Source organism: Coregonus lavaretus, assembly GCF_964263955.1.
Source record: "Coregonus lavaretus genome assembly, chromosome: 14".
NCBI lineage: Eukaryota > Metazoa > Chordata > Actinopteri > Salmoniformes > Salmonidae > Coregonus > Coregonus lavaretus.
This window is the reverse complement of record NC_140001.1, coordinates 24,631,313-24,775,491: the sequence shown is the minus strand read 5'-3', so window position 1 is coordinate 24,775,491 and position 144,179 is coordinate 24,631,313. Positions and strand designations below refer to the sequence as shown.

At 43.2% G+C, this 144,179-nt stretch overlaps 3 protein-coding genes across 3 annotated transcripts in view; 1 reads left to right on the top strand and 2 right to left on the bottom strand.

The window, feature by feature from the left end:
• Nucleotides 1–56,880: 56,880 nt before the first annotated feature.
• On the bottom strand, nucleotides 56,881–60,413 carry LOC311141088 (T-box-containing protein TBX6L-like; the record flags this gene model as incomplete). Its single annotated transcript, XM_084176362.1, has 9 exons — nucleotides 56,881–57,316; nucleotides 57,444–57,663; nucleotides 57,778–57,866; nucleotides 57,956–58,026; nucleotides 58,135–58,281; nucleotides 59,214–59,378; nucleotides 59,798–59,900; nucleotides 60,026–60,179; nucleotides 60,398–60,413. The coding sequence occupies 9 exons, from the start codon at nucleotides 60,411–60,413 to the stop codon at nucleotides 56,881–56,883; spliced, it is 1,401 nt and encodes a 466-aa protein (XP_084032488.1).
• An 11,485-nt stretch (nucleotides 60,414–71,898) lies between these two features.
• On the bottom strand, nucleotides 71,899–139,547 carry LOC311141653 (calcineurin-binding protein cabin-1-like). Its single transcript, XM_084177053.1, has 38 exons — nucleotides 139,384–139,547; nucleotides 138,797–138,846; nucleotides 138,477–138,569; nucleotides 138,255–138,368; nucleotides 138,014–138,148; nucleotides 137,669–137,849; nucleotides 137,376–137,505; nucleotides 137,129–137,278; nucleotides 136,622–136,929; nucleotides 136,299–136,476; nucleotides 136,074–136,210; nucleotides 135,763–135,980; nucleotides 135,539–135,611; nucleotides 133,938–134,125; nucleotides 133,580–133,717; nucleotides 133,219–133,410; nucleotides 132,725–132,967; nucleotides 132,465–132,618; nucleotides 132,244–132,359; nucleotides 131,906–132,067; nucleotides 130,906–131,112; nucleotides 130,472–130,623; nucleotides 130,052–130,313; nucleotides 129,685–129,855; nucleotides 129,107–129,196; nucleotides 126,708–126,859; nucleotides 126,277–126,563; nucleotides 120,897–121,085; nucleotides 120,246–120,697; nucleotides 116,624–116,737; nucleotides 96,560–96,723; nucleotides 96,324–96,420; nucleotides 95,504–96,205; nucleotides 82,337–82,411; nucleotides 75,631–75,901; nucleotides 74,313–74,468; nucleotides 73,994–74,196; nucleotides 71,899–73,688 (listed from the first exon to the last, which is right to left on the bottom strand). Exons 2-38 carry the CDS (start codon nucleotides 138,797–138,799, stop codon nucleotides 73,536–73,538), a joined length of 6,810 nt encoding a protein of 2,269 aa, XP_084033179.1. The 5' UTR covers nucleotides 138,800–138,846; nucleotides 139,384–139,547; the 3' UTR covers nucleotides 71,899–73,535.
• Nucleotides 139,548–143,861: 4,314 nt separating this feature from the next.
• LOC311141087 (neurofilament light polypeptide-like) overlaps nucleotides 143,862–144,179 on the top strand; it is a gene marked incomplete at both ends in the record, with an annotated part of 2,926 nt that continues 2,608 nt past the window's right edge. Inside the window, one exon of the mRNA XM_084176361.1 lies at nucleotides 143,862–143,866. Coding sequence (XP_084032487.1) covers nucleotides 143,862–143,866 — 5 coding nt within the window. The remainder of the gene's footprint in view (nucleotides 143,867–144,179) is intronic.

Genomic DNA, 144,179 nt, shown 5'->3' with positions numbered 1-144,179 from the left:
TTATTAACAAGACATTTGTGGAGTGGATGAAAAACGAGTTTTAATGACTCCAACCTAAGTGTATGTAAACTTCCGACTTCAACTGTACCTTTTACCCTGCAGACAGATGCAGAGCCAGAGTCCAAATCCCTTTCAGACTCCTGTTACTGTAGAGTAGAGCAGTGTTGATGGCTGCATGCAGGCAGCCCTCAGTAATTCATTTAACACTTCCACTGGGGAATGTAATTTTCCTGCCACCACACATGGGCCCTACATGCAGAAATGTACTAAAGGAGAACTCATCAGCCAGCCCATACTACAGCACCTGTCTCTCAGGGAAGTCATAAACTAACAATGTATAATCAGAGCAGGCAATGGTAGGGGGCCATGGAAGCCCGGTACAGGGAAAAAGCAGGACAACACCGAGACACAAACAATAGCAACACTGTTATCAGATACCCTGACACATTAACGGAACCATGTGTCAAAACCTTGTCTTCTTCCTCACTTGACAATCTAACTGATTATCTTTTTTTAAATATTACAAGAGGGGACTGACTACTACACTATCCCTCGAACTTCCTCAATTGTGAATATATTTACCATGTGCCATCAAGCCTGTGTTGTTGTTGGAGGAAAGGTTTCTGCGTTCTTGCATTCAATGGCTCTGAAATGTTTTTAGTTTTTATTTTATTTCACCTTTATTTATGTCCTTAATAATAATTGTTAATGGTTACATTGGCCTCTGCTACTGACCTCTAAGATAACCAAAGTGCTGTGTTATTTGTATCATTTGGAGCCTGTGAGCTGCCATAATACTGTATGCTGGCTTTTTTTTCACAAACGCTCAGGTCAAACATTTGGAATAGTAATGTTTAAAATATTTACTTGAACTAACTGATCTTAGTATTTTTCTGAATTTAGTTTAAAGAGAGAAGTAATTCAAATACTATAAACACGGAACAAAAAACTGTAATATTTTTTAAACAGATACCTTAGCTATTTCCAGAAGAATACCCTGTGATAAACATAAGTTGTTTTTACACAGAATGATTTATGACAATGACAAATGTAGCAAGTGCATCTGTAGAAATCATTACTGATACGACCTAATAAAAGTGTAGGAAAAACCCACTGTTTATCACTTGGAGGGAGAGAATTATGTATCACTTGGAGAAAGCCAGCTGAGACTGACAGTAGGCTTCATCAAACATTGGCCCTCTGAGCTGTTGTATTATAGTATCTTAGTGTGGAGGAGAATTGATCGCACATTCGTAATCACTGAGCAGCCACAGCAAAATGGCAGCTGCCAGGGTCATACTTCAGTCTCTACCCAACCATTCCTCTGATTTACACCACCACAGAGAACAAAGTTGGTCCATTGTAAAGCATATTGGGATCTGTTTATTAATTCCAATTATTACACTCTGTGAAACAGATAAAATATTCCAAACAAATGATCACTAGACTAGACCTATATGCCAAAATCAGTAATACTGGGTCCTTGGCCACTTAACTCTCCTGTATAAAAGGGGGACTAATTGACATGGAAACCATCTTCTGTAGCTTGAAGACCGAGTGTGAATGGCAGTGCTGGTACCCACCTGTCCTGTGCTAATCAGTTGTATTGTCCACAGGTCTGCAAGTTCCGCAGAGTTCACCATGTTGTGGAGGGGAGCACGGTTGGTTCACCCGCCTTTCAACAAGCCTTAGTGCTAAGCCTCATTACTTTCTATTGTAGTTCTAACTGGCAGCTGATGCTGCAGCTGATGCTGCAGATTTTAGCGATACATTACTATTTTGACAGACATTATCATGTCAAATTGATAGATCATTTTCTTTGCATGCCGACAGTAGTTGCTTATTATGACTAGATTAACTCTTTGGGGCAGTTTCTCAGACACAGATTAATCCTAGTCCTGTACTAAAAAGCAAGCTCAATAGAGAATATCCATTGAAAATGCTTTTTAGTCCTGGTTTAGGCTTAATCTGTGTCCAGGAAACCGCCCCTTTATGTCCGGATTATACACTTTGTGAACAGTGATGTCCAATTCAAAGATTTACAGTCTCTATAGTGCTATTATATTCTTACACTATAACTTTGTTAAAGGCCCAGTGCAGTCAAAAACGTGATTTTCCACTCTATGAGGTTGGAATAATACTGTGAAATTGTGAAAATTATGATAATAGATTTTTAGTGTAAGAGCTGTTTGAAAGACTGCCTGAAATTTCAGCCTGTTTTGGTGGGATGTAGTTTTGGCCTGCCTGGTGACATCACCAGGCGGTAAATTAGTTAATAGACCAATAAGAAAGAGAGTTCCAAACCTCTCTGCCAATAACAGCTCATTTTCAGTTTTCCCCTCCCCACTCAGACCACTCCCAGACAGTCCTAGCAAAATTCTTGCTTGAGAAATTGCTCTTTGCTAAGAAGCTATTTTTGTTTCTTTTTTACCATTTAATTGAAAACAATCACAGTAAGGTACTTAATTGTTAACCAGAAATGATTTGATATTGTGATAAAAACAGTTGCAATGGACCTTTAAATGATCAAATCTGATTGGCTGAAGGGCGTTCTATACAGTAGGTGTGCATTGTCCACATGGTTGCAAAAGATAATACAAAGTTTTGAAATAGTTTAAACAGAAAATGCCTACTTTCCATTTGCAAGCAATTGGCAGTTAATAGCTCAAACAATGGCTTATTTTGTTGGAAAGCATCTGCCAAATACATAGCCTTGAAGTTGAATGTATTTGATCTCTGGCTCACTCGTGCCATAGCTTTAACCTGTATAGTTATTTTCCTACAACAACTGCATCTGTACACAAGCTGAACTGCCCTTCCTGACCACTGATTATATTTTTACCAGCTTGTTTGGACTACTCTCATTAATGACTCGACTAGGCATGATGTGACCTTGAGTCCGGCCCAACAACAACAAACAACCTATCCACATTCTCACAAGTCAAATAAAACAACAAGACCAGGGAGAAGCAAAAAGCTGTGATAACATTACAGTACCCTCCTCAGTCTAGTAGTCTGACTTTCAGCATTACTTTATTTTGCTCAAGTGTTTGATACAACCATGCCAGGACCAATGTCAAAAGGAATTATTCAAGCACTGTAGAATCAACCACTTGTGAGGAAGGCAGATATATCTAGTGGAGCTGCATCAGCTTCACCTTTCAGTTTCAATGCAATCAGCATAGCATTATTTATTAATGTGACATGGGTTTTTGTGGGCCAGCTTAAGCCATCTAGAATATAGGAATAACATCTACCACATTGCCTTTGGGTCTGTTAGATGGAATTTGGGTTGACAGGATACTTTGCCCTCTGTTACTTCTGGCCTCTCTTCCTGCAACTATAGACAGTGACGCAGAACACTGTGTCAAGCTTTTACAGTGAGAGGACAAGAGGTGGGAAGGAAAAGGATGAAATGAGACAGAGAACAAACCAGTGTGCTGATAGGATTGAAGACCACCAACTATTGAAGCCCACCAATGTGTATGGTATTGTAAGGTACTGTACAAAAATATACAAATAAAAATAATAGCTAGACTTCTTGGACATTTTTATGTAATCAGGTGTCATTATTTAAACCAGTGAGCATTTCATAATCCCCCATATATACAGTGCCTTCAGAAAGTATTCATAACCTTTGACTTATTCCACATTTTGTTGTGTTACAGCCTGAATTCAAAAAGGATTACATGTATTTTTTTCTCACCCATCTACACACAGTAACCCATAATGACAAGGTGAAAACATGTTTTTAGACATTTTCGCACATTTATTGAAAATGAAATACATAAATATCTCATATACGTACAGTGAGGGAAAAAAGTATTTGATCCCCTGCTGATTTTGTACGTTTGCCCACTGACAAAGAAATGATCAGTCTATAATTTTAATGGTAGGTTTATTTGAACAGTGAGACAACAAAAATCCAGAAAAACGCATGTCAAAAATGTTATGAATTGATTTGCATTTTAATGAGGGAAATAAGTATTTGACCCCCTCTCAATCAGAAAGATTTCTGGCTCCCAGGTGTCTTTTATACAGGTAACGAGCTGAGATTAGGAGCACACTCTTAAAGGGAGTGCTCCTAATCTCAGCTTGTTACCTGTATAAAAGACACCTGTCCACAGAAGCAATCAATCAATCAGATTCCAAACTCTCCACCATGGCTAAGACCAAAGAGCTCTCCAAGGATGTCAGGGACAAGATTGTAGACATATACAAGGCTGGAATGGGCTACAATACCATTGCCAAACAGCTTGGTGAGAAGGTGACAACAGTTGGTGTGATTATTCGCAAATGGAAGAAACACAAAATAACTGTCAATCTCCCTCGGCCTGGGGCTCCATGCAAGATCTCACCTCGTGGAGTTGCAATGATCATGAGAACGGTGAGGAATCAGCCCAGAACTACACGGGAGGATCTTGTCAATGATATCAAGGCAGCTGGGACCATAGTCACCAAGAAAACAATTGGTAACACACTACGCCGTGAAGGACTGAAATCCTGCAGCGCCCGCAAGGTCCCCCTGCTCAAGAAAGCACATATACAGGCCCGTCTGAAGTTTACCAATGAACATATGAATGATTCAGAGGAGAACTGGGTGAAAGTATTGTGGTCAGATGAGACCAAAATCGAGCTCTTTGGCATCAACTCAACTCGCCGTGTTTGGAGGAGGAGGAATGCTGCCTATGACCCCAAGAACACCATCCCCACCATCAAACAGGTGGAAACATTATGCTTTGGGGGTGTTTTTCTGCTAAGGGGACAGGACAACTTCACCGCATCAAAGGGACAATGGACGGGGCCATGTACCGTCAAATCTTGGGTGAGAACCTCCTTCCCTCAGCCAGGGCATTGAAAATGGGTCATGGATGGGTATTCCAGCATGACAATTACCCAAAACACACGGCCAAGGCCACAAAGGAGTGGCTCAAGAAGAAGCACATTAAGGTCCTGGAGTGGCCTAGCCAGTCTCCAGACCTTAATCCCATAGAAAATCTGTGGAGGGAGCCGAAGGTTCAAGTTGCCAAACGTCAGCCTCGAAACCTTAATGACTTGGAGAAGATCTGCAAAGAGGAGTGGGACAACATCCCTCCTGAGATGTGTGCAAAGCTGGTGGCCAACTACAAGAAACGTCTGACATCTGTGATTGCCAACAAGGGTTTTGCCACCAAGTACTAAGTCATGTTTTCCCTCATTAAAATGCAAATCTATTTATAACATTTTCGACATGCGTTTTTCTGGATTTTGTTGTTGTTATTCTGTCTCTCACTGTTCAAATAAACCTACCATTAAAATTATAGACTGATCATTTCTTTGTCAGTGGGCAAATGTACAAAATCAGCAGGGGATCAAATACTTTTTTCCCTCACCGTAAGTATCCCCGAGCCAACTAGGTGAAATATGTTGATGTGCCCCTAGGTGAAAAATGTCGATGTGCCCTTGAGCTAGGCACTTAACCCTAATTGCTCCTGTAAGTCGCTCTGGATAAGAGTGTCTGCTAAATGACTAAAATATAAATATAAAAATATACTCACACCCTGAGTCAATACCTTGTAGAAGCACCTTTGGCAGCGATTACAGCTGTGTGTCTTTCTAGGTAAGTCTCTAAGAGCTTTTCACACCTGGATTGTGCAACATTTGTCCATTATTCTTTTCAAAATTCTTCAAGCTCTGTCAAATTGATCATTGCTAGACAACCATTTTCAGGTCTTGACATAGATTTTGAAGTAGATTTAAGTCAAAACTGTAACTCGGCCACTCTGGAACATTCACTATCTTCTTGGTAAGCAACTCCAGTGTAGATTTGGCCTTGTGTTTTACAGTGGGGAAAAAAAGTATTTAGTCAGCCACCAATTGTGCAAGTTCTCCCACTTAAAAAGATGAGAGAGGCCTGTAATTTTCATCATAGGTACACGTCAACTATGACAGACAAATTGAGAATTTTTTTTCTCCAGAAAATCACATTGTAGGATTTTTAATGAATTTATTTGCAAATTATGGTGGAAAATAAGTATTTGGTCACCTACAAACAAGCAAGATTTCTGGCTCTCACAGACCTGTAACTTCTTCTTTAAGAGGCTCCTCTGTCCTCCACTCGTTACCTGTATTAATGGCACCTGCTTGAACTTGTTATCAGTATAAAAGACACCTGTCCACAACCTCAAACAGTCACACTCCAAACTCCACTATAGCCAAGACCAAAGAGCTGTCAAAGGACACCAGAAACAAAATTGTAGACCTGCACCAGGCTGGGAAGACTGAATCTGCAATAGGTAAGCAGCTTGGTTTGAAGAAATCAACTGTGGGAGCAATTATTAGGAAATGGAAGATATACAAGACCACTGATAATCTCCCTCGATCTGGGGCTCCACGCAAGATCTCACCCTGTGGGGTCAAAATGATCACAAGAACGGTGAGCAAAAATCCCAGAACCACACAGGGGTACCTAGTGAATGACCTGCAGAGAGCTGGGACCAAAGTAACAAAGCCTACCATCAGTAACACACTACGCCGCCAGGGACTCAAATCCTGCAGTGCCAGACGTGTCCCCCTGCTTAAGCCAGTACATGTCCAGGCCCTTCTGAAGTTTGCTAGAGTGCATTTGGATGATCCAGAAGAGGATTGGGAGAATGTCATATGGTCAGATGAAACCAAAATATAACTTTTTGGTGAAAACTCAACTTGTCGTGTTTGGAGGACAAAGAATGCTGAGTTGCATCCAAAGAACACCATACCTACTGTGAAGCATGGGGGTGGAAACATCATGCTTTGGGGCTGTTTTTCTGCAAAGGGACCAGGACGACTGAGCCGTGTAAAGGAAAGAATGAATGGGGCCATGTATCGTGAGATTTTGAGTGAAAACCTCCTTCCATCAGCAAGGGCATTGAAGATGAAACGTGGCTGGGTCTTTCAGCATGACAATGATCCCAAACACACCGCCCGGGCAACGAAGGAGTGGCTTCGTAAGAAGTATTTCAAGGTCCTGGAGTGGCCTAGCCAGTCTCCAGATCTCAACCCCATAGAAAATCTTTGGAGGGAGTTGAAAGTCCGTGTTGCCCAGCGACAGTCCCGAAACATCACTGCTCTAGAGGAGATCTGCATGGAGGAATGGGCCAAAATACCAGCAACAGTGTGTGAAAACCTTGTGAAGACTTACAGAAAATGTTTGACCTGTGTCATTGCCAACAAAGGGTATATAACAAAGTATTGAGAAACTTTTGTTATTGACCAAATACTTATTTTCCACCATAATTTGCAAATAAATTCATTAAAAATCCTACAATGTGATTTTCTGGATTTTCTTTTCTCATTTTGTCTGTCATAGTTGACGTGTACCTATGATGAAAATTACAGGCCTCTCTCATCTTTTTAAGTGGGAGAACTTGCACAATTGGTGGCTGACTAAATACTTTTTTTCCCCACTGTAGGTTATTGTCCTGCTGAAAGGTGACTTCATCTCCCATTGTCTGGTGGAAAGCAGACTGAACCAGGTTTTAATCTAGGATTTTCCCTGTGTTTAGCTCCATTCCGTTTCTTTTTTCTTTTTTTTTTCTTTTTTTTTGGGGGGGGGCGGTGGATCAGCTTAATATTGCAGATAGATTGTATCTTCTGTCAATGTAATTGTCTGCATCACTTCCAATCCCCATGTTTTTTATATATATATACTCCCCTTTATTACTTTTCAACCCCGCCATCCTTTCCCTACTTGGAGTTAATTAGTGAACAACAATGCCCAGGCCTCTACTTCCGGTCTATACTTACTATCTACACCTTATGGACACAGTTCATTTTGCAATAATTATATTATATATATATAATATATATATATATATAATGCTCCTGAACTTCTTCTACTCTCAACCTCGCCGATCATTTTCATGATGTCCATCCGGTTTGCTTCTATATGCCATATCTTTCTAACTGTGCTCTTTCCCAAAAGCTCCCAACATATAACCTATATACTTATTATGGACACAGTATGCTTACATTATTAGCTATCTTTGTTATTATTTGTTGTTATTTGTTATTAGTCCCATCCTTCAACTCTATTCAATACCTCCCATCTATCTCTTAACACCATCCATATAGGATTTCTATTTGCCATATATATTTCAACCGTACTGTGATGTTTTACAAAAGTTCTGAACCTTTCTGTTCTCATTGCTTCTACAGATTGTGAATTAAAAATAAACATTTTTGCTAAAAGTATTATTATATTATTGATCGATTGACGTTTTGCGTGTCAGTTCATAAACACTATGCCATGGGATCGGTACGTCAAAAATCTCTACACAACTATTTTGCAATCTTTATGGGACGGCTGTCAATCCTTTGGTCCTTAAGTGAAACTGATATACTTTTTTATTTATCACAGTTTTCCTTAACCAATTACGTTCTTTAATGCAAGGCCGACAGACAAGTTCCTTACTTTCTTCCCCTTCCACTTTCCTCTTCCACTTTTGCGGTAAGGCTGCAATTATTTGGTTGTAATTTTGGGTAGAGCAGACATTTCCATATGTTTTTGTTAGCTGCATGTGCGACATAACTCCACCAGTCCTACCGATGATATCATTTACGAAGATTATACCTTTTTTAAACATTCTGTCAAAAAATAAAGGTTTTTTGTCAATTAGTATATTTGAATTTAACCACAATATTTGATGCATTATTTGTTCTGTCGTTTCTGGAGGATTAAATTGAAATTGCAACCAACATTCTATGGCTTGTTTTAGAAATAGTGATATTTGGGAGATTATTTCCTTTTCAAATAACTGCAAATGAGTTGTTGTAATCTGAATAAAGGGAAAAAGGCCTTTCTTGAACATTGGTTGAGACAATCTTACTAATTTGCTTGAGAACCAGTTCGGATTTAAGTATAACTTTTGTATGACTGAAGCTTTTAGTGATAGGTCTAATGCTTTAATATTTAATCATTTCTGTCCTCCGAATTCATATTAATTATATAAATATGCCCTTTTAATTTTGTCTGGCTTGCCGTTCCAAATAAAATTGAATATTTTGTTCTCATATAATTTAAAGAACTGTTCGCAAGGCGTAGGCAAGACCATAAGCAAATAGGTAAACTGGGATAATACTAAAGAGTTAATCAGGGGGATTTTTCCACAAATTGACAGGTATTTTCCTTTCCATGGTAGTAAGATCTTATCTATTTTTGCTAACTTTCTATTAAAATGTATTGAAGTGAGATCATTTATTTCCTTTGGGATATGTATTCCGTGTATATCCACATCACCATCAGACCATTTTATTGGTAAACTACATGGTAATGTAAAAATTGTATTTTTTAGTGATCCAATATGTAATATAGTACATTTGTCATAATTTGGTTGTAATCCAGAGAGGTTAGAAAATGTATCTAGATCCTCTATGAGACTGTGGAGGGATTCTAGTTGTGGATTTAAAAGAAAACATGAATCATCAGCGTACAATGACACCTTTGTTTTTAAGCCCTGGATTTCTAATCCTCTGATATTATTATTGGATCTGATTTTAATAGCTAACATCTCGATGGCCACAATAAATAGATATGCCGATAGTGGACAACCTTGTTTCACTCCTCTTGACAGTTTAAAACTTTCTGAGAAATAGCCATTATTTACTATTTTACACCTAGGGTTACTATACATGATTTTGACCCATTTTATAAGAGATTCTCCAAAATTGAAATGCTCCAGGCATTTATATGTAAACCCCAGTCGAACTTTATCAAATGCCTTTTCGAAGTCTGCTATGAATAGCAGGCCTGGTTTCCCTTATTTTCCATAGTGTTCTATTGTTTCCAATACTTGCCTTATATTATCTCCAATGTATCTTCCATGTAAAAAACCTGTCTGATTAGAATGAATAATATCCGACAATACCTTTTTAATTCTATGCGCTATACATTTTGCTAGAATTTTTGCATCACAACACTGAAGTGTAAGGGGCCTCCAATTTTGTAAATGGACTGGATCTTTATATTTTCCACTTGTATCCTGTTTCAGTAATAATGAGATCAGACCTTCTTCTTGAGTGTCAGATAATCTACCATTTACATAGGAGTGGAAAAAACATGCCAATAACGGTCCTCTTAGTATATCAAAAAAGGTTTGGTATACCTCGACTGGTATGCCATCCAACCCTGGAGTTTTCCCAGACTTAAAGTCTTTAATTGCATCCAGAAGTTCCTCCTCTGTAATTTCACCTTCACATGAGTCTTTCTGTGTGGCTGTTAATTTGACATTATCAATTGAAAAAAATCTCTACCATTAGCTTCAGTTAGAGGAAATGGAGGCGACTGAAAAGAAAACATATGCTTAAAGTACTTTGTTTCTTCCTTCAAAATATAATTTGGTGAATTATGGGTGACTCCGTCAATTGTAACCAGTTTCATTAAGTTCTTTTTGGTAGCATTCCTATGTTGAAGATTAAAAAAGAATTTTGTGCATTTTTCCCCATATTCCATCCAGTTTGCTTTATTTATTTTTTTTTTTTTTTTTTTTTTTTTTTTTTCACCTTTATTTAACCAGGTAAGCCAGTAGAGAACAGGTTCTCATTTACAACTGCGACCTGGCCAAGATAAAGCAAAGTAGTGCAATAAAAACAACACAGAGTTACATATGGGGTAAAAAACATAAAGTCAGAAATACAACAGAAAATATATATACAGTGTGTGCAAATGTAGCAAGTTATGGAGGTAAGGCAATAAATAGGCTATAGTGCAGAATAATTACAATAGTATTAACACTGGAATGCTAGATGTGCAAGAGATTATGTGCAAATAGAGATACTGGGGTGCAAAAGAGCAAAATAAATAACAATATAGGGATGAGGTAGTTGGGTGGGCTAATTTCAGATGGGCTGTGTACAGGTGCAGTGATCGGTAAGGTGCTCTGACAACTGATGCCTAAAGTTACTGAGGGAGATAAGAGTCTCCAGCTTCAGAGATTTTTGCAATTCGTTCCAGTCATTGGCAGCAGAGAACTGGAAGGAATGGCGGCCAAAGGAGGTGTTGGCTCTGGGAATGACCAGTGAGATATACCTGCTGGAGCGCAGACTACGGGTGGGAGCTGCTATGGTGACCAATGAGCTAAGATAAGGCGGGGATTTGCCTAGTAGTGATTTATAGATGGCCTGGAGCCAGTGGGTTTGACGACGAACATGTAGTGAGGACCAGCCAACAAGAGCGTACAGGTCACAGTGGTGGGTAGTGTATGGGGCTTTGGAGACAAAACGGATGGCACTGTGATAGACTACATCCAATTTGCTGAGTAGAGTGTTGGAGGCTATTTTGTAAATGACATCGCCGAAGTCAAGGATCGGTAGGATAGTCAGTTTTACGAGGGCATGTTTGGCAGCATGAGTGAAGGAGGCTTTGTTGCGAAATAGGAAGCCGATTCTAGATTTAACTTTGGATTGGAGATTCTTTATGTGAGTCTGGAAGTTGAGTTTACAGTCTAACCAGACACCTAGGTATTTGTAGTTGTCCACATACTCTAGGTCAGACCCGTCGAGAGTGGTGATTCTAGTCGGGTGGGCGGGTGCCAGCAGCGTTCGATTGAAAAGCATGCATTTAGTTTTACTAGTGTTTAAGAGCAGTTGGAGGCTACTGAAGGATTGTTGTATGGCATTGAAGCTCGTTTGGAGGTTTGTTAACACAGTGTCCAATGAAGGGCCAGATGTATACAAAATGGTGTCGTCTGCGTAGAGGTGGATCTGAGAGTCACCAGCAGCAAGAGCGACATCATTGATATACACGGAGAAAAGTGTCGGCCCAAGAATTGAACCCTGTGGCACCCCCATAGAGACTGCCATAGGTCCAGACAACAGGCCCTCCGATTTGACACACTGAACTCTATCTGAGAAGTAGTTGGTGAACCAGGCGAGGCAGTCATTTGAGAAACCAAGGCTATTTAGTCTGCCAATAAGAATGCGGTGGTTGACAGAGTCGAAAGCCTTGGCCAGGTCGATGAAGACGGCTGCACAGTACTGTCTATTATCAATCGCGGTTATAATATCGTTTAGGACCTTGAGCGTGGCTGAAGTGCACCCGTGACCAGCTCGGAAACCGGATTGCATAGCGGAGAAGGTACGGTGGTAATCGAAATGGTCGATGATCTGTTTGTTAACTTGGCTTTCGAATACTTTCGAAAGGCAGGGCAGGATGGATATAGGTCTGTAGCAGTTTGGATCTAGAGTGTCACCCCCTTTGAAGAGGGGGATGACCGCGGCAGCTTTCCAATCTCTGGGGATCTCAGACGTTATGAAAGAGAGGTTGAACAGACTAGTAATAGGGGTTGCGACAATTTCGGCGGCTAGTTTTAGAAAGAAAGGGTCCAGATTGTCTAGCCCAGCTGATTTGTAGGGGTCCAGATTTTGCAGCGCTTTCAAAACATCAGCTGTCTGAATTTGTGTGAAGGAGAAGCGGGGGGGGCATGGGCAAGTTGCAGCAGAGGGTGCAGAGTTGGTGGCCGGGTTAGTGGTAGCCAGATGGAAAGCATGGCCAGCTGTAGCAAAATGCTTGTTGAAATTCTCGATTATTGTAGATTTATCGGTGGTGATAGTGTTTCCTAGCCTCAGTGCAGTGGGCAGCTGGGAGGAAGTGCTCTTATTCTCCATGGACTTTACAGTGTCCCAAAACTTTTTGGAGTTAGTGCTACAGGATGCAAATTTCTGTTTGAAAAAGTTAGCCTTTGCTTTCCTGACTGCTTGTGTATATTGGTTCCTAACTTCCCTGAAAAGTTGCATATCGCGGGGGCTATTTGATGCTAATGCTGTACGCCACAGGATGTTTTTGTGCTGGTCAAGGGCAGTCAAGTCTGAGGAGAACCAGGGGCTATATCGGTTCTTAGTTCTGTATTTTTTGAATGGGGCATGTTTATTTAAGATTGAGAGGAAATTACTTTTAAGGAACAACCAGGCATCCTCTACTGACGGAATGAGATCTATATCCATCCAGGATACCTGGGCCAGGTCAATTAGGAAGGCCTCCTCGCTAAAGTGTTTTAGGGAGCGTTTGACAGTGATGAGGGGTGGTCGTTTGGCCGCGGACCCGTTACGGACGCAGGCAATAAGGCAGTGATCGCTGAGATCCTGGTTGAAGACAGCTGAGGTGTATTTAGAGGGTATGTTAGTCAGGATGATATCTATGAGGGTACCCATGTTTACGGATTTAGGGTTGTACCTGGTAGGTTCGTTGATAATTTGCGTGAGGTTGAGGGCATCTAGCTTGGATTGTAGGATGGCTGGGGTATTAAGCATATCCCAATTTAGGTCACCAAGCAGTACAAACTCTGAGGATAAATGGGGGGCAATCAATTCACATATGGTGTCCAGGGCACAGCTGGGGGCTGAGGGGGGTCTGTAGCAAGCGGCAACAGTGAGAGACTTATTTCTGGAAAGGTGGATTTTTAGAAGTAGAAGCTCAAACTGTTTGGGCACAGACCTGGATAGTATGATAGAGCTCTGCAGGCTATCTCTACAGTAGATTGCAACTCCACCCCCTTTGGCAGTTCTATCTAGACGGAAAATGTTATAGTTGGGGATGGAAATTTCAGAATTTTTGGTGGCCTTCCTGAGCCAGGATTCAGACACTGCTAGAACATCAGGGTTGGCAGAGTGTGCTAACGCAGTGAATAACTCAAACTTAGGAAGTAGACTTCTGATATTTATGTGCAAGAAACCAAGACTTTTGCGATTACAGAAGTCATCAAATGATAGCGCCTGGGGAGTAGGAGTGATACTGAGGGCTGCAGGGCCTGGGTTAGCCTCTACATCACCAGAGGAACAGAGGAGGACTAGAATAAGGATACGGCTAAAGGCTTTAAGAACTGGTCTTCTAGTGCGTTGGGTACATAGAATAAAGGGGGCAGATTTCCGGGTGTTATAGAAAAGATTCAGGGCATTATGTACAGACAAGGATATGGAAGGATATGAGTAAAGTGGAGGTAAACCTAAGCGTTGGGTAACAATGAAAGAGATAGCATCGCTGGAGGCATCAATTGAGTCGGTCTCCACGTGTATAGGGGGAGGGGCAAAGGAGCTATCTAAGGCAGGTTTAGCTAGGCTGGGGGGTCTACAGTGATATAGTACAATTAGAAATAACCGAAACAACAATAAACTAACCATGTTTGGGCTGAGGCTAAACATAAACAGGATGTAGTACCGTAAAAAGGAACAGTCCAGCAGATATCAGCTGTATAGCTGAGTTATCATAAGGTCCGGTGGTGAAGCATTAGTGAGTAAGAGGCCACGGCTAGCGTGTGCTAGCGGGCCAGGGCTAGCAGATGGATGGAATCTTCGTGGTTAACGTCGTAACCACATCAGACGATTTCGTCGGCAGACCAGTCGTGTAGGATCGGCGGGGCTCCGTGTCAACACTAGGTGGTCCCGTCCGGTTGACAGAGAGGTAGATAGCCGGGAGATGGGCCTAGCTCAGGATGATTAGCCAGACCACAGCGTCCGTTTTGTTGTAGCTAGCTGGTAGCGATGAATCCGGAGTTAAAGGTCCAGTGATTCAGTGATTCCGGCGGAAAAACTGATATGTTCTGGGTCGATAACGCGCTGTGCAGACTGGCCGAATATCCGGTGATCAATGTCCAGTGATTAAAATTAATCCCGCAGAAAAAAATCCAATGTTTCTTGAATAAGTTTCTCCATTTCTTTTTGTTTTTCCTCTAATTTATTCTGAGCCTCTATGTTACAGTTTTTATTGCCATCTATCTGTTCTGTTAGACTTTCTATTTCCTTTCTTAGTATAAACTCTTTTGACCTAAATTGCTTTTGTTTTCGAGATGAGTACTGAATTGCATGGCCTCTAAAGGCACATTTAAAGGTGTCCCATACAATAAGGGGATTCGCTGTACCTATGTTATGTTGGAAAAAGTCAGTTATAAATTCCTTTGTTCTAATTATAAATAAATTATCATCCAATAGGCTTTGATTAAATTTCCAATATCCTCGCCCACGTGGAAATTCAGTAAGAGTAATGTATATGCCTATTATATGATGGCATTCTGTCCCCTATCAACACTTTTTTTTACTTTTGGTGCCAACGAGAATGAGATAAGAAAGAAGTCAAGACGACTAGCTTGATTCAGTCTCCGCCATGTATATCTCACTAGATCAGTATATTTAAGCCTCCATATATCTACTAGTTCTAATGTATCCATGACATTCACAATTTCCTTAAGAGCATGTGGGTGATTGTTTGTGGTGTGATTTCCTTTACGGTCCATTGAGCTATTTAAAACAGTATTATAATCCCCCACCATAATAATATTGTCTTGAATTGTTTGCAGGGTTGATAATTTATTATATATATTGTCAAAGAATTGTGGATCATCATTATTTGGTCCGTAAAGGTTAATGAGCCATATCTGTTTATGGTCCAATAACATATTTAAAATAATCCATCTACCTTGCGTATCTATTTGGACAATTTGCACATTCGGATCGGAATTACTATTAATTAATATCATCACCCCTTTCGAATTCCTTTGCCCATGGGAGAAGTATATTCCCCCCCCCCCCCCCCAATATTTTTTTCCACGCTACTTCATCTCGAATTGTTGAATGAGTTTCCTGTATACAATAGATATTATATTCCTTCTCTTTGAGCCATGTAAATATTCTTCTTCTTTTGTTATTATCAGCTAAGCCATTACAATTATAACTGGCTATACTTATTTCACCATACACCATAATGAGATACAAGTTTCAAGTCTATTTATCATTATATACTATTTAGAAAAAACGATTTAGTCAGCCACCAATTGTGCAAGTTCTCCCACTTAAAAAGACGAGAGATGCCTGTAATTTTCATCATAGGTACACGTCAACTATGACAGACAAATAGAGGGAAAAAAATCCAGAAAATCACATTGTAGGATTTTTTATGAATTTATTTGCAAATTATGGTGGAAAATAAGTATTTGGTCACCCACAAAAAAGCAAGATTTCTGGCTCTCACAGACCTGTAACTTCTTCTTTAAGAGGTTCCTCTGTCCTCCACTCGTTACCTGTATTAATGGCACCTGTTTGAACTTGTTATCAGTATAAAAGACACCTGTCCACAACCTCAAACAGTCACACTCCAAACTTCACTAAGGCCAAGACCAAACAGCTGTCAAAGGACACCAGAAACAAAATTGTAGACCTGCACCAGGCTGGGAAGACTGAATCTGCAATAGGTAGCTGGGTTTGAAGAAATCAACTGTGGGAGCAATTATTAGGAAATGGAAGACATACAAGACCACTGATAATCTCCCTCGATCTGGGGCTCCACGCAAGATCTCACCCCGTGGGGTCAAAATGATCACAAGAACGGTGAGCAAAAATCCCAGAACCACACGGGGGGACCTAGTGAATGACCTGCAGAGAGCTGGGACCAAAGTAACAAAGCCTACCATCAGTAACACACTACGCCGCCAGGGACTCAAATCCTGCAGTGCCAGACGTGTCCCCCTGCTTAAGCCAGTACATGTCCAGGCCCGTCTGAAGTTTGCTAGAGTGCATTTGGATGATACAGAAGAGGATTGGGAGAATGTCATATGGTCAGATGAAACCAAAATAGAACTTTTTGGTAAAAACTCAACTCGTCGTGTTTGGAGGACAAAGAATGCTGAGTTGCATCCAAAGAACACCATACCTACTGTGAAGCATGGGGGTGGAAACATCATGCTTTGGGGCTGTTTTTCTGCAAAGGGACCAGGACGACTGATCCGTGTAAAGGAAAGAATGAATGGGGCCATGTATCGTGAGATTTTGAGTGAAAACCTCCTTCCATCAGCAAGGGCATTGAAGATGAAACGTGGCTGGGTCTTTCAGCATGACAATGATCCCAAACACACCGCCCGGGCAACGAAGGAGTGGCTACGTAAGAAGCATTTCAAGGTCCTGGAGTGGCCTAGCCAGTCTCCAGATCTCAACCCCATAGAAAATCTTTGGAGGGAGTTGAAAGTCCGTGTTGCCCAGAGACAGACCCAAAACATCACTGCTCTAGAGGAGATCTGCATGGAGGAATGGGCCAAAATACCAGCAACAGTGTGTGAAAACCTTGTGAAGACTTACAGAAAACGTTTGACCTGTGTCATTGCCAACAAAGGGTATATAACAAAGTATTGAGAAACTTTTGTTATTGACCAAATACTTATTTTCCACCATAATTTGCAAATAAATTCATAAAAAATCCTACAATGTGATTTTCTGGATTTTCTTTTCTCATTTTGTCTGTCATAGTTGACGTGATGAAAATTACAGGCCTCTCTCATCTTTTTAAGTGGGAGAACTTGCACAATTGGTGGCTGACTAAATACTTTTTTTCCCCACTGTATGTTTGTAAATTTACCAATAAAAAATACCGTAATGATTGAGTGTCCATATAGCTGTACCGTGATATTTGCATTGCTACGGAGTAACCCTTCAATTGTTCTCCACTAATTCCCCCGCTAAAGCCCCTCCCCATCCCAAGTTGAGCCGTCATCCCAGTGATCAGCATCCCATCCACGTCCCTCCGGATCCCTAAGGCCCCGAGAGGCCAGGACCCATCCATCGAAAACGGCACACAGTGCCACCCACAAAACAGAAGCAGATTAACCGCCAAAAGCATTTCCAATGCTTTCACCTCTATATATATATCTATATAACTATTTTTTTTAAATTATGCATATCCTATTTTCCATCATTATCATTTAATATGCGTAATAATGTCGGCAGTTCACGCGTAGGATTCTAACATATAACCCGGATTGCCATTGTATTACATTTAATTCATTGACAAGCAATTATTATCCTAGCAAATAATTCCCGTGGTCCATCCCATACCCCCCCGCCCCCCCCCTCCCCCCCAACATCCCCACCCCCCCACAACAGATGCCAGACAAGCACACACGCACATACTCACATACTCCAACAGACTCAACCCCCCTCCTTCACAATCCACCATAAAATCAGATACTCAACGGCTGTTATATCCCAGAGCCCAACTCGAGAAATAACCTGATTTACGAGTGCACATACAGTTAAAGCTGATTGAGAAAGCATGCAGATTGAGCAGAAATTGATAACAATGTGAGATTTGATTAATCTACTTAATCTATGTCAAGTCCTAGGTGATGGAGATCAGATGTCTCTTCACCTGAGACACAAACACTCTGATCCCCTGTTGTAACCATTTTCCCAAGCATCTCCGTGCGGTCAGACCTTTGATTATTTTGTGCCACCTGGGCCACAATGATAAACCCCCTCTCTGATTGTCCGAGTGTGACCCCCTCCCCATGGGTTACTGCAGCCAGTGTTGCCAGCACTGCCACTACCTGGGTGGGCGTACCCCACCGGAATCCCCACCGGCTAGGTAAAAGGTTGTCAAGGTTCTCATTAGCAGCTTTGAGAATTTCCTTGTATATTATGCTCTCCCATCAGGGGGCTCTGGCTTTGTAGGACCAACCCTGCCAGGCAGGCTCAGAATCTGCTCAAGTAGGTCTCTGACCGCATTTATTTCTTTGTTTAGGCTGCATACTCACAGCAGGTCCATAAAAGAGATGGGAACTTCTCTTTAGTGTATGGGTCGCTCAAGTGGGTGTCCAGGTTATAGGGTTAGGGATCTTTCCATCATGATAGGACAATGAAAAATTAGATTAGATGTATACTATATTTAAAAATGTATATCCCTCATCTACACAAAATTGAAAGCTCTCTCTCACTACCCCTGCTCATAGACCCCCGGTCGGCTCTGGGATATGCAACCATTTCCCCTCTCACTCACTTAACGCCGCACCTTTTCAAACACAAAAATGCACACCACATGGTTGACTGCGGAATAAATGGGCCGAGCTTGCAAATGCACCCGCATCCACATCTGCCGCAAGGGGGAAAGGACGCCAGAGAGAACACAGGACCAACCACAACAACCATCCGCCAAAACAACAACCTCCCGCCAAAAAAGCCATGTTCTAATTATTTGTATTAAAGATGTATCATTCTGCTTGTTATGTCGTTTTATCCTTTTATAAAATACTATACTTACTATAAATGTTATTTAATATTACAATCCCTATCATTGCCAGTATCGGGTGCTCCAATATTCGACTCCTCTATTACAACTTTTAGAATAGCCATGGAGTAGTCTTTGTGTCTCTGAACATTTGGTTGTCAATATATAGTTTATCCACCACGAGTGCAACACGTTTCCCTTTTAATCTGTTTTCCTTGAAGATTGGATACAGAACTTTGCGCCTTTCTACAATCTCCCTCGGGAACTGATCATTCATGCCTATTTTCGTGCCAGCAAGTCTTTTTCCTAGGCTTTTCACCATAGCTTTATCTTTAAAAAAAGCAAATTTGGCAACGATTGGGCCCTCATATTTCTGTCCTCTTTTTCCGAAACGGTGTACACGTTCGAGTTGGATTTTATCGACAGCCTCGAGTGGGATTTGTAGCGCTGTATGCAGGAAGTCCTTCATAATATTCTCTGTTATTTCTCCCTCCTTTTCCTGAATACCCGTAAGTACTAGATTTTCTCTCATCGATCTAGTTTGGATGTCTAGTAAGGCTTCTCTCAGAATGTTGTTCTCCTTTTTTAGTTCCCTAACGTCCGTTTCCATCTTAGAGACTGTCACTTTTAATTTTTTGGTTTCTTTCTCCATTACCAAAGCTTTTTCGTCACTCATTTGAAGACTCGCTTTCAACTCTTTTACGTCTTTACTGACCAATTCTAGTATGCCCAATTTGTCATTTATCGACTTTAACAGGTCGCTTTCCACACTTACCAGACCCAGTGGTGAAAAGCATATATCATCTGTATCAGTCGATGAGTCGCGTTTCCTTTTGGGGATCGGCTCTCCATGCTTATCTTCAGTCATGTTTGGGTGTTGCGTGTTGTTGTAATATTTGTCGATATATTTCTCTAGCCTTATGATCTGTTTTGTGTTATTATCCAGATTTAATTATATTAACTGCGAATATATGAAATGCTAATATTTAGTCTAACTTACTGATTTTGAATATTATGTTTTTATCTTGAGGTGTTTTGTACCGCTTTCTATTCAATATGCCATCTTGTCTACGCGTGCCCCGCCCCTAGTTCCGTTTCTTTTCTTTCTTCCTTCTTTAGGTTAGTATTGTGGAGTAACTACAATGTTGTTGATCCATCCTCAGTTTTCTCCTATCACAGCCATTAAACTCTGTAACTGTTTTAAAGTCACCATTGGTGTCATGGTGAAATCCCTGAGCGGTTTCCTTCCTCTCCGGCAACTGAATTAGGAAGGACGCCTGCATCTTTGTAGTGACTGGGTGTATTAATAAACCATCCAAAGTGTAATTAATAACTTCACCATGCTCAAAAGGATATTCAATGTCTGCTTTTTTATCTTTACCCATCTACCAATAGGTGCCCTTCTTTGGAAAGCCTACCTTGTCTTTGTGGTTTAATCTGTGTTTGAAATTCACTGCTCGACTGAGGGACCTTCAGATAATTGTATGTGTGGAGTACAGAGATGAGGTAGTCATTCAAAAATCATGTTAAACATTATTATTGCACACAGAGTCCATGCAACTTATGTGACTTGTTAAGCAAATGTTTACTCCTGAACTTATTTAGGCTTGCCATAACAAAGGGTTTGAATAATTATTGACTCAAGACATTTAAGCTTTTTATATGTAATTAATTTGTAAAAATTTCTAAAACATAATTCCACTTTGATATTATGGGGTATTGTGTATAGGCCAGTGGTTAAAAAAAATCTAAATTTAATCTATTTAAAATTCAGGCTGTAACACAGCAAAATGTGAAAATAGTTAAGGGGTGTGAATACTTTCTGAAGGCCCTGTATTAGTGTCTGTGCTTTCTGATAGAGCAAACCTTTGGATTGCCACCCATCTTCGTAAACCACAGAGCGAATTCAGAGGCTGAACATAATCAGCCAACATTTCATAATCAGTATGAAAAATACATTATATAAACATATATTAAGTACATCAGTATGAAAAATACATTATAATGTCTCTTTGTGAAACAGCATGTGTTCTATTTTCACTGCAAGATAACCAGGAAATTTACACACAGACAAACATATTTCAATTGCCTCATGCTGACAAAATGATGTACCCTTCTGCCATTGGTGATTTTGTTCCTGATTAAACAATTGTTTAATTTTACCAGTGTACTACTTACTCTCTCTAATAGCACCAAGTACTTGACACAAAGGTAGGACAGAGTATAAATAACATTAGATGTCTGGTAAAGCAATGTCAGAATCAAGGCCATGGAAACAGCATTAAGATAATGGTAATACAACTTTATAAGAGCTGTGACTACATTGATATGTGCTTAATCTAAGTGGAATATGTCTGCCTCACATGTCAGAAAGGATGTATGCAAATGAAAGCTTCCCCAGAAGATGAATGAGATTGTAAAACCAAAGCAATAATATAGAGGACTTGATAGAACAGGACAAGCAGCCTCAGGAAAACTCTTTATGACAAAACAATTGATAACGTCTTAACAATTTGGGAAGATGCTTCTGAAATAAAACATTATTTATTTCCATTTGTGATCCAACATACAGTATGACGAATACATACAGTATTGATATTGACAGAACCTTTAGCTCTGCGGGAACTTGATGAGATCTCAAGGGATATAGTCTGGACCCATGGCTTGAATCCAATGGAGGTAGCTGGGGACATTGGTATCATAGCACAATAAAACATGGAGGTGAATATCATTTGACATATAAAGTTGCCAGGTTGATTACAGTCCAAAGAACAATAACCATCTTTGCTGTAAACAACATGTTCGTTCTCAGAAAATTAACTTAATGCTTTGTATACTCAGTGTATATACACTACCAGTCAAAAGTTTGGACACACCTACTCATTCAAGGGTTTTTCTTTATTTGTACTATTTTCTACATTGTAGAATAATAGTGAAGACATCAAAATTATGAAATAACACATATGGAATCATGTAGTAACCAAAAACGTGTTAAACAAATAAAAATATATTTTATATTTGAGATTCTTCAAATAGCCACCCTTTGCCTTGATGACAGCTTTGCACACTCTTGGCATTCTCTCAACCAGCTTCATGAGATAGTCACCTGGAATGCATTTCAATTAACAGGTGTGCGTTCTTAAAAGTTAATTTGTGGAATTTCTTTCCTTCTTAATGCGTTTGAGCCAATCAGTTGTGTTGTTACAAGGTAGGGGTGGTATATAGAAGATAGCTATATTTGGTAAAATACCAAGTCCATATTATGGCAAGAACAGCTAAAATATGCAAAGAGAAACAACAGTCCATCATTACTTTAAGACATGAAGGTCAGTCAATACGGAAAATGTCAAGAACTTTGAAAGTTTCTTCAAGTGCTGTCGCAAAAACCATCAAGCGCTGTGATGAAACTGGCTCTCAAGAGGACCGCCACAGGAATGGAAGAGCCAGAGTTACCTCTGCTGCAGAGGATAAGTTCATTAGAGTTAACAGCCTCAGAAATTGCAGCCCAAATAAATGCTTCACAGAGTTCAAGTAACAGACACATCTCAACATCAACTGTTCAGAGGAGACTGTGTGATTCAGGCCTTCATGGTCGAAAGTTTTGATGTCTTCACTATTATTCTACAATGTAGAAAATAGTAAAAATAAAGAAAAACCCTGGAATGAGTAGATGTGTCCAAACTTTGACTGGTACTGTATATATATGTTTTAGACATGCTTTTTATGAGCACATGATGCAAGTCTGTTGGAGTGAACATCCAACAGACTTTCATCATGTGCTCATAAAAAGCATGTCTTTCTGTGTACATTTTCCTGTAAATGGGGAGAATCTCTCTCAAATAGAGAACCATTGCCATGAAAACGGTTGATTGTGAGGACTTTTGAGGAAAGAGCGTCCTCCTCTGGTCAGTAAACTAATTGTCATACATTACATTTATTCCACATCTGCCACATGCGCATATAACTCCTTGCAAGAAGTACATTTCCTGATACCGTTTATTGCAGAGAAAATTGTAGACTATCACAAATGGTGTCACTTAATTAACATTTTAGACAAGCCTAGTCACCACTCCCTGTTCACCCATGACTGCGTGGCCAAGCACGCCTCCAATTCAATCATCAAGTTTGCAGACGATACAACAGTAGGAGGCTTGATTACCAACAATGACGGACAGCCTACAGGGAGGAGGTGACTAGGCTTGTCTGAAGTCAGTACAGCCGATCTGCCAACTTTTGTCTGTCACTAATATGACCCCTCTATGGGAAGGTGAGTCTCTCATGAACATGTACATGTCGGTTGTTTTGCTCTAGGACGCGAACAAGCCTCACAAGACTGGTCTGAAGGTAGCTGGGTACCAGTAAAAAAAAAAATATGGAAGTATATATGGAGATAGTTTAGTGCCTAAAATAAGGGGTTAAATACATTTACAAAAAAATTAATATATATAGTTTCCTGCTCTTTCTTATATCTCTCAGATACAGTGTTTATCCATGTATGAAGCTGTTATTCAATGTTTTTCTATGGGCTAATAGCAGTAAGGCCAAATACAATGTTTAATTAAATAAACATTTTATATATTTTTTATACCTAAATCACATAGCTAAATGATCCTTAGTATGACCATCTTAAAACAATTCCATACGTTAGCTTAGTAGACCCATTTACAAGGATACTTTTCAAAAGCTTTCTATCCAGGTGAAATGGAGATGTAAAACCACATAATGTGAAGTCACTGACCCCACTCCTCCATGCTACATTCATTAGGATTCCAGTTCACCATCATCCCCCTTGGCGTTTTTCCTATTTTGTTGCATTACAACCTGTAATTTAAATTGATTTTCATTTGGATTACATGTAATGGACATACACAAAATAGTCAAAAAGTTACTTTTTTCAAAACATTCTACAAAATAAATAACGGAAAAGTGGTGCGTGCATAAGTATTCACCCCCTTTGCTATGAAGCCCCTAAATAAGATCTGGTGCAACCAATTACCTTCAGAAGTCACATAATTAGTTAAATAAAGTCCACCTGTGTGCAATCTAAGTGTCACATGATCTGTCACATGATTTCAGTATATATATACACCTGTTCTGAAAGGCCCCAGAGTCTGCAACACCACTAAGCAAGGGGCACAACCAAGCAAGCGGCCCCATAAAGACCAAGGAGCTCTCCAAACAGGTCAGGGACAATGTTGTGGAGAAGATCAGATCAGGGTTGGGTTATGAAAAAATATCCGAAACTTTGAACATCCCATGGAGCACCATTAAATCCATTATTTAAAACATATGGAAGAAGGTACTCTGGTCAGATGAGACTAAAATTTAGCTTTTTGGCCGTCAAGGAAAACGCTATGTCTGGCGCAAACCCAACACCTCTCATCACCCCAAGAATGCCATCCCCACAGTGAAGCATGGTGGTGGCAGCATCATGCTGTGGGGATGTTTTTCATCGGCAGGGACTGGGAAACTGGTCAGAATTGAAGGAATGATGGATGGCGCTAAATACAGGGAAATTCTTGAGGGAAACCTGTTTCAGACTTCCAGAGATATGAGACTGTGTCACGAGTGTCAGTGTAATGCGGTGGATTGAAGTCAGACGCAGGACACAGAACTCAATGAAACGTACTTTACTTAATAAGTAAAGAATCCAAAATACAAAACACCTCCACACAGGGAGGAACAAACCCGCTCACCAACGACACACGAAACGAAAAACAAACACGCACAAAACACATTGGGAGCCACCGGGTTAAATAGGGAAGGAGTAATCACGTAATGGGCAACAGGTGTGTAACAATCAGACAACAGGTGCAACATAGAAACATAGAACATAGATCGGCAGTAGCTAGTATTCCGGTGACGATGAATGCCGAAGCCTGCCCGATCAAGGAGGAGGGGCAGCCTCGGCAGAATCCGTGACAGACTGGGATGGAGGTCACCTTCCAGCAGGAAAATGACCCTAAGCATACTGCTAAAGCAACACTCGAGTGGTTTAAGGGGAAACATTTAAATGTCTTGGAATGGCCTAGTCAAAGCCCAGACCTCAATCCAATTGAGAATCTGTGGTATGACTTGAAGATTGCTGTACATCAGCGGAACCCATCCAACCTGAAGGAGCTGGAGCAGTTTTGCCTTGAAGAATGGGCAAAAATCCCAGTGGCTAGATGTGCCAAGCTTATAGAGACATACCCCAAGAGACTTGCAGCTGTAATTGCGGTGGCTTTACAAAGTATTGACTTTGGGGGGGTGAATAGTTATGCACACTCAAGTTTTCAGTTTTTTTGTCTTATTTCTTGTTTGTTTCACAAAAAAAAATATTTTGCATCTTCAAAGTGGTAGGCATGTTGTGTAAATCAAATGATACAAACCCCCCCAAAAATCCATTTTAATTCCAGGTTGTAAGGCAACAAAATAGGAAAAATGCCAAGGGGGGTAAATACTTTCGCAAGCCACTGTACAGACAAGTGTTGAGTTCCTTGACCTCTCTTATCAAAGGTACACTTTTTTGCGTCGAGAATTTTCAAAAATATATTTAACCTAGTACAGCTGTGATTATGAATTCACATACAGATCTAATTTCCAATAGCTTCCAGCCCAAATTACATCTACATCTAAAAACCACTAGAGTTTAGGTCTTTGACCTCCCTTGTCCATAGTACACCCAATAGAAATGCCATTTTATATTGCATTGATTTTCATACAAACATTTCCTCCCGAGTGGCGCAGTGGTCTAAGGCACTGCATCGCAGTGCTAGCTGTGCCACTAGAGATCCAGGTTCGAATCCAGGCTCTGTTGTAGCCGGCCGCGACCGGGAGACCCATGGGGTGGCGCACAATTGGCCCAGTGTCATCTAGGGGAGGGAATGACAGGCAGGGATGTAGCTCAGTTGGTAGAGCATGGCGTTTGCAACGCCAGGGTTGTGGGTTCGATTCCCATGGGGGGCCAGTATGAAAAATAAAATAAAAAATAATGTATGCACTAACTGTAAGTCGCTCTGGATAAGAGCGTCTGCTAAATGACTAAAATGTAAATGTGATAGGTCTAATTTTCAATAGCTCACTTCCCATGTGCATTTAAAAGCCTTGTCATGGCTCACATCAACACCATCATCCCAGACAGCCTGGACCAACGTCTATTTTCACACCACCCCAACAGATCCACAGATGATGCAATCTCTATTGCGCTCCACACTGCCCTTTCCCACCTGGACAAAAGGAACACCTACGTGAGAATGCTGTTAATTGACTACAGCTCAGTGTTCAACACCATAGTGTCCTCCAAGCTCATCACTAAGCTAAGGACCCTGGGACTGAACACCTCCCTCTGCAACTGGATTCTGGACTTCCTGACGGGCCGCTCCCAGGTGTTGAGGGTATGCAACAACACATCCGCAACGCTGACCCTCAACACGGGGGCCCCTCAGGGGTACATGCTTAGTCCAACACAATCATTAAGTTTGCCGACGACATGGCGGTGGTAGGCCTGATCACCGACGAGGATGAGACAGTCTATAAGGAGGAGGTCAAAGATCTGGCAGTGTGGTGCCAGGACAATAACCTCTCCCTCAACGTCAGCAAGACAAAGCCGAGCATGTACCTATTCACATGCCCCCATTCACACACACACACACACACATACACAGACACTGCTGCTACTCTGTCTATCCTAGTCACTTTGACTCCTTCCTACGTGTACATATTACTTCAATTACCTCAACTGCCTCATACCCCTGCACATTAACTCAGTACCGGTACTCCTTGTATATAGTCTCAATTATTGTTATTTTATTGTGTTACTATTTCCTTTTTTTCTTACTTTTTAACTCTGCATTGTTGAGAAAGGGATTGTAAGTAAGCATTTCAAAGTAAAGTCTACACCTGTTATATTTGGCACAGATCTACAGACAACTGCGGTGGGTTCCTTGACTTCTCTTATCAAAGGTACACCTTTTTTTCTCCAAAACATTCCTCACCTTTGGTTTTCTACAAATACACTGTACTCTATCTACACTTAGCCTTTTTATAAAATGATGTATGAGACTTGAGAACACATTGGGAGGGATCTTAGACCTTTCCTCCATACATCATCTTTCTAGATCCTTGATATCCTTTGTAGGATTTCAAAATGGCCATCTCAGTGGCCAATTTACCATATTTGTAGATTTTGATGTGTGCTTGGGTTATTGTCTTGCTGGAAGATCCACTAGTGGCCAAGTTTCAGCCTACTGGTACTTGGTAAAGTTAATGATGCTGTTGACCTTAACAAGGGCTCCAGGACCAGTGTAAGCAAAATAGCCTCATTACATCAAAGATCCACTACCATATTTTACAGTAGCTTTGAGGTACGTTTCTGCAAATGCTTCCGTTAGACACCAAACCCACCACTGGTGTGCATGGTCAAAGAGCTCTATTTTCATGTAATCGGACCATAGCACCAGTTCCATTCCAAGTGTCAATGCTGTTTATCAAACTCCAGGTGGTGCTATGGTCAGATGACACAAAAATAGAGCTCTTTGGCCACGCACACCAGTGGTGGGTTTTGCGTCGAGAAATGGAGGCATATGCATAAAAGTACCTCATACCTACTGTAAATTATGGTGGTGAGTCTGATGTTATGGGGCAATTTTGCTTACACTGGTCCTGGAGCCCTTGTTAAGGTCAACGGCATCATGAACTTGACCAGCCAAAAACCTGGTTGCCTATGCCAGGAGGCTGAAACTTGGCCGGAAGTAGATCTTCCAGCAAGACAATAACCCCAAGCACACATCAAAATCCACATATGTGTATGGCATATTGACCACAAAATCAACATTTTGCAATGGCCATCTCATTCTCCGGACATTAACCTCACTGAAAATCTGTGGTTTGAATTGAAAAGGGCAGTCCATAAGCGCTGACAAAGGATATGAAGTTCCGGTTACCTTTTTTGGGGCAATGTGAACACAAAGCTCCCCAGGTTCACTTGTCATTATTCCCGCACCACACACTAGACTACTGCAACACTGTTTCCCCTGACATAAACCCTCACATTGGTGCCACAAAAGAGAGAAGATGATGATGTGCAGGTTCGCAGAAAAAGATTGTGCTCTTTTTGGATATTGAGTAGCGATTTTCAAGGATGCACAGAAATTCCCAATTATGTGTGTAGTTTTTAGTTCAGATTATTTGCTAGCATTATGTCATCTATAAGCTAAGAGAGCGTCAAAGGCTGTTTATTCGACTGTGGGGTTTGACTAGTGTGAGAAAAGAACATATTTGGTGAGAATCACAACATAGGTTACAAAAAATATAATTTTCCAAATGTTTTGAGCATCCAATATAACTATAATTATTTATTTTATACAGGCTTTTTGTTCATCTTTATCAAGGGTGCCAAATATTTTGGAGGTGACTATGTTAAATATGTACAATATTGGAAAGTATTTTCAGTGTTAGATTTCAAAAACATCTGAATATAAAGCTATAGAAAAGTAGATCTCTACATGAATTAGTAACCAAAGCAGTAATATTAAAAATATTTCCAAGAGGAGGAATATAATTGTTTTAAAGGTGTACCTCTGATAATAGAAGTGAAGGAACCCACTGCAATTGTCTGTAGATCTGTAGCTCATATGGACAGAGAGATATTGTAAATTAGACCTATCACTGGAAATATTCATGTATTTTCAGTGAAATTAAAAATGACAATTATATTGGGTGTAGTATGAAGGATGGAGGTCAGTGACCTAACATCAAGTAGTTTAAGAAGTATATGTCATTTGGACTGGAAGCTATTGAAAATTAGATCTGTACGTGAAGGAATAACCACAGCTGTAATAGGGTAAATATTTGTATAAAATCAAAGGTAGGGAATTTTGAAAAGAATATAGGTGTACCTTTGATAAAAGAGGTCAAGGAACCCACAGCACTTGTCTGTATATCTATAGCTCATATGTACAGTGAGCTATTGAAAATTAGACCGATTACAGGAAATATTCATGTAAAATCATTTAAATAATAAATTGCAATTCTAATGGGTGTACTATGGATAAGGGAAGTCAAAGATGTAAACTCATGTGGTTTTAGATGTATGTCATTTGAACTGAAAGCTACTGAAAATTAGATCTGTACGTTATTTAATATCTAAAGCTGCACAAGGTGAAATATGTTTTACTAATCAAAGGTAAGGAATTTTGGAAAAAATCCATCTGGCCACTATACCAGAAAGGCCTGATTGGTGGAGTGCTGCAGAGATGGTTGTCCTTCTGGAAGGTTCTCCCATCTCCACAGAGGAACTCTAGAGCTCTGTCAGAGTGACCATTGGGTTCTTAGTCACCTCCCTGACCAAGGCCCTTCTCCCGCAATTGTTCAGTTTGGCCAGGCGACCAGCTCTTGGAAGAGTCTTGGTGGTTCAAAACTTCTTCCATTTAAGCATGATGGAAGCCTCTGTGTTCCTGGGGACCTTCACTGCTGCATAAATGTTTTGGTACCCTTCCCCAGATCTGTGCCTCCACACAATCCGGTCTTGGCGCTCTACGGACAATTCCTTCGACCTCATGGCTTGGTTTTTGCTCTGACATGCATTGTCAACTGTGGGATCTTATATAGACAGGTGTGTGCCTTTACAAATCATGTCCAATCAATTGAATTTACCACAGGTGGACTCCAATGAAGTTGTAGAAACATCTCAAGGATGATCAATGGGAAAAGTATGCACCTGAGCTCAATTTCGAGTCTCATAGCAAAGGATCTGAATACTAATGTAAATAAGGTATTTCTGTTTATTTTATTTTATACATTTGCAAAAAATTCTAAAAACCTGTTTTCGCTTTGTCATTTAAGTCTGTAACGTAACAAAATGTGGAAAAAGTCAAGGGATCTGAATACTTTCTGAAGGCACTGTAGCTCATATGGACAGTGAGCTATTGGAAATTAAACCTATCAAATGAAATATTCATGTAAAATCAGTTAAATTAAAAATAGCAATTCTAATGGGTGTACTATGGAGGAGTGAGGTCAGTGACCTTTTATCAAGTGGTTTTAGATGTATATGTCATTTGGACTGGAAGGCATAAAAAAGCTATTGAAAATGATATCTGTACGTGAATTATTAACCACAACTGCAATAGGATAAATATTTGAAGAAAATCAAAGGGGAGGAATTTTGATTATGCCTGCCCATACCATAACCCACTGCCACCATGGCCACCACAACATTATCAGCAAACCGCTTGCCCACACGACGCCATACACGTGGTCTGCGGTTGTGAGGCTGGTTGGACGTACTGCCAAATCTCTAAAATGATGTTTGAGGAGGCTTATGGTAGAGAAATTAACATTACATTCTCTGGCAACAGCTCTGGTGGACATTCCTGCAGTCAGCATGCCAATTGCACGCACCCTCAAAAATTGAGACATCTGTGGCATTGTGTTGTGTGACAAAACTGCACATTTTAGAGTGGCCTTTTATTGTCCCCAGCACAAGGTGCACCTGTGTAAAGATCATACTGTTTAATCAGCTTCTTAATATGCCACACCTGTCAGGTGAATGGATTATCTTGGCAAAGGAGGGATGCTAACTAACAGGGATGTAAACAAATTTGTGTACAGAATTTGAGAAAAATAAGCTTTTTGTGCATATAGGACATTTCTGGGATCTTTTATTTCATCTCATGAAACATGGGACCAACACTTTACATGTTGCGTTTATATTTTTGTTCAGTGTATAAGAGAGGTCAAGGAACCCACCACTCATGTCTGTAGATCTGTAGCTCATATGGCCAGTGAGCTATTGAAAATTAGACCTATCACAGGAAATATTCATGTTAAATTAGAAATTGCAATTCTTATGGAGGAGGGAGGTAAGTGACTTATCAAGTGGTTTTATATGTACAGTGCACAGGAGGTTGGTGGCACCTTAATTGGGGAGAATGGGCTTGTAGTAATGACTAGAGCGGAATAAGTGGAATGTTATCAAATACTTCAAACACATGGTTTCTAGGTGTTTGATGACATTCCATTTGCTTTGTTCCAGCCATTATTATGAGCCGTACTCCCCTCAGCAGCCTCCACTGGTACACTGTATATGTAATTTGGACTGGAAGCTATAGAAAATTAGATCTGTGAATTAATAACCACAGCTATAATAGGAGAAATTGCAATTAGAATCTCTGAAATGAAAATGGGGATACTATGGAGGAGGGAGGTCAGCGACCTAACAGCAAGCTGTTTTAGATGTATATGACATTTGGACTGGAAGCTATTGAAAATGAGATCTGTACGTGTAATAGGATAATAGGATAAATATTTGTAGAAAATCAAAGGGGAGTAATTTTGAAATAATTGAAGGTGTACCTTTCTTAAGATAGGTAAAGGAACCCACCACACTATTGAAAATTAGACCTATCGCAGGAAATATTCATGTCAAATCTGTGAAATTAAAATGGGTGTACTATGCAGGAGGGAGATCAGCGACCTAACATCAAGTGGTTTTAGATGTATATGACATTTGGACTGGAAGCTATAGATAATGAGATCTGTGAATTAATAACCACAGCTAAAATAGGATACTTTTTTTTTTTTATGGGGAGGAAAAATAAACAAAAGGTGTACCTTTTGATAAGAGGTCAAGGAACCCACTGCACTTGTCTGTAGAGCTATAGCTCATATGGACAGTGAGCTATTGAAAATTAACCCTATCAAAGGAAATATTCATGTGAAATCAGCCATTCTAATGGGTGTACTATGGAGGAGGAAGGTCAGTGACCTAACATCAAGTGGTTTTAGATGTACACAGATTGTACAAAACATTAGGAACACATTCCTAATATTGAGTTGCACCCACTTTTGCCCTCAGAACAGTCTCAATTTGTTGGGGCATAGACTCTACAAGGTGTCGAAAGCATTCCACAGGGATGCTGGCCCATGTTGACTCCAATGCTTTCCACAGTTGTATCAATTGGCTGGATGTCCTTTGGGTGATTGACCATTCTTGATACACGGGAAACTGTTGAGCGTGAAGAACCCAGCAGCGTTGCCGCTCTTGACACACTCAAACCGGTGCGCCTGGCAACCACTACCATACCCCGTTCAAAGGCACTTAAATATTTTGTCTTGCCTATTCACCCTCTGAATGGTATACATAAACACAATCCATGTCTCAATTGTCTCAAGGCTTAAAAATCCTTCTTAAACCTGTCTCCTTCCCTTCATCTACACTGATTGAAGTGGATGTAACAGGTGACATCAATAAGGGATCATATGTTTCACCTGGATTCACCTGGTCATGTCATGGAATGTTATGTATAATGGAGCAGGGAGGTCAGTGGTTTTAGATGTATATGTAATTTTGACTGGAAGCTATTGAACATTTGATCTGTATGTGAATTAATAGCCACAGCTGTAATAGGATAAATATTTGTAGAAAATCAAAGGGGAGGAACTTTTAAAAAATTTAAGGTGTACCTTTCATAAGAAGTCAAGGAACCCACTGTACTTGTATGTAGATCTCTAGCACATGTGGATTGGAAGCCATTAACCCTTTGACACATACGATCACGTTTGTGATCATTGTTGAGTGGTCCCTGCAGCGTACCATCACAAATATGTGATTGGAACAGTAGCAACAGAATGTATGATGCAACAAACACGTCTAAACAGCATTGTTGTCTGAAAAGCATCTAAACAATGATTTGTACTGATGGGAAATAAAGGTATTCACAACTTTATTCCTCAATTTCACCTTTTATTATAAAAGATAAATGCGAACATCACACGGAACACATCCACAGCGAAACTCATTCAATAAACCAGTCTAAATAACAGGTTGCGCCGACCAAAAAAATATAAGTTAGCAACCTAACAGCTAGACTTTTTTTACAATGTACCACATCTCTGGTGAGCACAAGGGAGAAATGTAATATTTTTTAGAAAACAGATGAGTGTCGGCTAAGCTAACAGAAGCTACATTCTTTATGATGGCAGCCATGTTTGTTTATGTTTCACAAGCGAAAACTCCCTAATCCCAGAATGCCATTCACTATAAGACGCAAATAAACAAAGTCAAAGATGCCTAAAAAATAAGAACTTAGTTTTCAGCATATTACAAATCTTCAATGTACTCGCTACAGTGTATACATTGGCTTGCGAAGGTATTCACCCCCCTTTGGCATTTTTCCTATTTTGTTGCCTTACAAACTGGAATTAAAATTGATTTGTATCATTTGATTTAAACAACATGCCTACCACTTTGAAGATGAAAAAAGCAAGAAATAAGACAAAAAAACAGGAAACTTGAGCGTGCATAACTATTCACCCCCCCAAAGTCAATACTTTGTAGAGCCACCTTTTGCAGCAATTACAGCAGCAAGTCTCTTGGGGTATGTCTCTATAAGCTTGGCATATCTAGCCACTGGGATTTTTGCCCATTCTTCAAGGCAAAACTGCTCCAGCTCCTTCAAGTTGGATGGGTTCCGCTGGTGTACAGCAATCTTTAAGTCATACCACAGATTCTCAATTGGATCGAGGTCTGGGCTTTGACTAGGCCATTCCAAGACATTTAAATGTTTCCCCTTAAACCACTCGAGTGTTGCTTTAGCAGTATGCTTAGGGTCATTATCCTGCTGGAAGGTGAACCGCCGTCCCAGTCTCAAATCTCTGGAAGACTGAAACAGGTTTCCCTCAAGAATTTCCCTGTATTTAGCACCATCCATCATTCCTTCAATTCTGACCAGTTTCCCAGTCCCTGCTGATGAAAAACATCCCCACAGCATGATGCTGCCACCACCATGCTTCACTGTGGGGATGGTGTTCTTGAGTGATGAGAGGTGTTGGGTTTGCACCAGACATAGCGTTTTCCTTGATGGCCAAAAAGCTCAATTTTAGTCTCATCTGTCCAGAGTACCTTCTTCCATATGTTTGGGGAGTCTCCCACATGGCTTTTGGCGAACACCAAACATGTTTGCTTATTGTTTTCTTTAAGCAATGGCTTTTTTCTGGCCACTCTTCCATAAAGCCCAGCTCTGTGGAGTGTACGGCTTAAAGGGGTCCTATGGACAGATACTCCAATCTCCGCTGTGGAGCTTTGCAGCAACTTCAGTGTTATCTTTGGTCTCTTTGTTGCCTCTCTCATTAATGCCCTCCTTGCCTGGTCCGCGAGTTTTGGTGGGCGGCCCTCTCTTCACAGGTTTGTTGTGGTGCCATATTCTTTCCATTTTTAATAATGGATTTAACGGTGCTCCGTGGGATGTTCAAAGTTTCCGATATTTTTTTATAACCCAACCTTGATCTGTACTTCTCCACAACTTTGTCCCTGACCTGTTTGGAGAGCTCCTTGGTCTTCATTGCTTGGTGTTGCCCCTTGCTTAGTGGTGTTGCAGACTCTGGGGCCTTTCAGAACAGGTGTATATATACTGAGATCATGTGACACTTATATTGCACAGGTGAACTTTATTTAACTAATTATGTGACTTCTGAAGGTAATTGGTTGCACCAGATCTTATTTAGGGGCTTCATAGCAAAGGGGGTGAATACATATGCACGCACCACTTTTCCGTTATATATTTTTTAGAATTTTTTGAAACAAGTTATTTTTTTCATTTCACTTCAACAATTTTGACTATTTTGTTTATGTCCATTACATGATATCCAAATAAAAATCCATTTAAATTACAGGTTGTAATGCAACAAAATAGGAAAAATGCCAAGGGGGAGTAATACTTTTTCAAGGCACTGTACATGAACTGGAGCACATGACTTGACAAGTCGTTTACAGTTTTTGACAAATCATAGAGCAAATAAATTGTTATCACTTCACAGATCATCACCCGAAATACAAGCCTACTGCCTAGCCTAACCGTAACGTAGTTACAATCTGATGCCGCGTTCAAAATAACTGGTAACTTGGAACTGGGAACTTGGAAATCTCTGACTTCTGACTTCACTGCGTTCAAGACAACTGGGAACTCTGAAAAAAACGAGCTCCGACTGGGAAAAATCCTTTTGATCGGTTGACTCCGAATTCCAACTCGGGAACTCGGGCCTCTTTCTAGAGCTCCGACTTTCCAACCTGAAGATCAGACGTCATGATTTGACCTCGTATTTTTCCAAGATCCCAGTTGAAAGTGCCATAAATCAGTCGAGTGAACCATCCCATCACGTCGTTTTGTTATAACATCTTTGGTCTGACAGACAAAATGACAACCAAAATGCATTGTATGATGTCAGCAAACATGGCACCACACATAGCTGGCAAATAGCTTAGCATTAGCGCATCATAATCAGTACAACCTTCCAAAAGTATTTTACACACATCATACAGTGCATTCAGAAAGTATTCATACCCCTTCACTTTTTCCACATTAGTAGACTAGCAGTGTTTCCCAATCTCGGTCCTGGGAACCCAAAGGGGTGTACACATTTAGTTTTTTGCCCTAGCACTACACAGCTGATTCAAATAATCAAAGCTTGATGATTAGTTTATTATTTCAATCAGCTGTGTAGTGCTAGGGAAAAAACAAAATGTGTACCCCTTTGGGGTCCCCAGGACCAAGTTTGGGAAACCCTGGACTAGCACAACAGCAGAAGTATACAAATTATTGTACAGGGTTTATAGTCAATACATTTAATTTCTAAGTGAACCCAAACCTCTCCCTGAGTAGTTTCAACTGAAATTGTTCACCATGAACTGTGCTAGCTAGCTTAGTTCGTTGCTAGCTTTGTTAGCTTGTTGCTAGCTAGGTAGCTAGCTGTGTTGGTGTTTGCAATGTCATTTTGGCTAGATAGATACACTGAACAAACGTATAAATGCAAAATATGCAACAATTTCAAAGATTTTACTGAGTTAGAGTTCATATAAGGAAATCAGTCAAATGAAATAAATAAATTAGGCCCTAATCTATGGATTTCACATGACTGGGAATACAGATATGCATCTGTTGGCAAATACCTTTAAAGAAAAGTAGGGGTGTGGATCAGAATACCAGTCAGTATCTGATGTGACCACCATTTGCCTCATGCAGCGGGACACATCTCCTTCGCATAGAGTTGATCAGGCTGTTGATTGTGGCCTGTGGAATGTTGTCCCACTCCTCTTCAATGGCTGTGCAAAGTTGCTGGATATTGGCGGGAACTGGAACGCGCTGTTGTACACGTCGATTCAGAGCATCCCAAACATGCTCAATGGGTGACATGTCTTGTGAGAATGCAGGCCATGGAAAACAGGGACATTTTCAGCTTCCAGGAACTGTGTACAGATCCTTGCAACATGGGCGCTGCATTATCATGCTGAAACATGAGGTGATGGCGGCGGATAAATGGCACGACAATGCCTCAGGATCTCATCATGGTATCTCTGTGCATTCAAATTGCCATAGCTAAAATGCAATTCTGTTTGTTGTCCATACCATAACCCCAACGCCACCATGGGGCACTCTGTTCACATCAGCAAACCGCTCGCCCACACGACGCCATACATGCTGTCTGCCATCTTTTTATTTTATTTCACCCTTATTTTAACAGGTAAGTTGACTGAGAACACATTCTCATTTACAGCACCGACCTGGGGAATAGTTACAGGGGAGAGGAGGAGGGATGAATGAGCCAATTGGAAGCTGGGGATGATTAGGTGGTCATGATGGTATGAGGGCCAGATTGGGAATTTAGCCAGGACACTGGGGAGATGCCACGTTCAAAACAACTGGGAACTGAGAAATCTCTGACTTCCGACTTCAGTGCGTTCAAAACAACTGGGAACTTGGAAAAAAACTATCTCAGACTAGGGAAAATCGATTCGAACAGTCATTCAAACTTAGGAACTGGGGCCTATTTCTAGAGCTCCAACTTTCCAACCTGAGGATCACTGACATCATGATTTGACCTCTCAGTTGTTTTGAACGCGGCATAACACCCATACTCTTACGATAAGTGCCATGGGATCTTTATTGACCACAGAGAGTCAGGACACTCGTTTAATGTCCCATCCAAAAGATGGCACCCTACACAGGGCAATGTCCTCAATCACTGCCCTGGGGCATTGGGATATTTTTTTAGACCAGAGGAAATAGTGCCTACTACTGGCCCTCCAACACCACTTCTAGTAGCATCTGGTCTCCCATCCAGGGACCAACCAAGACCTACAGTGAGGGAAAAAAGTATTTGATCCCCTGCTGATTTTGTACATTTGCCCACTCACAAAGACATGATCAGTCTATCATTTTAATGGTAGGTTTATTTGAAAAGTGAGAGACAGAATAACAACAAACAAATCCAGAAAAACGCATGTCAAAAATGTTATGAATTGATTTGCATTTTAATGAGGGAAATAAGTATTTGACCCCTCTGCAAAACATGACTTAGTACTTGGTGGCAAAACCCTTGTTGGCAATCACAGAGGTCAGATGTTTCTTGTAGTTGGCCACCAGGTTTGCACACATCTCAGGAGGGATTTTGTCCCACTCCTCTTTGCAGATCTTCTCCAAGTCATTAAGGTTTCGAGGCTGACGTTTGGCAACTCGAACCTTCAGCTCCCTCCACAGATTTTCTATGGGATTAAGGTCTGGAGACTGGCTAGGCCACTCCAGGACCTTAATGTGCTTCTTCTTGAGCCACTCCTTTGTTGCCTTGGCCGTGTGTTTTGGGTCATTGTCATGCTGGAATAACCATCCACTACCCATTTTCAATGCCCTGGCTGAGGGAAGGAGGTTCTCACCCAAGAATTGACGGTACATGGCCCCGTCCATCGTCCCTTTGATGCAGTGAAGTTGTCCTGTCCCCTTAGCAGAAAAACACCCCCAAAGCATAATGTTTCCACCTCCATGTTTGACGGTGGGGATGGTGTTCTTGGGGTCATAGGCAGCATTCCTCCTCCTCCAAACACGGCGAGTTGAGTTGATGCCAAAGAGCTCGATTTTGGTCTCATCTGACCACAACCCTTTCACCCAGTTCTCCTCTGAATCATTCAGATGTTCATTGGCAAACTTCAAACGGCCCTGTATATGTGCTTTCTTGAGCAGGGGGACCTTGCGGGCGCTGCACGGTTTCAGTCCTTCACGGCGTAGTGTGTTACCAATTGTTTTCTTGGTGACTATGGTCCCAGCTGCCTTGAGATCATTGACAAGATCCTCCCATGTAGTTCTGGGCTGATTCCTCACCGTTTTGATGATCCTTGCAACTGCACGAGGTGAGATCTTGCATGGAGCCCCAGGCCGAGGAAGATTGACAGATCTTTTTTGTTTCTTCCATTTGCGAATAATCGCACCAATTGTTGTCACCTTCTCACCAAGCTGCTTGGCGATGGTCTTGTAGCCCATTCCAGCCTTGTGTAGGTCTACAATCTTGTCCCTGACATCCTTGCAGAGCTCTTTGGTCTTGGCCTTGGTGGAGAGTTTGGAATCTGATTGATTGATTGCTTCTGTGGACAGGTGTCTTTTATACAGGTAACAAGCTGAGATAAGCAGCACTCCCTTTTAGAGTGTGCTCCTAATCTCAGCTCGTTACCTGTATAAAAGACACCTGGGAGCCAGAAATCTTTCTGATTGAGAGGGGGTCAAATACTTATTTCCCTCATTAAAATGCAAATCAATTTATAACATTTTTGACATGCGTTTTTCTGGATTTGTTTGTTTTTATTCTGTCTCTCACTGTTCAAATAAACCTACCATTAAAATTATAGACTGATAATTTCTTTGTCAGTGGGCAAATGTACAAAATCAGCAGGGGATCAAATACTTTTTTCCCTCACTGTACACTGCTTACCTTCAGAGGCAAGCCAGCAGTGGGATGCAGGGTGGTATGCTGCTGGCCAGTACAGTTGAAACTGAGATTCATCCACGAAGAGCACATTTCTCCAGCGTGCCACTCAAAGGTGAGCATTTGCCCACTGAAGTCGGTTACGACGCCAAATTGTAATCAGGTCAAGACCCTGGTAAGGACGACGAGCACGCAGATGAGCTTCCCTGAGATGGTTTCTGAAAGTTTGTGTAGAAATTCTTCAGTTGTGCAAACCCACATTTCATCAACTGTCCGGATGAAATATCACTGTAATGACCAATTAGCATGTTACCTTTTTGCCCTTTTCCATTAACTATCAAAAATCTTGATATTTGATTTCAAGCACTTATACTTTTCTCCTCCTCTCAGATATGACCCTTGCCACAACATCTGGTGCTCCATAAAGCCCCTGCAGCAGTAGCATGCAGACCACTGTGTGTGTGTGCTGGACAGACCCATCTATGCCATTGGGGGACGTGACTACAGCAATGAACTGGAATGTGTAGAGCGCTAGGACCCACACACCAACACCTGGGAATATGTGGTGCCCCTTACATAGCCGCGGGAAGTAGGGGTGCTGAGGGTACTGCAACACCCCTTGAAAAATCAGAAGAAAAAATAGTATATATATAAATAAGAAAATATCTATAAAATATATTTTCAAAAATGTTTTCAAAAAATATATAACACAAATATATATATGTGTTATATATCAATTTTTATTTGTTTTAATCACAATTTTTTCACAAAAGTAGTGCACTGGTCCTGTATTATCGGACCTATATAGCAGTCTGCAGCACCCCCACCCCCAAACTACTTCCCGCAGCTATGGCCCCTTATGAGAGAGGTAGGATCACAAGATCACCATGTCATAAAGACAATGTCAAATATCAAAACCTCTCTAAGTATGTACTCTCATTGTCCACAAGAGGGTGCTAGATATTCACTGATATTTGTTTGTCAGTCTCCATCGAAGTAAGGAGGAAGAAGATGGGATTTCTGAGAAACCTCAAAAGTAGGACCAGTTCACCATTTGTTAGAATAAGCTAATAAATATGGATTTCCTCCCTGGATCAACAATTCTTGATATTCCGGTGGCCCTTGGTCCTGATTTTTTCTGTTGTGCCGAACCTATCCTTGAATACTAGTCTAGTTTGCCCTCTAGGTATATGCACACGCCAGAGCAGTCTTGGATGACAAGATGTAGGTCACTTGTGGGTGGCGGGGAATGGTGTACCTGAGGGAGACATACTGTTATGACCCTCAGTGCAACCAGTTGCCAGCGTCTGCAGAGGGGCGGGTGGAGCAGGCATGGCATGGCTGCTGTCAATGGACGAATCTATGTCATTGGAGGCAGCAATGATGAGCGCGGATACCGCCATGACGTTCTCAAGGTACCGTACCTCCACTTACCATTGGTATTCAAAGTGAAGTGACTGAGCAACAGTTTGTAATGTAACAAAGGCTTGAGATGTAAGATGTAAAGGAGAGTAATGTACTAAGTTAATGGGCTATTTTCCAGGTGGCTTGCTACAGCCCAGCGGCAAACTCTTGGTCTGTGATGAGTCCTCTACCAGCTGGTCATGGGGAGCCCGGCGTGGCAGTGCTCAGCAACTACATCTACATACTAGGTGGGCGCTCTTACGACAAGGGCAACCATATAAAATATGTGCATGTGTACAACACAGAGGCAGACCTCTAGGAGAGTGGGACAGCATTTGAGGACAGCATCTCCGGCCTGGCAGACTGTGTGGTGCTCCTCTCCCGTGCTGTGATTGGTCAGGCCAAGAACTGGGAGCAGCACACCAAGGCATCCTGGGAGATGGTGGATTTTGACAACTCTGTGAGAACTGACTGACTGACGTGGTCCTGACTGTGGAGGAGGAGACTAGAAGTGTTCAGAGGTGGCATTGAACTGAATCTGAGGGGAATCTGTTATTTGTTTAAGGAATCCTTGTGGTATTTCCCTAGCTTGTTTGATACAGTGGTGATGTTGACCACTCTGAGTGCCTCTGAACCAAAGTGTAAACCAAGGCCTTTTGCCTCTTTCTGTTGTGTTGTTGCGCCAACATCTGTACTTCTGTAGGCCCTCTCACGTCCTTGCAGCTTGCACTCACTTTGACCTGAAGACGTGTTACTGCGTATGTCTGCCAGATTGACAGACAAGATGACTTTACCACATTGGTCTATCACTGGCGTCCCCCCTATATTTTATACAGAGAGAAGAAGAAGGATCCATTTACAGTAGGAACACTTCCAAAGACTCAACTAGTTTTGCCTCCACAAAATCTTTCACAGCTCTTTAACTGAACATGACACCCAGCTCAAATGATGCACAGAAGGGTATTATTGACTATACAATAATTTGATGAAGAGCTATACTCGAAGGTTATCACTATTTAAAAATATACAGTACCAGTCAAAAGTTTGGACACACCTACTCTTTCCAGGGTTTTCATTTATTTTAACTATTTTCTACATTGTAGAATAATAGTGAGGACATCAAAACCATGAAATAACACATATGGAATCATGTAGAAACCAAAAAAGTGTTAAACAAATCAAAATACATTCTTCAAAGTAGCCACCCTTTGCCTTGATGTTAGCTTTGCACACACTTGGCATTCTCCTAACCAGCTTCATGAGGTAGTCACCTGGAATGCATTTCAATTAATAGGTGTGCCTTGTTAATTTGTGGAATTTATTTCCTTCTTAATGCATTTGAGCCAATCAGTTGTGTTGTGACAAGGAAGGGTTGGTATACAGAAGATAGCCCTATTTGGTAAAAGACCAAGTCCATATTATGGCAAGAACAGCTCAAATTAGCAAAGAGAAACGACAGTCCATCATTACTTTAAGACATGAAGGTCAGTCAATCCGTAAAAATTTCAAGAACTTTGAAAGTTTATTCAAGTGTAGTCGCAAAAACCATCAAGCGCTATGATGAAACTGGCTCTCATGAGGACCGCCACAGGAAAGGAAGGCCCAGAGTTACCTTTGCTGCAGAGGATAAGTTCATTAGAGTTACCAGCCTCAGAAATTGCAGCCCAAATAAATGCTTCACAGAGTTCAAGTAACAGACACATCTCAACATCAACTGTTCAGAGGAGACTGCGTGAATCAGGCCTTCATGGTCGAATTGCTGCAAAGAAACCACTACTAAAGGACACCAATAAGAAGAAGAGACTTGCTTGGGCCAAGAAACACGATCAATGGACATTAGACCGGTGGAAATCTGTCCTTTGGTCTGATGAGTCCAAATTTTTGATTTTTGGTTCCAACGGCTGTGTCTTTGTGAGACGCAGAGTAGGTGGACGGATGATCTCCACATGTGTGGTTCCCACCGTGAAGCATGGAGGAGGAGGTGTGATGGTGTGGGGGTGCTTTGCTGGTGACACTGTCTGTGATTTATTTAGAATTCAAGGCACACTTAACCAGCATGGCTACCACAGCATTCTGCAGCGAATCACCATCCCATCTGGTTTACGCTTAGTGGGACTATCATTTGTTTTTCAACAGGACAATGACCCAACACACCTCCAGGCTGTGTAAGGGCTTTCTGACCAAGAATGAGAGTGATGGAGTGCTGCATCAGATGACTTGGCCTCCACAATCAGCCGACCTCAACCCAATTGAGTTGGACCGCAGAGAGAAGGAAAAGCAGCCAATAAGTGCTCAGCATATGTGGGAACTTCTTCAAGACTGTTGGAAAAGCATTCCAGGTGAAGCTGATTGAGAGAATGCCAAGAGTGTGCAAAGCTGTCATCAAGGCAAAGGGTGGCTACTTTGAAGAATCTAAAATGTAAAATATATTTTAATTTGTTTAACACTTTTTTGGTTACTACATGATTCCATATGTGTTATTTCATAGTTTTGATGTATTCACTATTATTCTACAATGTAGAAAATTGTAAAAATAAAGAAAAACCCTTGAATGAGTAGGTGTGTCCAAACTTTTGACTGGTACTGTATATATGTGTAAAATTGTTTGACATTGTAGACCTAATAATAACCTTCCTATTACAATATCATTACAAATATAATATTTCATTTTATTGTTGTACTTATGAAGGAAACAGGCTGTTAATTGTCCAGCTTGGAAACTGAATCTGTATAGTTCTGTTGAGCCTGATTCATGCTGTATGTTCCAATATTGGCCCTTATAACCACTGGTTATTACTATGATATGAGATAGGCATTTACTCATCATGCATTTTAAAATAATAATGATTAATTTGTCTTATTTCCACATTGTGCCTTGTTTTCTCTGTTACAACCAAGACAGGGTTTCTTGTTTGGTTAGAAATGGGCCTTTAATAATGTGCCTCTTATATCACAGTTCATCAAATCGTTGTTGATGAAAGAAAAGTCACTGATTGTTATCATTGGATTTTAATAAATATGTAGAAACACAGTGGTGTAAAGTACTTTAAAGTACTACTTAAGTAGTTTTTTTGAGTATCTGTACTTTACTTTACTATTCATGTTTTGGACAACTTTACATCACTACATTCCTAAAGAAAACAATGTACTTTTTACTCCATACATTTTCCCAAACACCCAAAAGTGCTCGTTACATTTTGAATGCTTAGCAGCACAGGAAAACATCTCTGGTCATCCCTACTGCCTCTGATCTGGCACACTCACTAAACACACATGCTTCGTTTGTAAATTATGTCTTAGTGTTGGAGTGTGCCTCTGGCTATCCGCAAATTAAAAATTATAAAATTAAAATGGTGCTGTCTGGTTCACATAATATAAGGAATTTGAAATGATTTATACTTTTACTTTTACTTTTGATACTTAAGTATATTTGAGCAATTACATTTACATTTATATTTAAAACCAAATACTTTTACTCAAGTAGTATTTTACTGGGTGACTTTCACTTTTACTTGAGTCATTTTCTATTAAGGTATCTTTACTTTTACTCAAGTATGACAATTGAGTACTTTTTCCACCAGTATAGAAAACATGCGGTTATGCTACAGTTGGTACACATGAAATCATCCAGAATATGTTGCCATGCATCTCAGTAATAAAAATGAAGTCATATTCTAAACCCTAATACAGCTGTTTGTGTATATATATATATATATACTTTTTACAGAGCAGAAAATACATGTAGAGAATGAGTTAGTGAATAATTTCTACTTATTCATGTAGAATAATTTATTTAATTGCAATTTTTTTGTCCATTTGAATTCCTCTCTAAACTGAGATTTACATGGTATTGACCAGGCCTGAGTGGTTGTCTGTCCTCTCAAGGTGGTTGTTGTTGCCTTTTGCCCTTTATCCTGCCCAGTCTCTGCTAGATCCTCTCCATTTGGTCCTTTAGCCCATTGACTTTATGAAACTTGACTGCTGCTTTCCTCTTCAAGGTTGTTTCATCTGCATCTGCAAACCCCCATTACCCCCCAGTCAGTGCCCCCCTCTTAATTTCACACTGTTGTGCCAGTCCCCGCTTTGTCGTTTGGTGAAGTCTGCTGATTCACCCCATTGTTTTGGACATCCAGCTCCGCTCGCACAACCTGCTACGTTTTCATGGTGTCCAAAAACACCAATCTATTAATTGACACCACTGGCCACCTGGTGAATAATTAAGACATATATCTCATATTTAGCATTGTCAGAGAGAGCTGAGGCCTTTACACACTTTAGAGTGCAGGTTGATTTAGAGCTCTTTGCTTGTCCATTATCAGAGCTATTAAAATGCTGAAATTGCCTGGTGGTGCTGTCTTGAAGAGTTTATGCAGAGTGGAATGTTGGATGTGAGTGTCTTGGGGGTTGTTACATAAGAGAAGTGTTTGTGCTCTGCTCTCTGTTAATTCCAGTCTGAGCTCTGTCCTGTCCTACTGAAGGGTCTGTCTCAGTGTTAAAGGAGAGCCAGGCTGTCAGTGTATTAAGTTATTAGGCTGGTGATGGAAGAGGAAGGTTGGGAGAGAACTGAGGAGGCAGCTCTGCACTTGAAAAGGGTTCTGCTGACCATTTGACATCTCCCATATGTCAGGGGAGGGAGTGGCCGGGCCCAAGTCTCACCCCCAGAACATCGCACTCCTCAACCCTGTCAGTTTACATTCATGCATGCTCCTCAATATGACCTATCTATCAACACTAACATCAGCCTGTCCTCTGATTATCTCAGCCAACTACACAGCCCAGGGCATGTTTTCTGTATGGCGGTTCATTGATATCTGTTTGGCTGTAGAAATAGGCACAGCATTTATATGTGGTCCTATAAGACTTTAGTGCCCTATCAGTTCTTAACTTAACATATACAGCGCCTTTGGAAAGTACTCAGACCCCTTGACTTTTTCCACATTTTGTTACGTTACAGCCTTATTCTAAAATTGATCAAATATTTTTTTTTACTCAGCAATCTACACACTAATACCCCATAATGAAAAAGCTAAAACCGTTTTTTAGAAATGTTTGTATTAAAAATAAAAACAAGAAATACCTTATTTAAATAAGTATTCAGACCCTTTGCTATAAGACTTGAAATTCAGCTCAGGTGCATCTTGTTTCCATGGATCATCCTTGAGATGTTTCTACAACTTGATTGGAGTCCACCTGTGGTAAATTCAATTGATTTGACATGATTTGTAAAGGCACACACCTGTCTATATAAGATCCCACAGTTGACAATGCATGTCAGAGCAAAAACCAAGCCATGAGGTCGAAGGAATTGTCCGGAGAGCTCTGAGACAGGATGGTGTCGAGGCACCGATCTGGGGACGGGTACCAAAACATTTCTGCAGCATTGAAGGTCCCCAAGAACACAGTGGCTTCCATCATTCTTAAATGGAAGAAGTTTTGAACCACCAAGACTCTTCCTAGAGCTGGCCGCCTGGCCAAACTGAGCAATCGGGGGAGAAGTGCCTTGGTCAGGGAGGTGACCAAGAACCCGATGGTCAATCTGACAGAGCTCTAAAGTTCCTCTGTGGAGATGGGAGAACCGTACAGAAGGACAACCATCTCTGCAGCACACACCAATCAGGCCTTTATGGTAGAGTGGCCAGATGGAAGGCACTCCTAAGTAAAAGGCACCTGACAGCCCGCTTGGAGTTTGCCAAAAGGCACCTAAAGGACTCTCAGACCATGAGAAACAAGATTCTCTGGTCTGATGAAACCAAGATTGAACTCTTTGGCCTGAATGCCAAGTGTCACGTCTGGAAGAAACCTGGCACCATCCCTATAGTGAAGCATGGTGGTGGCAGCATCATGCTGTGGGGATGTTTTCAGCTGCAGGGACTGGGAGACTAGTCAGGATCGAGGCAAAGATGAACGGAGCAAAGTACAGAGAGATCCTTGATGAAAACCTGCTCCAGAGCAGTCAGGACCTCAGACTGGGGCGAAGGTTCACCTTACAACAGGACAACAACCCTAAGCACACAGCCAAGAAAACGCAAGAGTGGCTTCGGGACAAGTCTCTGAATGTCCTTGAGTGGCCCAGCCAGAGCCCGGACTTGAACCTGATCGAACATCTGGAGAGACCTGAAAATAGCTGTGCAGCGACGCTCCCCATCCAACCTGACAGAGCTTGAGAGGATCTGCAGAGAAGAATGTGGTCCTCTGTAGCTCAATTGGTAGAGCATGGCGCTTGTAACGCCAGGGTAGTGGGTTCGATCCCCGGGACCACCCATACGTAAAAATGTATGCACACATGACTGTAAGTCGCTTTGGATAAAAGCGTCTGCTAAATGGCATATTATTATATTATATTATAAGAATGGGAAAAACTACCCAAATACAGGTGTGCCAAGCTTGTAGCATCATACCCAAGAAGACTCGAGGCTGTAATCGCTTCCGAAGATGCTTCAACAAAGTACTGAGTAAAGGGTCTGAATACTTATGTAAATGTGATATTTCAGTTTTCTAATTTCAATACATTTGCAAAAATTTATTAAAACCTGTTTTTGCTTTGTCATTATGGGGTATTGTGTGTAGATTGATGAGGGGGGAAAACAATTTAATCAATTTTAGAATAAGGCTGTAACGTAACAAAATGTAGAAAAAGTCAAGGGGTCTGAATACTTTCCCAATGCACTGTATGTATATGATGCTTGCTGCTCTGTGATATTTATTGAAAAATGAGAAAACTGGGGGAGTAATTTTTTTGCTTAGATTTGGGTCATAGTTATGCCACACTAGTTCACTCAGCTTTCTTCTTTGCACTCCCGGTGAACTGTACCCTGAATCCAAGTTCACATCTGATGATGATAGTCTGGTTATTGAACCAACAACATGCATTGTATTTTGGCATCCAAGTTCATTTTCATGAACTGCAAAATCTGGACCCCTACAAATCAGCTGGGCTAGACAATCTGGACGCTTTCTTTCTAAAACTAGCCGCCGAAATTGTCGCTACCCCTATTACTAGTCTGTTCAACCTCTCTTTCATAACGTCTGAGATCCCCAGAGATTGGAAAGCTGCCGCGGTCATCCCCCTCTTCAAAGGGGGTGACACTCTAGATCCAAATTGCTACAGACCTATATCCATCCTGCCCTGCCTTTCGAAAGTATTCGAAAGCCAAGTTAACAAACAGATAATTGACCATTTCGAATACCACCGTACCTTCTCCGCTATGCAATCCGGTTTCCGAGCTGGTCACGGGTGCACTTCAGCCACGCTCAAGGTCCTAAACGATATTATAACCGCGATTGATAATAGACAGTACTGTGCAGCCGTCTTCATCGACCTGGCCAAGGCTTTCGACTCTGTCAACCACCGCATTCTTATTGGCAGACTAAATAGCCTTGGTTTCTCAAATGACTGCCTCGCCTGGTTCACCAACTACTTCTCAGATAGAGTTCAGTGTGTCAAATCGGAGGGCCTGTTGTCTGGACCTATGGCAGTCTCTATGGGGGTGCCACAGGGTTCAATTCTTGGGCCGACACTTTTCTCCGTGTATATCAATGATGTCGCTCTTGCTGCTGGTGACTCTCAGATCCACCTCTACGCAGACGACACCATTTTGTATACATCTGGCCCTTCATTGGACACTGTGTTAACAAACCTCCAAACGAGCTTCAATGCCATACAACAATCCTTCAGTAGCCTCCAACTGCTCTTAAACACTAGTAAAACTAAATGCATGCTTTTCAATCGAACGCTGCTGGCACCCGCCCACCCGACTAGAATCACCACTCTCGACGGGTCTGACCTAGAGTATGTGGACAACTACAAATACCTAGGTGTCTGGTTAGACTGTAAACTCAACTTCCAGACTCACATAAAGAATCTCCAATCCAAAGTTAAATCTAGAATCGGCTTCCTATTTCGCAACAAAGCCTCCTTCACTCATGCTGCCAAACATGCCCTCGTAAAACTGACTATCCTACCGATCCTTGACTTCGGCGATGTCATTTACAAAATAGCCTCCAACACTCTACTCAGCAAATTGGATGTAGTCTATCACAGTGCCATCCGTTTTGTCTCCAAAGCCCCATACACTACCCACCACTGTGACCTGTACGCTCTTGTTGGCTGGTCCTCACTACATGTTCGTCGTCAAACCCACTGGCTCCAGGCCATCTATAAATCACTGCTAGGCAAATCCCCGCCTTATCTTAGCTCATTGGTCACCATAGCAGCACCCACCCGTAGTCTGCGCTCCAGCAGGTATATCTCACTGGTCATTCCCAAAGCCAACACCTCCTTTGGCCGCCATTCCTTCCAGTTCTCTGCTGCCAATGACTGGAACGAATTGCAAAAATCTCTGAAGCTGGAGACTCTTATCTCCCTCAATAACTTTAAGCATCAGTTGTCAGAGCACCTTACCGATCACTGCACCTGTACACAGCCCATCTGAAATTAGCCCACCCAACTACCTCATCCCTATATTGTTATTTATTTTGCTCATTTGCACCCCAGTATCTCTATTTGCACATTATCTCTTGCACATCTAGCATTCCAGTGTTAATACTATTGTAATTATTCTGCACTATAGCCTATTTATTGCCTTACCTCCATAACTTGCTACATTTGCACACACTGTATATATATTTTCTGTTGTATTTCTGACTTTATGTTTTTTACCCCATATGTAACTCTGTGTTGTTGTTTTATTGCACTACTATGCTTTATCTTGGCCAGGTCGCAGTTGTAAATGAGAACCTGTTCTCAACTGGCTTACCTGGTTAAATAAAGGTGAAATAAAAATAAATAAAAAATTCGCACACACTGTATATATATTTTCTGTTGTATTTTTGACTTTATGTTTTGTTTACCCCATATGTAACTCTGTGTTGTTGTTTTTATCGCACTGCTTTGCTTTATCTTGGCCAGGTCGCAGTTGTAAATGAGAACTTGTTCTCAACTGGCTTACCTGGTTAAATAAAGGTGAAATAAAAAATAAAATAAAATTCATAATGTTTCATCAATTTAGAGTATTGAGGCGTTCTAAAATCAGTATTTGTTTCTAATTCTGGTAGCAGTGCATACCGGTACAATTGTCTGCAGGACCTCTGTTTTCTTGGTCAGGGGACTTTCGATAGTCATGTCCTGTCCTGACAAAAAAACAGGATATGGGGAATTGAGTAGCGGGGGAGGGGGTTCTGAAGTTCCTCTCCTTCCTGTATTGTCCTCAGTCAGCCATAGTCCAAACCATTACCCACCCTCAAGTACCAACAGTCTGCTGACTCAGCGTCTCCTAGAATGAAACATAGGGAATTGAATATGCTTCTGGCGTATCTCTATTATGCAGAAAGCTCCAGACCAGAGAATAGTAGCTCAAATAGATAATGCTGTAACTCCCAAGTGCTCTAACTCTGATTGGATTGGAGCAATCCATGGCTGTCCATTATATTTCAATTTCATTACAGTGACCTTCTCTACCACCACATCAAAAATAATCAGTAATGACTGGGGTGAATCTCTCCAGTGACATGACTCACTGGGATGGGAGAACATCTTCTATTCTCTTCCTGACACCCACACTGTCAGGTAAGGTAAACAAGGTGTGCATCATGCATGCATCAGCTGGGTGGAGTGAGCATTCATCAGAGGAGGATGGTGGGAGAAAGGGAGCCAAAGATTTGCCCCACTAATGTCCCAACGAGCCTACTAATGAACTGAGCTGACAAAAAGCCCTTGGCAGCATTGTCCCTGGAGGACCACTCTCACCCTCCCTCCCCAGCTTTACGGCAGTCATTAACAGCTGACATCCATGAAGAGGGGCCATCAGGCTGCTCTGTGCTTGCTGCTGTGAAAGGGAGCCAACTGCCCCCCATTTTCATGCTCTTTAACGCTCGTTCAGAGGGAGAAAGATGATCGTGGCATTTTTTATTACGCAAGTGGGTAAACATCAGCAGGTAAAGTCACTCCCCTGGCCAGAGTCACAATAGTGCAGGGTCTTTAAGGCATGCTGGGCCAAAGGAAACTAGTGTGGTCCTTGTTACGTTAGGTCAACAAAGGGAAAATACATTTACATTTACGTCATTTAGCAGACGCTCTTATCCAGAGCGACTTACAAATTGGTGCATTCACCCTATAGCCAGTGGGATAACCACTTTACAAATTATTATTATTATTATTATTATTTTTATTTTTTGGGGGGGGGGGGGTAGAAGGATTACTTTATCCTATCCCAGGTATTCCTTAAAGAGGTGGGGTTTCAAATGTCTCCGGAAGGTGGTGAGTGACTCCGCTGTCCTGGCGTCGTGAGGGAGCTTGTTCCACCATTGGGGTGCCAGAGCAGCGAACAGTTTTGACTGGGCTGAGCGGGAACTATGCTTCCGCAGAGGAAGGGGAGCCAGCAGGCCAGAGGTGGATGAACGCAATGCCCTCGTTTGGGTGTAGGGACTGATCAGAGCCTGAAGGTACAGAGGTGCCGTTCCCCTCACAGCTCCATAGGCAAGCACCATGGTCTTGTAACAGATGCGAGCTTCAACTGGAAGCCAGTGGAGTGTGCGGAGGAGCGGGGTGACGTGAGAGAACTTGGGAAGGTTGAACACCAGACGGGCTGCGGCATTCTGGTTGAGTTGTAGGGGTTTAATGGCACAGGCAGGGAGCCCAGCCAACAGCGAGTTGCAGTAATCCAGACGGGAGATGACAAGTGCTTGGATTAGGACCTGTGCCGCTTCCTGTATAAGGCAGGGTCGTACTCTCCGAATGTTGTAGAGCATGAACCTGCAGGATCGGGTCACCGCCTTGATGTTAGCGGAGAACGACAGGGTGTTGTCCAGGGTCACGCCAAGGCTCTTTGCACTCTGGGAGGAGGACACAACGGAGTTGTCAACCGTGATGGCGAGATCATGGAACGGGCAGTCCTTCCCCGGGAGGAAGAGCAGCTCCGTCTTGCCAAGGTTCAGCTTGAGGTGGTGATCCGTCATCCATACTGATATGTCTGCCAGACATGCAGAGATGCGATTCGCCACCTGGTTATCAGAAGGGGGAAAGGAGAAGATTAGTTGTGTATCGTCAGCGTAGCAATGATAGGAGAGGCCATGTGAGGATATGACAGAGCCAAGTGACTTGGTGTATAGGGAGAATAGGAGAGGGCCTAGAACTGAGCCCTGGGGGACACCAGTGGTGAGAGCACGTGGTGCGGAGACAGCTTCTCGCCACGCCACTTGGTAGGAGCGACCGGTCAGGTAGGACGCAATCCAGGAGTGAGCCGCGCCGGAGATGCCCAGCTCGGAGAGGGTGGAGAGGAGGATCTGATGGTTCACAGTATCAAAGGCAGCAGACAGGTCTAGAAGGACAAGAGCAGAGGAGAGAGAGTTAGCTTTAGCAGTGCGGAGAGCCTCCGTGACACAGAGAAGAGCAGTCTCAGTTGAATGACCAGTCCTGAAACCTGACTGGTTTGGATCAAGAAGGTCATTCTGAGAGAGATAGCAAGAGAGTTGGCTAAAGACGGCACGCTCAATAGAAAGAAGGGATACTGGTCTGTAGTTGTTGACATCAGTGGGATCGAGTGTTGGTTTTTTGAGAAGGGGTGCAACTCTCGCTCTCTTGAAGACGGAAGGGACATAGCCAGCGGTCAAGGATGAGTTGATCAGCGAGGTGAGGTAGGGGAGAAGGTCACCGGAGATGGTCTGGAGAAGAGAGGAGGGGATGGGGTCAAGCGGGCAGGTTGTTGGGCGGCCTGCAGTCACAAGTCGCAAGATTTTATCTGGAGAGAGAGGGGAGAAAGAAGTCAAAGCATAGGGTAGGGCAGTGTGAGCAGGACCCGCAGTGTCATTAGACTTAACAAACGAAGATCGGATGTCGTCAACCTTCTTTTCAAAGTGGTTGACGAAGTCATCCACAGAGAGAGGGAGGGGGGGGGGATTCAGCAGGGAGGAGAATGTGGCAAAGAGCTTCCTAGGGTTAGAGGCAGATGCTTGGAATTTAGAGTGGTAGAAAGTGGCCTTAGCAGCAGAAACAGATGAAGAAAATGTAGAGAGGAGGGAGTGAAAAGATGCCAGGTCGGCAGGGAGTTTAGTTTTCTTCCATTTCCGCTCCGCTGCCCGGAGCTCTGTTCTGTGAGCTCGCAATGAGTCATCAAGCTACGGAGCTGGAGGGGAGGACCGAGCCGGCCGGGAGGATAGGGGACACAGAGAGTCAAAGGATGCAGAAAGGGAGGAGAGGAGGGTTGAGGAGGCAGAATCAGGAGATTGGAGGGAGAAGGATTGAGCAGAGGGAAGAGATGATAGGATGGAAGAGGAGAGAGTAGTGGGAGAGAGAGAGCGAAGGTTGCGGCGGCGCATTACCATCTGTGTAGGGGCAGAGTGAGTAGTGTTGGAGGAGAGCGAGAGAGAAAAGGATACAAAGTAGTGGTCGGAGACATGGAGGGGAGTTGCAGTGAGATTAGTAGAAGAGCAGCATCTAGTAAAGATGAGGTCAAGCGTATTGCCTGCCTTGTGAGTAGGAGGGGACGGTGAGAGGGTGAGGTCAAAAGAGGAGAGGAGTGGAAAGAAGGAGGCAGAGAGAAATGAGTCAAATGTAGACGTAGGGAGGTTGAAATCCCCCAAAACTGTGAGGGGTGAGCCATCCTCAGGAAAGGAACTTATCAAGGCGTCAAGCTCATTGATGAACTCTCCAAGGGAACCTGGAGGGCGATAGATGACAAGGATATTAAGCTTAAATGGGCTAGTGACTGTGACAGCATGGAATTCAAATGAGGAGATAGACAGATGGGTTAGGGGAAAAATTGAGAATGTCCACTTGGGAGAGATGAGGATTCCTGTGCCACCACCCCTCTGACCAGATGCTCTCGGGGTATGCGAGAACACATGGTCAGACGAGGAGAGAGCAGTAGGAGTAGCAGTGTTTTCAGTGGTAATCCATGTTTCCGTCAGCGCCAGGAAGTCGAGGGACTGGAGGGTAGCATAGGCTGGGATGAAGTCAGCCTTGTTGGCAGCAGAACGGCAGTTCCAGAGGCTGCCTGAGACCTGGAACTCCAGGTGTGTGGTGCGTGCAGGGACCACCAGGTTAGAGAGGCAGCAGCCACGCGGTGTGAGGCGTTTGTGTAGCCTGTGCGGAGAGGAGAGAACAGGGATAGGCAGAGGCATAGTTGACAGGCTGCAGCAGATGGCTACAATAATGCAGAGGAGATCGGAATAAAATGAACTAAACATCTGGGAAAGGAGAGAGCCACAACTCCCAAATATAACTCTCCCAACTTCCACCTCAGAAACTATAATTGTTGTAAACTACAGCGGTTCAATGTTTTCTAGGAATAGACTAACCTAGTTTATTCAGCTAGCTAACTAGGTGCAGTATTATTCCGTGAAAAATGTCCGGGCACCTCGTCATAACACACGGCACGAACACACAGAGAGAGCCAAACTAACGTTAGCTAGTCACCCATGTCCCGAATTCCTTGAGCGACTCGGGCTCTCAATATGAAAAAAACTAAACACAAGTGTAGGTTATGACTTACCCCTAGCAGCTACTATTAGCTAGCCAAGTGCAAAGCTAGCCACTGAATTGACTCAGCCAGTTCGCGTCTGTTCGCTCGGTCGTTCCAGCTATTGTTTACAAGTAGCTATCCAGGTTGCGACAAGCTTGCTAATTTTCAAGCGCAGTAGCCACTTGCTACCTAACGTTAACGGTTCAGACAATGAGGTTAGGAAACAGCTGAATGGTAGGCAATTATTGTATGTAATTATTGTAGGCAGCCAGCTGGCGTAATTATAGGCACTCTCAGGCGTGAAACAACTATACCGTTGCTAATAGCTACTCGCCAGCTAGTCCAGGTGGTGAGTTAGCTAGCTAGCTAGCTTCGTGCTACACCCGGCACCGCCGAATACAATACTTAACCTACAATAATTACATACAATAACTACCTACAACAACCCACGATACCTACCTACAACCCACGATACCTACCTACCTACAAAAAAATACAAACACTTCTGTAGGCAGTGTTGCTCTGGGATCTTCAAAAGTGCAGAGACAGATGTATTGTAATGAGTACATGGATGTGAAAAGGTTATGGGGTGTTAATAAAATTACTGATCCATCCATAATTCTACATCCTATCAAACTGGCCTTGCATTAGGAAGTCATAGATTTTGACCTCAATTTTACACCATCAATAATCAAATCCGAGAGGACTGAACTCAGGAAACAGCCGGCGGTAAAGTGTTAACTATTAGTCTTCTACCCTGATATCCCAATAAGTAAAATTGATCAAAGCCCGGATTCAATTCAATTCAACCCCCATTGCTGCTGCGCAGTGGTCTAAGGCACTGCATCGCAGTGCTAGCTGTGCCACTAGAGATCCTGGTTTGAATCCAGGCTCTGTCGTAGCCGGCCGCGACCGGGAGACCCATGGGGCGGCGCACAATTGGCACAGCGTAGTCTAGTGTAGGGGAGGGAATGGCCGGCAGGGATGTAGCTCAGTTGGTAGAGCATGGCGTTTGCAACACCAGGGTTGTGGGTTCGATTCCCACGGGGGACCAGTATGAAAAAATAAAAAATAATAATGTATGCACTCACTAACTGTAAGTCGCTCTGGATAAGAGCGTCTGCTAAATGACAAAAAAAAAGGTGTGTTATAGCGCAGCGCACTACTTTTAAAGGTAATTTACACTTGAGCCGACATGCGCAGCATTTACCATGAATGCTATGTTCAAGAACATTGGAGGAAATACCTTTAAAAGGCACAGTGTCTGCTGTATAGTGTCCTGCGCTATAATTAAGCAATATGGCCCGAGGGGGTGTGGTATATGGCCAATATACCACGGCTAAGGCCTTTCTCCAGGCACGCCGCGTTGCCTCGCGCCTAAGAACAGCCCTTAGCCATGGTATATTGGCCATATACCACAAACCCCCGAGATGCCTTATTGCTATTATAAACTGGTTACCAATATAATTAGAGCAGTAAAAACACATGTTGTCATATCCGTGGTATAGGGTCTGATATACACTACATATACAAAAGTATGTGGACACCCCTTCAAATTAGTGGATTCGGCTATTTCAGTCACACCCACTGCTGACAGGTGTGTACAATCGAGCACACAGCCATGCAATCTCCATAGACAGGTGGCCCTTACTGAAGAGCTCAGTGACTTTCAACGTGGCACCGTCATAGGATGCCACCTTTCCAATACATTTCTGCCCTGCTAGAGCTTCCCCGGTCAACTGTAAGTGCTGTTATTGTAAAGTGGAAATGTCTAGGAGCAATAATGGCTCAGCCGCGAAGTGGTAGGCCACAGAACAGGACCGCCGAGTGCTTAAGCATGTAGCGCGTAAAAATCGTCTGTCCTCGGTTGCAACACTCACTACCGAGTTCCAAACATTCTCTGAAAGCGACGTCAGCACAATAACTGTTCATCGGGAACTTCATGAAATGGGTTTACATGGCTGAGCAACCGCACACAAGCCTAAGATCACCATGCGCAATGGCAGGCGTCAGCTGAATTGGTGTAAAGCTCGCCGCCATTGGACTCTGGAGCAGAGGAAACGTGTTCTCTGGAGTGATGAATTACGCTTCACCATCTGGCAGTCCGACGGACGAATCTGGGTTTGGTGGATGCCAGGAGAATGCTACCTGCCCCAATGCATAGTGCCAACTGTAAAGTTTGGTGGAGGAGGAATAATGGTTCGGCCTAGGCCCCTTAGTTCCAGTGAAGGGAAATCTTAACGCTACAGCATACAATGACATTCTAGACGATTCTATGCTTCCAACTTTGTGGCAACCATTTTGGGAAGGCCCTTTCCTGTTTCAGTAAGACAATGCCCCCGTGCCCAAAGCTAGGTCCATACAGAAATGGTTTGTCGAGATTGGTGTGGAACAATTTGACTGTCCTGCAGAGCCCTGACCTCAACCCCATCAAACACCTTTGGGATGAATTGGAATGCCTACTGCGAGTTAGGCCTAATCGCCCAACATCAATGCCCGACCTCACTAATGCTCTTGTGGCTGAATGGAAGCAAGTCCCCGAAGCAATGTTCCAACATCTAGTGGAAAACCTTCCCAGAAGAGTAGAGGCTGTTATAGCATCAAAGGAGGGACCAACTCCATATTAATGCCCATGATTTTGGAATGATATATTCGACAAGCAGCAGTCCACATACTTTTGGTCATGTAGTGTACCACGGCTGTCGAATCATCCAGTTTATAATGCGCCTTAGATTGAATCCCGGCACCAAGTAAAGTAATACTTTAGCTTTGAAGAAAACAGTGGAAAAACACTTGTAACTTGTTGAATCTTTAATTCCATACAGATCACATTACAATCTCATTAAAGCAATTTATTACACACAAAATGTTTTATTTATTACCAAAATATTTGAAGAAATGAAATCCAAACAAAATAAATAGACAATTCAACAATAAACATATAATTGGTAGGAACATATTCATTTTTCAGGTCTGAGGCCTAAAGCCAGCTGTGATATCAGATGAGTCAAAACCACTACTCTGGTAGTCATTCTGATGCATATTGTCTCTGTTCCACTCAATTATCATTTCTGCTTGCTGATGTTTCTCCTGACCCAGGTCCTTCTCCCTCAGCCTCATCATGCAGTAGCATAGCCATGAGCTCTGTATCAGCAGCCATCAGGGTGTGATGCTGGACCTGGGACAGACCTCAAGGGGAAACACAGGTATGACGGCATAGCAGCATTTATTAGGTCTCACTGAGTCACCTGTGAGACTGCAGTCCTTCTCTTTTGGGAGAAATGTTGAGGAAATGGTTCACCAGCAGGAGTAGGAGAAGAGTGGGTACTGGCTCCACTCAGCCACGTTGCCATGGTGATATCCGTGGTGCACAGCCGGGGTACTGTAGTCAGTGGGCAGGTGGTGAGGGGGAGGGTACTGGGCAGGGCTGGGGCTGGTCCACTGGCCCAGGGTCTGCTCTGTGCTATAAGGGCTGTAGATGTTGTGGCTGAGGACCCCTGGCTTGCCTGCTTGGGCCATGTTGAGCACCCCTGTGTAGTCCTGATGATGTCCTGCAAGGGGCTGCGGGCCACAGGGAGATGGTCCAATCTCATGAACAGAGGGCTTGGAGGTCTCATGCTCTGGGACTGTGGCTACATCAGGGACTCTGGACTCAAAGCTGGCCTGTCCAGAACCCCCATTGCTGCTGCCCACGCTGGAGGAGGGAGATGGAGACTTCCCGTATTTATGGAACCTGAAAAGAGAGAGATGGGTGGTGGTCAGTGTTGTCTGCTTTGATGACAATGTGGCAGTGAGTGAGTTTTCCTTCCTACCTTCCAGGATGAACATTACTGAGATAGACAGCATGATCTGGTGCCTACCTGTAAGGCTGGTATGAAGCTGGGGCTGGTACTAGCTGCTCTGCATTGTACATGTCCCTGACATCGGGTCCAGGGGGTGAGTCTGTCTGGACGTGGTGTCCATGCTCCCTCTCAGGCCCCCAGGGGGAGTAGTGCTCCTCTTTCACCACTTCCTCCTCTTTTCTTTTAGGGAGTTCTGCCCGCTCTCCTTCATATCCCTCATATGATGACCTGCGTAAGCCTGCAAAACATACATGACATCAGACCCACTGAGCTCAGAGAACAACAACCTCTACATGAAGGGATGAGTAGTTTGGTCACTAAACTAACTGGTGAAAGTGGTGAAAGCCAATACTTGAAGGGCTGTCCTCATCTGAGTCTTTGCTTAGATAATCAATTTCCTTAGGTTTTTTCTCTGGGGAGGCTGGGTTTCTGTTAGCACGCCTGCAGCGGAAAAGACAACAGGATCATTAACACACATATTCAAGGCAAGCATAAAATAGAAAAGTAATGATAAAAACAATTCTAGCTACTTTTTTGTATTAGTTCCTTCGTCTCGGAAGCCTTTCGCAAATGGGTTGTGGTCAATCTTCAGCTTGGTTATCTAGAGGAGAAAGAGTTGGTTTAAACACCTAGGGACTTGTTACCAGATGCTTGCTTGGGGAAATAAAGGGTAGCGCCCTGCTGTGCCAGTGACTGCAGTGAGACTGACCTTAGTGTTCTGGTAAGCGGTGACAGAGGTGAAGGAGGTCTCAGAGAAGGTAAAGGTCTGGAAGACACTCCAGCGTACACTGTACATGTCGTCTGCCTGGACAATGTGGAAGCGCGGGTGGTAGCGGTGCATGGAGTGTAAAATGATCTGAAAGAGAGATATGCACAGTTAGTTTAGTCACTGGAACAATGACAACAGTTACTGTCATCAAAGTAAAATAATTTGCCAATGCTCTATAGAATAAGTATATATATATTATTACAGAGATTGACAATGCTTTATTTTTCTTTTTTCTTTTTTTTTGGGGGGGGGGGGGGGGGGGTAGATCAGCTTAATATTGCAGATAGATTGTAACTTCCATCAATGTAATTGTCTGCATCACTTCCAATCCCCATGTTTTTTATATATATACTCCCCTTTATGACTTTTCAACCCCGCCATCCTTTCCCTACTTGGGGTAAATTAGTGAACAACAATGCTTAGGCCTCTACTTCCAGCTTATACTTACTATCTACATTTTATGGACACAGAGTATTTTATTTGTTTTTGCTCCTGAACTTCTTCTACTCTCAACCTCTCCGATCATTTTCATGATGTCCATCCGGTTTGCTTCTATATGCCATATCTTTCTAACTGTGCTCTTTCCCAAAAGCTCCCAACATACAACCTATATACTTATTATGGACACAGTATGCTTACATTATTAGTCATCTTGTTATTATTTGTTGTTATTTGTTATTAGTCCCATCCTTCAACTCCATTCAACACCTCCCATCTATCTCTTAACACCATCCATATAGGATTTCTATTTGCCATATATATTTCAACTGTACTGTGATGTTTTACAAAAGTTCTGAACCTTTCTATTCTCATTGCTTCTACAGATTGTGAATAAAAAATAAACATTTTTGCTAAAAGTATTATTATATTATTGATCGATTGACTATGACTTTTCAGATCACCCAGTAATGCTATCTGCAAGGTTAGCTCCAGGTAAATATTGCAATCCTTTAGCCATTCCTGGACCTGTCCAAAAACAAGCTACAAATGGACAGAACCAATTGACAATGCTTTCTTACATGGCCATGTTGGTCCAGAGTGTTGTTGGTGAGCTTGAGCTTGAGGAAGGACACCGACTGTTTCATCCAGTGGCTCCCAGGGGCCGGAGAGTCTGGATGCAGGTACGTCCGACAAGGGGGCTGCGGCTCCGCCTTCCCAGCCACTTCCCATTTCTCTTTATTCCACTGGAAAGAGACAGGGAAGTAAATACCTTAACATAAAGTTAATCTGTCATACAAAGGGGGGCAGGGGTGATTTTCAGAGGATCCCTGTCTAACCTTGAGGCTAAAAGAGAGAGTGATATTTTGGCTTGCACCACCCACAGAGGCAAACAGCAGGGGATATAACAACAGGAAGAGATAATGCCCTTTGATGACCAATGTCAGAGGGGTGATTAGCAAAGAGTGGAGTGGAGCTGTGTCTCATCTGGAGATGCTGACCATTGGGGAACATCTATTGCTAATGTTTGCTAATGTCACGATTGTTTGATACAAGCCAGGGATGTGTCATTTCTAAATGTAAAATTCTCCCTGGTTTCAATGATTTTGCTAATATGAAAGGCAATGGATATGTATTCAAGTGTAAACATGCAAAAGGTTCTTACCTTATACCTGAAACCATCCACAGGTACCATGTCAACCAACAAGATGTACTTGTAACATGGAATTAGTCCAGAAAGGTTGATTTTACAGTGTGGAAACATTCTCCTGTAAAATACAAGAATAATCATTATCATGACAGTCCACAGAAAATGCCATTTATTGAAGCATTTTCAATCAAGTACATTGTAATTGATAATAGCAGATAGAATTTGAAGTTGTGGTCATCTTACCTGCCTGGTTTAGTGATAATCATCTCTGTTCCTATTTCATGGAAGGACTTCCAGAGTTCTGGGTCCTCCAGAGTCATCCTGATGTTGCCTTGGTGATAAGTATCAGGACCACCGGGAATAGAGGATGACGGAGCACTAAAGTTGGACTTCATGTCTAGGATGTAGAAACAATCATTAAGACGTAGTCATAAGCCAAAACTGATGGAGGACAAGCTGACCAAGATGAGAACTGAATAGGCTGTGATAGAGGAATATTTCATATACACAGACTATTGATATAGACAATGAGAGCTTATGACTTGAATGTGTGATGTCCATTTGGAATCCAAGGTAGGTTTGATGACAAAAAAGAGCTTGAGGTTCAACACTCACCTCTGATGGACTGCATTCTTCAGACGAGTTCGTGGAACAAGGAGGTGCGCCAAAAATATAATGTATCAGCAAACTGTTTTAGTGCTTTCCAAAGTAATAACCACAGTTCACAGTCCCTCCTTGGTGCTGCACATCTGTCTTGAGATTTCAGTATATTCCACTGGTGCCGGAAGCATACATTGAGTGGTAGTAGGTCCAATGGTGTTCGAACAGCAATCACTTGGGGCTCTAGAATTGTTCAACTGAAGGATGGGGTCTCTGACTTTTAAGGGGAGCCCAAGACTGGGAGTGGCCTGAAGAGCCATTCCCAGGCTTTGAAGTGGCACAGTGATGAGTCAATGTCCCGCTGTGACTGGAGGGTTGTGGAAATCAAAGGGTCTTAACAGAGCCTTGATACCGTCCCCACAGGAAGGGGGACGGAGGAAACACATCTTTATTAACTGCCAAGAGACTTTTAAACAAATATGGATGGGCTTCCCCACTGGAGAACGGGGCCTACAGCGGCACCAAAATCTGTGTAAATATCATTCACACAGACGTAACCACACATAGAAAGCCTATTTAGTGTCCTCATGCAATGTGGTAAAATAGCCATAATAGTTCATTTGACATAGCTAATAAGAGCTCAGGGAATTGATCCATTTCAAACTTGATCAACCCTCACAACATAGAACATATGAGTCACAATCCTTCATTGTTCTTTTTTTGCCAAACAACAATTTGCTTGCTACACTGCTGAGGGACGAGGCTGGAAAAATGTAACCATTCTCAAATTCATAGATGGAGCTATTAATGCAAGGAGTGACAGTCCATGAGATCAACATGATAGTTTGGAACATATTTTGCAGCTATATTGATTGTTTATTTACAAAGAACATTGTTTACAAACAATGGTGTAATCTTATATTTTGGGTTTTGATGGGGTAAAACAGCTTGAGGAAGTTATATTATTCAAGAATGAATGGGTATATATTATTGATTGAAATGACCATTGAACAGCAGTAACTATTGCCGATTGTACCTTAAATTACATTTTTTAAATGATGATCAAAATGAGGTTTGCTGAATGAATAACACACATCACTTTGAACTTGTGTGCTTCCTCAACAATAAAATGAAAGAAATGACTAATTGATTAATTCTTACAACACAGTTATAACACAACTAAAATACACAGGTCATATATGATATATTGGTTGAATCAATGACTTAATCTTGACCAAACATGGTCTCTGGCATGTCCCATTCTCCAATCCGAGAAAGTGAGGAATGTGTGAGGGACCAATAAACCCATAATGGTGTGATAACTTACAATAATACCTGTATCTTTCTCCAGGTGAGTCTTATCTGGGGGTTAGGTGTTGGGGCTGCAGGCAGTGCCCTGGGGGTTGTGTATTGGGGTGTCTAGAGAGGACAATGCTCCGATAGATAATCTCATTAGGGCAGTTTCCCCTGCAGGCCCCAGTTTCTCCATGCAGAGAGGCACTGTATGGGCCAGCAATTAACAGTTAGCACCACAGGCAAGACACCACAGACTGAAAGAGACAGAGGGAGAGAGAGAATAAAGACCGGGCACAACCTCCCCTCCAATCCATAGGCTAAACAAATGCTAAACTCTAAATGGAAAACCATTTGCAGCACTTCAGCAGTGGTTCCTCCTCGGTCATCTCCACTTCCTCTGGCACTTGAAGTACTTCAAATACCCTCAATAGATCTAAAAACTTTATTCAGGTAGAGTCTGAATTTAGGTTTCAGGTAGAGTCTGAATTTAGGTAGAGTCTGAATTTAGAAATAAATCACTCAGCTTTGTCCGACAAAACCAGGCAGTTTTCAAACAATCCCTATACAATTAGTCAGTCTCTCTCATTGTATGCTTATGTGTGCATTTTGCATACAGTACCTCCAGTGGTAGTACTGTATGGTCCAAGTTTCCATAGTATTATTGTGATGTCTGTTGTCTTTGTAATTTGCACCTGTGAATATCTGACATTTCCTTTGGAAATGGCTGTATCAAACCAGGAAACATCCCTCTAATGGAACAGCAGTTAAACAGGCCTCAGGAGAGGTTTACAACTAGAAAGCTTGGCCTGTGAGAATATTGACTGGCTAGTATAAAGAGACCATGTTGAGTCGGTGTATATTTGTCTCATTACTCCAACAGACCCACTCAGAGACCTGTATTGGATTTTCACACCCATGCTCTCACATTAATTCGAAAAGGCTATTCTGGAGAAGAAAAAAAATACATATGCAGTATGCATAACTGTTCCACCAATCTCCTTGCAGAGAGGGCCAGCCTGCTAGCAGCACTATGAGCTTTAGGAAGTGTGAAGTGGTTTAATTCTCCTTATGTGAAACCAATTGTTGCTGAGGAGTTATTAATCACAGATTCAGTGTTACGTAAAAATGTATGCACACATGACTGTAAGTCGCTTTGGATAAAAGCGTCTGCTAAATGGCATATTATTATTATTATTACTGTCCTCAGTTTGCACTTCTGAGGGAAAATGCATATTCCCAGGGCTACTTGTGCCATCTCCCCCTCGGGAGCTTTCCAGCAGGGCTTACTACCAGTCAGTCCCCTCAGAGCCATGTCAAAACAAGGAGGGTACAGCTCTTTGTGTGATTACACGTGTGACTATTTCAGGAAATGGAGAAGGGACCTATTTTGATGTTGAATCGTTTAAGTCATAACGGTGGAAAGGCATAGAGCAGGGATGGGCAACTGGCGGCCCTTGGGTAAAAGGCCCTCGGATGAATTCCCCACAAAATAAATGAGGGGGCCCCTCATGAGGAGTTCAGATTTTTTGTGTACCCCATCAAAGTTGAAGTCTAATGTTAGCGTGTCAGTGTCAGAGCTAAGGTGTACATTTCAGAAGCAGCAGTGGCAATCACATTACGCAGTGAAGATGGAGGTGACAGGTGTGATAGCCAGGGCACTGTATGTGGCAGAGGACACAGGCCAGAGTCAGGATGGCAGGTCTACTATTATATTTTACAGCTGCTGCCGTCTGCTTTATTTAGACTTGGGCAACACATAAGGGGGATTGCGGACTTGAGTTAAGAACTGGTGAAGCTAACTATAATCACACCATGAAGTGACCCAAAGAGTTATCATTCAATCTCTATGAACAATTTCAGTCAACACTGAAGCACTGGGTTGTAGATATGACAAAATATGTCAAACATTCAGTATATTCCCCTTTTCTCAACATACCAATGCCCCGTGTAGCTCAGTTGGTAGAGCATGGCGCTTGCAACGCCAGGGTTGTGGGTTCGAATTCCCACGGGGGGCCAGTGTGAAATAAAAAAAATTTATGCACTCACTAACTGTAAGTCACTCTGGATAAGAGCGTCTGCTAAATGACTAAAATGTAATGTAAAAATGTATGAAAAGAGGAATAAAGACCATCAACAAAATGACCTCTGAACTGGATGTAATAAAGTTGTTGAAAGTGATACCATTGCCAAAGCTGACATGGCATAGAGATTAACGAATGCCAAACATTAGATTTACAGTATATAAAAATGAACTTAGTTGCTCTGTTTGTGTCAATAGTGTAGCTAATGTGTCATGACTGTTCTCCCACTCTCGAGCATACTAGGGCCCATCCTCCCTGCAAAGCATTGGCCCACAGTGGAGTCTATGGCGGGGCCGCTGGCCAGGCCCCCGTGTCTGCTCACTGATCACCTTTACCACTGATGCTCTACCTCCCAGGTGTCAGTCTCTAGATCTTCGTGCTCAATTGTTAACAGCTGCCAATACACAGCCGGGCCCAAGGATCAGATGGTTCTCCTCCAGCCCAATAAAGAGCCCCTGCAGTGGGCCGACGAGAAATCTCACACCTTCGGCCCACATTAGCTATGCAGTATGCCCTTTTGATGCCTTAAATTGGTCACTTTGATGGGTTTGTATAGGTAGCAGTCGCTGGCTGAAGACAACCTGATGTCAGTGGAGCTCCAAGCCCTTCTGTCACAGCCTACTGGTACATAACCTCAAACACTGGAAAGATACACTTTCACGAGGAATGGTTAAACCTGACAATAGAGCCATTACATAGTAATTTTGTGATTGTTAGCTGACCATTTAACCTCAAATGCTGTAAAACATTTTTAGCTATAAACAATAACGACAGTGTCTTCAGAAAATATTCTCACCCCTTGACTTTTTCCACATTTTGTTGAGTTACAGCCTGAGATTTTGTGTCACTGGCCTACACAAAATGACACAATGTGAAAGTATGCTTTTACACATTTTTACAAATAAGTATTCAACCCCTAAATAAATTCATCAGTAAAAATTTGCTTAACAACAAGTCACATAATAAGTTGGACTCTCTGTGTGCAATAATAGTGTTTCACATGATTTTTGAATGACTACCTCATCTCTGTACCAAACACATACAATTACCTGTAAGGTCCCTCCTTCGAGCAATGAATTTCAAACACAGATTCAACCACAAACACCAAGGAGGTTTTCCAATGCCTCGCACCTACTGGTAGATGGGTAAAAATAAATAAAATACAATTGAATATCCCTTTGAGCATGGTGAAGTTATTAATTACACTTTGGATGGTGTATCAATACACCCAGTCACTATAAAGATACAGGCGTCCTTCCTAACTCAGTTGCGGGAGGGGAAGGAAACCGCTCAGGGATTGCACAATGAGGCCAATGGTGAATTTAAAGCAGTTACAAAGTTGAATGGCTGGGATAGTAGAAAACTGATGATGGATCAACATTGTAGTTACTCCACAATACTAACCTAAATGACAGATTGAAAAGAAGGAAGCCTGTACAGAATACAAATATTCCAAAACATGCATCCTGTTTGCAATAAGGTACTAAAGTAAAACTGCAAAAAATATGGCAAGAAATATACTTTGTTCTGAACACAAAGTGTTATGTTAACCAACTTGACAGAGCTTGAATAATTTTTAAAAGAATAATGTGCAAATATTGTACAATCCAGGTGTGCAAAAGTTCTTAGAGACTTACCCAGAAAGAGTCACAGCTGTAATCGCTGACAACGGTGCTTCTACAAAGTATTCACTCAGGGGTGTGAATACTTATGTAAATTAGATATTTCTGTATTTCATTTTCAAACTATTTGCAAAAAATTCAAACAACTTTTTCACTTTGTCATTATGGGGTCGTGCGTAGATCAGTGAGATAAAAAAAATGTCTTCATCCTTTTTTAATTCAGGCAGTAACAACAAAATGTGGAATAAGTAAAGGGGTATGAATACTTTGACTGCACTGTATGATGTTCTTAATCAGTGAATCTTAAAGATGATTGCACAATAAGAACACAGGATAAATTCTCATAGGATTAGATTGATCTATAGTGACAATACTCCCTTTTTCCTCTGCAAAACACACAGAAATATGAAATCAGTGGAGTCAGTGAAGCACTTTGGGATTTGTTTAAAATGTCATGTTTTGGTGAATTACATTGTCTTTTTTTGTCTGAATATAAATAATATAGGTAGGTACTTATTCCTGCTGACAGACAGAGGAGACAGAGGTTGAAACACTGAAAATAAATTACTTACCAACCCCCTCTGCCCGATCAAGGCTTGGAGAAGACAGATCTCACTATTTCAACCAAGGGGATGGTGGTGCACACATTTGGTCCACCTCATAAGAAAACAAACCTCAAATGTAGCTTTCCTGGCAAAGGGGCAAATGCCAAATTCATAGCACTTTATAAGGTACTTCTGAAAGTTGCTAATGAAGGCTAATGACTTCCCTCGTGTCGGGGACTTCACACTAAAGTATGCAAGCTCTTTGACAGAGAGACAAGGTGGTCTCAGCTAGAGGAGTTGCGAAGAGAGAAAACATGACTGATACACAGGGGACATGTTGGCGGAAAGAGTGAGGTTGTTTTGTATAGGTGAAAGTTGGCTAGAAATAGTGGTTTGTAGAACTTGACATTGAGCTGGTCTTGCGAACAGATCTAAACTATATACAGCTACTGCAACCAATACATTACCATTACTGTCACAAGCTGATGTGGATGCGGTGTTGGAGTCAGGCGCAGGACACAGAAGCTTAGTCGAAACGACTTTAATTGTCACAAAGACAATAACAAAATTAACGGGCCTCAAACACAGGAGGCGAGCGATTACGCAAACAGTGCGTAAAAACACTAACTACTAGAGCACAATAAAGATACACCAACGGACAGGCGGACAACAACACACAACTGCAAACAAAACCAAAGGAAACTTATAGGTGACATAATCAATATATAAGACGAAACAGGTGCACCAACAAGACAAAACCAAACAAACATAGAGAACATCAAGCGGTAGCAGCTAGTACTCCGGGGACGACGAACGCCGAAGCCTGCCCGAACAAGGAGGAGGAGCAGTCTCGGCGGAATTCGTGACAGTACCCCCCCCCCCCTTGATGCGCGGCTCCAGCCGTGCGCCGACCCCGGCCTCGGGGACGGCCAGGAGGACGTGGAGCAGGGCGCGTAGGATGACTACGGTGGAACTCAGTCAGGAGGGATGGATCTAAAATGTCCCTCCTAGGCACGCAGCACCGTTCCTCCGGACCGTACCCCTCCCACTCCACGAGATATTGTAGACCCCCCATCCGACGTCTCGAATCCACGATGGACCAGACTGAGTACGCCGGAGCCCCCTCGACGTCCAGTGGGGGCGGAGGGGTCTCTCTTATCTCACTGTCCTGGAGTGGACCAGCTACCACCGGCCTGAGGAGAGACACATGGAACGAGGGGTTAATGTGATAGTCATTAGGCAGTTGTAACTTGTAACACACCTCGTTCAATCTCCTCAGGACTTTAAATGGCCCCACAAACCGCCGGCCAAGCTTCCGGCAGGGCAGGCGAAGGGGCAGGTTTCGAGTCGAGAGCCAGACTCGATCTCCAGGTGCGTATACTGGACCCTCACTGCGGTGGAGATCGGCGCGCGCCTTCTGCCTGCAGATGTACGTGTGCAGCGTTCCACGTCTCCTCCGAGCGCCGAAACCACTCATCCACCGCAGGAGCCTCGATCTGGCTCTGATGCCATGGTGCCAGAACCGGCTGATACCCTAACACGCACTGGAAAGGGGTCAGGTTAGTAGAGGAGTGGCGAAGAGAGTTCTGAGCCATCTCTGCCCAGGGGATATACCCCGACCACTCCTCCTGCCGGCCCTGGCAATATGATCTCAGAAACCTACCCACATCCTGGTTCACTCTCTCCACCTGCCCATTACTCTCAGGGTGGAAACCCGAGGTAAGGCTAACCGAGACCCCCAAGCGTTCCATGAACGCCCTCCAGGGACCCCGATCAGACACTATATCCTCTGGAACCCCGTAGTGCCGGAAGACGTGGGTGAACAAAGCCTCAGCGGTCTGTAGGGCAGTAGGGAGACCCGGCATTGGGATGAGACGACAGGCCTTAGAGAACCGATCCACAACGACCAGAATAGTGGTATTCCCCTGAGAGGGGGGAAGGTCCGTGACAAAGTCCACCGAGAGGTGAGACCACGGCCGTTGTGGAACGGGCAGGGGTTGTAACTTCCCCCTGGGCAGGTGTCTAGGCGCCTTACACTGAGCGCACACAGAGCAGGAGGAGACATAAACCCTCACGTCCCTAGCCAATGTTGGCCACCAGTACTTAACACTAAGGCAGTGCACTGTCCGGCCAATACCTGGATGTCCAGAGGAGGGTGACATATGAGCCCAATAAATGAGACGATCACGGACCTCGAGCGGCACGTACGTCCGACCCACTGGACACTCTGGGGGAGTAGGGTCGGTGCGTAACGCCCGCTCAATTTCCGCATCGACCTCCCATACCACCGGTGCCACCAGACAAGACTCCGGCAGTATGGGAGTGGGCTCAACGGACCTCTCCTCTGTGTCATACCGCCGGGACAGGGCGTCTGCCTTACCGTTCTGGGACCCTGGGATGTAAGTGATCTTAAAAACGAACCGGTTCAGAAACATGTTCCACCTAGCCTGACGAGGGTTCAATCTCCTAGCTGCCCGGATGTACTCCAGGTTACGATGGTCAGTCAGAATGAGAAAAGGGTATTGAGCCCCCTCAAGCCAATGCCTCCACACCTTTAGGGCTTGAACCACGGCTAACAGCTCCCTGTCCCCTACGTCATAATTACGTTCCGCCGGGCTGAGCTTTTTAGAATAAAAAGCGCAGGGACGGAGCTTAGGAGGCGTGCCGGAGCGTTGCGACAGTACTGCCCCAATACCGGCCTCTGACACGTCCACCTCTACCTGGAACGCTAAAGTGGGGTCCGGGTGCGCCAGCACCGGAGCCGAAGTGAACAGGTCCTTCAGTTTACTAAACGCCCTGTCCGCTTCAGCCGACCACTGCAAACGCACCGGGCCCCCCTTCAGCAGTGAAGTAATGGGAGCTGCTACCTGTCCAAAACCCCGGATAAACCTCCGGTAGTAATTGGCAAAACCCAAAAACTGCTGCACCTCTTTAACAGTGGTTGGGGTTTGCTAGTTACGCACGGCTGACACACGGTCAATCTCCATCTTCACCCCTGACGCGGACAACCGATGACCCAAGAAGGAGATGGACTCCTGGAAAAACAGAAATTTCTCTGCCTTGACATACAAGTCATGCTCCAACAGCCTACCCAAAACTCGGCGCACAAGGGCTACATGCTAGGCTCGTGTAGAAGAGTACACTAGGATGTCGTCAATGTACACTACCACACCCTGCCCATGCAGATCCCGGAAGATCTCATCCACAAATGATTGGAAGACTGAAGGAGCATTCATTAACCCGTATGGCATGACAAGATACTCATAATGACCTGAGGTGGTACTAAATGCCGTCTTCCATTCATCTCCCTCCCTAATGCGCACCAAGTTATAGGCGCTCCTGAGATCCAGTTTTGTGAAGAAACGCGCTCCGTGCAATGATTCAGTCATACTCGCAATCAGAGGAAGAGGGTAACTGTATTTAACAGTGATCTGATTGAGACTACGGTAATCAATACACGGGCGCAACCCTCCATCCTTCTTCTTCACAAAAAAGAAACTTGAGGACGCAGGGGAAGTGGAGGACCGTATGTATCCTTGTCTCAGGGACTCAGCTATGTATGTCTCCATAGCCGCCGTCTCCTCTTGAGACAGAGGATATACACATGGCTCCGCGGGAGTGCCGGACCTGTCTGGAGGTTTATCGCACAATCTCCCTATCTATGAGGTGGCAATCGCGTCGCCCTCGTCTTGCTGAACATAAGTGTCAAATCCTCATACTCAGGGGGAATGTGCATTGCGGGCACTTGGTTCGGACTCTCCACCGTGGTCGCCCCAACGGAAACACCTAAACATCGCCCAACACACTGGTCAGACCATTCCTTGAGAGCCCTCTGTTGCCACGAAATGGTGGGGTCATGGGTGATTAACCAAGGAAGCCCCAGCACCACGGGATACGCAGGAGAGTCAATCAGGTACAACTGAATGATCTCCTCATGACCCCCCTGCGTCTTCATCTTTAGTGGCGCTGTGACCTCCCTAATCAACCCAGATCCCAACGGGCGGTTATCTAGGGCATGGACAGGGAAGGGTGCATCAACGGGCAGGAGGGGAATCCCTAACTTAGTACAACATTTCCGATCAATAAAATTCCCAGCTACACCTGAATCGACTAGCGCCTTATGCTGGGAATGAGATGCAACCTGAGGAAATACCACAGGTATACACAAGTGAACAACAGAGAGCTCTGGGTGAGTGGGGCGCCTACTCACCTGAAATGACTCCCCAGTGCGCGACCTGTTGCCCCGATTCCCTGGAGACCCTCCCCAGCACCTAGCCGCAGTGTGTCCTCCACGGCCACAGTTGGTGCAGGGGACGGCCCCCCTCGGGTTCTCTCTCCTTCTCTCTCTAGCGCCAGCACCCCCGAGCTCCATAGGGCTCGGCTCGGAGGTGCTGGGGGATGGAATGGACGGCCCCAACTCGGGACGTCCGCGGGTGTCCAGCAGGGTATCCAGACGGATGGACATGTCCACCAGCTGGGCGAAGGACAGATTGGTGTCCCTGCAGGCCAGCTCTCGACGAACGTCCTCACGCAGGCTACACCGATAGTGGTCGATGAGGGCCCTCTCATTCCACCCCGCATCCGCCGCTAGAGTCCGGAAATCCAGGGCGAACTCCTGTGCGCTCCTCTTCCCCTGTCGGAGGTGGAACAGACGCTCCTCCGCCGCTTTACCCTCAGGAGGGTGATCGAATACAGCCCTGAAGCAGCGGGAGAACTCCGCGTAGCCGATGGTGGCGGCGTCTATTCCCCTCCATTCGGCGTTGGCCCACTCCAACGCCTTGCCGGAGAGACAGGAGATGAGGGCGGAAACGCTCTCGTATCCCGAGGGCGCCGGGTGTATGGTGGCCAGGTAGAGTTCCACCTGAAGGAGGAACCCCTGACACCCGGCTGTGGTGCCATCATACGCCCTCGGGAGCAAGAGCCGAATCCCACTGGATTCCGGAGCTGGTCTGGTGGGGCTGGCCGATGGTGGTGGTAATGTAGGAGGAGGTGTGGGCACACCTCCCCTTTCCCATCGGCGCAGGGTGTTCATCACCTCCTGCATGGCGGAGCCGAGTTGCTGGATCCTGGCGTCCTGGCAGCTGAACCGATCCTCCAGCGACTCGGTCGCCGCCGCTGCTCCTGCTGACTCCATAGTATGGTGTGTTGTTCTGTCACAAGCTGATGTGGATGCGGTGTTGGAGTCAGGCGCAGGACACAGAAGCTTAGTCGAAACGACTTTAAATTGTCACAAAGACAATAACAAAAATAACGGGCCTCAAACACAGGAGGCGAGCGATTACGCAAACAGTGCGTAAAAACACTAACTACTAGAGCACAATAAAGATACACCAACGGACAGGCGGACAACAACACACAACTGCAAACAAAACCAAAGGAAACTTATAGGTGACATAATCAATATATAAGACGAAACAGGTGCACCAACAAGACAAAACCAAACAAACAGAGAACATCAAGCGGTAGCAGCTAGTACTCCGGGGACGACGAACGCCGAAGCCTGCCCGAAGAAGGAGGAGGAGCAGTCTCGGAGGAATTCGTGACAATTACAGCTGCTGGGGGATGAAGTTCAAACTCAACCTAAATATGAAAATAAACAGAACATTTCAGTTCAAAACACCAAGTAATGAAAATATGTATTAAAGAGATGAACGGGATCTTAAGCACTTAGACATTCGTAAAATATCATACGAATTAGAATTCATAACATATCATACAAATTAGAATTCATAACATATCATACTAATTAGAATTCATAACATATCATACGAATTAGAATTCATAACATATCATACGAATTAGAATTCATAACATATCATACGAATTAGAATTCATAACATATCATACGAATTAGATGACGTTGTACACATTGCGCACAATTTTCGGGGACCCGTTTTGGCTCGTGAGCGCTACTTTCAAAACTACAGGCTGAAATTATACAGACAGTATAATTAAAGAGCACCAAGACCAGGTAAGAGTGTATCACGTATATTTTTGGTTTGTGACATCTTTAATGCGGCAAGTTAATATGTAGAGAACAACAACTCCCCAGCCTGAGCCAAGGTTTAAGGTTGAAGAGCAGAAGAAAACCCTCTCAGCCATTATACATTCCCATAAGAAGCTCAGCAGTAGAAATACAAAACAGTATTTTACACCAAAAAATACAAACATCCATTTACAGGTAGGTAGTCAAGCAAGACTTGTTTGGGTGATGATGCTTTACAATTATTCGTTCATAATTTTTTCCATTTTAAAAAGTCTTCTTATAGACAATTTACAAGAAACATATGGTAAATATCCTTTTTATAGAAACTATCTGTAAAAAACATTCTATTGTCGTCCTCTGAGTTGACATAGAATTTAAACATATTTACCAAGGCATTTTCTCTGAATTAGGAACATCCACACCTTCCATTCCAATGCCAACGAATTCAGCAAATAAAACTGAAACTACTGATGAACATACATATTAATTAGTTCAATTTCAATGTGCTACCTGAATTTACTAGAATGGAGGTGTACTTGACCCCAACGCTAAATAAACACCCGGACCATGTAAGAGTTGCCTCATTTGAGAATATGTTTTAAGTGTGATATGTACAAAAGCTAATTCAGACTAATCCAAAACATCACTTTGTCTATTATTCTGAGCAATGCTGGTGACAGGACCTCCTCCTGGAAAAAAAAGGGTCCTCCAAGCTACAAATCCACACAGAAACAAAAGGACAAAATCAAACAAGACTTGATATAATACAATTGAGTACAAAAATAGAACATAAACAAGAGACAAATCAAAGACATCCCACTTGGAAGTGTAAACATATCCAATCTGCTACAGGTTATTAGGCTTGGAGAAGTAGGGTCCTCAACATTGCTTTAGGAGCCCTATATAAAACTCTGGTTTGCAGTCCTTAGTTAATCTTAGTGTCCATGAAAATACAGGTCACATACAACTGTGTATTTCTCGCCGTTTAGATTCCTATATCAATGTGTATGGACAGAAGTTGTCTGGCAGCTGTGATATGTTGCCATGGCACATTTCATCATGTTGAAGCACCTCAGTGTGGGATGTTGCATCACAACAAGGATTTAGCTGCAGTTGAAACATACAGTACAAGCAGGCCAAATTCTAGTCCCCATTACATGTGCAAGATGTATAAATCACAGCCAAGGATGCCAACTGCACTGCATGCTAAGAATGTATCTGCATAGCAACAATCCACCACCAATTCTGACCATTTAACTTACAGTAAGTGTAGATCATCATTCTACACCTTCATGTGAAAGACTACAGAGAGCTTGGTTAGCTGGCAGGTGTGATAAGTGTAAATGGCACTTTGCTAAATTGTTGTTGAACTAAAAACATCCCCAGTCATCCAGTGTCAAGAGCAGAACATTGCGCATTTGCACATTTTCACTTCAATAGCTTTTTTTCATTCAGACAGCTTGAAATTACAAGATAGACCAACTGCACCAACACAGAGACACTAGCTGCAGTGACATGTACCATTCCATCATTTCAAGACAAGGGGGGAGGTGGAGGGGTTTGATGGTAGTCAGGTCTAGCTCGAAGGAGTGGCCTGGGTTTGTTCAGTCTTGTAGCAGTGGCTCAGATGTCCATGTAATCATCCTCCTCATCCCCATCGTCTGATTCACTCTCCAGAGATGACTCCTGGCTGGAGGTCTCCTGCACCTCCAGGGCTGGCTGGCTCAGCGTCTCCTTCTTCACTGTGGCCGCCGACTGGGAGGACAGGATCACGTTCTACACAGGGGAACAGGAGCAGAGAACAGGAGGGTTTAGTTTCAGTAACAGACAGGGTGAGAAGATAGAAAGTTGCCAGAGAAATAGATAGAGATAGATAAATAGATATGCTAGAGAGAGAGAGAGAGATAGGATAGAGAGATAGAGACAGGATAGAGAAAGAGAGACAGGATAGAGAGCGAGAGAAATAGATTTACATGTACATTTACGTCATTTAGCAGACGCTCTTATCCAGAGCGACTTACAAATTGGATAGGAGGGCGAGACAGAGAGAGAAAGAGAGGAGAGCGAGAACGAGAGAGCACCTTGAGTCTCTGCTTGGTTTCCTCTGAAATACTTCCTTTGGGGGAGAGCAGGGTGGGAGTAGGTGGGGTGACGGTGATCTCCGGGGGGAACTTGGTGACGGTGGAGGGGATGAAGAGCTTTGGCATGTTGGGGGGGATGCGCGAGCGGATACGACTAGGGTCCGACATCTTGGACTGTTCACTGCTGCCATACAGCTGCTGGTCTGAACAACAGAGGAGGTGGGACAGAGAAACATTATGACAACTTCTCAAATGGATCCTCCCCTTATTAGAATTCTTACTTTCCCTCTTGGTATTTCCTGGTTGTAAATGTTCTTACCTGAGCAGGGTTGTGTGGCACTACAGGAAGCAGGCTCGTCATGGTGCCAGCCTGCAGCCTCCTGCCCTGGGGACACAGTGGCCAGCTTCATTTGTTGGCAAAGATGAGACTCCTGCTGTCTGTAGGACAGTCCCTCTGGGGGCTCCTCACGTTCCTCTGGAGAAACACAACCACATCACATCACCTGGCTGGGTCACAATCCATACAGCATTCAAAACATATACACCAGCACAGTGAAGAAAGACAAGATGGCAGGCTCTCACTCATACTTCTGGGATTGACGGAATAACCCATTTGAGACTGATTGAGTATGCAGTGAACTATACTATAGCAAGAATGTTTGCAATGACCAACATTAACATGAGCTTACTGGAACATAAATGTCATTTTTATACACAGACAAACAAAGCCACTGATTTCAAATATTGTTCCAGGCTGCCATAACAGACCCCACAATGAAAGCTGGAGGAAAATAGGATATATGAGGGAGTAATGCCTCAGCATGCAGCATACAGTAGCGCTGGCAGCACGGACAGCAAATACAATAATCCACTCTCTCTCTACCCGATCTCTTCATTCAGGTTGCCTGGGAAACCATTAGTAGATTTCAGTGCCGAGCTTCCTGATGCTGAGCATTGATCTCCTTAACCTCACACCTCGTGTGTGTGTGCACTCTCATGTGGATGATATCCTCCTTAAATATTCAATGTACTCAACAATCAGGACGGTAAACTAAAAAGAGGCTTGACACAATTGTGTCATACGGAAACAATGTATCATCAGGAGAACAGTGTTCCAAGTTAGACAGATAATTATTTCAAACACTTCCATCTGTAAGTGTCAGATGTGCTATGTACTAGGGAGACATAAGTGACTTACTAAACCAGAAAGTCAACATTCAACCAGGTCATGATGTACAGTAGTTACGCAACACAGCTCTGGGTGGGCAAGTGTGCCCCCTGCTGGCAGGCTATCTAATTGCACAGTGACAGACCAAGAGCGAGAGAGAGCAGCTCTGACAGTCTCATCTGTCCTCCTCCCCTAGAGAAGCAGGTACAAAGCAGGGTATCATCAACTGCAGATAGAGTACAGTGAACAAAACCAGTTTGTAGCTAACTTACTGTGAGTGTTACAAATCAATTCACATTACAATATATTCTCCAAAGAGGATCCACACAATTTTAATGAAATGTTTGATGACCTTATCCTCTTTGTAGTAGCATATTTTAAACATGTTTTTTAACAGACCAGTTTAACAGGCAGTGTTACTGCTGTGTTTTATGAAATGTACTGAGAAAGGAGGAGGGAGGAAACTGACCTGTTTGGGGGTGGAAGGCCATAGTTGAAGCAAGGTGGATGGGCAGGGGGGCTCTCCTGTGCTGGGGCTGACAATGCTCGTGGGAGCCGCTGGCTGGAGGTCTGGGCACCTTGCCCAGGGGCTCGTACTGGAGTTTGGTTTGGCTATCCTGGACAGACAGGGGGTGGCAGGCAGCGTGGCTGAGCAGGACTGGGGTGGGCAGAGAGGCAGGGAAGAAGATGTCGCGGTGCTCCTTGGAGTACTTAGGTGTTGTCGGGGCATCACTGGCAGACTGATGAAGATAAAGATAGAGTGGCAGTAAGGAGGAGGAGCCTGACTTGGAGTGCCCATCTGCAGTCAAATATTATTTCCCCTGTACAGATAGAGCACTGCCAACTGCACATAATAATAATAATAATAATAATAATAATAATAATAATAATAATAATAATAATATGCCATTTAGCAGACGCTTTTATCCAAAGCGACTTACAGTCATGTGTGCATACATTTTTACGTATGGGTGGTCCCGGGGTTCGAACCCACTACCCTGGCGTTACAAGCGCCATGCTCTACCAATTGAGCTACAGAGGACCACGAGGGAGAATGTGCTGGACATAGAACCACCGTAGAAACAGTACGAGTAATCATAGCCAATGCCATCTCACTGTTCACACCAAAAAATGACCGTCATTACTATTACACTGACTTTATGCTAGAGCAGTGTCCTATGGAGGTCTCAGGGGGTCTGAGGCTTCCTTCTCTGTGTGGAACCTGTAGTGTGTGGTGTCAGACTGGGCAAGCAGGCAGGCCGCTGGAGGGGGATCTGATCTGCCACCACAGGAACACAACTCCAGGTCTACACTCCACCCCTGCCTGCCACTCTCCCATGCGTGTTTTGAGGACTACTCATAAACACAAGAGCTGCACAAACAACCTGTGACAAGAGCTCCCACAGCCGCTGTCATGGCAACCGGAAGAACACAGCCAATGGCAAACAGCATGAATACAGTTTCCGTTCGGTTTTCCCTCTGAAATAGGAAAGCTTTGGACTGAATGCCATCTCTTTTTTAAAAGTAGCTGAATGGTAAGGACACATTGGATAACTGGGAAGGAGGAATTCGATGCAGGGCACTGATAATGATATACATGAGTAGTAAAGCTAATCAAATGAAGGTAAGAAGTCAGAGGGTCAGTGTAATTTCATCTCACTTTAAAGATTCAAATCAAATTATTGCACAAGAGGGAGTATATATGATTTTCTATAATGTTATCATGACTCATGTCCAGGTTAAAGTTGGAATCCATTGCAGTGAAACTGAAATGTCCATTTGCGATATTACAATAACAAAATACATTACTTAAAACAGCAAACACGTTTTATTCCCTCTGACATCATTGCACGCGCGATAGAACAGCAGAGTATGTACTAAGGTTTTTTTTTATTTTATTACGTTGCCGAATGCTCATCTCCTACTTTTAAAAAACAAAACAAAAACAGTAACAATTGTGCCTGGGGGCGACCAATGGCACCGTTTCACCTTTCGTGGGTCTCAGCTTTAAGGTAACATGACTACCAGGTTGCCACACAACACAAGGTTAGTCTGGATCAGTCAGCTGATCTACCGATAACATTGCTCACTTGGTATTTTTCTCAGGATCCCACTGCAGGGATTTATAGTCAAATCCTGCTCTGAGTCAGAATTGTTTTTATGAGGCTCCATGAGGTATTCACACAGGCTTCAACAAACAAATCAACCAACCAAACCTCCAACTGTAACAGACCCACAGCACAGCTCAACACAGACCAACAACAGCAGCTCCCACAGGGTTCCACTGCTAGCTTTGAAGCTTCTTATATCATGAATTATACATAAAGACATAGGAACACAATAAAGACCCTTTGCTCTGAGAAAAAGTACCTGAGAGCACTGCAGCAGACTCTTCCGTGCAGCCTAGTTGTTGTTTCCACCATTCATTGTGTATCATATGTAGACTGCTTACAGCCAGACTGGTTTCAAAGTGGATGGTCCCTTCTGCAATTACTGAGATGGGGTTTGAAAGCAGCTTATTATCTCTGTATATGTCAACTCCTGTTCTGATCATCTTTTAATGAAATGATTGCCTCTCCAAGTTATCGTTATAGCCAAGTTATCGTTCCTCCAAATAAGACTTAGTTCAAGGGCTGTCACTGTTTCTTTTAGACCTGAAGCTCCATATTCTACCTGGACTTAGGCAGGTGGCACTGAAGTCTTTGAGATGTGACCTGACTTCTTGGTAAGGAGGACAGAGTGCCAATGAGACCATGGCCGCCCACAAAATTGTGCAAATAAGTCCCAAGTAAATGGATGGATGAAACTGCAAGATATTATAATGAATCCTCTCAATACATGACTAGCAGATAGTGCAGATTATCCCACCCACATGAGTAACAACCAGGCCCCTGCAGGGGAGTTGCTTAGCCTTATGCCAACCTCCTCTTACCAGGCGTGAGCTGTCTCAAAGATCACATAGCCCAGCTGCACAATAACAACAACTTCTGTACCTTAACAATGGCAACTCTGCAACTCATTATAATTGAGTGTCTTGATATGAACTCATCCTTTTTCAGGCTCAGTAAAATGTAATCTCTATACACAAGAGAGGGTTCACAGTGTGCTCACTGTAATGTGATGATCAAGCTGTTTGGTGACTGGGCTACGTTGTATGAATCTTCTGTCTCCGTTCACAGGTGTCACTCAGTCATCTAGATTTGTGCACCTGAGAGAGCTTACATTTGGCCTGTTTTAGGTTAATGTCCTGCTGAAAGGTGAATTTGTCTCCCAGTGTCTGTTGGAAAGCAGACTGAGCCAGGTTTTCCTCTAGGATTTGCCTGTGCTTAGCTCTATTCCGTTTATTTTCTGTCAATGACAAGCATACCCATAACATGATGCAGCCACCACCATGCTTGAAAATATGAAGTGGTACTCAGTGACGCGTTGTGTTTGCCCCAACTATTACGCTTTGTATTCAGGACATAAAGTTAATTTCTTTGCCACATTTTTAGCAGATTGAATTTAGTGCATTATCGCAAACAGGATGCATCTTTTGGAATATTGTTATTCTGTACAGACTTCCTTCTTTTCACTCTGTCATTTAGGTTAATGTGGAGTAACTACAATGTTGTTGACCATCCTCAGTTTTCTCCCATCACAGCCATTCAACTCTTTATTAAAGTCACCATTGGCCTCATGGTAAAATCCCTCTCCGGCAACGGAGTTAGGAAGGACGCCTGTATCTTTGTAGTGACTGGGTGTATTGATACACCATCCAAAGTGTAATTAATAACTTCACCATGCTCAAAGGGATATTCAAGGTCTGCTTTTTTTTTTTTACCCTTCTACCATTCTTTGCGAGGCATTGGAAAACCTCCCTGGTCTTTGTGGTTGAATCTGTGTTTGAAATTCACTGCTCGACTGGGGGACCTTACAGATAATTGTATGTGAGGAGTACAAAAATGAGGTAGTCATTCAAAAATCATGTAAAACACTATTATTGAGTCCATGCAACTTATGTGACTTGTTAAGCAAATTTGTCCTCCTGAACTTATTTAGGCTTGCCATTTACTGACTCAAGACATTTCAGCTTTTCATTTTTTATCAATATGTAAACATTTCTACAAACATAATTCCACTTTGACATTATGAGGTATTGTGTGTAGGCCAGTGACACAAAATCTCAATTGAATTTGTTTTAAATTCAGGCTGTAACACAACACTGTGGAAAAAGTCAAGGGGTGTGAATACTTTCTGAAGGCACTGCTTTAGCCCTTCCAAATAACAACCACTAGAATAGTGACTAGACCTTGAATACAAACAACAATGTCAATTAAATCTAAAACATGGATTTGTGACAAAAATCCCATGGGAAACCTGTATGTGGTGTGATAAATGGGACACACTGATGACAGCTGACCACATGCACACTGTTATGAAACCATCCTGCTTGGATCCAGCATCAAAGTCTTATCTACATCATGACTTGTGATGCACACATACACTGAGCCTTTATAGGGCCATGACCACAACCCTTATCTGTATAAATTATGCTAAATACCTGTAAATTGTGAGCTATCGTAGCCTACCCATCATTTTCTCCCTCCAGTATGCTGTACTGTGGTTTACATTACCGTGACAACAGGATGAGAGACCCTAGCCGGATACAGAGGCAGGGGGATGGGGGCTCAGTGACTACCCACAGATGAGGCAGAAGAACTGATGATTTTATAAAGAATGTGAGAGATAAACACAAAGCTCAGCTGCAATGATTATAGGTTAGAGTGAGCATCACACAACAAAGCTATTATAATGGGCTTTTTCCAGTTTCACGTTGGATATCACTTGCATTTTAATGGATCTAATATCACTGTGTCTAGCGCCTCTGCATATGGCTGCAGAATAAAAAAATGTATTACAATTTTCCCTATAGAATTCAATGTAACATTTCCTTTCATGTGCAAATAGCAATGCCGCACATACCAATGGAAATACTCAGTTCAAACCAATAAGTTCTGCAACTACTGTGTGAAGACCGAGGACAAAAAGGAACATTCTCAGTGCACCTGGGGTTATTTTAAGCACTGGCAGGATGGTGCAGAGAAGAAAGCCCTGGGATTTACCCAGCTTGAACACTGCTCATCTTACTACAGACAAAGACCGCATGTTAATAGCTCACACTGTCTCACGTACTCTATGGAAGAGAGAAGAATGTCACTCCGTTAGGAAACTCAACACTCTGATCTAGTTGACTCCTTCTGCAGCCAGTCACTGCTGTGTTGCCCACCCATGGAGCTCTGCAGGCTTCATAAGCTAACAGCACAGCACCCAAATAAGGGCAAACAGAACTAGCACAAATCCCCAGCAGACATTTCAGCTAGTTATTTCCCTCAGTTAGGCTACAGTGCTAAACAAGGCTACAGTGAATGGGTCCCAACAGTTGTTGCCTTATTCTGTCATTAAATAACCTTTATTATAACTACTGAAACCCTCAATCTAAAAGGACTGTCTTTCCTATACAGTCAGAGACACTAGCAGTCAGACATGCAGAGTAGAGAGAGTATTTTTTGGCTTTAATTTAAACTCAATTGACACATACGGAAAGTATTCAGATGCCTTGACTTTTTCCACATTTTGTTACGTTACAGCCTTATTCTAAAATTGATTAAACACATTTTCCTTATCAATCTACACACCATACCCCATAATGACAAAGGGAAAACAGTTTTTTTTTTTAATTTTTGCAAATGTATTAAAAATAAAAAACAGAAATACCTTATTTACACAAGTATTCAGACTCTTTGCTATGAGACTCGAAATTGAGCTCTGGTGCATCTTGTTTCCTATTGATTATCCTTGAAATGTTTCTACAACTGATTGGAGTCCACCTGTGGTAAATTCAACTGATTTTACAAGATCCCACAGTTGACAGTGCATGTCAGAGCAAAAACCAATTTGGCACTGATGCTCCAGATACTCAACTAGTCTCAAGAAGGCCAGTTTTATTGCTTATTTAATCAGCACAACAGTTTTCAGCTGTGCTAACATAATTGATCAATTAGCCTTTTAAAATGATAAACTTGGATTAGCAAACACAACGTGCCATTGGAACACAGGACTGATGGTTGTTGATAATGGGCCTCTGTACGCCTATGTAGATATTCCATTCTAAATCAGCCGTTTCCAGCTACAATAGCCATTTACAACATTAACAATGTCTACACTGTATTTCTGATCAATTTGATGTTATTTTAATGAAGGACATTTCTAAGTGACTCAACTTTTGAACGGTAGTGTATGTAAATATGATATTTCAGTATTTTGTTGATAATAAATTAACAAACATTTCTAAAAACCTGTTTTTGCTTTGTCATTATGGAGTATTGTGTGTAGATTAATGTGGGATTTATTTTATTTTATCAATTTTAGAATAAGGCTGTAACGTAACAAAATGTGGAAAAAGTCAAGGGGTCTAAAAGCTTTCTGAATGTACTGTACACTGTAGTTGCAAACAAGTGCTTTGAATACAATGGAAAGGGGTTAAAATATACGTTACAGCAGCCTTAGGGGAAAATAGTGAAATGGCACTGAATGTGTAGTGCAAACAGAGTAGAGGAACAGACATGCTATAACATCATCTAGAAATAAACAAACATGCATCAAAATGGATAACGTATCCCAGATAGCAAAGAGGAAGTAACAGAACAGAATGTGTCATGATTAACAATCACTGAATCATTGCTTTTCCAGTATTTAGTGAGTAGAGTACTGTATCATTCCCCCAGGGCATCTATCCATGGCTGACAAGTTTCAAGTAGTATGGGGGGAATTATTTAGATCTAGCTTAACATCTTGCGGATGGGAAAGACAACAAGCAATCAACCTGAAGATGTATTTGAATTGTGGGACCACACATCCCTCAACTAGCTTCAATCAAAGCCCAGATGTATTGAAGAGAAGCCCTGGCTTTGGAAGAACTCTCCAGTCAGATGAGCAGATGAAACAAATGAGAATATGATATAACCTGGGGTAGATCTATTTGTGATCAGTGCTTCGATTCAACTCCTGGGATATATGGACATATTGAATGTTTACATTTGTGAGTGTTGTGTTTGTATGGGGTCCATGTAGATTATGTAGAGTATATGCATGAAATATGCACTGTGTGTGTGTGGGCCAGGTCATCCTCCTACCTGTCGTTGTGCTGACGTGGCCATCTGTATCTGGCAGAACTTCACTGCTTGGTCCAGCGCCACATCCTCGTCCACCTGTCCACACCATGAGAGAAGAGAACAGAGACGATCAGAGCAACATATTCTAACACCGTTCATAGAGCCCCGTTAGCACCAATGATTCAGCTCCGGATGACTAACACATAGCGAATGGCCTTGTGATTGTGGAAGTGTTTCCACTAAGCGCCTTCTAAACAGCCGGTAACGGACACATTTTCGGCCAACTACCTTTTCCACTTCATAAATTATTTAGGTTTTTTTTTCATTTAAAAGTTTCAATTCGCTAGTCATAAAAGTCTGTCCAGCCTTCTCCCAGCAGGTGCCGATGCCGGCTTGAGCTGCGAGGCAGGCAGCTTGAGCAGCTAGGTGATTTACTCAGACCGACAGACAGGGACACGGTGTGATGTCTGTATGATAACCAGCATTGTGTTGCTGTTTTGAAGAACTGCCTGGTACGGTACATTGACTATTGCAATGCAAATGAGTTCCGTTGCTGTTCGTGAATTACTGCGTTGATACTGACATGCACTATTTATCTCAAAAGGGAATACGGGAAGCAAGTATGTATAACCTGCTTTTTGAGACCTTCTGTGTGGGTTACAGTGCATTCGGAAAGCATTCAGACCGCTTGACTTTTTCCACTTTGTGACGTTACAGCCTTATTCTAAATTGATTAAATCCCCCCCCCCCCCATCATCTACACAATACCCCATAATAACAAAGCAAAAACAGGTTTTTAGAAATGTTAGCAAATTGATTAAAAACAAAATACTGAAATATCACCTTTACATAAGTATTCAGACCCATTACTCAGTACTTTGTTGAAGCACCTTTGGCAGCGATTACAGCCTCAAGTCATCTTGGGTATGACGCTACAAGCTTGGCACACCTGTATTTGGAGGTTTCTCCCATTCTTCTCTGCAGATCCTCTCAAGCTCTGTCAGTTTGGATGGGGAGCGTTGCGGCACAGATATTTTCAGGTCTCTCCAGAGATGTTCAATCGGGTTCAAGTCCGGGCTCTGGCTGGCCACTCAAGGACATTCAGAGACTTGTGCCGAAGTCATTCCTGCGTTTTCTTGGCTGTGTGCTTAGGGTCGTTGTCCTGTTGGAAGGTGAACCTTCGCCCCAGTCTGAGGTCCTGAGCACTCTGGAGCAGGTTTTCATCAAGGATCTCTCTGTACTTAGCTCCTTTCATCTTTCCCTCGATCCTGACTAGTCTCCCAGTCCCTGCCGCTGAAAAACATCCCCACAGCATGATGCTGCCACCACCATGCTGCACCGTAGGGATGGTGCCACATTTCCTCCAGACGTGATGCTTGGCATTCAGGCCAAAGAGTTCAATCTTGGTTTCATCAGACCAGAGAATCTTGTTTCTCATGGTGTCCTTTAGGTGCCTTTTGGCAAACTCCAAGCGGGCTGTCAGGTCACTCCACAGTAAAGGCCTGATTGGTGGAGTGCTGCAGAGATGGTTGTCCTTCTGGAAGTTTCTCCAATCTCCACAGAGGAACTCTGTAGCTCTGTCAGAGTGACCATCGGGTTCTTGGTCAACTCCATGTTTGCTCATTTTGGACGGGTGGCCAGCTCTAGGAAGAGTCTTGGTGGATCCAAACTTCTTCCATTTAAGAATGATGGAGGCCACTGTGTTCTTGGGGACCTTCAATGCTGCAGAAATTTTTTGGTAGCCTTGCCCAGATCTGTGCCTCGACACAATCCTGTCTCAGAGCTCAATGGACAATTCCTTTGACCTGATGGCTTGGTTTTTGCTCTGACATGCACTGTCAACTGCGGGACCTTATATAGACAGTTGTGTGCCTTTCCAAATCATGTCCAAATCAATTGAATTTACCACAGGTGGACTCCAATCAAGTTGTTGAAACATCTCAAGGATGATCAATGGAAACAGGAGCTCAATTTCGAGTCTCATAGCAAAGGGTCTGAATACTTATGTAAATAAGGTATTTCTGTTTTGTATTTTTAATACATTTGCAAAAATGTCTAAAAACCTGTTTTGGCTTTGTCATTATGGGGTATGGTGTGCAGATTGATGAGGAACATTTATTATTTAATCCATTTTAGAATAAGGCTGTAACGTAACAAAAATGTGGGAGAAGTCAAGGGGTCTGAATACTTTCCGAATGCACTGTACATATACATTTTCAATTTGGATCTCCAAACCAAATCCCTAACTCCTCGGATCGGACTCGAGCCAAACCTGGAGGTTATCATGTGAGAAGCTTGATGAGAACAACGATGATGAATAAACATCTGATTTTAGTCCGTTGGTATGACGTTCAACAAAATACGTATTTTATGGTTATATTTTGGTCATAGTAAAGACCTCTCAAAAAAGAGTGCTGTGTTCAAGACAACTACGAAACTCAGAACCTCAAAGTAAAAATGTGTGTACGTTTTTTGCGTAGAGCTTCCTATTGGTTGATTCTGATACTTTCCAAGTAGGAAACTCGGACCTCACCTTTCTACAACGAGTTTGCAAGTCGAACATTTGCGGCTTTCGATGTGCAAGTGACGTTGTCCTACATCATACTTCCAGGTCCTGTCTCCTAATCGTTTGAATGGGCTTGACGTTTGTACCATTACATTCGTGAAAATGCATTCATTTAAGACATATAAATTATATTTGAATTTACTGCCATATGCCTTCTATGAAGTTTTGGCACTGAAGACCATTTCGCTACGTGTTTTCCCGTTGAAAACCTTTCAAAAAACCAACAAATGTTCAAAAACTACAAGTCTACTTCCTGGAAAATGACGTGTCATTTCATTGGGTATTTTGGTCATATGACGTCACAACCAGAATATGACCAGAATAAGACGTCATAATGACGTTGTGTGCCCGCTGGGTAGGCTACAACATGTCGATAACATCGTTTATACACTTTACGAAAATATAAACGCAACATGTAAAGTGTTGGTCCCATGTTTCATGAGCCGAAATAAAAGATCCCAAAAATTGTCCATACGCACAAAAACCTTGCGTTTCTAAAATGTTTTGCAAAAATGTGTGTGCATCCCTGTTAGTGAGCATTTCTCCTTTGCCAAGATAATCCATCCACCTGACAGGTGTGGCATATTAAGAAGCTGATTAAACAGCATGATCATTACACACAGGTGAACCTTGTGCTGGGGACAATAAAAGGCCACACTAAAATGTGTAGTTTTGTCACACAACACAATGCCACAGATGTTTTGAGTGAGCGTGCAATTGTCATGCTAACTGCAGGAATGTCCACCAGAGCTGTTGTTCATTTCTCTACCATAAGTTTAATGATTAGCCTTGAATATTTTGGTCAGTAAAGATTGTCAGATGGCTCCATATGCTTTGCTAATCAATCACCCAGTTAATTAGTGTGCATGCACACCAGGGGAGAACGGCAAGGCTGACTCCAGGCATTGTTTTCCGATAACAGGACACCGCATTATAGCGTATGGGAAAATGGCAATCTTCGTGTAAATATATATATTTTTTATTGGTACCAATAATTGTTTGTATTACACCAGATGTATGTCCTTGAACAGATTATTTTAAAAATCGCACATAGAAGAAGTTAAGGATAATTTAGTTGCTAATGGCAGCCAGAAGTACTCCGGTCGTCCTTCAACTTGAGCTATTCAATGAGAGGGACATGAAGCGCGGAATTCCTAATATAGGTACTTTGACTTGGATTGGATTTGTGCCACAAATGCTAAAAAGTTAGCATTTGAAACAGTGGCCGGGTAAAGAAAACCAAAGCATGGATTGCTGTCATATTGCAGTCCATAGACCGCTTACAGGGTTAGGAACTCAATGTCATTTTTACATTTGTGTGAACTATCCCTTTAATGTTAAAAAAGGTTTAATATTCTCTCACTTAGAAAATAGTCCTGATCATATAGGCCTAGACAATATCCAAAACTAACCATACACTGTATTAATCAATATTCAGTCATTTTAATTGGGAGGTCATGTAATTCTACTCAATACCACAACTCATTTTAACGATCTGGGAAGTTAAATTAAATAATTTAGCTGTGTATTTCGGATGGAATCATGGCATTAGAATGTACCAGAGGCCACCAAAATAGAGCTCGTTCTGCATGCCCCCGGACCCCTTTAGACAGCCCGGAAACACCCTGGCTGGATACTTTTTTCTAAATTTGTCTGGCTACTCCATGTACCTAGGGAAAAAACTACAGTACGTAGCCGTAGTAATAGGAGAAGGTGGCCCTCATTAAGTCTCTCTCTGTGGAGGCTGGCTGCTCTCTGTCTGTCAGTAGATGTGTGCGAGTCAGAAAGCTGATGCTGTGCAGGAGTAGCACATGAAAGGAAGCCTCAATGTTCACATATCCCTCAAACAAGCTACTTTATTATGTGGTGGTGTGGTTTTAAATACATTTTGGTTCTGCATTGACCAAACTACTGAAAGAGCTACTTCCTGTGCTTGGCCCTCCTATGTTGAACATAATAAATTGCTTCCTATCCTCCGGATGTGTACCAAACTCACTGAAAGTGGCAGTAATAAAGCCTCTCTTGAAAAAGTCAAACCTTAACCTGGAAAACTTTAAAAAACGTAAAAATAAAAATCGGCCTATATCGAATCTCCCATTCCTCTCAATTATTTTTGAAAAAGCTGTTGTGCAGCAACTCACTGCCTTCCTAAAGACAAATAATGTATACGAAATGCTTCAGTCTGGTTTTAGACCCCCCACTGAGACTGCACTTGTGAAGGTGGTACAGTGGGGAAAAAAAGTATTTTGTCAGGCACCAATTGTGCAAGTTCTCCCACTTAAAAAGATGAGAGAGGCCTGTAATTTTCATCATAGGTACACGTCAACTATGACAGACAAAATTAGAAAAGAAAATCCAGAAAATCACATTGTAGGATTTTTAATGAATTTATTTGCAAATTATGGTGGTCTTGTATGTCTTCCATTTCCTAATAATTGCTCCCACAGTTGATTTCTTCAAACCAAGCTGCTTACCAATTGCAGATTCAGTCTTCCCAGCCTGGTGCAGGTCTACAATTTTGTTTCTGGTGTCCTTTGACTGCTCTTTGGTCTTGGCCATAGTGGAGTTTGGAGTGTGACTGTTTGAGGTTGTGGACAGGTGTCTTTTATACTGATAACAAGTTCAAACAAGTGCCATTAATACAGGTAACGAGTGGAGGACAGAGGAGCCTCTTAAAGAAGTTGTTACAGGTCTGTGAGAGCCAGAAATCTTGCTTGTTTGTAGGTGACCAAATACTTATTTTCCACCATAATTTGCAAATAAATTCATTAAAAATCCTACACTGTGATTTTCTGGAAAAAAATTCTAAATTTGTCTGTCATAGTTGACGTGTACCTATGATGAAAATTACAGGCCTCTCTCATCTTTTTAAGTGGGAGAACTTGCACAATTGGTGGCTGACTAAATACTTTTTTCCCCCACTGTAAATGACATTTTAATGGCGTCAGACCAAGGCTCTGCATCTGTCCTCGTGTTCCTAGACCTTAGTGCTGCTTTTGACATCATCGATCACCACATTCTGTTGGAGAGATTGGAAACCCTAATTGGTCTACAAGGACAAGTTCTTGCCTGGTTAAGATCTTATCTGTCGGAAAGATATCAGTTAGTCTCTGTGGATGGTTTGACCTCTGACAAATCAATTGTAAGTTTTGGTGTTCCTCAAGGTTACGTTTTAGAACCACTATTGTTTTCACTATATATTCTACCTCTTGGTGATGTCATTCGGAAACACAATAATAATAATAATAATAATAATAATAATAATAATATGCCATTTAGCAGACGCTTTTATCCAAAGCAACTTACAGTCATGTGTGCATACATTTTTACGTATGGGTCAACTTTCACTGCCATGCGGACAACACACAGCTGTATATTTCGATAAAACATGGTGAAGCCCTGGAAGCCTGCGTTTCAGACATAAGAAAGTGGATGGCGGCAAATGTTTTACTTTTAAACTCGGACAAAACAGAGATGCTAGTTCTAGGACCCAAGAAATAAAGAGATCTGCTGTTGGATCTGACAATTCATCTTGAAGGTTGTATAGTCGTCTCAAATAAAACTGTGAAGGACCTCTGCGTTACTCTGGACCCTGATCTCTCTTTTGACGAACATATCAAGAATATTTCAAGGACAGCTTTTTTCCCATCTTTGTAACATTGCACAAATCGGAAACTTTTTGTCAAAAATGATGCAGAAAAGCTAATCCATGCTTTTGTCATTTGTAGATTAGACTACTGCAATGCTCTACTCTCCGGCCACCCGGATAAAGCACTAAATAAACTTCAGTTCGTGCTAAACACAGCTCCTATGTGATCATATTACTCCAGTGCTAGCCTCTCTACACTGGCTTCCTGTTAAGGCTAGGGCTGATTTCAGGGTTTTACTCCTAACCTACAAAGCATTACATAGGCTTGCTCTTACCTATGTCTTCGATTTGGTCCTGCCGTACATACCTACACGTGCGCTACGGTCACGCAGGCCTCCTTATTGTCCCTAGAATTTCAAAGGAAACAGCTGGAGGCAGGGCTTTCTCCTATAGAGCAAAATTGTTATGGAATAGTCTGCCTATCCATGTGAGAGACGCAGACTCGGTCTCGACCTTTAAAGTCTTTACTGAAGACTCATCTCTTCAGTAGGTCCTATGATTGAGTGTAGTCTGGCCCAGGGGTGCGAAGGTGAACGGCAAGGCACTGGAGCGACGAACCGCCCTTGCTGTCTCTGCCTGGCCGGCTCCCCTCTCTCCACTGGGATTCTCTGCCTCTGACCCTATTACGGGGGCTGAGTCACTAGCTTACTAGTGCTCGTCCATGCCGTCCCTAGGAGTGGTGCGTCACTTGAGTGGGTGAATCACTGACGTGATTTTCCTGTCCAGTTTTCCGCCCCCTCGGGCTCGTGCGGTGGAGGTGATCTTCGTGGGCTATACTCAGCCTTGTCTCAGGGTAGTAAGTTAGTGGTCTGTTGATATCCTTCTAGTGGTGTGGGGGCTGTGCTTTGGCAAAGTGGGTGGGGTTATATCCTGCCTGGGGGGCTTGGGTCAGTCTGTTATATCTGGTGTAATTCTCCTGTCTTATCTGGTGTCCTGTGTGAATTTAAGTATGCTCCCTCTAATTCTCTCTCCCTCCACTCCCAGAGGACCTGAGCCCTAGGACCATGCCTCAGGACTACCTGGCCTGATGACTCCTGGCTGTCCCCAGTCCAACTAGTCGTGCTGCTGCTTCAGTTTCAACTGTTCTGCTTGCAGCTATGGAACCCTGACCTGTTTACTGGACGTGCTACCTTGTTTTTATATTTGGGGTTTTAGGCTGGGTGTCTGTATAGCACTTTGTGACATTAGCTGACGTAAAAGGGCTTTATAAATACATTTGATTGATTGATGCAGTAGGTGGAACTCTCTAGGTTGTAAGATGTGGTTGCCAATGGAAATGGCCTGGGGAATGACTTGGCAGACCTGGGGGCCAAACACTCGGATGACTGCAAGAGGCAGCGCTCTGAGACTGAGGTTGGTTACACTGGAGAGCTGACATTTTGGACCCGCTTTGAGGCAGCCCTCCTAACTTGGTAGAGTGGAGGGATGGGCTGTTAGCATGTTGATACAAATTTCCTTCTAAATTAGCATAATAGTGCCAGACGTACAAAGGCTTGCCTGGGCACAAACACGTAGAGCTGAGCTAAAGCAAACTGTGAAACTTTTGGCACAGTCTACCAACTGCTCTCGCTCTGTACTGAATATTCATGCCAGAGGGCAGAGGAATATGGCTATTGGCTATGTCACTAAACTGTAAAACAGATTCAATGACATGAAATAAAACTGCTGTGCTGAGCAAAATCTGTGTACAGCTCTAGGGCTCAGTTCTAGGCACTCTCCTATTCTCTCTATACACCAACTCACTTGGCTCTGTCATATCCTCACATGGTCTCTCCTATCATTGCTACGCAGACGACACACAATTCATTTTCTCCTTTCCCCCTTCTGATAACCAGGTGGCAAATCGCATCTCTGCATGTCTGGCAGACATATCAGTGTGGATGTCGGATCACCACCTCAAGTTGAACCTCGGCAAGACGGAGCTGCTCTTCCTCCCGGGTAAGGACTGCCCGCTCTATGATCTAGCCATCACGGTTGACAACTCCATTGTGTCCTCCTCCCAGAATGCAAAGAACCTTGGCGTGACCCTGGACAACACCCTGTCGTTCTCCGCTAACATCAAAGCGGTGACCCGATCCTGCAGGTTCATGCTCTACAACATTCGCAGAGTACGACCCTACCTTACACAGAAAGCGGCACAGGTCCTAATCCAGGCACTTGTTATCTCCCGTCTGGATTACTGCAACTCGCTGTTGGCTGGGCTCCCTGCCTGTGCCATTAAACCCCTACAACTTATCCAGAACGCTGCAGCCCATCTGGTGTTCAACCTTCCCAAGTTCTCTCATGTCACCCCACTGGCTTCCAGTTGAGGCTCGCATCTACTACAAGACCATGGTGCTTGCCTACGGAGCTGTGAGGGGAACGGCACTTCCTTACCTTCAGGCTCTGATCAGACCCTACACCCAAACGAGGGCACTACGTTCATCCACCTCTGGCCTGCTAGCTCCCCTACCTCTACGGAAGCACAGTTCCCGCTCAGCCCAGTCAAAGCTATTCGATGCTCTGGCACCCCAATGGTGGAACAAGCTCCCCCACGACACCAGGACAGCGGAGTCACTGACCACCTTCCGGAGACACTTGAAACCCTACCTCTTTAAGGAATACCTGGAATAGTATAAAGTAATCCTTCTTCCCCCACCCCCCATAAAAAAATTAAAAAGAAAGAAAGAAAAAGGTGGTTGTCCCACTGGCTATCATAAGTTGAATGCACCAATTTGTAAGTCGCTCTGGATAAGAGCGTCTGCTAATTGATGTAAATGTAAAAATGTAAATGTACAATTGTGTTAGAAGCTAACTTTGAAGAGAGGTTTGTTTTTGGAGAAGAAAAGTAAGAAGGTGAAGAATTAGGCACTAATACTGTAATTTCGCTTCACTAAAAACGTGTTAGGGAAAAGCATTGTGTCACACAATTGTACTATTAAAAACGTGTCAAGGCATGCTCACTTTGTTCCCGAGATATGCAGGCCCTATTAGGGTGTGTCAGAGAAGGCACATTGTAGCTAGGTTTCCATCCAATTGGCAACAGATTTTCATGCGAATATAAAAAGATTTGCATAAAGAAAATATGCGCATTTTCCCACCAGTGGTGTGTTTCCACCAAACGGACTTGTTGCAGACAGAAATCAGTGTGTGATGACGTAGTGTACACAACATGCATTTTTTTGCTTAAGTTTTCATATACCGAATAGAAATCTAAAGTTCAATGTGTTTCCATAGCATTTCCAACTACCGATAGTTTTGTCACAAAAACTGTTGCGTTAAATAGCAAATGTGCCTACTCTGGTTTTGGTACGTTCACTCTAGCCAGCAGCTGGCAGATAGTGTGGGTAGGCTAGTCTACATGATGAGGATTTATATATGGATTTTATTTGTCAAACAGCAGTCAAGCATCGATCATCATGTCACCAGAATAAGACACTTGATATTTATTGGAAAGGAGCATCAAGATCAACATGCACTTTCACCACCCTGTGAAGTTCATCCTAACTTATTTCACCTGTAGCTTAATAAACTGCATGGTTTCCCGAGTCGTAGTGAGAGGTTCACACACCATATCACGCGTGACTCCAAGTTCACATCAATATTTGCGCATAAAAAGGTATTTCCACCTGCATTTCTCCCATAATTAATTTTTAATGACACAAAATGAACCCACCATGTTGAACGATCAAATTATCTGTTGGCATTTATAAAATTATACCAAAACTTTCTATTTCCATTATAGCTGTCGTGATTTTTATTTTTTATTTTTATACGGTATGACTTTACTCGCATAAAGACTGGATGGAAACATTGTTTGTAATGTTACCCCTTTCAGTGCTCATTGTCTTTGTTGCAAAACATTGTAGGGAAGCAAATCTCAGCCAAAACCCACAGCACACTTTCCAATGGTTTCAATATTATTAACTTGCAAAATAGTATACGTCATTGTGTGTGTGTGTGTGTGTGTGTGTGTGTGTGTGTGTGTGTGTGTTTGTGTGAGAAGAGAGAAAGAAGAGACACTGGAATAAGCCAAATAGGGTGAGGGGTGTAGTAGCTAGCCATCTCCCTCTCTTTAGCCTAGTAGTGGCCCCTCTGTCCTCTGTTGCCTCCCACTCCAGCTCTGTGGCTTGACACACAGTCAATGACATGCCAGGTTCCCCACGGTCAGCATTGATCACTAGATCTACGCTTCTACAGAGGCTGATGAGAGCTGTACTCAAACAACACCCTCAATGCCAGCCAACGCTTCAGTTCACTCCCAGCTTCCACTTTTCTACCTATCAGGAGAAGCTGGCTCAGATGCAATACACAAAGTAACTCATCCCTCTATTATTTGATCAGTTCAACTATGCATCACGTAAGAAATGATTAAATTCAATCAACTTAACATGACATTCAGGTTTGGGGATGTTACAGTAGCGTTACTGCAATAGAATTGTCCCTTTTTGATCAGTCTCAATCCAACTGAATCTTAAGAACTAGTAGGGTACCTACTATTTTATACAATAAATCCAAACTGAATCACAAGTTACCTTTTGGATTCAGAGTCAATAAGAGTAAGCGGGCAAAATCATGAGACTGAGTCTACAAGCAGTGCCAGTGCACTAGAAAGGGTCCCAATCACAATTCACAAAAATCATTAGTAAATAAAATACAAAACCCTTACCTTTAAAAACAGGCAACGGCTGTCTCAGAAAAACAGGAAACTAGTAATTTAGTCAGTAACCAATAAAACGATGTTATCTGCTGGTAAGATGGAAATAATAAAGGGGCCATTCCGTATGTCTGAATCCAGTGGAGAAAGCCATTACTGGGCCACGTAATACATAATAACACCTTTCATTGGAAACATCATTTTTTGTCTTGCAATGATCAAATCCACAACTGTTGCAGAATAAGACATTTGGAATAATTGTTAATAAAAACACTTTGCTCTGTTCCCTATTAGCTACAGTGAGGGAAAAAAGTATTTGATCCCCTGCTGATTTTGTATGTTTGCCCACTGACAAAGACATGATCAGTCTATAATTTTAATGGTATGATTATTTGAACAGTGAGAGACAGAATAACAACAACAAAATCCAGAAAAACGCATGTTAAAAATGTTATAAATTGATTTGCATTTTAATGAGGGAAATAAGTATTTGACCCCTCTGCAAAACATGACTTAGTACTTGGTGGCAAAACCCTTGTTGGCAATCAAAGGTCAGACGTTTCTTGTAGTTGGCCACCAGGTTTACACACATCTCAGGAGGGATTTTGTCCCACTCCTCTTTGCAGATCTTCTCCAAGTCATTAAGGTTTCGAGGCTGACGTTTGGCAACTCGAACATTCAGCTCCCTCCACAGATTTTCTATGGGATTAAAGTCTGGAGACTGGCTAGGCCACTCCAGGACCTTAATGTGCCTCTTCTTGAGCCACTCCTTTGTTGCCTTTGCCGTGTGTTTTGGGTCATTGTCATGCTGGAATACCCATCCGTGACCCATTTTCAATGCCCTGGCTGAGGGAAGGAGGTTCTCACCCAAGATTTGACGGTACATGGCCTCGTACCTTTGATGCGGTGAAGTTGTCCTGTCCCCTTAGCAGAAAAACACCCCCAAAGCATAATGTTTCCATCTCCATGTTTGACGGTGGGGATGGTGTTCTTGGGGTCATAGGCAGCATTCCTCCTCCTCCAAACACGGCGAGTTGAGTTAATGCCAAAGAGCTCGATTTTGGTCTCATCTGACCACAACACTTTCACCCAGTTCTCCTCTTAATCATTCAGTTGTTCATTGGCAAACTTCAGACGGCCCTGTATATGTGCTTTCTTGAGCAGGGGGACCTTGCGGGCGCTGCAGGATTTCAGTCCTTCACGGCGTAGTGTGTTACCAATTGTTTTCTTGGTGACTATGGTCCCAGCTGCCTTGAGATCATTGACAAGATCCTCCCGTGTAGTTCTGGGCTGATTCCTCACCATTCTCATGATCATTGCAACTCCACGAGGTGAGATCTTGCATGGAGCCCCAGGCCGATGGAGATTGACAGTTATTTTGTGTTTCTTCCATTTGCGAATAATCGCACCAACTGTTGTCACCTTCTCACCAAGCTGCTTGGCGATGGTCTTGTAGCCTATTCCAGCCTTGTGTAGGTCTACAATCTTGTCCCTGACATCCTTTGAGAGCTCTTTGGTCTTGGCCATGGTGGAGAGTTTGGAATCTGATTGATTGATTGCTTCTGTGGACAGGTGTCTTTTATATAGGTAACAAGCTGATTTTAGGAGCACTCCCTTTAAGAGTGTGCTCCTAATCTCAGCTCATTACCTGTATAAAAGACACCTGGGAGCCAGAAATCTTTCTGATTGAGAGGGGGTCAAATACTTATTTCCCTCATTAAAATGCAAATCAACATAACATTTTTGACATGCGTTTTTCTGGATTTTTTTGCTGTTATTCTGCCTCTCACTATTCAAATAAACCTACCATTAAAATTATAGACTGATCATTTCTTTGTCAGTGGGCAAACGTACAAAATCAGCAGGGGATCAAATACTTTTTTCCCTCACTGTGGGTAAGGATTTTTTCTTTCTTTCATGAAAACACAAATTAAATGTTTGATGAGATGTGTGGATTCCTAAGCTTATAATTAGTTATGAGCTGTAAATATTAACGGTGCCATTTGTGTTCGTTAATATCTGTAGCACTGTGACGATGATAATTAGCGCAATTACACGGATTAGGCTACACATGGTCTACTTCGTGTTATCTGTCTCCTTACAACACTGTTGGATGGCAACTCCACGGTGTTAGCACTAAGTTGTGCGAGCAGGGAAAGTCCCCCCTCTGTGTTTCAGGTCTAATTGCTAAATCATTCTCAAGAGGGGACCCCCCCCCAAACCAATTTCCTTTTTCAGTTAGTGCATATTACATTGCATGACATGACACAGTTATAAATAATGTATTGATGGGAAAGAGAAACATGGCAGTAAACATGAGGGTAAAGTACAGCATACCTGCTTAATGTGCATGTACGTCTCTGACATTATCTTCTCAATGCGCTCCAGGTCGTAGGTCATGACCTTCTGGCCCTGCTGCCACGCCCGGTAGGCATCCATCAGAAGAGTTTTGCCTGACTCCACATCATCCAGGAGCTTCCTCTTCCTGCTGGGCCTGCGTAGCGTCCCCTGGGCTAGTCCCTGCTCTGCTACGCAGGCTGCCACTGGGCCCTTAGCTACCGGTCCCTGGAGCTGATGCTGTCTGGAGCTAATGCTCAGGTCCTCCAGAGAAAGCTCTGGTGCCCGGCTGCTCAAAGCCACTTTCTCCCCAGGCTCCAGGACAGTTCTGGGGGGCTCAGTGTCTGGTTGGATGCCCTGAAAGTCTGTGGTCTTGAAGGGACGCCCCCAGTGGCCAGTGTCCAGCTCCATGGGCTCCTCTGGCCCTGCTCTGGCCCCCTCCCCTGCAGCAGCAGGAGCTTCCACCTTCCCAGATGGAGTTCCCTGCTGCTGATCTCCCCTGTCTCCGTCTGTGGCGAGCAGAGCTGGCTGTGCCTGAGGGGTTTCCTGCGGCCCAGAGTCAGGGCCGGGGGCTCGGGCAGTGACCTGGGGCCCCTCAGTGAGCCCAGGCTTCTTAGGCAGTACATGACTGCGGTCCTCTGCACTAGGCCTGTTGGATGTGTCCGTGGTCGTCATCTCACCCATGGAAGGCTGCACCGACACCTGAGAGAGAACAGAGCCTGTCACAACACAAGCAAGAGCATGCCAAAACTATAAACCCTATAAACTACAGAGCTGCTTCAGCTCCTTTCCAAATGTGTTGAGTGCTTTGTTTCGGTACCCCTGTGAGTTTGTTCAGATTGTCCTCCAGGACTTTTACAGCTAGGAAAAATGCTCTCTGGGCCAAAACCTGACGATCCACATCCCGCAAATACTTCCTTTAAGACATGAGAGGGAGAGAGAGGAAAAAGGCAAGAAACCTCAGTTGAACAAATTCACACAAAAACACAAGAACAACATGTTGCCATGAAAAACAGAGAGAAACATGGTTGAGTCATGAGAGAAAGAGATCCTTACTTTCCCTGGTCAGGGGTTCTCTGGAGCATGAAAGAGACTTTGAGTAGTGTGTCGTGATCCTTCAGCTGAGACAGCACCTCCAGCAAGAGAACGATGGATCTGTTCATATGAGATGCAAAACTTCCGGGCCGATCTATCTCATCCACTGGAATACGCCAGATGCCCTGAAGCAGGAAGAGAAGAGGAGGTGAAGAGGCAACAGTTCACTAACACTGCACCCACAGCTAAATCAACTAAATACCATTTTCCTACTGTTTGGTATTAGCATGTCATGGAGAAAGGCTAATGTACTGTATGATCTCGTCTGTCAGGCTAACTAGAGTTCTATTTCAAAACATGCCTTTTCCACTAACACACTCACAAGGCAAAAAGATTCCACTGGTGGGTTTTTAGTTTTCAATTAAAAACTGCCAACACTTAAATGAAAATTCTGAGTAGGATATATCTGAAATGTTTTGTTCAAACAAATGTGATGGTAAATACATTATGATTTATTTTATACAGACTGATCGTGAGGGAGGGTAATTGAAAAGGAGAGCGGGCATGAGAGTGATGATGTAATGGGACAGTAGTGATATTATATTCATACTTTGACTGCAAATATAAAAAAAAAATATATATAAAAATAATAATAATATATATATATATATATATATACACACACACACACACACAGTGAGGGAAAAAAGTATTTAATCCCCTGCTGATTTTGTACATTTGCCCACTGACAAAGAAATGATCAGTCTATAATTTTAATGGTAGGTTTATTTGAACAGTGAGAGACAGAATAACAACAAAAAAATCCAGAAAAATGCATGTCAAAAATGTTATAAATTGATTTGCGTTTTAATGAGGGAAATAAGTATTTGACCCCTCTCAATCAGAATGATTTCTGGCTCCCAGGTGTCTTTTATACAGGTAACGAGCTGAGATTAGGAGCACACTCTTAAAGGGAGTGCTCCTAATCTCAGCTTGTTACCTGTATAAAAGACACCTGTCCAAAGAAGCAATCAATCAATCAGATTCCAAACTTTCCACCATGGCCAAGAACAAAGAGCTCTCCAAGGATGTCAAGGACAAGATTGTAGACCTACACAAGGCTGGAATGGGCTACAAGACCATCGCCAAGCAGCTTGGTGAGAAGGTGACAACAGTTGGTGCGATTATTCGCAAATGGAAGAAACACAAAATACCTGTCAATCTCCCTCGGCCTGGGGCTCCATGCAAGATCTCACATTGTGGAGTTGCAATGATCATGAGAACAGTGAGGAATCAGCCCAGAACTACAGGGGAGGATCTTGTCAATGATCTCAAGGCAGCTGGGACCATAGTCACCAAGAAAACAATTGGTAACACACTACGCCGTGAAGCAGGTATATCTCACTGGTCATCCCCAAAGCCAACACCTCCTTTGGCCGCCATTCCTTCCAGTTCTCTGCTGCCAATGACTGGAACGATTTGCAAAAATCTCTGAAGCTGGAGACTCTTATCTCCCTCACTAACTTTAAGCATCAGTTGTCAGAGCACCTTACCGATCACTGCACCTGTACACAGCCCATCTGAAATTAGCCCACCCAACTACCTCATCCCCATATTGTTATTCATTTTGCTCATTTGCACCCCAGTATCTCTATTTGCACATCATCATCTCTATTTGCACATCATCTCTTGCACATCTATCATTCCAGTGTGACAGCAAATGTACACTGTTATACAAGCTGTACACTCACTACTCTACATTGTAGCAAAGTGTCATTTCTTCAGTGTTGTCACATGAAAAGATATACTCAAATATTTACAAAAATGTGAGGGGTGTACTCACTTCTGTGAGATACTGTATATATATATATTATGCATTCGAAAATAATTCAGACCCCTTGACTTTTTCCACATTTTGTTATGTTACAGCCTTATTCTAAAATTGATTAAACACATTTTCCTTATCAATCTACACACCATACCCCATAATGACAAAGGGAAAACAGTTTTTTTTTTAATTTTTGCAAATGTATTACAACTAAAAAACTGAAATACCTTATTTGTATAAAGTATTCAGACCCTTTGTTGCCATGAGACTCGAAATTGAGCTCAGGTGCATCCTGTTTCCATTGATCATCCTTGAGATGTTTCTATAACTTCATTGGAGTCCACCTGTGGTAAATTCAATTGATTGGACATGATTTGGAAAGGCACACACCTGTCTATATAAGGTTCCACAGTTGACAGTGTATGTCAGAGAAAAAACCAAGCCATGAGGTCGAAGGAATTGTCCGTAGAGCTCCGAGACAGGATTGTGTCGAGGCACAGATCTGGGGAAGGGTACCAAAACATTTCTGCAGCATTGAAGGTCCCCAAGAACACAGTGGCCTCCATCCTTTTTAAATGGAAGAAGTTTGAAACCACCAAGACTCTTCCTAGAGTTGGCCGCCAGTAAAAGGCACATGACAGCCCGCTTGGAGTTTGCTAAAAGGCACCTGAAGGACTCTCAGACTATGAGAAACAAGATTCTCTGGTCTGATGAAACCAAAATTGAACTCTTTGGCCTGAATGCCAAGAGTCACATCTGGAGGAAACCAGGCACCGCTCATCACCTGGCCAATACCATCCCTACGGTGAAGTATGGTGGTGGCAGCATCTGTGGGGAGGTTTTTCAGCGGCAGGGACTGGGAAACTAGTCAGGATCGAGGGAAAGATGAACGGAGCAAAGTACAGAGAAATCCTTGATGAAAACCTGCTCCAGAGTGCTCAGGACCTCAGACTGGGGTGAAGGTTCACCTTCCAACAGTACATTTTTTTTTACATTTTAGTCATTTAGCAGACGCTCTTATCCAGAGCGCCTTACAGTTAAGTGAGTGCATACATTCTTTTTTAATTTTTAATACTATTTTTCATACCCCCGTGGGAATCGAACCCACAACCCTGGCGTTGCAAACGCCATGCTCTACCAACTGAGCTACATCCCTGCTGGCCATTCCCTCCCCTACCCTAGACGACGCTGGGCCAATTGTGCGCCGCCCCATGGGTCTCCCGGTCACGGCCGGCTACGACAGAGCCTGGATTCGAACCAGGATCTCTAGTGGCACAGCTAGCACTGCGATGCAGTGCCTTAGACCACTGTGCCACTTTAGAGGTTGACAACGACCCTAAGCACACAGTCAAGACAAAGCTGGAGTGGCTTCGGGACAAGTCTCTGAATGTCCTTGAGTGGCCCAGCCAGAGCATGGACTTGAACCCGATCGAACATCTCTGGAGAGACCTGAAAATAGCTGTGCAGCGACGCTCCCCATCCAACCTGACAGAGCTTGAGAGGATCTGCAGAGAAGAATTGGAGAAACTCCCCAAATACAGGTGTGCCAAGCTTGTAGCGTCAAACCCAAGAAGACTTGAGGCTGTAATCGCTGCCAAAGGTGCTTCAACAAAGTACTGAGTAATGGGTCTGAATACTTATGTAAATGTTGTATCAGTTTTGATGATTGATGAGGGGGGAAAAAATTATTTACTCCATTTTAGAATAAGGCTGTAACGTAACAAAATGTGGAAAAAGTGAAGGGGTCTGAATACTTTTCCGAATGCACTGTAAGAAATGTCCCAAATGAAAAATAATCTAAATTCCATTGTGAAATTAAGCAAATTAGCTTTCATTTTGTTAAACACAATCAGACTTTGTGCAACTGGTTCTATCATGAAATGCATAGTGAGCAATATGTTTGGAACATCACATCTTTAACAGCATACCCTAACATTCATAAAGAATTATGAAGCAAACATTCTGGCCAGCTGGCAGAGGACCATGTTTAAACATTCCTTAGGACTATAGGTAATGGAATGCAAAAACCTGTATAAACTCTGGGTTGAGATAATATTACAGAGATTCAACAGGTCCTTTCATGTATTCATTGGACACAGGTGCTGGAGGACAGGCTAAATGGGGTATTTTGGAGTGTTTCTTTGTGTGTGAGTATGTAGCATGTGCACAGCTACATGCTACTGCAGGCTCCTCCAGGCACTGGGCTGCTAATAGGGCTGACATCAGGAAACAATTAACAGGGAGAAATGGACAAACATGCAGGAAAGAAAGAAAGAAAGAAAGGAGGTGACGAGAAGGCAAGAGGAATGTATTTGAGCTAAAACTGTGGCATTGGACGATGGGAGCCCTAATGAGAGAATGGAAAGAGTTGCTGTAGGGAGAACTACAGTGCGTGAAGAGTCAACATTGTGAAGGGGCTTTATAGTGACTCCAGACAGATCAGATCCCTCCAGGCAGGCAGGCAGGGAGGCAGCCTCATTAGCACTGTGTTCTGTCTGGGTTTAGGTGGGTTCAGGGAACCACAGAGAGCAGCAGCACATCAAACACACATTGACTTGTTAAAGACATGTTCCGGAACTTTGGGCTGGATGTGTCAATGTATAGTTCATACATGCATAACCTAGGAGCAGAATTACTGTCTTAGTCACAATTAGCCACGAAATCCCTAGTTTGAAAGCCACTGTTTTTCTGGAAGCTGTGCTGCACCACTTTCCCTACATTTTCCCCCACGTGGGTCAGCCCCCTAGCAATTCGAGTTCAACCAATGAGCTTTAGCCCTTCACCATTTGAGTGACAGCTAACAAGATGCACATCATGCACACAGCAGAGCGAGAGAGAGCAATGACGTGGTGCACATATCTGCACATATGTGACGTAGAACGCAATTTTCAGGGACCACTTCTGGCTCGTGAGCACTACTTTCAGAACTACTGGCTAAAAAGTATACAAAAGTACTGGATAATCTCTTGAATGTCAATATCTCTGAAGGACAGGTAAGTCTTCAGATCACTATGAGTATCACAGGCAACATCAATCAAATCTGAATACAGATATGTTATTATGTGACAGCATATGTTATGTTGTTACAGTACATGATGACCAAACAACCCAGTGCACACATGTCATCCCAGCAGGTGTGTATGGACAGGCAAGGTTCTATGCTCCACAGCAGAGCAGACCATGTGAGCTGAGCACAGACGGTTTCTAGTTGTATTAGTCGTATGTACAGGATTCACATGGTATACGCAGTCCAAGGAAATGCTGACTTGCAGGTTCCTTCTCGACAATGTAACAATAAGAAATAATTAAATAAGAATAAAAACAAAGTAAATGGCAGTAGAATAGAATACCATTTTAGCATAAGTATAATACAGGAAGGCACAATTTGGGGGTCTAAGTGCAATTTTAAAAAAACACTTGGCAGCGAGCACCTCATGGCCTTAGAAGTGTGTGCGAGTCGGAGGAGAAACTGAGCATTTCACGATGGAACAAAACAAATTAGATGCCTTTATCAGCCTCCACAGACGCAACTGGCCCCTACACCTGGGAGCCTTTTCCTCAGCCTAACAAACAGGTCCACATTGTCTGTTGACATTTTCAGTCTTTGGCGAGAAGCCAGGCAGGAAATAAATGCTAAATAGAACAGACCTATCAAATCGCATTCCTGAGTCAGTCTGCCTCATTCAGTCAAGAGGAGTTCTTCCTCAGTACAGCCCCATCTAGGCACAGCAAAACTGTTTAGGGAGATGTAAAGCCATGGTTTTGCACAGATTACACAGAAGCACAACAGATGAAGAAAAATTACACAACTTTACCACCAACGATCTTTTAAGCATCTTTTTTAGGGGGTTAAACTGAGAGAAACTAGCTAGAGCTTTGACTGAGAACATACGGTTCATCACTCAGGCATCAAGAGGGGGATCATTTCAAGTTCAGAAAAAAATCTATCTTAAAATAATTCGTATTTTTCCTCTAGATTTGTTCTTAAAATGTGTTTAATGTTTTCCTAAAATGGTAACCAGCAACACTTGTTTGTGCTACTTTTGATGTTGATGGATCTTCCTGGGTACAAGTGAAAGAAAGTATATATGACTGAAATTAATTACAACCAGTTTCAAAAATGACTCCACATACCACACCGCTGATGATCAAAATTATAAATATATTTTATTATTTTATTCTAATGGAAGTCAAGGTTTGCTCCTTATTTGTTGCTCTCTGCGTCAGTTGTTTACAAGCTGTTCATGAGTAAATGTTATTGTGCTCACGGTTTGTGTGAGAGGTGGAGATGTGTTTACACCCCTGGCCCACGCACAGCACACGCTCCATCACAGGGAATTCACAATGTATCATCTGATCGGGCATTAAACATTGCAACATAATAATGACTGCATCAATAATTCAGGCAGATTTGAAAGAATGTGCCTTCTGCTCATGCTTTATCCCTGCTAGCCAACCTTAAGAAAGAAAACAAGAGAGAAAAAAGGAAAGTGGGCAAGACAAAGCGAAGAAAAGGAGATTCTCTCCCTGTTCTCCCATAGTGTTAGGAGGCCTGGCCCTGCCCACCAAACCCCTCCTCTCAGAGGGAACCCCTCTACCCCTTCCTGCCTGGGACTCTATATCCACAATCCCACAGTACGTAGCTAATGTAGCAGGTAGCCTATCAAATAACAACACCACTGTGATGCAAGACACCATATTCATCTCCATAGAGGGACCATGCTTTTCAGAGTTGTCATGATTGATCATGTTTCCTGGGGACGCTAGTTATCACTGATGTGGGATATATTACCGTGGGTTACACATCACCCAATCAATTATTTCGGCAAATGTAATGATCTAAAATGTGAAAACTACTAGCCTAATTAATAACACTCAATAAAACAGCCAACTTCCCCTATTGTTCAGTCATTTTTTAAATCATTTGCCTTTTATTTTCTGCCTGTTGAGTACCTCCCCTCCCTCCATACAACACCAGCTCCTCTCAATCCCCTTAGCCGAGCCATAACGCATTAAATCACCACTACATGCCAACTTCATGATGTCAGAACACATCTCCTCAGGCTCAAACAAACATCTCACATCGTTAGCTCCTATCAAACCTTTACACCCTGCAGAACAGCAAACCCAACAGTCGGGGGGAAACACTGAAATAGCAACAGGAAATGACTTTTACTACGCACTTTCATACAACCAGTTTACATGATCATGCAATCTCTATGTATTCTTGAAAAAAGCTAGGCGTAGAGTAAACATTCATCTCCGTTGCGAGCAGAGGGCTCAACACAACTCTTCCCTCCCTCTCCACAGAAGGAGGGAAAACATTACTCAACCCCGCCATGCCCCGTAGAAGTACTAAACTAACTCCACAAACTGTGGAAGAATTCCACTCACATAAACAAGATTATACAATCATGTGCTCTTTCCCTAATAAACAGACAGAGTGAGGGAAAAAAATAAAAGGCAAAAGAGAGACTCACCATCACCAACGACAGCTACTCCACTTGTGTCCGTGTGTGTATTCTTTTGGATGTTTTCCTGCTGGCTGTAGCAGCACCAGCGGCCCTGGCAGCGCCCCCACCCACAGAGCAACTCACACTCAGATAGCGAGGGGTGGGCTGCATGCGGGCGCTGGGGCTGCGAAAGCTGCAGTAGACAGCAGGAGAGAAGAGCTGCGCAAGGCAGAGCTGGAGAAGGAGGAGAGGAAGAGGGCAGCAGAAACGGTGCTGGCATCAGGGCCCAGAGACTCAGCGTGCCATTGACAGACGGACTGACTCGCTCCTTTCTCTCTTTCAAACCCTGACATCTCAAAACAAAACACCCACACACTCTCAATCGCCACTCTCCTCTGACCCCAGCCTGCTAGGTTTTTTTCCCTCCTCGCCCTCACTCTACAGACATCATAGTGCCCACCCCTTTAGACTGTAGCCAGCCAATCAGAGACAGGTCGACTTATTCCCGCCCATAAGTGCGCACACACACACACACAATACATTCACAAACAGAGAAGGGCAAGAGAGAGCAATGAGGAGAAAGAGTGAGAGCAACAGGGAGGAAGAGAGCTAGCGAGAGCAGCAACAAGGAGGGGGAGAGCACGATCACGCAAAAGAAAGACAGCAACAGGAAGAGACCGAGAGAGAGGAAGAGTTGACAAGCTGAAAAAGCTGACTTAGAACAAGCAGCTAATTTGAACGGAGTAGGATGGAGCTGTGGGAGGGAGGATAGAGAAGGAGTTGAAGAAGTAAGGAAAGAGAGGAATGAGTGTGTAGGCCTAGCCTATACAGTGTTTCCTCTTGAGAAAAACATTTGCAGTGGGGTTGGGGGGACATAAAAAAATACATTCTACTCTAAAATGAACGAAAATAAAAGTATGCAGACAGCATCAAATTATAATTTCTACCTCCAGAAATTGGCCAAATAACATATTGGTAAAATGATTTGTTAAAATGATGAACATATTGGACCATGCATATAGCTTATGCATGGTTCATACTATCAGGTATGCTATTAGCAGTAAGCATTATCCCCTGTAGCCCAACTGATGCAGCATAGTGGCTAGAAATAAATAGACTGAAGCATGGGGTTGTCTATCTGCATTTACCCTATTGGGCTAATCATTAGTAGAGTCTTGGGTGAGCCGCAAAAAAAGAAATCAGCTGGCAGGAGGAACGAAAACATTATTTCAACGCGTGGGTCGGCTCGTGGTTCAGAACAATTACATTGCGGGTCAAGATAACACTTATAAAACCCAGGAGCGTGTTTTATAGCATTGTGTTGCGAATTCCATTCTGTGAGTGGCAAGGCAGACATAAGGGTACCAGCCACGCACGCATTGAGAGTGTGTGGAGCCAGGAACGGTCCCTTATGTGTGGTGCTAAAACGTTCCAATTTGTCCACACGCAGAGCTTATGTTCTTGTAAAACATGACAACAACCTGCTGACATGTTGAGCTCTCCAGCAGAGAGGGTAGACAGACAAGACGGCGTTACTGTCAAAGACTCCAGCCACCCTAGTCATAGACTGTCCTCTCTGCTAGTGCACGGCAAGCGGTACCAGAGCACCAAGTCTAGGTCCAAGAGGCTTCTAAACAGCTTCTACCCCCAAGCCATAAGACTCCTGAACATCTAATCAAATGGCTACCCAGACAATTTGCATTGCCCCCCTCTTTTACGCTGCTGCTACTCTCTGTTTATTATCTATGCATAGTCTCTTTAACTCTACCTACAGTTGAAGTCGGAAGTTTACATACACTTAGGTTGGAGTCATTAAAACTCGTTTTTCAACCACTCCAAAAATGTCTTGTTAACAAACTCTAGCTTTGGCAAGTCGGTTTGGACATCTACTTTGTGCATGACACAAGTCATTTTTCCAACAATTGTTTGCAGACAGATTATTTCACTTATAATTCACTGTATCACAAACGCCTGAAGGTACCACGTTCATCTGTACAAACAATAGTACGCAAGTATATACACCATGGGACCACGCAGCCGTCATACCGCTCAGGAAGGAGACGCGTTCTGTCTGCTAGAGATTAACATACTTTGGTCAAATCAATCACAGAACAACAGCAAAGGACCTTGTGAAGATGCTGGAGGAAACAGGTACAAAAGTATCTATATCCACAGTAAAACGAGTCCTATATCGACATAACCTGAAAGGCCGCTCAGCAATGAAGAAGCCACTGCTCCAAAACCGCCATAAAAAAGACAGACTACGGTTTGCAACTGCACATGGGGACAAAGATCACACTTTTTGGAGAAATGTCCTCTGGTCTGTGGAAACAAAAATGGAACTGTTTGGCCATAATGACCATCGTTATGTTTGGAGGAAAAAGGGGGTGGCTTGCAAGCCGAAGAACACCATCCCAACCGTGAAGCACCGGGGTGGCAGCATCATGCTGTGGGGGTGCTTTGCTGCAGGAGGGACTGGTGCACTTCACAAAATAGATGGCATCACGAGGAAGGAAAATGATGTGGATATATTGAAGCAACATCTCAAGATATTAGTCAGGAAGTTAAAGCTTGGTCGCAAATGGGTCTTCAAATGGACAATGATCCCAAGCATACTTCCAAAGTTGTGGCAAAATGGCTTAAGGCCAACAATGTCAAGGTATTGGAGTGGCCATCACAAAGCCCTGACCTCAATCCTATAGAACATTTTTGGGCAGAACTGAAAAAGCGTGTGCGAGCAAGGAGGCCTACAAACCTGACTCAGTTACACAAGCTCTGTCAGGAGGAATGGGCCAAAATTCACCCAACTTATTGTGGGAAGCTTGTGGAAGGCTACCCGAAACGTTTGACCCAAGTTAAACAATTTAAAGGCAATGCTACCAAATACTAATTGAGTGTATGTAAACTTCTGACCCACTGAGAATGTGATGAAAGAAATAAAAGCTGAAATAAATCACTCTCTACTATTATTCTGACATTTCACATTCTTAAAATAAAGTGGTGATCCTAACTGAACTAAGACAGGGAATTTTTACTAGGATTAAATGTCAGGAATTGTGAAAAACTGAGTTGAAATGTATTTGGCTAAGGTGTATGTAAACTTCCGACTTCAACTGTATTACCTCAATTACCTCGACTAACCAGTGTCCCCACACACTGACTCGGTACTGGTACCCACTGTATATAGCCTCGCTATTGTTATTTTTACTGCTGCTCTTTAATTATTTGTTACTTTTATTTCGTATTATTTTATATTGTATTTTTTTGTGATTGTTTTTGGTATTCTTTCTTAAAACTGCATTGTTGGTTAAGGGCTTGTAAGTAAGCATTTCAATGTAATGTTTACACCGGTTGTATTCAGCGCATGTGACAAATCAAATTTGATTTCATTTGCTCCAAAGCCAGATAGGACCTCAGAGAAAGTCCCTATATTACTCCTCCCCTACCTGCACATACCAACTAGTTCTCCTGGTCTCAGCAGCTCCACCTACATAACTCAATGTGCCAGATAGACAAGCAAAACACACCCAACATTCCACTATTGTACAAAAGCAATCTAACAAAGGTACACTATAGTTTATATATGTACTGAACTCAAGAACACATTTATAGCCACAACACACTTAGCATCTCGGTGCAATGAAAACAAAAGGTTTAACGTGAGAAAAAAAGCCCCAAGATATATTTAAATGTTAAAGACTAGTAAGCAATGTCATTCCACTGAAACAGGATCCACAGAGTTTCTAAACCTAGAGACGGCTCATCACGAGACTTGCGGCAACGCTTGTGAAACAGACCAAACAGACCAGAAATTCTTAGTTGTTAATTTTCCCAAAATCTAAAAGCACAACCTAGATTCGAGCCAATGTCTTAAGTAGTTGAACATGTTATTACTCCAACCTCGTGAAAGTGGCAAACTGACACGTTTTAATTTTCGTCAAAAACAACTTTATATTGAAGGAATGCCTTTGATTTGACAGCCTGCACATGCGCAGTTCGGCACGAGACGACCGTTAGACCTGATGACGTGTTTCTACGAGCTAGCCATGACATCGCTTACAAGTGTGATCGGGGATTTCTATTGGAGAAGCAGTTTCTGCCTATCTTCATACTGTCCTGTCTTTGCAGGATCTAGAAAGATGGCATCCCTTTTGTCTGGAGCTTGCAGTAGAGTGCATGTGTGGGTGTGTAGGTGGATAAATATGTAAGCACATACAGTATGTGTGTGTGGGGGCAACACCATGCCTGAGCAAGCACACCGTGACTCTGCAGGATCACGGAATGGAGCAGGCCAGCAGAGCTGGTTCTACGGGGTGGCAGAGCCGAGCATGGACCCCCCAGATAGAATTTGTGCCCCCCATGTTTTGTTTCCCCATAAACATAACAAATGGTATATGAATTACAATGCCTGATCTTGCCAATGTAGCGTTGTCGGGCCTGCCAGTAGCGCAGACCGGTACAGAGGCTGTACCGGGTGAGCGCTCATGATCTGAGAAGGGGTGATGTAATAATGTAATATTTAGTAGTTAAAATCCCAAAATGCATTCTGATTGGGTACCTAGCCATGCAATGTCATAAGGTACCACCTTCATTACCTTGTTTAGGAAGCTCATTGGATCCCACTCAGGGCAGGGTCAAATTGACAGTTCTCTCACAGAGGGGGAATAAAGTAGTTCACTTTTCCAGACAGCTAATAATAGTCTAGCTAGTAGCTACTAGCTTCGTAATGTTTTGGTAGTGGCAAGCTGAATAATTATAGCTGGCTAATCAGCATGGATATCCGAAAATGGCTGGGAACTGCCAAGAGCAAAAAAACTGAGGACCACCATGTCGAGTGCGATGCCGAGCTCACCGAGCAAACTGCTGGTTGAGGAGCCTAGCAGCAAATGTAATACCCACCCATCCCCCACGCTGCCTGCTGACCAACAAGATGGAGAAGAGCCAGGCCTAGCACCAATATTACGAGGGTGACATCACAACAATCACCTTCACCTCCGTTACCCCAGCCACTAGCACCTGACGACCTGTTGGATCCAACCAAAACTGAACCAGTGGAAGCAGAGTTGATTGATTATTGCAAAGTGAAATCGCAACCACAGCCAGCAACAACAAATGGACCCCACTCAGTGTCCTTCAAAGATATGGTGGGCCTTTGTCAGCAATGCTGACTGTGCTGTTGGCACAGAAACATGGATTTGAATTAACATTTGGGACATCTACAGCAATGTGCAAAGATTCCTTCTCCACTCTGAAGAACGTATTCAGTGAACACAGACACAGCATGTTACATCAACAAAATGCCCAGCTTGTCCAGCTGGCATTTGAGAGGGACCTGACAAGAACATTTCGCCAGGAATGAGAATGGAATCAGAAAATTCTCATGAGGTTCAACACAGCTTGGAGGAGGCTGCAACTCGTCTAAATGATAAGCTACAACCTTTATGGCCCTGGCTGCCGTGCCAGAATGATTCATTCATTGGTTTTCCCCCTAATTGCTATTGATAGATATACAGCTTTGCGTTATTTGACGGGAATAGGGACAATGACCAATGGTTGTGCTCTGAGGTGATGCTGAAATTGTCAGTGCATCTAACTTTATCCTGACTGGCGGTAGCCTTCTGTCCATGGCCCTAAGTCAATGGTTACGGTGTGTGCTTTTTTTAAATGAGCGCATCTTGGGATACCAGTCTTTGTGGGGCTTCTCTTCGACATCACGTGCTTTCTTGTGTGCAAAATGACAGTTGTGTATATGGCTGTATTTTAGATAGGCCTACACGTTTGTACATTTTGGATGTAGGACCAATACCATGTGTAACTTACTAAAACAATTAGGCAAACTTTCACTCTGTTATCATTAATCTGCCTTACAGTCATTGTGTGATAGTATTTACATTACTTTTACAGTAGCCTATGAAAACGACACAGCCTACTTTTTAGTCCCCTCCCTGCTCTCTTCCTATAGCGTGTGTGTTGCTCTTGGAATGGGCATTTACTCTAATTCGCGGAAGATTCAAATTAGCTACTGCCATTTCACATCAGCTCTGACTATAAAATATGCACTTACAGTGAGGGAAAAAAGTATTTGATCCCCTGCTGATTTTGTACGTTTGCCAACTGACAAAGAAATGATCAGTCTATAATTTTAATGGTAGGTTTATTTGAACAGTGAGAGACAGAAAACAACAAAAAGATCCAGAAAAACACATGTCAAAAATGTTATAAATTGATTTGCATTTTAATGAGGGAAATAAGTATTTGACCCCTCTGTAAAACATGACTTAGTACTTGGTGGCAAAACCCTTGTTGGCAATCACAGAGGTCAGACGTTTCTTGTAGTTGGCCACCAGGTTTGCACACATCTCAGGAGGGATTTTGTCCCACTCCTCTTTGCAGATCTTCTCCAAGTCATTAAGGTTGAGGTTGACGTTTGGCAACTCGAACCTTCAGCTCCCTCCACAGATTTTCTATGGGATTAAGGTCTGGAGACTGGCTAGGCCACTCCAGGACCTTAATGTGCTTCTTCTTGAGCCACTCCTTTGTTGCCTTGGCCATGTGTTTTGGGTCATTGTCATGATGGAATCCCCATACACGACCCATTTTCAATGCCCTGGCTGAGGGAAGGAGGTTCTCACCCATGATTTGACGGTACATGGCCCTGTCCATCGTCCCTTTGATGCGGTGAAGTTGTCCTGTCCCCTTAGCAGAAAAACACCCCCAAAGCATAATGTTTCCACCTCCATGTTTGACGGTGGGGATGGTGTTCTTGGGGTCATAGGCAGCATTCCTCCACCTCCAAACACGGCGAGTTGAGTTGATGCCAAAGAGCTCCATTTTGGTCTCATCTGACCACAACACTTTCACCCAGTTCTCCTCTGAATCATTCAGATGTTCATTGGCAAACTTCAGACGGGCATGTATATGTGCATTCTTGAGCAGGGGGACCTTGCAGGCGCTGCAGGATTTCAGTCCTACACGGCGTAGTGTGTTACCAATTGTTTTCTTGGTGACTATGGTCAAAGCTGCCTTGAGATCATTGACAAGATCTTCCCGTGTAGTTCTGGGCTGATTCCTCACCGTTCTCATGATCATTGCAACTCCACGAGGTGAGATCTTGCATGGAGCCCCAGGCCAAGGGAGATTGACAGTTATTTTGTGTTTCTTCCATTTGCGAATCATCGCACCAACTGTTGTCACCTTCTCACCAAGCTGCTTGGCCATGGTCTTGTAGCCCATTCCAGCCTTGTGTAGGTCTACAATCTTGTCCCTGGCATCCTTGGAGAGCTCTTTGGTCTTGGCCATGGTGGAGAGTTTGGAATCTGATTGATTGATTGCTTCTTTGGACAGGTGTCTTTTATACAGGTAACAAGCTGAGATTAGGAGCACTCCCTTTAAGAATGTGCTCCTAATCTCAGCTCGTTACCTGTATAAAAGACACCTGGGAGCCAGAAATCTTTCTGATTGAGAGGGGGTCAAATACGTATTTCCCTTATTAAAATGCAAATCAATTTATAACATTTTTGACATGTGTTTTTCTGGATTTTTTTGTTGTTATTCTGTCTCTCACTGTTCAAATAAACCTACCATTAAAATTATAGACTGATCATTTCTTTGTCAGTGGGCAAACGTACAAAATCAGCAGGGGATCAAATACTTTTTTCCCTCACTGTAGTTTGATTTAGTTTATATTTCTGAAACTCTCCCACACAGAAAATATTGTGCACCTGGAGAAGTGGCAGCTTGGTTCCGCTCATTGCGTAGTGTCACAAATTTGACAGAAATGTAGCCTACAGTTCTAATTGAGGTTTAAGCTATAAAGCCTGTAAGAATCTTTCATAGCCTAGTGGTGCTCATCATGCCGAGCTGTTCTGTGGGTGTTGTTAGGTGCAAATTATGTGTAGGCCTATTGCAGCTATGGCTGCATTTCAGATACACATGTCGTAGTGGGGCGTATATCTTTGTGTTATATAAAGTTATGATTGTTGATGTGTACGGCTACATTTAAGAAACATTTTTGCACATTTGAACAGTAGTAGGACCAATCTACCTTGTTTTATTAGGGCTCTAAATTAATACTAGTTTTGCCCCCCCCCCCAATGGATTTAAAATGCCCCCTCAGGCATGTCATCCTGGAGCCAGGCCTGCACAGCACTGCCTGAGGGAGCAGGCCAGAGGACTTAGGCCTTTATTACCGCAATCATCAACATTATGACAAGCATTACAGCAACTGTAGCCTAAATATATAGGTTATATATATATCTAATCCATTTCAAATCCACAATATTATTGTCCATCTACAGCTGTGTTTCCATTGGGGATTCCCTGTCATGGTTGATTTATTTCAGGGATGGGCAACTCCAGTCCTTGGGGGCCTGATTGGTGTCACACTTTTGCCCCAGCTAAAACATCTGACTCCAATAACCAACTAATCATGATCTTCAGTTTAGAAGGCAATTTGTTTAATCTGCTGTGTTTTCTAGGGATGGGGAAAAAGTGTGACACCACTCTGGCCGCCGAGGACTTGAGTTACCCATCCCTGATTTATTTGTAGCCTAATATCATGTTTGATTAATGTACAAAGACAAGACAAGGAAATTACGGAGTGAAAAATCACAAAAATATAATACTAGATTAAAAAATATGATTGATTCAAACTCTCAACCAGAAACAAATTCTAGTCCTTGTAGTTCTTCCATCTTTCTCCTCTTCTATGGTGAGATCCCTAATATGAGATCCCTGCCATAACAGTACCAGTCGGTCACAAATAAACCTGTTAAATTTACTACATTATACAGTGCCTTGCAAAATAATTAATCCCCCTGGGCGTTTTTCCTATTTTGTTGCATTACAACCTGTAATTTAAATGGATTTTTATTTGGATTTCATGTAATGGACATACATACACAAAATAGTCCAAATTGGTTAAGTGAAATGAAAAAAATAACTTGTTTCAAAAAATTCTACAAAATAAATAACGGAAAAGTGGTGCGTGCATATGTATTCACCCCCTTTGCTATGAAGCCCCAAAATAAGATCTGGTGCAACCAATTACCTTCAGAAGTCACATAATTAGTTAAATAAAGTCCACCTGTGTGCAATCTAAGTGTCACATGATCTGTCACATGATCTCAGTATATATACACCTGTTCTGAAAGGCCCCAGAGTCTGCAACACGACTAAGCAAGGGGCACCACCAAGCAAGCGGCACCATGAAGACCAAGGAGCTCTCCAAACAGGTCAGGGACAAAGTTGTGGAGAAGTACAGATCAGGGTTGGGTTATAAAAAAATAATCAGAAGCTTTGAACATCCCACGGAGCACCATTAAATCAATTATTAAAAAATGGAAAGAATATGGCACCCCAACAAACCTGCCAAGAGATGGCCGCCCACCAAAACTCACGGACCAGGCAAGGAGGGCATTAATCAGAGGCAACAAAGAGACCAAAGATAACCCTGAAGGAGCTGCAAAGCTCCACAGTGGAGATTGGAGTATCTGTCCATAGGACCACTTTAAGCCATACACGCCACAGAGCTGGGCTTTACAGAAGAGTGGCCAGAAAAAAGCCATTGCTTAAAGAAAAAAATAAGCAAACACGTTTGGTGTTTGCCAAAAGGCATGTGGGAGACTCCCCAAACATATGGAAGAAGGTACTCTGGTCAGATGAAACTAAAATTGAGCTTTTTGCCCATCAAGGAAAAAGCTATGTCTGGCGCAAACCCAACACCTCTCATCACCCCGAGAACACCATCCCCACAGTGAAGCATGGTGGTGGAAGCATCATGCTGTGGGGATGTTTTTCATCGGCAGGGACTGGGAAACTGGTCAGAATTGAAGGAATGATGGATGGCGCTAAATACGGAGAAATTCTTGACCGAAACCTGTTTCAGTCTTCCAGAGATTTGAGACTGGGACGGAGGTTCACCTTCCAGCAGGACAATGACCCTAAGCATACTGCTAAAGCAACACTCGAGTGGTTTAAGGGGAAACATTTAAATGTCTTGGAATGGCTTAGTCAAAGCCCAGACCTCAATCCAATTGAGAATCTGTGGTATGACTTAAAGATTGCTGTACACCAGCGGAACTCATCCAACTTGAAGGAGCTGGAGCAGTTTTGCCTTGAAGAATGGGCAAAAATCCCAGCGGCTAGATGTGCCAAGCTTATAGAGACATACCCCAAGAGACTTGCAGCTGTAATTGCTGCAAAAGGTGGCTATACAAAGTATTGACTTTGGGGGAGGTGAATAGTTATGCACGCTCAAGTTCTTTTTTTTTTTTTTTTTTTTTTTTTAGCAAATAGGCATGATCTGTAAATCAAATGATACAAACCCCCAAAAAATCCATTTTAATTCCAGGTTATAAGGCAACAAAATAGGGAAAATGCCAAGGGAGGTGAATACTTTCGCAAGCCACTGTACATATTCTTAAATGCACAACATTTACGATTGGTGCAACACAAGATTGAGATTACATGAGATCAGTTACAAGAAGTCTTACTACCAGTCAAACAGATGGTGCTGCATGCCAATGCCTGAAAAGGCAACACAGTCTGGAACATGTCAAAACAGAAGAATATGGGTTAGGCTACTCTTCATGGTGGCCCAGTTGATATAACACCAGCCAAACCCAGACGAAAACTAGGGCAGTCTGACCTACATTAGGCTACATTATAGGACTGAGTGCAGCGATTCTCAACTGGGGGGGGGGGGGTTGTCGGAGGTTTCGAATGGGTCGAGGGTGTCTGAGAAATGTATGTTAAATCCACTACAAATCAGTGTAGATGAAGGGGAGGAGACAGGTTAAAGAATGATTTTTAAGCCTTGAGACAATTGAAACATGGATTGTGTATGTGTGCCATTCAGTGAATGCGCAAGACAAAATACTTAAGTGCCTTTGAACGGGGTATGGTAGTAGGTGCCAGGCGCACTGGTTTGAGTGTGTCAAGAACTGCAACGCTGCAGGGTTTTTCACAGTCAACAGTTTCCCGTGTTTATCAACAACGGTCCACCACCCAAAGGACATCCAGCCAACTTGACACAACTGTGGAAAGCAAGAGTCAACATGGGTCAGCATCCCTGTGGAACGCTTTCGACACCTTGTAGAGCCTATGCCCGACTAATTGAGGCTGTTCTGAGGGCAAAAGGGGGTGCAACTCAATATTAGGAAGGTATTCTTACTGTTTTGTACACTCAGTGTAAATTGCTACATTGACTATCAATATAGCATAAAAAATTGCTTTCCAGATGGCTTTTTGGCGATGTGAATATTGGATCGCGACTGAGACAATCTGGTCCAATTTGGGTCCCGAGGCAAAACCAGTTGAGAACCAATGATCTAGAGAAACCTTATTTAGGTGGTGTGGCCTGGCCTACCCATTGAAGAACACTACACTGATGTGGAGACACTCATGTCTAATCCATCCATACTGTACTATGCTATCATCTCCCATCCAGCCATTTGGTCATTATGTCACTAAGGAACACCAGCACAATCATTGTCCCCTCTGTCATACAAAAGGCACAACACATATCACCACCGACAACGACTGATATGTCTGTCTGTCAGGCTCAGGGATCAGTGATACTACAGGCCATGGCAGACAAGACAACAGCTGTTGAGTCACACCAATGCTGATTTTAATCTTTGACTTTTGATGAGTGCCTGGGAAAGTGAGCCCTATTTGACTGAGACCTGGAAAACCTGTTCCGAGTAGGCCTACTCCCTGTAAGAATCCTTATTTGGCTAGAACTAGTATTTCAGTTTGAAGTTTACTGTGCCCTTTCATAAAGAGTCTGCCTGTCAGTGCCTATAACAGTTGGTCTGCCAGGCAGGGCAGCAGGTTTAAATAGCTGAGAGTCCAGTTGAAGCCAGGGCCACGCTGCGTGCTCCCTCCACCAGCCTGAGCATGGCCTGAGCAGGACAACTACAGTCCCTATACCACCTAAATACAGTATGACCAAATCCTAACTTACCATATGCGCAAGTAACTCTTTAGGCTTTAGAGTAAACATTGCCTTCGTGTCAATGTGAATTTGTGTGAAAGTTCAAATTGGACATGCAGATCTCAAAATAGGATTAGGCTCAAAAATGTGTTCCTCTCCTATAACAAGGCTAAAACATGATGAAAACCTAACGACCACATGCCCCACATCAGAATAACACCGATACCTGCTTCCATGGGGATTTCATTCAAGTCAAAAGGAGGTAAATGACTGGCGTGTGGAAGAGACGACACACTCCACAGCCCTCCCTCCACACATGCTTCCATTCATGACAGTGTTACCTGGGATTCCACAATTAGGCTAAAAGCAACCATACAATAATATGCTAAGAACATATTGCATGGATCACTGGGACTAAAAATAGTTGCAGCAAGGGGAAATATCTCTTGGAGGACTTACAACAGATGTGATGAGAAGGTGGACACACTGAGTATGTAATTCCCAAAAGTACCCTTTTAATTTTGAAGCTTTAAAACAACTGATGTTGGAATCTCTCAGTTCTCCCTCCATTGTTTTAGCTATTAAGGGTCTCTCCTGGTGCAGAATGTTATTGCTATAAGTCGAGGAGGAAGTCTATTGGAAGACACGCCAAATGAACTCTCAGCATTTCCTTCCAATCACTGACTTCTGATTAGATGTCAAATTGTGTGTAAATTCTGTAATTTACCATTGAGTTTGCAATATTCAAAAAAAGAACTGTTCACTTTCCAAACTGTAAAACAAACTGAGAACCAGGACTGGTGCATAGTAATGTTAGCCAGGTGAGTAACAGGACCTTGATGGCAGAGCTGGCTTGGTGAACTTACATTGAACAGGTTTGTCTTGTTCCTCTCACAGAAAAGTCCTTGTGCTGGCATGTGCTTCAGCTGTTGCCATGGGACACTGCTTCCTAGCAACACATCTCGTGCCCACCGCAGATTCTGGGAAAACATAAAACATAAATCAGAAGACTGGGGATATGAAAACGGTCCCTCAAGAGGCAAACCACATAAACCACAGACAAGACTAAAAAAGGTGAAGACTTTAGGCTGCATCATACAACAAGTTTGTTTGAATCTCTCATTTTCATCTGCATCATCCACTACCTAACACTGTTCTGTTCCCCTGCATCATCCACTACCTAACACTGTTCTGTTCCCCTGCATCATCCACTACCTAACACTGTTCTGTTCCCCTGCATCATCCACTACCTAACACTGTTCTGTTACCCTGCATCATCCACTACCTAACACTGTTCTGTTACCCTGCATCATCCACTACCTAACACTGTTCTGTTCCCTTGTTCCCTGTCATAGCAGCTCTGATGGACACTACTAACTGTAGTTTAACAGTACAAAGTGACTGTAGCTGAAGTCAAGTTATTGACATGGAAGTTTCAACTTGATATTCAAGTATATATAGTTAACCCGATAACAGCTTCTAATTTTTACATCAAGTGTGTAAAGTTGGTAATAATTTTACAAGCAGAACGGCACGGTCGAGATGAGAAGCTTAATTTCCAAAAGTTCCAGCGGTCAAAACCATTCGTTTTTGAGACAAGGGTGTCACCAAAGCTGTGTTGTATTCATTAGGTACAGCATGTTGTAGCTAATTTTCAAAAATGCATTATGATAAAATAAAATTATATTTGTTACATGCGCCGAATACCTTACCGTGAAATGCTTACTTATAAGCCCTTAACCAACAATGCAGTTTTAAGAAAATAGAGTTAAGAAAATATTTACTAAATAAACTAAAGTAAAAGATACCACAATAAAATAACAATAATGAGGCTATATACAGGGAGTACTGGTACAGAGTCAATGTGAGGGGGTACAGGTTAGTCGAGGTAATTTGCACATGTAGGTAGGGGTAAAGTGACTATGCATAGATAATAAACAGCGAGTAGCAGCAGTGTAAAAACAAGGCCTACCACCATTGTCGTCAGCAAACGTATTGATGGTGTTGGAGTCGTGCGCGGCCACGCAGTCGTGGGTGAACAGGGAGTACAGGAGGGGACTAAGCACGCACCCCTGAGGGGCCCCCTGTTGAGGATCAGTGTGGCAGATGTGTTGTTGCCTACCCTTACCACCTGGGGACGGCCCATCAGGAAGTCCAAGATCCAGTTGCAGAGGGAGGTGTTTAAGCCTAGGGTCCTTAGCTTAGTGATGAGCTTTGTGGGCACTATGGTGTTGAACGCTGAGCTGTAGTCAATTATCATCATTCTCACATAGGTGTTCCTTTTGTCAAGGTGGGAAAGGGCAGTGTGGAGTGCGATTGAGATTGCGTCATCTGTGGATCTGTTGGGGCGGTATGCGAATTGGCGTGGTTCTAGGGTTTCCGGGATGATGGTGTTGATATGAGCCATGACCAGCCTTTTAAAGCACTTCATGGCTACCGACGTGAGTGCTACGGGGCGGTAGTCATTTAGGCAGGTTACCTTCGCTTTCTTGGGCTCAGGGACTATGGTGGTCTGCTTGAAACATGTAGGTATTACAGACTGTCAGAGAGAGGATGAAAATGTCAGTGAAGACACTTGCCAGTTTGTCTGCACATGCTCTGAGTACATGTCCTGCTAATCCGTCTGGCCCCGCGGCCTTGTGAAGGTTGACCTGTTTAAAGGTCTTGCTCACATCGGCTACGGAGAGCGTGATCACACAGTCGTCCGGAACAGCTGGTGGTCTCATTCATACTTCAGTGCTGCTTGCCTCAAAGCGAGCATAAAAAGGCATTTAGCCCGTCTGGTAGGCTTGTGTCACTGGGCAGCTCGTGGCTGGGTTTCCCTGTAGTCCGTAATAGTTTGCAAGCCCTGCCACATCCGAAGGGCGTCAGAGCCGGTGTAGTAGGATTAAATTTTAGTGCTGTATTGACGCGTTGCCTGTTCGATGGTTCGTCTGTGGGCATAGCGGGATTTCTTATAAGATTAGTGTCCCGCTCCTTGAAGGCGGCAGCTCTAGCCTTTAGCTCGGTGCGGATGTTGCCTGTTATCCATGGCTTCTGGTTGGAATATGTACATACGGTCACTGTGGTGACGATGTCGTCGATGCACTTATTGATTAAGCCGGTGACTGAGGTGGTATACTCCTCAATGCCATTGGCTGAATCCCGGAACATATTCCAGTCTGTGCTAGCAAAACAGTCCTGTAATGTAGCATCCGCGTCATCTGACCACTTCCATATTGAGCGAGTCACTGGTACTTCCTGCTTTAGTTTTTGCTTGTAAGCAGGAATAAGGAGGATAGAAATATGGTCAGATTAGCCAAATGGAGGGCGAGCTTTGTACGCGTCTCTGTGTGTGGAGTGAAGGTGGTCTAGAGTTGTTTTCCCCTCTGGTTGCACATGTGAAATGCTGGTAGAAATGAGGTAAAACGGATTTAAGTTTGCCTGCATTAAAGTCCCCGGCCACTAGGAGCGCCACTTCTGGATTAGCATTTTCTTGTTTGCTTATGGCCTTATACAGCTCGTGGAGTGCGGTCTTAGTGCCAGCGTCAGTTTGTGGTGGTAAATAAGACGGCTACGAAAAATATAGATGAAAACTCTTGGTAGATAGTATGGTCTACAGCTTATCATGAGGTACTCTACCTCAGGCGAGCAATACCTCGAGACTACCTTAATATTAGACATTGCGCGCCAGCTATTATTGACAAATAGACTCACATCCCCACCCCTAGCCTTACAGGACGTAGCTGTTCTGCCCTGCCGATGCACGGAAAACCCAGCCAACTGTATATTATCAATTTTTGTCAAATCTAAAACACTGGGGCAGTAAAATACAGACAGTGAGGGGCCCAGGTCAGTCTACCTGACTGAATAAATCCTCTAACCTCAAGATGAACAGCATGGTCTGAGGAGAGCTACATAAGTCTCAAAAGGTTATTAAAGAAAACAGCATAGTGAACTGTTACCAATGGCCAGAACTCTGCCCTGGCAATTGGCTAACCCAACTTCATTGAATTGAGACCAGCAGTCCCCATAAAAGGGTCTGACTGGCAAAATGCTGACTGTAGGACGTCACGACATTACGCAGTCTCGCTGTGCCAAACCTGGCTGAGAGAGAACTGCGCTGCTGCCACCCACGCACACCTCTGCCCACAGAGCCTTGTGTACAAAGCACACTCTCCTGTTTCAGCACCTTCTGTACTGTCACATAAACCACACAGTCCCACAGGCAAACTGACACAATTGACAAGAGAAATGCAGAGTCCAAGCCAAACGAACTGCAGACATACAATTCTTCAAAAAACACCATCTATTTGAATACCAATATACCATACTTGAGGCAATGGTGTAAACCAGATTCATGGTTTGAGGGATTTAAATGTCAGATGTAATGCCACTGATGATAGGTTTACGGTCTGGTATATAAATTGTTTAATTTTCCTGTCTAAACATTCTGTGAATGAATGTTAGTGACCATGCATGATATGGAGGGAGGGTGGGCTAACTAACCTGTTGGGTCTTGCTGTTGGTGTAGAAGAAGGCCAGGCGGTAGAGGCTCTTGTAGTGCTGAGGGAAGCGGCTCAGGCAGAGGAAGAGAGCACGGACACACATCTCCACCAGCATGTGGCGCTGTTCATTCCGCTCTGCGGGAAGGGCCTTGGGCACCTCCACCACCTCTGGAGGGGGCTCGGGCCACCTCTGGTGACGGCTCTTCCCATCGCTGGCGGGAGTCTGCGGGGTGGCCTGGGGAGTGGGGGTTTGGGGGGTGGCCTGGGGAGTGGACGAGGCCTTTGGTGGGGTGGATGGAACAGGCAGTGGATGAGGGCAGGGATCTATGGTCGGCTTTAGGGCATCAGCCTCAGGTACGGTCACTGACATTGTGTCTTCTACTTCTTGGAGTTGTTCTTTGACCTCCAGCAAGATTACAGTCCCGCCCTCGTTGCTTCTTCCCCCTTGTGAGCCTTGAGGAATTGAGGGTTTGAAGAGGAGAGAAACATTAACATGATCCATTCTCAATATGTCCTGTCCCCTCTATAAACACAACAGTCATTGGCTCACAATATCACTAAAGAACATCCCCATTTAGCAAATACTAAAGCTGGTGTTCGGGTAGAACTAATTTCCTTTACAGCATTTCAGGATAAAAGGAACAACACCCACCTGTGTCTTCAACTGTAGGCTGGCCCTCCTTGATGGGGGTGGTGTTCTCAGATGAAGACGTACTGCCCTTTCCAGACTGAGACTGCAGCTTAACATGGCTACTGTCCTGGGAGCTGGCGGGGTCTGTGAAGGCATCCTGGGTGGAGTTGGAGTCAGACAGCATCACCACCACACTGTCCTGACTGCGCTCTGCCAGGGGTCAAACACAAACACAGGTCTGGCATGGGTGCCAGTCACATGCATGGACCAGCCATTCCCCATGGATGGGCCACTGACACCCAACCTATTCCTCTGGGTTATCAAGGGATCAATCACAAAGCAGTTAAGGTTTTCATTCAGGAATAAAATAGGTACTTGTATCCCAAGAATGAAAAAGGGAGTAAGTGTGTAGTAAAGTATCTCTAGTTATGCAAACATCATCAGGATCATCAGCAGGACAGCCATTACAGTAGCAGTACAGTAATCATATAAACACAAAAATATCCAGACCTTAGTCATGCTTTGAGGGAGGCCTCTGCCTTTAAACAGCACCCAAGCTACCTAAAAACTAGGTGCCAGCATTCTTCATAATAAGCACATTGTACAACCTCAGCAAGAAGCTGAAGTCCTCTGCAGACAATAACCAAATTAGCAGGAAGGCAACAAAGCTCTGTGAAAGGAGCTCAGGGGACTTGTTAAAGATTCACTGTAATTAGCTAAATGTACAAATATAGCTGATATAGGTGTTGCAAGAAGGACTGCCCCTTAAAAAGAAAAGTGTGGGGTAGTGACGAATTTTGTGGAACTGATTTCCGGACACTTTTACACTGAGCAAATGTGTCCCTAAAATCGTGAATGATACTCTGTAATGTCCTGAATATGGATATAAGAGCAGTTTGTGGGAGGGTCTTAAGTGCAGTACCATTCAGGGTTGCCAGCCACATTGGAGACCTGGGCAGGCAGTAATCATGGTCAAGTTCTGGGGTGGCTGTTGAAGATATCGGGAGTATGCTTTAAAAAAAATAAACTAACAAAAATGCTGCATTCCTCATTTGACAATTAGACATGATATTACAGTACACGTTTTGTTTCCTCGATCACACATATGTTTCAATTGAGAACAGCACTGCTGCCTCTACTCCCCATAATTGCTGACATATTGCTGTTACCATGATGTGCTTCAAACAGGCATCAAGCAGGAAGGGCTTGGCACCCACTGGCAAACCACATTCGGACTGATTTGGCATTATATCATTATACTAGCCCTGACTTTGCTGATAGTAAGCTACTTTATTGAGGAAACATGTACTATGTATGACATGTGAATGTCCCACCTAGCTATCTTAAGATGAATGCACTAACTGTAAGTCGCTCTGGATAAGAGCGTCTGCTCAATGACTAAAATGTAAATATCAATTTAAAACAACTGCAAAAGGTAATCATAGTAATCATGGTTTAACTTTCAAATACAATCAAATAGGTTAAGATCTCTATTACAAAAGTAAGCAACACCAAACCCAAGCCAAATAGTAGCCCATGGACCATTTAGTGGATTGTTTGTGAGAGGACTGAATTTGTCCACTGGCAGCATTCATCCCTTGGGATCCACATGCATATAAATGACAAAGCAGGTGGCAGAAGCAAGCAGGCAGAGAGGTAGCAGGCAGGTGGGTAGGTAGGTAGGTAGGTAGGAAGGAATCTGGAAAAGGTGACAGAAAAACTGGCAACATGGGCAATATGGCTGCAGTAGTCAGACATTCAAGCTAAACAGGGCACAGGGGGGAAAACAAAATACCAAAGGCTGTTTTTACAGTACATAATGCCAAGATATTTTGCAAGGCTGTTTGTAATGAATGGTCAATTTATACTGAACAAAAATATCAACGCAACATGTAAAGTGTTGTTCATGTTTCATGAGCTGAAATAAAAAGATCCCAGAAATGTTCCATAAACACAAAAAGCTTATTTCTCTAAAATTCTGTGCACAAATTTGTTTACATCCCTGTTAGTGAGCATTTCTCCTTTGCCAAGATAATCCATTCACCAGACAGGTGTGGCATAAAAAGAAGCTGATTAAACAGCATGATCATTACACAGGTGCACCTTGTGCTGGGGACAATAAAAGGACACTAAAATGTGCAGTTTTGTCACACAACACAATGCCACAGATGTCTCAAGTTTTGAGGGAGCGTGCAATTGGCATGCTGACTGGAGGAATGTCCACCTGAGCTGTTGCCAGATAATTAAATGTTCATTTCTCTACCATAAACCACCAACATTGTTTTTGAGAATTTGGCAGTATGTCCAACCGGCCTCATAACCGCAGACCACGTGTAAGCATGCCAGCCCAGGACCTCCATATCCGGCTTCTTAACCTGCGGGATCGTCTGAGTCCAGCCACCCGGACAGCTGATGAAATGTGGGTTTGCACAACCAAAGAATTTCTGCACAAACTGTCAGAGACCGTCTCAGGGAAGCTAATCTGCGTGCTTGTTGTCCTCACCAGGGTCTGACCTGACTGCAGTTGGCGTCGTAACCGACTTCAGTGGGCAAACGCTCACCTTCGATGGCCACTGGCACATTGGAAAAGTGTGGACTTCACGGATTAATCCCGATTTCAACTGTACCGGGCAGATGGCTGACAGCGTGTGTGGCGTTGTGTGGGTGAGCAGATTGCTGATGTCAACGTTGTGAACAGAGTGCCCCATGGTGGCGGTGGGGTTATGGTATGGGCAGGCATAAGCTACGGACAACGAACACAACTGCATTTTATCTATGGCAATTTGAACGCACAGAGATACCGTGATGAGATCCTGAGGCCAATTGTCGTGCCATTTACCCGCTGCCATAACCTCATGTTTCAGCCTGATAATGCAAGGCCCCATGTCGCAAGGAACTGTACCCAATTCCTGGAAGCTTAAACTGTCCCAGTTTTTCCATGGCTTGCATACTCACCAGACATGTCACCCATTGATCATGTTTGGGATACTCTGGATCAACGTGTACGACAGCTTGTTCCAGTTCCCGCCAATACCCATCAACTTCGCACAACCATTGAAGAGGAGTGGGACAATATTCCACAGGCCACAATCAACAGCCTGATCAACTATGTGAAGGAGATGTGTCGCGTTGCATGAGGCAATGGTGGTCACACAAGACACGCGCCTATTTAAATAAATAAATATATATATATATATATATATATATATATATATATATATATATATATCTGTGACCAACAGATGCATATCTGTATATTCCCAGTCATGTGAAATCCATAGATTACGGCCTAATGAATTTATTTCAGTTGACTAATTTCCTTATATGAACTGTAACTCAGTAAAATCTTTGAAATTGTTGCATGTTGCGTTTTATATTTTTGTTCAATAATTACAACAGCATTCATTCAATGATACTGTATCTTTTCACTCATGGCAAATATTTGTTTTTACCCCTTGACGTCTTTGCAACAATGTAACAAACATAGTAAACAATGCTGCATATCATTGAAATTATGGGAAACAGGAGCCAATTGTACATTATTGTATGTTTCTATAAGGGAAAAGCATTTCAGCTTTTTTCAGGAATATATAGAACTTCCTACTAAGTACAAATGGACAATCACACACTCTTTTGTACATTATATTTTTACATGATCGCTTCCCCTCTGTAAAATATGCTCTTAAGAATGGTCCGTAAATGTAAACATAGGTTTAGTGCGCTGAGATTTGGTGCATTTTTATACACACTTTGGTGAAGCAGACAATCATCTCACCACCGGCAATTGGGAGTTAAGAGTAAACTGCTTTTGTCTTCCATCACACTACTGTTGTCATGCAATACTAAGCGCTAAAATGTAAAGCAAAGTTGCATCAGTGCATTAACTGATATATCTTCTTTGTAATTCATTTTGAAAAGCTGCCTCCCTTGTACTGAAGGATCTCTAAACATGCTGTTATATTGTATGCTAATATTGTCTGCATGTGGACAGTGTAGGTCTAGTAAAGTAGAATATTTGAAATTACTCTTTACAAGGTGACTGATTCACCCCACTACAGTCTTTTAAAACAAAAGAATAGTGTGTACTCTAAAAGCTCCCGAGTGGCGCAGCGGTCTAAGGCACTGCATCTCAGTGCTTGAGGCGTCACTACAGACCCCCTGGTTCGATTCCAGGCTGTATCACAACCGGCCGTGATTGGGAGTCCCATAGGGCGGCACACAATTGGCCCAGCGTCGTCCGGGTTTGGCCGGTGTAGGCCGTCATTGTAAATAATAATTTGTTCTTAACTGACTTGCCTAGTTAAATAAAGGTTAAATAAAATACAAAATCAGCCCCTTTTCCCCTTTCCCTCCTCCTACAGCTCCAACTGACAGGTCTGCTGCCACTAGTAAAACAATCATCAGTAATACTCATACAGTACTGCACAAGCACTAGACTGGTTTAGTAATCCAACTGCACACACAGTAACAGGCAGAATTCTGAACCATAGGTTTTTTTCAGTTCCAAGTGTCAGTGCAGCTACCAAACTTTCCTTGACAGATAATATTTGTTTAAAGACAAGCTTTTGTGTCTAGAAGTGTCCTGTCAGTGTGTGACAATCTTCAATTCAGCTCAGTTGTTTCAAGTGAAGATGCAGTGAGATGCCATTAACAGGTACTGTGAGGTACCTCAAGCAATTCAGCAACTGTTCACTAGGATCAGGTAAAACCTCTCAATGGAAACCTGGCTGTGTCTTGTCTGTGGCTCTGGGATTGTAACAGCGGGTCTAAAGTCAACAACACACTAAAAGCCTGCTGTGTCCGGGACAGAGCTCTATTTTACTGGCCATTACCCACTATAACATATTGGCAACCAAGTCTAATGTGATCGCTAGCAAACCGCTTGGATTATTTTCATAAAAAATTACCTTGCTATGATTATTTGAATAGTAAGAATAGCCATCAGAAACACCTGATGAAATCAAAAGCTAAAATCAAAAGAGCATATGATAAAATCAGGATCTATTGTCAAAATTGCTTCATAAGAGGCGATGAGAAAATGATCTATGCAGGGACACAAGGTCTCCTGAATTTGCAATAGAAAATGGTGATGTCATCAAAAGGAGAAGCAAGGGAAATGGGAAAGAAGGGAAAAGAAGAGGGTGACAACCACAGAAGTCTAAATATTGACTATATATTACAACACACACGCCAGGACACTGTCTGCCAAACTCAACCTTCACACCTGTTTGCTTAAACTAAACGCTGTTGTCCACATATCCTGAGATGCCATATTGCCCATTTTACCATGATATCCCAATCACCCAGTGCATATGGGGTCCTTACTGGAACCAGACCCATTATCATCATAGTGATGTACCTTCTAACCACCACTACTCCCCAGCCCAGTGAGATTCCTCACCCAGCCCAGTGAAGGAAGGGCCCAGAGGCCCAGAGGCAGAGTCTAGGACTGGGACTGTACCATCAGCCTGCTGCTGCTCCTCATGCTGCTGCTGCCACGTCTGCTGCTGCTGCCGCCTGAGGGTTTTACGTTTGACGTAATCGTGGTCGACCGGAGTGGCCGTGTAAGGTGGGGATGTCAGACCTGCAGCGTTGGAGGGGAGGGAGGCCCCATGAACATCCGCCGCAGCGCACACAGACGACACAGAGCAGTGGGAGTCCTCGTCCATCATGGAGAGGGGCTTCTCCCTGAGGTGAGAGAGAGGGGGACAAAACAAAAGGTTGGGCCAGAGTGGGGGAATTTCAGGTTTTTCTTTTGATTTGTAGGTGAGTCACAGAATGAGTTTCATAACAAAGAGCATAGATCCCAGGCTAAGGTTGAGGCCCCCTCACTTTTCGTGGGACCTGGGCATGCTCTTCTCTTCCCCCCTGGCGAAGGGTCCGGTGGCTGCCTCAGCGAGGATGTTGAAGAAGATCTCATGCTCCAGGTCCGGTTCCTCAGCCTCCAGCAGCTTTAGGATGGTGGCACTCAGACGGAAGTACAGCTGAGGGAGAGATGCCAGAGAGTCAAAGGGATTTATTAAGATACGGTATACTCTCTCTACATATCTACTATTACACAAAAAGGACACTTACATGTAATTCATTCTAGATCAGCGTTATTCAAACTTTTTCAGCAGTTACCCCATTTTTTTCACCAGAATTTCTGGGGACACCATTTTTTCTAAAATAAATCCTCATGACCGTCATGGTCCTCTGTAGCTCAATTGGTAGAGCATGGCGCTTGTAACGCCTGGGTAGTGGGTTCGATCCTGGGACCACCCACACGTTAAAATTTATGCACGCATGACTGTAAGTCGCTTTGGATAAAAACGTCTGCTAAATGGCATATTATTATTATTATCTAATGACACAACCTTATAAAAAAAAATCTATACATTTTTACATCAACAAATAATATTCAATTCATTACATGTTCATCTCTTATCAAAATGAAAAGAAACCAATAAATACATTTACTACATAACACATACACACACTACAGGTAAAACATTTTAGAACACCTAGTCATTCAAGGGTTCTTCTTTATGTTTTACAATTGTCTACATTGTAGAATAATAGTGAAGACATCAAAACTATGAAATAACATATATGGAATCATGTAGTAACCAAAAAAGTGTTAAACAAATCAAAATATATTTCATATTTGAGATTCTTCAAAGTAGCCAACCTTTGCCTTGATGACAGCTTTGCACCCTCATGGCATTCTCTCAACCTGCTTCAGGAATGCATTTCAATTAACAGGTGTGCCTTGTTAAAAGTTAATTTGTGGAATTTCTTTCCTTCTTAATGCGTTTGAGCCAATCAGTTGTGTTGTGACAAGGTAGGGGTGGTATACAGAAGATAGCCCTATTTGGTAAAAGACCAAGTCCATATTATGGCAAGAACAGCTCAAATAAGCAAAGAGAAACAAAAGTCCATCATTACTTTAAGACATGAAGGTCAGTCAATACGGAACATTTAAATAACTTTGAAGGCTTCTTCAAGTGCAGTCGCAAAAACCATCAAGCGCTATGATGAAAGTGGCTCTCATGAGGTCCGCCACAGGATGGAAGACCCAGAGTTACCTCTGCTGCAGAGGATAAGTTCATTAGAGTTACCAGCCTCAGAAATTGCAGCCCAAATAAATGCTTCAGTGTTCAAGTAACAGACACATCTCATCATCAACTGTTCAGAGGAGACTGTGTGAATCAGGCCTTCATGGTCGAATTGCTGCAAAGAAACCACTACTAAAGGACACCAATAAGAAGAAGAGACTTGCTTGGGCCAAGAAACACGAGCAATGGACATTAGACCAGTGGAAGTTTGTAGTCCAAATTTGAGATTTTTGGTTCCAACCGGTGTGGGTGAACAGATTATCTCCGCATGTGTATTTCCCACCGTAAAGCATGGAGGTGGTGGTGTTTTGCTGGTGACACTGTCAGTGATTTGTGTAGAATTCAAGGCACACTTAACCAGCATGGCTACCACAGCATTCTGCAGCGATACACCATCCCATCTGGTTTGGGCTTAGTGGGACAATCATTTGATTTTCAACAGGACAATGACCCAACCCACCTCCAGGCTGTGTAAGGGCTATTTTACCAAGAAGGAGAGTGATGGAGTGCTGCATCAGATGACCTGGCCTCCACAATCCCCCGACCTCAACCAAATTGAGATGGTTTGGGATTAGTCGGACCACAGAGAGAAGGAAAAGCAGCCAACAAGTGCTCAGCATATGTGGGAACTCCTTCAAGAATGTTGGAAAAGCATTCCAGGTGAAGCTGGTTGAGAGAATGCCAAGAGTGTGCAAAGCTGTCATCAAGGGTAGCTATTTGAAGAATCTCAAATATAAAATATATTTTGATTTGTTTAACACTTTTTGGTTACTACATGATTCCATATGTTATTTCATAGTTTTGATGTCTTCACTATTACTCCACAATAGTAAAAATAAAGAAAAACCCTTGAATGACTAGGTGTTCTAAAACTTTTGACCGGTAGTATATATATATATATATATGTATGTTTATTGTCCCATACAATACGATATACTATTAATTTATTTAATTTTTTGGGACGACCCCACTGCAGTTCCTCCGCGACCCCGACTTTGAATACCACTGTTCTAGATGAATACAGCAATAAACTGTATTTTTTAAAATTGGTTTCTTCATGTGCAAAAGCACAATTGTACATTATGGCCCAGTAGGGACCGGAGCTAGAAACCCTCTGGTCTAAAGCATGTGTACCTCCAGGGCCTCCATAGCCAAGTCAGGGGGATTGTGGTAGTGTATTTTCCGAGGGTATCTGGCAGCCTCCTCATGCAGATAATGTGCTGCCTGCGTGGGAAGAGAAAGAGAGGAGAGAGCATCAGACACTGCTCAATCTCATCTGATGGGTGTTACACACAATGAAACACTGGTTTCCATGGTCAATATCATTCAATGGTCAGATATCATCCTTTCACACATATTGCTTAATAAATTGATGACATTGTGTTAGACTTGTTATAACAGAGCAGCAAAACACAATGCAAAAGACATGTATTGGAAAAACAGAAAAACAAACAGAGATACACAGTGATTCTAAGTTATAGAATGGAGCTATAGAATGTAAGAACTGGGTCTGGAGAGGTAAAGAAGCAGTGAAGGTAACAGGGAAAGACATACAGACAGAGCTACATTATCTGACCTCTGACTTCCCAATTTCCCCATCACCCCTTCCACCGTACTGGCCTACCTGGACATCCCCTGTCTGTACAAATACTAGTCTGCAAGGCAGACCTATGAATCACTTGAGTCCACAGATAGTTTCCCCTGCTGTGCACCTGTTTGTAGAGCTCGACGTATTCCCGGGGTGGCTGCTTGCGTTTCTCAGCTATCTTCCCCAGCATGTAATGGATGAGCCACTCTTCCTCATCACTATCCCCCTCACACCGAGACGCCCCCTGGAAACACTGGGACGACGTCTCCAGCATGGTATCTCTCCTCTCCTCCATCTGAAAAACACACACATACACATTATATCCACTACTGTCAGCAGTGATTTGCCTACACTAGACAGTTCAATTGACTAAACAATTAATTCAGACACATGATGACCAGAAGTGACAGGGTGTGACATCATTTAGTTTAAAGAAGTAGAACAGAATACAGTGCATATGAGTATTCTATACACTGGTCTGTCCACTGCACCTGTTTGACGACCTCAGCGGGCAGCGCGCTCCTCCACTGTTTGAGTTGGCGTGAGGCGAAGGAGTGCAGGGCGTAGGACATGGTGCCGTACTCGATCCACAGAGCCAGGTTGGAGCTGTTGATCTCCAGGGCCCTCTTAAAGCAGTTGAGCACAGGCAGGGAGTGCTTCCAAATGGGGCCATCGCTCTTCAGCTCGTTGGAGTTGAGCTTGTCCTGGATGCGGCTGGCCCTCGCCAGAGCCATGCCAGCCCAGGAGTCAAACCTACAACCATAGAATGAATCATGCCATGGGAGTATCATCACCACACCATTTAGAATTCCCCTTGTAGGTAAAAAAAACCTCATATATTCATGTTGAGCTGCTTAAAATGTGTATACTATAGCAACAATAGAACTATAGCAGCAAACAATAGAACTGACCTGTTTGGACAAACACAGATGTCATGCATATAGAACTTGATGGCCTTGGACTGCTCCTTGTTCTTGAAGTGGTAGTCAGCCAGGAGGTAGAAGATCTCATTGACCACAGGGGGTGCTGGAGCGCCCCCCTCAGGAAGGCAAGGTACTGGCTCCTGGGTGGGAAGAACCACTGGATGATCTCCTCATGATCTACTATGCTGCTCCTGTCAGGTCTGACATCAGTCTTACAGATTCCACTAGAATCTTGTACATTTGTACATTCCATTTGTAAATCAGACATATATTTGAATGGATAATGACTTGTACAGTGTCTATAATGAATGGTCATGAAGTGCTGTACAGGCCTAAAGACTTCTCCATGGCAACACGTAAAGCCAGGTTGAGGCTACGTACAGTCAATTAGCATTTGTGACTCATAAATGCCCTGTACTGACCTTTCCAGCCGTGCCCTCGATGTAGGCTGACACCTCGTCCATGGTGAGGATGGGAGTGTCACTTCGGGGCACAATGCCAGAGATCCTCTTCAGCAGGTTGGCCAGGTCAGCAGACACCGTGCTCGTCTTGTAGCTGTCAAACTCAGGCAGAGTCTTGGGCTTGAAGTACTGGAACATGAAGAGGGCATTGCTCCACAGGAGTTCCACCTGCACTCCATACAAAGGCACATTTAGTTATGACGATAAGAAAAACCATTGTATTGTACTGTTAAAAAAAAAAGATCTGTATAATTATTATATTAACGCATACATATGTGTTTTTTTTTTACTCAGCCCCCAAAGAGATTGCCCTAAGATTCAACTGTTCCTAACTGAAACCCTGGTGATTTCCTCTAGCATGAGAAGGGATTAACAGCACTGGCTGGTACATTCTTAAGCAGAGGCAGCCAGATAATTAATATCATTCAAATTCCCTGAAAGTAAATCAATTGCATGCTTACTCATGTGTTGACCCGTTCTAGTGGAGTCCCTGGATCTTATGGCTCGGATGACCAACCAGTAGTTAATTAGTCAGGGGATTGCATTCATTAACTAATTAACCTGGTCCCTTAGGAGCAGTCTATTCATCATGCAATTACTGCATATCACAGTTACACTTCAAGCCAATCCCAGTGTGTAAACAACCTCATGTGGCATTGACAGCCACCTAGAAGCCAGTTGAACATATTACATGATCTTACATGATTTACATTAGCTTATCCTCTCTCAAAACAATAGGACAAAACCAGAAATGTGAACGGCATTGAAAGTTAAAGGAGAGTCAGTAATATGACATTAAAGGGATACTGTTGGATTCTGGCATTCAAGCCCTTGTTCTACTTACCCAGAGTCAGATGAACTCGTGGATACCATTTTTATGTCTCTGCGTGCAGCGTAAGTAAAGCAAGGGCTTAAATGCCAGAATCTCACAGTATCCCTTTAAGAGGGCTGGGTGTTTGACCTGTTGAGCGGAGTGCTCCTCTAGATAGCGGGCCTTGCTCTTCTTGCTGGGGTAGGCGTACAGGCAGTAGAAGCACTGCTCCAAGGCCATCTCCAACTCCTCTTTGTAGGGATGGGTGGGCTCCGCTTTAGAGACAGCCAGCTCCTTCTCCAGAACACGAACCTGAACCATGAACGTGAAGACAACACTAGTTACGTTCTATCCTGATTAAACTATGAAAAATACTTTGAAAGCTATTAGAAACTAATCAAAGCCATATCATAGGTAAACAAAACAGAAGGAATTGACTGAGCTGACAAAGGATGTCCACACAATCTCAGCCCTGTTGACCAACTCACATAGAACTTGAGCAGAGCTCCGTCTGACTTGCAGCACCAGGAGCGGCGACCCAGATACTCATGGGCCGTGTTGAGCAGCATCAGGGAGGAGGGTAGCATGGGGGTGTTAGAGTCTTCTGAAGAGGGTCACAGGGAACAACAAGACATTTTAGGGCATCCAACATGTATTTAAACAGGACATCATAGCAGTTATGAACATGATGGACTCCACCACCACATACCTTCATCGTCCCCTACAGATATGTGCTGGCGAAGCAGGCAGTTGAAAGCAGTCTCCTCGTGCTTGATGATGTGGTGCAGGAGAATCCAGGGCAGGACCGAGGAGAAATTAGGCTCCTTGGGATCATCTGGGATCACCATGATGCAGTCAATCAGCTGGAGACAAGACACACAACAAATGTGAATATGATTTTCTGTTTCCAAACACACTCTGTGTCTACCAGATACATTAGTGTCAGTGTTGCCCCGGTGTACATCGGACCTGGATGAGGTTGTTGGCCAGCCGGGCCATGCTGGTGTAGCGGTTGACGTTGCTCAGGAGTTGAGGGTCCTCTGTGAAGCAGACCTCGATGCCTCCCAGCAGCGTTGTGATGGTGGACACCCATTCCTCTTTGGCCGAGTGAGAGCTGGCTGGGACAGCGTTGAGCTGCTGCAGGGCTTCGTTCAGGGCCACCTCGGTGCACTCCAGACACTGACGGTAGTCCTTCTGCTTCAACAGGGAGTTCTGGGGCACAGAGATGCAGAGAAAAGAGGAAAAATGTCAAAAATCTACAAATGTCTCAATGGCTGTTTATTGTACATTTCATCACGCTCATAGAATGTACTGATGCGATAAGCGATAACACTGCTTGTCCTTTCTACGTCAGTAGCACACTGATAAGTAGTGCCATGCCAAACAGAGAAAGACTTCTTAAAAAGAAGAGTCTCATGTAAAAGACACCAGACATCTATTGCTGTATGAATCCAGACGCTAACCTGTAGCAGAAGCAGCTGGGCAGGCCTCTCAGGAACAGAGCTGACAAACTCCAGAGGCTTGACCCGCCCAGAGCCATAGCTGAGGGTGGGCTGCAGCAGCCGCACCACAGACTCATAGTCCCCAGACTCAAACAGACGCTGGATCTCCTCCAGGGACTGACAACGCTCCAGAGACTTCAGCTTCTTATCAATCTGTCCATGCCGTTTGGAGAAAGAAACTCTTTCTGATTAACCAGACAACTCAAAACCACAGGGGAACTACAGGCTCTAACGAGATGGTTGGACAAAATAATACATCACGTGAGGGCCAAGTGCATGTTATTCAAATAGGGTATGTGCGCTAGTTTTACTGTTCACTGACCTCCTCCACTGAGATGGCTGCATCCACACGCAGGTTGGGCAGGTAGATGGTGTACTTGTCCTCCTCTGTGGTCCGTGTGTGACTCTGCAGCATGTCTGTACACACATCATAGCTCTCCAGGGCCTGGTCCATGTCTCCCTGTGAGAGGACACAAGTACACAAAACAAGTCTTAGGTTATGAATCACATCAACAGAAAATGTTGATCAGATTCGATTAAATAATTAAGACAAATCAATGTGAGATTTATGAGGAAAGGGGTCAACTTGGTATGATGCTAGGAAAAAAAAGTATGTGCTATGGTAAACATGCCAAAGAAAACAGGGGTAAATGAGGTTACAGGATGAATGTTAAGGTTACCTGCAGGGCCAAGAAGCGTGCCTTGAGCCAGTAAACACGTACCACCACGGCCACCCAGTTGTCCTCAAACAGGTTCCCCTGTGATGATCCCAGGGCCAGCTGTAACAGGTCCCCTTCAAAGTGCTGCCCTGGGAACTCTGCATCACACACAACACTGCTCTGGCCTCCACTGCACTTTCTCGGGGACCCTTTACAAAAAGAAAAAGGAAGGAATATATCAAATCAAACTTTATTTGTCACATGCGCCGAATACCTTACCGTGAAATGCTTACTTATAAGCCTTTAACCAACAGTTCAAGAAAGAGTTAAGAAAATACTTACCAAATAAACTAAAGTAAAAAATTATAAAAAGTAACACAATAAAAGAACAATAACGAGGCTATATACAGGGGGTACCGGTACCGAGTCAATGTGCGGGTGTACAGGTTAGTCGAGGTCATTTGTACATGCAGGTAGGGGTAAACTGACTATGCATAGATAAAACAGCGGGTAGCAGCAGTGTAAATAGTCCGGGTGGCCATTTGATTAATTGTTCAGCAGTCTTATGGCTTGGGGGTAAAAGCTGTTAAGGAGCCTTTTGGTCCTAGACTTGGCGCTCCGGTACCGCTTGCCGTGCGGTAGAAAAGAGAACAGTCTATGACTTGGGTGACTGGAGTCTTTGACAATTTTTTGTGCTTTCCTCTGACACCGCCTAGTATATAGGTCCTGGATGGCAGGAAGCTTGGCCCCAGTGATGTACTGGGCTGTACGCACTACCCTCTGTAGCGCCTTACGGTCAGATGCCGAGCAGTTGCCATACCAGGCGGTGATGCAACCGGTCAGGATGCTTTCGATGGTGCAGCTGTATAACTTTTTGAGGATCTGGGGACCCATGCCAAATCTTTTCAGTCTCCTGAGGGGGAAAAGGTGTTGTCGTGCCCTCTTCACGACTGTCTTGGTGTGTTTGGACCATGATAGTTTGTTGGTGATGTAGACACCAAGAAACTTGAAACTCTCAACCCGCTCCACTACAGCCCCGTCGATGTTAATGGGGGAGTGTTCGGCCCGCCTTTTCCACGATCAGCTCCTTTGTCTTGCTCACATTGAGGGAGAGGTTGTTGTCCCGGCACCATTGCCAGGTCTCTGACCTCCTCCCTATAGGCTGTCTCATCGTTGTTGGTGATCAGGCCTACCACTGTTGTGTCGTCAGCAAACTTAATGATTGTGTTGGAGTCGTGTTTGGCCACGCAGTCGTAGGTGAACAGGGAGTACAGGAGGGGACTGAGCACGCACCCCAGAGGGGCCCCAGTGTTGAGGATCAGTGTGGCAGACGTGTTGTTGCCTACCCTTACCACCTGGGGGCGGACCGTCAGGTCCAGGATCCCGTTGCAGAGGGAGGTGTTTAGTCCCAGGGTCCTTAGCTTAGTGACGAGCTTTGAGTGCACTATGGTGTTGAACGCTGAGCTGTAGTCAATGAACAGCACTCTCACATAGGTGTTCCTTTTGTCCAGGTGGGAAAGGGCAGTGTGGTTAAGTACCAATATGGTTTTTCAAAAAGAAAGAAACCAATATGGATATTTCATAAAGGAATACAAAAGTAAAGCAATCTTTTTGACACATACCATTTTTGCCTTTGCTGTGTGACCATTGCTCCAACTGAAGCTCCATACATGATAGGCTCATCAGAAACATTTCCTGCACATGAAACACCAATTACAAGTAATTTACAGACAAATTGACAGGTGCAATAGGTGGGATGACAAAACATTGGTACTTCAATTTAAACACTGTTGATAAAGTAACAAATCAGGAGAGAGTCACAATAGATCCCTGGGCTATCTCATACCCGTATGTGTTGATTACTGCAGTCGCGGAGCAGAGGGTTGGGGAGGCCGCTACTGTGCTTCCTCCAGCTGTGATACACCTCCAGCACCACTGCAGTCAGCCCCCGAGGCCACTCCTCCATGAACTTCTGACCCACCGCTTTCAGATAGCGCATCATCAACTCTAATATCCCACCATTGCTCATATTATTGAGCACGAAGTTGTGGACATCCTGTTGTTCTGGGGATGAAGAAAGACAATGTAATGTAAATCCTATAAGATGTTTGACATTAACGCATTTGAATCATGTAGAGGATTGTATAAGACATGTACCTGATTCCATATATTCAATAGAGTCTAAAGGCATGCCGCTAGTGCCATGGAGCAGCTGGGAGTCCTGCTTGACTTCACACTGAGCTTCCAGGTTACTCAGGCTCTCATCATCATCCTCAAGGTCAAACTTCTTTAGTCTGAGTGGAACAGGAGAGCCTGATCACCATCCAAAACAATATATTTGCAATGCGTTGTTATTTTTCCCTTGGGGTTTCATGACAATACCTGGATGGTAGGTATTTGAACAGCAGCTCCTGGAAGTCAATCTTCTCCTCCTTCTTGCACTTTGTGTTTCTGACCCGAGCTGAGCGGCGCTTGGCAGTGTCTCCACTGTCCTCCATTGTGCGTCTCCTCTTAGGGGCCTTTTTCTCCTTCTCCTTCACAGTGAAGGAGGTTTCCATAGCTGTGAAGGGACCAATTGACATTTAAACAACACATTAATTATCAGAGCATACAATAGGCCATTCTGAGACAATTTGTTTTGTTGTCTAAATGCTTGCAAATCAATGGAATTGACATGCTAAATTAGATGAAAAGAAGCAACTGACCAACAGAGGGGGCTGTAGTTGTAGTGACCTCTACAGTCTGGCTCTGTGTGATCTGAACCACAGGGCTGGGCTGGGACAGTGCTGATGGCTCAGGGACAGGAAGTGGAGGCAGGGAGGAGCTGGGGCTGCTGCTGGGGATGGTCTGGATCTCACTGACAGGAGGGCAGGGCTCAGGAGGCAAGGCCTGGAGGCAGTTGGGGTCGCAGTACTGGGACAGGTCAATCCTGCGGCCCAGACTTGGGCGTGGCGGCTCGCAGATGGTCTGATGTCTGTACATGGCAAGGAGGCTCTCTCCAACATTCTTCCACCTGAGAATCATAACAGTCCAAAATGCTTTGTCAATTAAAACAATCCTATCATTAATCAAAATGTAAAGCAAGGGAGTAAACTGCAAAAAAACAAATACATGTTTGAGTATTCACAGCAACTGTCTGTATCCTGTGAAACTACAAGAGAAGGGGAGGCGCGTCCACCTGTCAACAGATAAGAGTAAGTGTGAAGACTCACGAGAAACAGCGGATGGGTTGGACCAGGACCAGGTCTGGTTTGGGTTCCCGGGCAGAGAGAGCCTGCCTGCGCCGTCGCAGATCCATTGCCTCCTCCACAATGGCCTGGGTCTCCTCCTCATCCACCTCCACATAGTGAATGGACATGTCACTGCATATGGAGCATGAGGACAAGATCAAGACCATATGGACAGCTGTATGACAGCACACATTTAGGATAAGTAGACAGGTGGGTAGAAGGGCCATACCACTTCAGGAACATTTGCATGGAGTCCCTCTTCAGACAAGGCTGCTCTTCAAAGATCTTCTCCTTCAACACCAGCCCTTTGGTGTAACAATGATCCTTTTCCAGGGCTTTGCAGATGAAATACAAACAGCCTGGAAAACAGTATGATAGATAACTACCCCCCCACACATTTTTGCACACCTGGACCATTTTCAAATCAACAGTTCTAAACAGTTAGAAATATGATAAAAACAATACTGATTAGTCAATCCTTTGCACAGTGACAGAGGACAGACATACAGAGGAATGACTCACAGCTGTAGTCACTGAGTGTGTAGAGAACAGTAATGAGGTTGTCCAGACAGGGCCAGTGGTCTGGGTTACATTGCAGACCCTCCTCAAAGGCATGCCGCGCCAAAGGAATGCGCAGCAGTCGCACAGCCACCTGACCAATCTTGTACCACATGTTCACATCAGTGGAATCCAGCATCACAGCCTGCGAGAAAACATATACCGTATCTTCAGGTCACATGGACTTGAACAAATGTATTGTGTACAGTAAACAACATTTATTCTCCCGCTAAGATTTACCTTACCAATTATTAGTTATATGGTTTACTGATAGGTTCCATAACTTGTGCTCTTTTAGGATGAGTTTACCTCCAAGTAAAATTCCATGGCTGTCTCCAAATCATCCCGCAGCGCAGCCAAACTAGCCAGGTTTTTGAAGGTAGAGTATTTCAGCATCAGTCCTGGATGCTTAAGACCCACCTTTTGGTCGTCCGAGGGCATTGCCTGTGAGAGGTGTGAGAACATGTTAAATCATATAAAGGGTTATAGTGCAGGATAATTTCAATAAGACATGCAGTGAACCTCATTGAGTCTCTGAAGGGAATGATACCTCTTTGAGCAATGGGGTTTTAAGGAGTTCATGATAGGCCTTGGCAGACTCCTCAAACTTGTCATGCTTTTGAAGATCTAATGCTTTATGATACAAAGCAAATGCCTCTGCTTCCTGTATAGGAAAAGGAGGGAAATAACTCAGAACAAGCAAATGTCTACTTTGAAAGCAAAGTTTAACCAAATGTGGCTAGTGTAATGTGGCTCAGCAAGACTACCACACCTGAGCCTCCTTAGTTCGACTCTTTTTAGTTTTCAGAGGGTCTTCAGACTCATCAGCAGCGGCTGAGGCTGCATTTAGTGCTGCAATCCGGATCTGAAGAAAATAGAGATTACATTATTGGCCAAAGACATCAATGTGCAATAAAAATGTGAGAATTTATGGTCCTGTGAAGAACTGAACATGTAATACTGGTACAGTATATCACTAGTGATTTGACTACCTGTTCACGAGGATGCATAGGGCAACTACTTCATCATTGTTACTTTGAAAGTTTTGGCTATTTGTATAAGATTGTTAGGATGTAAAATAAAGAAACAAACCATCTTTGAGTCATGCGCCTACAATGACCATCAATTCCAACTGTCCAGACCTACAGACAAGATTGTAAACACAAACGACATTGGATAAATATTGCTGCAGGAGATGTTAAGTTAGCTAACTGTTTGGACAGTAACGTTACTCTTTAGTTGAAAGGGTTTTTCAAGACGACTGCAGCAATGCTCAAAAAAAGTTCAATGTTGAAAATAGAAGTTAATAAAATGAGGAGTGACTGCCAGTGTCAGGGATAATGTTAGGTAGCTAGCTATCGATCGTCTGGAGCAAAGATTGGAGGCAAGCTGCAAAACACCGATGATTACCCTATAAATCATAGCTTGCTAGCTAACGTTAGTGATACACTTGTAAAAAAAAAAAAAAAAGACTTGACATCACAATCTACCGATAGAAAACTAACTGAGGCGAGGTTGTTGATTTGATGACAAAAAATATATAGTTAGCTTGCTAGCTATCCTTATTCCATCCTGACACGAATCAGTCACCGTCTCAGTAGCTAGCTAGCGCGGTACAACTAGCTAACTAGCTAGTCTCGGTGTGCATCACTTGCACATTTTTGTTACTAACCACTTACCAATCCTTCCCAATCTCATCATTCCCTGCATTCACCAGACTCGTTCGGACTTTAACAATCGACCATATATTGGGAGTCTGCATCAATATGATACAATATTATAAAGCCAGCTAGCTGTGATGGTCTTGAAAACTTTGACACTCCTTTGTTGTTGTAAATGCACTAGAGAGCTCGTTCACTCTGCATGCCGGGTGGCTAGTAAAATCGTGGCTTATTGGACAGCCTAATACAGGGCGGGTTCGAAACGCCAATCATAAAATCTGATATTCAGCTGATTGCACGCAATTGGTGCACGGCTCTGTTAACGTCATTTCATTTAGGGCTCTTTCATTCAGACTCCCGGCCACCCTGCTTTAAAGTGTTCTTGATATACTTTATGTCTATGATTGAGTCTCTGAAATTACTAAATAATAAGACAAACTTGTCTACAGTCCAATATTATAAATAATTATATTCTAAATAAGTGTTTACCCAAATATGATCTATTATATTGACAAGATAAGTGACCGCTCTAACAATGCAAATAACAAAAATGGAAGCCAGGCGGGAGGAGGCGAGATCAGATGGGATCGTTCTAGCCAATGAGAAGGCAGATACGCGTGTGAACAACGTTGCCGGAATGCCACGTGCGTCCACTTACATCAGTGCATTCGTAACAACCCAAACGGAAGAAACTTATTTTCGATCCAATAAGCCAGGTAGCAAATCAGCACTGACATTTTTTGTTGAAAAATTCTTCGTGGTCTTATTTTCGTGGAAAGATTTTTTGTGGAGTAAACCCTCTCGCTTGCTCATCTTCCTCTGGTTTACCCAATGGCAAAGATACATTGGAATCAGGACAGGTTGGGGCAATGGGCATCTCTGCCAATGGTTTACACATAATATTTGTCCCAAACCAGAGTAGTAAAACATCTTTGGTGGGGTGTGGTGGCATCTGTCACCAAGACAAACTGATTTATGAAGCAGTAACCTGTTTTCTTTAATCGCACCAATTACACAATCAGTATACTTCTGTCTATTTTCAAATGTAGTGAGTTATATTGTTATCTGTCTTATATTTGTTTAATACGTAATTGGTGTATATGTATTTTGTTAACCAGGAAACTTACAATATTTTGTATTTTATTTTATTTTTTATAATAATTGTCTTTTAATTTTTTTGAATTTCGTTTTTTTTGTTGTTGTGAGTGTGTGTGTATTAAACAGTAACATGCAAAACACACAAAAAAACAGAACAGCCAGAGGGATTACACAAATAAATAAGGAAGTGATTTTTTTTAATAATAATACAAATCCACATTTACATTTACAGTCATTTAGCAGACGCTCTTATCCAGAGCGACTTACAGGAGCAATCAAATCAAATCAAATCAAATTTTATTGGTCACATGCGCCGAATACAACAGGTGCAGACATTACAGTGAAATGCTTACTTACAGCCCTTAACCAACAGTGCATTTATTTTTATAAAAATTGCTGTAGATTTTATAAAATGCTGTAATTTTATAAAAATAAAACAACAACAAAAAAAGTGTTGAGAAAAAAAAGAGCAGAAGTAAAATAAAGTGACAGTAGGGAGGCTATTGGGGGGGTACCGTTGCAGAGTCAATGTGCGGGGGCACCGGCTAGTTGAGGTAGTTGAGGTAATATGTACATGTGGGTAGAGTTAAAGTGACTATGCATAAATAATTAACAGAGTAGCAGCAGCGTAAAAAGGATGGGGTGGGGGGGCAGTGCAAATAGTCCGGGTAGCCATGGTTAGCTGTTCAGGAGTCTTATGGCTTGGGGGTAGAAGCTGTTGAGAAGTCTTTTGGACCTAGACTTGGCACTCCGGTACCGCTTGCCGTGCGGTAGCAGAGAGAACAGTCTATGACTAGGGTGGCTGGAGTCTTTGACAATTTTGAGGGCCTTCCTCTGACACCGCCTGGTATAGAGGTCCTGGATGGCAGGAAGCTTGGCCCCAGTGATGTACTGGGCCGTACGCACTACCCTCTGTAGTGCCTTGCGGTCGGAGGCCAAGCAGTTGCCATACCAGGCGGTGATGCAACCAGTCAGGATGCTCTCGATGGTGCAGCTGTATAATTTTTTGAGGATCTGAGGACCCATGCCAAATCTTTTCAGTGTCCTGAGGGGGAATAGGCTTTGTCGTGCCCTCTTCACGACTGTCTTGGTGTGTTTGGACCATGATAGTTCGTTGGTGATGTGGACACCAAGGAACTTGAAGCTCTCAACCTGTTCCACTACAGCCCCGTCGATGAGAATGGGGGCGTGCTCAGTCCTCTTTTTTTTCCTGTAGTCCACAATCATCTCCTTTGTCTTGGTCACGTTGAGGGAGAGGTTGTTATCCTGGCACCACACGGCCAGGTCTCTGACCTCCTCCCTATAGGCTGTCTCATCGTTGTCGGTGATCAGGCCTACCACTGTTGTGTCGTCGGCAAACTTAATGATAGTGTTGGAGTCGTGCCTGGCCATGCAGTCATGGGTGAACAGAGAGTACAGGAGGGGACTGAGCACGCACCCCTGAGGGGCCCCCGTGTTGAGGATCAGTGTGGCAGATGTGTTGTTACCTACCCTTACCACCTGGGGGCGGCCCGTCAGGAAGTCCAGGATCCAGTTGCAGAGGGAGGTGTTTAGTCCCAGGATCCTTAGCTTAGTGATGAGCTTAGAGGGCACTATGGTGTTGAATGCTGAGCTGTAGTCAATGAATAGCATTCTCACGTAGGTGTTCCTCTTGTCCAGGTGGGAAAGGGCAGTGTGGAGTGCAATAGAGATTGCATCATCTGTGGATCTGTTGGGGCGGTATGCAAATTGGAGTGGGTCTAGGGTTTCTGGGATAATGCTGTTGATGTGAGCCATGACCAGCCTTTCAAAGCACTTCATGGCTACAGACGTCAGTGCTACGGGTCGGTAGTCATTTAGGCAGGTTATCTTAGAGTCCTTGGGCACAGGGACTATGGTGGTCTGCTTGAAACATGTTGGTATTACAGACTCAGTCAGGGACATGTTGAAAATGTCAGTGAAGACACTTGCCAGTTGGTCAGCACATGCTCGGAGTACACGTCCTGGTAATCCGTCTGGCCCTGCGGCCTTGTGAATGTTGACCTGCTTAAAAGTCTTACTCACATCGGCTACGGAGAGCGTGATCACATAGTCATCCGGAACAGCTGGTGCTCTCATGCATGCTTCAGTGTTGCTTGCCTCGAAGCGAGCATAGAAGTGGTTTAGCTCGTCTGGTAGGCTTGTGTCACTGGGCAGCTCGCGGCTGTGCTTCCCTTTGTAGTCTGTAATAGTTTTCAAGCCCTGCCACATCCGACGAGCGTCAGAGCCAGTGTAGTACGATTCAATCTTAGTCCTGTATTGACTCTTTGCCTGTTTGATGGTTCGTCGGAGGTCATAGCGGGATTTCTTATAAGCGTCCGGGTTAGAGTCCCGTTCCTTGAAAGCGGCAGCTCTACCCTTTAGCTCAGTGCGGATGTTTCCTGTAATCCATGGCTTCTGGTTGGGGTATGTACGTACGGTCACTGTGGGGACGACATCATCGATGCACTTATTGATGAAGCCAGTGACTGATGTGGTGTACTCCTCAATGCTGTCTGAAGAATCCCGGAACATGTTCCAGTCTGTGCTAGCAAAACAGTCCTGTAGCTTAGCATCTGCGTCATCTGACCACTTTTTTATTAACCGAGTCACTGGTGCTTCCTGCTTTAGTTTTTGCTTATCAGGAGGATAGAGTTATTGTCAGATTTGCCAAATGGAGGGCGAGGGAGAGCTTTGTATGCGTCTCTGTGTGTGGAGTAAAGGTGGTCTAGAGTTTTTTTTCCTCTGGTTGCACATTTAACATGCTGGTAGAAATTAGGTAGAACGGATCAAATCAAAGACATCCGCGTCACATTATATCAAATCAAATACAGACATGTAGCGAATACATTTTTTTAGACATTTTGTTTTGCATACGTTTTAATGATTCTAAATAGTTTTCCGAATCAGTTAAAACAAAATTAAAAAGGGTATTTTTCTACATAAATTTTGATTTGTGTATGAAAATGTTTCCTAATTTTTTATGACATACTGACGTTCAATTGTGGAATCAGTGTAGGAAAATAATATTTCAATGGTTGTATGCATTTTGTTTCCAAAATATAGTTCAGAACACCTCACTATGTAAACAATTACAAAATAAGTGATCAATAGATTCAGTTTCTAGTTCAGAAAAACTGCATTCACTGGTAACATCAGGTATATATTTAGAAATCAAGCTATTACACGGGTAGAATCTATAGATAAGCTTAAAGGAGATCTCCTTTACTTTATTGGTCACCATACATTTGTGTGGAGTGAGCAAAGCGTAAGCTTCCAATGTGTACAAGGAAAGTGGGGTTTTGAGCATTTGTTTTAATATCATTTGTCATCACTAGAGAGCAGTATATCAGATTACCTTTTTTATCTGCAATTTCTGGAGCTCACCCTACCACAGGAGCATGCGGTTGGGACTACAAGGATGCTTGAAATTATGAATTACAGTGGTGATTTGTATTAGCTGTAAAAACCTTAAATATCCATCACCCATGCTTGATTACCTGTGAACCTGATGTGAGAAATGGTATGGTATATCTACAGCATAATCTGAGTACATGTTTTTAGACAATTTATATAGAAAATTTTTGCAAAAATATCATTGCATTCACAACACTTAATTCTCTTGATAAGGCTTCCTCTGAGTGGAACTTTAAATAGAGATCAGTTAGACCTGTGAGAGCTTTTATGGTATATCTAGTGCCTAATCAGAATTTTCACAA

Bases quoted from the DNA above. Each gene is read 5' to 3' on its own strand.
- LOC311141653 (XM_084177053.1), bottom strand. The intron at 136,930-137,128 runs GTGAGTCTTCAC...TATGATTCTCAG, and splicing joins CAACCCATCCGCTGTTTCTC to GTGGAAGAATGTTGGAGAGA. The intron at 133,411-133,579 runs GTCAGTGAACAG...CGGCATGGACAG, and splicing joins CAGCCATCTCAGTGGAGGAG to ATTGATAAGAAGCTGAAGTC.